The sequence below is a fragment of the Leopardus geoffroyi genome, chromosome C2 (assembly GCF_018350155.1).
Source record: "Leopardus geoffroyi isolate Oge1 chromosome C2, O.geoffroyi_Oge1_pat1.0, whole genome shotgun sequence".
In the NCBI taxonomy this organism is placed as follows: domain Eukaryota; kingdom Metazoa; phylum Chordata; class Mammalia; order Carnivora; family Felidae; genus Leopardus; species Leopardus geoffroyi.
This window is the reverse complement of record NC_059333.1, coordinates 33694153-33838331: the sequence shown is the minus strand read 5'-3', so window position 1 is coordinate 33838331 and position 144179 is coordinate 33694153. Positions and strand designations below refer to the sequence as shown.

Below are 144179 nucleotides of genomic sequence, written 5' to 3'. Positions count from 1 at the left end.
AAATGCTGTTTGAATACGTACACATCAGCAAATATGAGTATATATATTGCTGAAAAGCAAGATTTTCCAAAGGTGTTAATGTATCAAGAATGACGGAGTTTTATTTTATTGAACTTGGCAATAGGGGTAGAATTTCAGCATCTGTTCTTAATTATAATTAATGTATTCTGAGTAACTATAATCTGGAAATATGTAGAATGGATACCTAAGACTCAGTGATAAATCAACCCATGAAAAGAAATGCTCTGTACCTCATGGTTGAGTCCTGAGTACGTATTAGGTTTACACCACACTCTTCCCCCTAAAAAGGCCCAATCCTATTACTTTTTGTACTTTGTATTTTGTATTAATATGTAGATAAGTTATCTAATGTTTGGGTGAAGTGAGGAGTTTGAATATCTGTTGAAACAGGGTGTTATTAAAATGAAAGTAGTAGATATTAGCCCTTTATGAAGTACAGGCAACTATGTTGAGAGTATGTTTGAAAGATTATTTTGATTTTATTCTTTATAAACCTGGCTGGGTCATTCTATAATACTCATAAGATAATATTTTGAATGTATTAGTTAAAATGCAAATGTGTTACCTGAGATTAGTACAAGTTTTGCCATTTTTGTTCATTAGCATGTTAATCTGAACCAGCTTGTCAGATTAATCAACATTTGGACATTACAGTATTTTTAGTGTATAGAATAAGATAACAATTAAAAAAATTATATTAAAAAAGTTCTTGCAAAAATAAATATATAGAGGATTTTTGTCCTTGAAATTTTCCAACAAAATGTTCATTATGTCTCTACTTTTTTCCATTCTTTGCTTTCAGGAGATTCAAAGACATAAGAAGAATATAGACTATAATATATGTAGTACTTAAGTACACCATGAAATATATTAAATATTTTGTTGGCATTGAATTCACTGATTTACAACCGCCACTCCCCCCACACACACACACATACACATAAGGTAGGTTTTATAGTTTGTATTTTACAAAGATGGTATAAACACAGGTAAAGTAAATGAGACTCAGCCAAGAATGAATAAGTTTAAAACCATGTGCTATTACTTCAGAATGTCTTTTTAAAATTCTATGATGTCAATTAAAAGAAAATAAGTTTTTACTGATTCAGCTCTTAATCTAAAACCATAAAGAAATAATAAATAAATAAATATGAGTATGCTGAATTTATAGCACAGTATATACAATTTTATGTTTTTCAAAATAATATTATTTGATCCATTCTTAATTTTAGAGAAAAATCTTGCTATTCAACATCATGATAGATATCCAAACATAGTTACAGAATGGACTCAAGGTGATAAGCCCTTGAAAGGATTATAATGTGATTATTCTGCAAAGATAAAGTGAAGCAAATATGATTATCTATAACAAGTTTAACAAATGATGAGTATGTGCTCACACAGGATGTCCTACATAACTTCAAGCTAAAATAAAAAGTACAAATAAATGATTTAAGATGGTAGTTGTATCATAAATTCAGTTAGTAAAAAAGTTATACTTGTTTTGTAAAATCTGCCTTATTTTGCACATGTTGAAGTATTGTGTAATTTTTCTATCCCATTTAGTCAATTTAAATTTTTTTTTTAATGTTTATTTGTATTAGATAGAGAGACAGACAGACAGTGTATGAGCCGGGGAGGGGCAGAGAAAGACAGTGGTAGAATCTGAAGCAGGCTCCAGGCTCTGAGCTGTCAGCACAGAGCCCTATGCAGGGCTGGAATTCACCAGCCATGAGATCATGACCTGAGCTGTAGTCCCACGCTTAACTGACTGAGCTACCCAGGCGCCCCATTATTTAGTTAATTGTTAAAGTAAATTTTAAAAGGGAACATAGATATTAAACTATGACCTTCAATATACACAGATTGGCTTGGTTTAAAGATTATTAGACATTATCTAACTTAGGTGTAAATTAGACCTAAATAAAGATATATGTGTCCAATATATTATATTTAGGTAATATAATTAGGGCATATCCTTTTATATATATAGATATTCAGATATACGGATGGTAGATAGGTAGATAGATAGATCTGTAAATCTATATGTATAAAATCTTTGTCTCTGTTTCTGTCACAGAGCTCCTAAAACCCTGATTTCCTAATTTGTAAGAGCTATAGAGGTGTCTTTGTTACGTTAATGAGGCATCTTTTGGAAAAGCACCTAAGAAAGGGGGATCCTTGCTCTTAGAATCAATGTTATGATTAGAAGGTTTTTGTCCCACCCCCAACCTCCATCTGGGGAGCAGAGAGGTGCTGGAGGTTGACACTAGCACCAATGGTCAATGAGTTAATCAAACATGCCTGTGTAATAGATCCTCCATAAAAACCCAGTCAAGGAAAGTGGTAGAAGAAGAAGGCATAGCAGCTCCATACCCTTTTTCCATACCTTGCTCTATGCATCTCTTCTGTGTGCTTGTTCCTGAGTTATGTCCTACCATAATAAATGAGTAATCTAGTAAGTAAAATGTTTATCAGTTGTTAGCTACTCTAGCAAATTAGTCAAACCTGAGGAGGGGTTTCTGGGAACTTCTAATTTATAGCCAGTCAGAAGTACAGGTAACAGTCTGACTTTTCCACAGTAACATGAAGTTGAAGGAGGAGGTCATGGGAACCTCCAACCTGGAACCAGTTGGTCAGTAGCACATGAAATAATCTGGGCTTGCGAATGGCATCTAGAGTATGGGTGGGGGCAGTTTTACAGGATTACACACTTAACCTGTAAAATATGATGGTATTTTGGGGTAAATAGTGTAAGACTTGAGTTGGATTGTAGGATACGCAGCTGGTGTCCGGGGAAATGCTTGCTGGTATGTGAAGCCGAACCACCACCTCCACTCATTGGTATTGAGTCCAGGAACCCAAAAAGACCTCAAGATTCATGGAGCTTTGGGGATTGTACATGGAAGGATATTACACTGACATTGTCCATTGACATCGACAACAACTAAATGTGAGTTAGAAACACAGAATCTCAGGCTCCATCCCAGATTTAGTGAGGCAAATAACTCATTTTCACAAGTGGTACAGGTAATTGTTATAAATGTTAGAGTTTGGGATACACAGGATATGCAATATGTTCTTTGATTTAGAAGAGGGTTAAGTCCATTAGGGTAACATGCCTAACACACTTGCTTTTATATTTATTTTTAATTAGCTAATTCACTCAACATATAATCTAAAATCAGTATTAGACTTAAGAGTTGTTTTAAAGGGATATGGGGCAGAGTATGAGAAAGAGAAATAAGGGGGTATAGAGGATTCCTTAATAATAAAAACTGCATTAAATATTGAGAAGATTAAATTTTAGATAACAAATAGCCTTGGTTTAGAGTTGAAGGTGGGAAATTGATCCTTTTTGATGGTTACAAATTAGTTCCTCAGTTAAATACCCTTATTTAATCTTGGAAACTTGGATCAGTTTTACAGTAAATATCTAACTGTCTGGCAAAATTCCCATAGTATAGAAAGTGCTAAGTATATACCTGTTATGAAGGAATAACAGGTTTCTATACTTTTAATCATTTCAGGTGTATTGATGTATAAACCCACTACAATGTTAATGGTATATTACAAATTAATTTAAATTATTTAATAAAAAATGCATTGATTAAGATGACTAGTGATTGGGAATTTTTAATCCCATAAAGTCCATTAGATAGGGATATGCTTTGCTGATATTTTCATATACTAAGATAAAAAATAAAGATATTACTTCAGGATCTATGGTGTAGTTAACATCTGTAAAGTATTATACAGATTTCTTGTTCATATTAAACTTACTTTTATTATTATGAAAACTGTGATCTCTAAGTGCTTATGACATGGTGACTACCATTTTCTAAGCATCAACATACATAATTAACACAATCTTTAAAAAAATTGTATTTATCCTATTTTAATTTTGATTGCCTAAGGATTAGATTATACAAGACAATAAGCACCATCGATGCTCATCTTGTAATTTTCCATCTCCCACTTTAACTATTTTGTAAGCAGAGTATTTCTTTACGTAAGACAATATACCTAACCCCTGCAAGGCAAGTAGCTTATCATATAGAAACAAGCAATTCCAGGCACATGACGAGTTGTTCAACAAGTGTTTGCTAAATGAGTAAATAAATACATTCAGTGTAACTTCATAGATATAAACCATGAAAATAAGTTAGTGTACTATGAGCAAAACTTCTGTGTATGCATTCATGAGATTTCATATGAATCATTTTATATGATGGTATATTTCATACATGATGATTCATTACTGCCATTTATTTGCTATAGTTGTTAATCAGTATTTTAGATACAATCTCAAAATGTGTTGTATCCAGCAATTCACACAGCTAATTTTTAAATAATTTCATAGTAAATTTGTGTCAAATTGTCAGCATAGGGCTTTTGTTTTTTGCTGTAATTTTGTCCTTTACACAATATGTTGCAATTTTCTCAACTACCACTAAGATGGCGTGACTGATAGCCATCAAATTAACAAGATATCAGTAAATTCTCTCCTAGACCTTATTCTGGGTATGTGACAGATAATACACAAGCCATAATCAGAATATAGAAAAAAATTACAGTATTTATTTCTCAAATATTTTTTTTAATTTTCTAAAATACCCTAAAACCCATGGGGGCGCCTGGGTGGTGCAGTCGGTTAAGCGTCCGACTTCAGCCAGGTCACGATCTCGCGGTCCGGGAGTTCGAGCCCCGCGTCGGGCTCTGGGCTGATGGCTCAGAGCCTGAAGCCTGTTTCCGATTCTGTGTCTCCCTCTCTCTCTGCCCCTCCCCCGTTCATGCTCCGTCTCTCTCTGTCCCAAAAATAAATAAACGTTGAAAAAAAAAATTTTTTAAATACCCTAAAAACCAATTATGAACCTGATACAAATTCAGAAAAGTGTTAAGAATCTAATATTTTATTGCATATATATGTATATTTGTATTTTATTGCATATATATGTATTTGTACATATATTGTACATGCAGAGATCATGGAAGAATTAACTTACTACTTGAGGAGACTGAAAGAAAAAAAGAGACATATTCCAGTGAGGGGTGAGAAATACATTTTATTGAGTGTTTTGTCCACAGAGGTTTCTATTTAGATCAATACAGCCTCCATCAAATGCATCTCTTATTTCTGGCAAAATTATAAAGATTTATTTATTTATTTATTTGTCTATTTATTTATGTATTTATTTAATTTATTTTTTTTTTCTGTAGGACAACAGCAACGTATCCTTGATTGTCTCAGTAAAATGTTACCACCTAACTACAGTTATTTTTTTGAATTCACTCTTCATGTTTTCAGTTATGCTATTTTTTTTCAATCACCTTGTGTTTTCCACCCTCAGTCCACTTTGTTTTTATGTCACTATGGCAAATGGTCAAATTTACTAAGAGCTAACTAGTAGATAACTAACCCCTAAGATAGTCAAGACCAAAATAATGTTTTACACATTTAAGAGATGATAGCCATTCAACTTACTGCCTGTGATATTGTGATATAATAAGAGATATATATTTGATTTTTATTATGTCCCTGAAACCTGGCAAAGAGCTCTTAAAAACCTTGTAATTTCCTGAGTGTTGGGATGATAAGAGCATCTTTTGTTATTCATAACAAACCCGTTTCAACCTTACCTGAGTTATGCTAATGAAGTGACTCTTGACTTCTTGGTAGCTTGGGATAGGGGCTGGTTGCCAGAAGAACCAATCACATGATTAGAGGGTTCTAACTTTCATCCCCACCCCCTGACCTCCAAGGAAGAGGGAGGGCTGGAGCCTGAATTAATGATCAATCCTGCCTACATAATGGAAGCTCCATGGATACCCTAAACAACGGAGTTCAAGCAGTTTCCAAGAGAATACATCACCAGGCCAGGGGTATGGTACATTCCACTAGGATAGAGACTCCTGTCTCAGCATCCTTCTGGATCTATATACCCCTTTATCTAGGAGTTTATTCTTATACTTTTTAAGATCTTTTATAACAAACCAGTCGTAGTAAGTAAAGTGTGTTCCCTAAGTTCTGTGAGTCATTCTAGCAAATTATCAAACCTGAGAAAGGGGTTGAGGGAACCCCTGACCCGTAGCCAATAGGCCAGAAGAATGAGGGGCCTGGGACTTGGGATTTTCATCTGCAGCATCGATGGTCTTGTGGAACTAGGCCCTTAATCAGGCCACATCTGCACTGACTCTGGGTACTGTCAGAATTTTGAACTGACTTGTAGAACACCCAGCTGATGTATGCAGAGAATTAGAGAATTTCTTGACATGGAAAACCCACATATATGGTGTCAGAAGTGTTGAAGGTACACATAGATCTTACCGCCCCAATGTTTATTGATTCTAAATCACTATTACATCAATGTTGCAAACAAATATTGGTCTGAGGCAGGAAGAGCTGAGACTTATCATTCAAATAAGCATAGCAGATGGGGTGTCGAGATAAGACTTATTGAGCATTACTAAATGCTCAGCACTCTGGTGTGTGTTTACCATATATTATCTATTTTGCCCTTGAAACAACTATATGAGAAATATTTTATGCATGAAAAATCTTTAGTGAATAACTTATGCAAGCCACTAGCAATTTGAAAACAGGGGCAGACAAAACCAATAATGAGGCACTGCAGAAAAGGGTAGGAGCGTTGGGCCGAATGTAAGTATCATTAACAAAAAAAATCTAAACTAGAATAAATAAATAAGTAAAACTGGATATATGGTTAGGTAGGCATTTTATTTTGCAAGCACTTGTGGAGTGCATACATGGTGCCAGAAAATATTCAAGCACTTAAAACTATTAACTCATTTGATCATAACAACCCAAAGAGTTAGGTGTGTTTATTAACATCATGTTGTTTCAGGAGAGGAAATGTAGACACACAGAAGATAATCAGGCAAATAATCCAAGGTCAACTCTGTAGTAAGCGGTTCAAATTTTGTAAATCTTGTTGCAGGTTGTATCTCAAGCCCCAGGCCACAAGGAACAGAATCCTGAGTTCTACCTGAGAGTGTAGGAAATTGCAGGATAGAGTGGCATTTTTAAACACCATTGTTTGCACAGCTCAAGATTTGGGGGGGGGGGTTGGACATTATTCTGTGGGAGAATTAGGTACTCAAAGATTTGAGTGTAAGATGGAAAGGGAAAAACATGCAGGTCATAGGGTGAAGAAAAAAAAAAAACATGAACTTCATGATGAAAACCTGATATACCAACATAAAAGTTAGCAGTAACTCTGATCAGAAACGAGCCATTATTCTGTTGACAAAGAAGCATACATAAAATAAAACAGACAAAATGTGTCCAGACAGCACTGAAGGCTTCTGCTACTGTAAGAAGCATGTAATCCAAGAGGAACATGACAAAAAGATAAATGACCTAAACAGACCGTAGTAAATGAAATGAAAACTAGTGGATTTCCATTTTTTTACTAAGACAATAATCTTAACAATTTTTTTACACATTGGCCTTTTTTTTTAATTTTTTTTTAAATTTTTGAGACAGAGAGACACAGAGCATGAATGGGGGAGGGTCAAAGAGAGGGAGACACAGAATCGGAAACAGGCTCCAGGCTCTGAGCTGTCAGCACAGAGCCCGATGGGGGGCTCGAACTCACGGACCGCGAGATCACGACCTGAGCCAAAGTCGGCCGCTTAACTGACTGAGCCACCCAGGGGCCCCTTGACCATTTTTTTAAATTCAATGGAGTATTACCTAATTTATACTTAGGGTAAAATTCCCTGCATAAAGAGAATAGATATCAAACCGTGTCTTTGTTTCAAATGTGTACAGAAGTTGTGGTAGCTGTGTTTCTAAAAGGGCAAAACTCCTAAAAAAAATCCTCTTAGAATTTTAATGAACATGTTCCACATAAAACTACTCAAATGTTTTTGACCCCATGATAAGATGAAGAGTCAGAATCTACTGCACAAATTAGATAGTATTAGAGCCATCAAAATGGTTTTATTATTTTCCAGCATGTATGCGACTTCTTATATATATTACCAGGAATATGAATCAAAATGTCAGTGAAGTGCAGGTGAGGCCAAACAAACAAGTTGTAGATTCAGTTCATACATCATTGATCAATGAATGTTATCAATTTTCGCACAGCCCAGGACCCTGATAACTTTCCTGGTGAGTGCATAGCATACATTTTAAATGACCTAGGGCTCACCATGAGGAGAATTGCTAAAAAGCATTCTCAATGCTCTAATAATATTCTGAATTACTACTTCACATAAGGGAAGAAACTTTCAATAGAATCCTCAAGAGTCACCTAAAATAAATAGAAATTGTACTTCTTTGCATTTAAATCTGCTAAAGGCCGGCTTCCAAATAAATGTTATGATAATATAGGTGGCAAAAAACTAATTTTCTTCATAGTTGATTGCTTCTGCAGCTTAAAAATCTATCAAATATAGATTAAATGAAGTTCAGAATAACTGGAAACTCCAGTTATCCCCACACCATATTTTTAGATTCTTATTATGAAATGTAGAAGCTAGAGGCAGTCCATAAAAAACACTGGCCTCTCCCATCCCAACAATTCAAGAACATTTGGAGTGTAAACCCTGTGTTCACTACATCCAAATTGGCTGTCCCATTGCAGATTATTGACACCATGCCATTGGGAATCTCTCTTCCTGTGCCCTTCCCACTTCCTCCTCCTCTCAACATGAAGGATCACATGATGACTGCTTCTTATTACAAATCACTGCTACTTTAATTGTACCTTCCAATACCCAAGAAAGGAAAAGAAACATCCAGGCCCACACTACAAATACGGGGACTCTTACAAAGTAGAAGAATCTATATTCTCCTGGAATTAATGGAGGTCACATTTTCTATGCCTTTCCCCCCATTTTTTTTTTTTTGTGTGTGTTTCATAAAAGTAGAAACTGCTTTCCTGTATCTGTCCAAAGTAGACAGGTCTTTCATTTCCTGTCCTACATTTAACCTCTTTGCTCTCCTTTGTCTCTAAAATCTTTTTCTCTTTTTGCTCCAAACCCTTGGAACCCCTATCCTGGAACTCCTATTCTATGGTCAGCAACCTCTTCTGTATGCTTAAAATCTTCTTTTGGAGGGTTTCCTTATTCTCTATCCCATACATTGCAGGGTCTTTGCTCCTAACCATTGAACTTCTACCATATTTTTTAAAATCCTACTGTTTTAAGACTCATAAAACTTGAATACATTACTTGCTCCCTTTTTATGTATAAGACTTGCTTCCTTCTTATGGTATACTGAGTTTCCAATACTCTCTCTCATTTATTTAAGAGCCTGGTACCTGAGCCAGTCTTAATTTTTAGGATCACAGGGTCCATGCATCAATATGACTCCATCATCCTCACAAATGACTCATTTAACATGGCGATCCTACACTCCAGTAGAGTGTTTTAACTGTTTTCTCTGTCATTTTTCTAGTAAAGGGTCCTATGTTTATACTTTGGAATTTACTAGTAGCCGAGGTGCCTCCATCTCTGAAATTAATAATTTAGATGATATTTACTAGAACAAGATACCAGCTACCCTGAACACAATTTTACTCTGACTTTATCAAGAGTTACAGCTTGATTCCTTAATTTATTATTTATTTATCTTTCCTTACCCATTACCATTGTTTTTTCTCTCTCTCTCTCTCTCTTAAACTAGCAAATATCCATGATACCCTAGTTTTATTATTCTCTTTGTAATAACTCATTATTTTCTTCTAACCTCTGTATCAGCAGGAGACATCACCATCTACCTGGTCATTTCTGTCAGCTGGTTATGAGTGATTTTGGACATTATATTCTCTTTGCCCTCATATCATGTGAATCATCAAGTTGCATGGATTTTGTCTTGTAAATATACTAGCATTTAATATACTTCTCCCTATTTGCACTGCCATCCCAATGTTATCTGCCATCATCACCTCCCATCCAAACATGAACCCCACACTGAAGGTACAGTGTACAAAATGAATGAAACATAGTTCGGTATTTGTGGGTACAGTGAGACTCTTTTGAACTGTTCCTTTTGATTTCAGTTTATTTTGTATTTTTATTTTGTTACTGATGATGAGAATCAAGGAACACATCTTTGTGTCATTGATTGCGCACAATTAATGTTGATGGCCTTATTATGGTATTCTATAGATTTGACATTGGGAAATAATTGCAAGGTAAAATTAGTTTCTTCACTGCATCATTTTCTAAATCTAAAAATTTTTTTGTCACTCTGTAGCAAGAGTGATCAATTTCTTCTTAATTATTTGACTTTATTTTTTTAGAACAGTTTCTGCCTTATAGAAAAATTAAGCAGAAAATATAATCCCCATATAATCCTCTTCTCAGACACCATGCACAGCTCCCCCATTATCAATATTTTGCATTACTGTGATATATTTATTACAGTTGAACCAATGCTGTTGTATTATTATTAAATAAAGTCCATGGTTTACATTAGAGTTCACTCTGTTGTACATTCTATTCATTTTGACAAATGTATAATGACATGATTTCACCATTACATTATCATACAGGATAGTTTCACTGCCCTAAAAATCTCCCATGCCACCTATTTATTCTTCCAATTTCTCCCTGGGCTCCTGGCAACCACTGGTCTTTTTACTCTTTTAGTTTAATATTTTCCAAAATGTCATAAAGGTGGGACTAGACCGTATTTAGCCTTTTCAGACAGGGGGCTTTCACTTAGAGGTGTGCATCTAAGTTCTCTTTAGGTCCTTTCATAGAATCATCTTTTAAAAATAAAAATCCCATCATGTCATTCCCCTGCTTACAATGCCTTGATGCCTTCCCATTGTTCTAAAATAGAGTCTAAAATCTTTAACCAAGTCTAAAACTCTGCTACTCTAATTGTGGTTTGTAGGGAAGGAAACATATCTTGGCTTAGGAGTTTATCCTAAATATAGACTCTCAGATGGCACCCTGGCAGAACGGAGTGAGCGTGGACATACTAGCGAGTTCACAAGGTGATTCAGGTGCTCACTGAACTTTGAAAATGATGGTGTTAATGGATCTCGATGATCTTTGCTCTACATTCTCTTTCTAGCCCTAGTGCGGATCATTTTCCCATCATAAACCCACTTAAAACAAAGAGTCCCAGTGTACTGAAAACAACGACCTTTAGTTATCTCCAGAAGAACAAAGTGTTGTAAATAATTTTTATTTCAATAATCTAAAGATAATAAAATAATAATCATAAACAAAAGTTCAATTTTTAGAGTCAGAAATTTTCTCAGTAGCAAATAAAGTTTTATTTTTTAAAGGGCTTAAATGTTTTGACTGTTTGCATTCTCTAATTTTAAAAAAATTGTATGCAGAAAATATGAATGTGCATTGAAAATTATTACCTGTGTTCCTTATTTTGCTTTAAGGTAATCTAAAATATTTGAATCTCTATAGACATTTAACCTTAGGTTAACATTCGCTTTTTTAAATACTTACTCCATACTCCCTTGGTAAAGAACAGAGCTAATCCAGATGGAAAAACTGAAAGCCATATATGTTTCAATAAGAATAAAAAGGCATAATAACTTAGTCATCTAAAAACTCACCTAACTTCCATCTATCCATCACATAACAGCTTAAAGATAATTTCCTCAAGGAAGCCTACTTTGGACTCATCAGCCAAGGATAGATCCTTCTATTATATCCTTCACTGCACAATGTATCCTTTGTAATGTAATACTTGATTTTTTTTTTTTTTTGGTGTGTCAGTGTCCCTTCTAGATTGTAAATCCCATTAGCAATTTAGAATAGAGACCATCTCTGTCTTATTTTCTGCAGCATCCTCAGATCCAGAGCGCCGCCTAAATCATAGATGATGCAGTTGATAAAAATTTTCTCAGTAAATGTAAATGAAATTGCTGTGTCATGGTGGTAAATATTCTTACCCAATCCCTGTAACTATAATAAGTATGTCCACTGTCTTGTGCAAGGAAAATTGATTTCCACAAGCAAATACTTTCCATTACTTTTTGAAAACATTTTTTTTAAATGTTTACTTATTTTTGAGAGAGACAGAAATAGAGCGCAGGCAGGGGAGGGGCAGAGAGAGAGGGAAACACAGAATCCTAAACAGGATCCAGGCTGAGCTGTCAGCAAGGAGCACGACGCGGGCTCCAACTCACTAACCACGAGATCTACTCAAGGCTAACCGGGAGATCATGACCTGAGCCCGAGTTAGATGCTTACCCAAGTGAGCCACCCCCGGGCCCTCAATTACCTTTAAAGAGAGAGTACCAAATGTGTTTCTTTCTAAAAAGATTATGGAACATATCTGCAATTGCTTTCTTTGTGATATTTAGCTTAAAATTTAAATATTCTTTCTTTTGGCAAAATTGAGTAGAATCTACAAATAAATTTACAAGCTGCTTACAAACCAGCTATATTCTTAGCAGGAATATTGATCATTTTTGGTCCTTCTCTTTAGGTGTAATCTTTTTGGGGACAACTACTGAGGGGTTTTTTGTTTGTTTTTTGTTAATTTTTGCTTTGTTTGCTCATTTGCCATTTCCTAGCAAGCATTCAGCAGTTCCTCAGTAAAAATTAATTTCATCTCCCCTATATCTCAAATTTCCTTTTAGAATTTATCTTATAAGCTTTGTAACAGTTCTTGCTTCCACAGAAATGACTGCCTTCTTTCTTGTGTATAAGCCTGCTAGAATGGAATGGCAGGTTCAATATCACACAATAAAACAAAGATGAAATAAAATGCAGGTCTTCTTAATCCCCGCTCACTACTCCCATCACGGCACCAAATTTCTTTGTGGAATAATAATGGGAAACTGTATTCTAACTTGCAAGCCAACAATAACCAAGATCATAATAGGGTGCAGAGCTCCAAAGAAAAATTCCTAGTGCATCAGCAATAAAGACAGGATAGACCCCTGAAATACTGCTTTCCTTGGGATTCAGAATTTATATTCAAAACATTGCAGTTGCTGTGAGACACCACAACAACACTTCTACAGCACAGTTTCAAAGGTCTAATAAATTAGATTCTTCCTTGGCTCACTCAAAAATACTGTGTTCAGCAGTTTCAACAATGGAAGCTTCATCTAATTAAATTAAGTGCCGTAGAGGCTCATGCCAGCAAAGTACCTCGAGCTGATAGACTCAGGTTTGCAATATTGCTAATCTGGCATGCAGCCACCACCAGGATGATCATAGACACTGAGCCAACAATTTGATCTCCAGTAACTGAAAGACAAAAAAGAGGCAATTTTCCTTTTAATGGTGCAGCGGTCCTAACATGAAAATTTATACCTCATCACTACTATATATCTAGAACATTTTTTGGAAGGCCCACTTGTTATTAAATTAGGCACTTAATTCTAAAAAAGACTGTGAGCTCATTACTATTTTAATATGATAGCTAATTTTCTCCCATAGCCATCTGCAGTGAAAATGGCAAAGTTTGCTTGAAAATATTTTTTCATACTGGGAGTTCTCATAGTATATGGAAGATTTGGTACTTTTCTTTGTGGGTTTGTTTTTCCTCTCTCTTTTTTACTTGCTGGTGTATTCGTTTTGGTAGCTGAAAAAATAAAATTCAAAGTAAACTTGCCACTAAGGCAATTTCTAGTTTGAAAATTAACTACTATATTTTTTAAATCTGGTGAACATTATATTTTTATAATTTCAAGGACTGAATTTTTTTCAGTGAACTTATATATTTATATAATTTTATTTACTAAAACCCATAATATAAAGTTGCCATAATTTTATTATTATCAGATTACTGATTTGATTCATAATTGAATTAAGACTTGTAGAGTAATTGTGCAATCATCAATAAATACATTATTAGATTCATTCATTTGAGTCAGGATTTCACCAAACTGTCAGGGTATATTGATGCAAGTAAACAAAAGGCACAATGTATATTAGCATAAGCAGGCATATTGATCCTCTTTGATCTTCCCTATTAGATATAATCTATTTTGAAGAAACTCTTTTAAGAATTTCCCTCTTTTTAGAAACAGTGAATAAGAATACTAAAGTGTAAATGGACCAATATAGGAAAGTAGAATAAGATGTATTTATCACTGCAGAAGAATTAATGTTATGGTATCTTACTGTGGCTTTTGAAACATACCAAAGATTTTAAGTTTTGCAGTAGGGTCAGGAGGGACCACACAATCTGGGAAATGTAGGAATGAAAAGATCCATCAAATGACTTTAAATGTCAGGGCAAAAGACTAAAGCTGTAAATGGAGCTTTCATTCAAATCCTGAGATTCCAGGGAATATGTAAAAATGGTATTTTGATTTGCTGTATACAACAACTCTAAGGAAAATGGATGCCTTAGTATAGCATGATAAGAAGTGGCTAATAAGGATATTGGGCTGCAATGTCAAATGTCAATTTAAGAGGAAAGCAAATGCTACACAGTATTTAAAAAATGTCAATACAAGGTGAATTTTAACAAGGTCTATAGCTGATCGGTATGAATGTTAAAGGTTGGAAAATACAGGATTATGCAATATTTCCTTGAATTTAGGAGGCTATGAAGTCCATTGGGGTAACATTCCTAACATGTTGATTTTATATTTATATATTAATTACTTAATTCATTCCAGAAATACCCTGAAGTTAGTATTACATCTACCAGGTGTTCCAAGGAGATGTGGGACAGAGTTTGAGAGGGGGAAAAAAAATGTAGGCATGGGAGATTAACAGTAATGAATACACTGACATTCTTTCTCTAATCACAGTTAAAGACTTCATTATCCCATTTTATTGAGGCAGGTTATATAATTATATAATTTATGTTCTACACTCTATTGAGCTGAGTCATTAGAATGGTTTTTAGTTTAATATGTCATCTTCTTAAATGGCATAACTTTAAATGAGTCTTTGGATATTTACTTAGGATGATAGTGAAAATTCCCAATCTATGCAGTTTGATGGTCATCAGTTACTATTAATAGCTGATAGAGTGCCATATTATCCAACTTTTACTAAATATTTCACCAGGGTTTATGTGTTGAACACTAGGTCCAAGGCCAAGTTTGCCACTTAGCTACCTCAGATATTCAAGGAAATGTTTACTTACTGATATTTTTTCAATGTAAAATGTTAAGAATTATTACAGACATTTAATAAAGGTGTTAGCATAAAAATATTTTAAATTTCTTTTCAGGTCATGACTATTATTCAGGCCAACTATGAAGAAGGACTCCTCAGATAATCAGGATCAAACATTGATAAATGCTAAAATCTGTATTTAATTTTATAGCAGGAAATGAGACACGTAAAATATGGCTTACAAAATCCTCTCGGTCCAACTCTTGTACCAGCCACGGTTTCACCAAAACAGTGCCACATACTCTCAGATCAATTGAGCACAAAGGCAGTTCTCAATTAATGCAAACTAAATCTTTGTTCCTCCTCCGAGTTTCCTATGACTCTTGGTATTGGGGCACCAGGGGAATGAATTCAGCACTCTACTATACACAAACCAAATGGCTGGGGCTTAAGTTCAAGGGACCACTTTCATTCAAAGGGGGAATGAAGCCAAGGGATAAGTGCTTTCCATTTTTGTCTCCTTGGCCAACTGTTCTGAAATACTTCTTACAAGTCGTCTCAGACTGCCTAGTCACATCAAGCACCAGTCACATGTGGCAGCTACAAAATGGGCAACACATCCTTCTGTCTTGCCTTCCCCCATTTTCTTTTTACTTCCCTATGTTTGTTACTCATGCTTCTTTGGATCACTTCCTAAGTAAACTCTCAGTACACAACCTTTTGTCCTGCACTCAGCTTTTAGTGAAAAAGAAAAAAAAGGTAAATGAATAAGAACAAGTTTGTGTTCAATGATACCCTTACAAGCTTTTTCTCTCTTATATATTTGCTTTTATATGAAAGAAATGAAAATATTATATCAGTCAAAAAAGCTTTCGGTCCCCCCATTAAGGGTTATACAATTACCACAGCTATACCTCTGGAATTTCCTGGCTGTGTCATTTTTTTTGCTCAGGTGTTGAGTTTTCCTGGGTGTGACTCTCCTTTGACAGCTCGTCAGATAAACCATCAAAGAAATCTCATGGATGTCATGAAAAAGCCTTTCTTTCATTACCAAATTTAAACCTTCTCACTTTCAGACCTATTTATAAATAGTGGAGAGCAGGGACTGTAATCAATAAAGCCCTCAATCAAGCCATGAAATAACACCATATCATCAGACAGATGTAATGGAGTTGAGAAGGGTCAGAAAAGGGCAGCCAGAATGATGAAGGGGATGAAGTGGCTTTCCTATGAGTTTAAACTACATCATCTGATCATAATGTGACTTAGATTTAACTTTTTCTAGAGTCAAAAGTCTATGTAAAGTCACAGAGTTTTGAAGAGGACACTATGCTCTCCAACTTTCACGATGTTAGAACTGTGGTCCATGCTTCAAGTACCAAACTGTGTGTTTTGAAGACATGTTATTAATAACGGCCCTTAAACCTATTACCCCTGGAGGAGTTATCTATAGAAAATACTGATAGGATCACAAAAAAACTATGAATGATAAATATTCCTAAGTGGACACTTGAAGAATCTGGCATACTGAAGGGCATATCTTTGGCCATTTAAGGTCATTTTCATGGTAGACAGAACACCTGCATGTGTGTTTCTGGAAGGGAATGAATTTGTGAATACTGTGTTGAATTGGTAGGCCATGCTCTGACACAGAAAACTACATATTAAATGTGTAGTTTATGTCTTTATTGACACAAAGACCATGAAGTTATCTGTAAAATTCTCTTTTTATATTTCTACTTCCAGAATCAGGACTCTCACTGATTTTATCTAGAAGAAATCAGAATTTTCCAAAAAGAAGTAATTTCCTCCCTGTGTTTTAAATCCCATAGACCTTTAAGCTTTTAACTTCAAGCATAATTGTTGAAACACGATGAACTATGAAGAAGGAAAGACAAGACCTTAGTTTAATTTTCACCTAATGTTTTTACCTACTGAATCTTGAGTGTTTGGTAAATCTAATTATCACTCGCTGAGATCAGCTATATATCCTTTTAAGATGAATCAGATAATGTTTATACCTATACTTCACTAATATTTTCAAGACCATTTTAGGAAGGATAAATAGACACATTTAATGAGCTGCTCTAATAGCAATTGCAAATGATTTCTTAAATGGAAAGGGCACGTGTAAAGAGAATGCTTTATTTTTAAGTGAATTTTATTTTTATTTTATTTTAAAGAGAATGCTTTTATTTTTATTGTGATCAGCTATAACATTTTGGATATTTAATTCTTATTTATGGCTTGTACATATAACACATTCACATCTTCTTGTCTCTGGAAACAACCATTGTTAACATTTTCTTGTACGTCTTTCAGCTACTCTCTATGCATGCACAACGAACTATGTTTGTCTTGTTTGTGGGTGGTTCTTGTAATAATTTAAAGACATAATTTTGGTTCAGTGGCAACTTTTGAAATATAAATGTGTAAAAGTTGTCTATCTTTGATATAAAACTTTCTTTCTATGTCTTTACTCATCATCCTGAGTAGCAAGAAATAATAGTATGCATAATTTTCTCCCCTTCCTTTTTACCACTGAATTTTAATAATTTGTTTTTTGTTCATAATGTTGACATTGGTAATAGCATAATTCAAGAAACTTTAAGCTACTTAATGCAATGTGGGTTCATTTCTCACACACATAAAGATTGATGGGAGTTGGGAAGCTTCCTTCCATCTGGTAGTGGCACCATCTGGAACATGTGGCCTCCAAGGACACCATGGCAGCACAATACAATGATGGAAGTAGACGCTAGCTCGTAAAAGCCTCAGCCCAGAAGTGACACATGCTACTTCTGCTGTCTTTTCTGTTAAGTCTCAAAATTAACTGCAAGGCAGGCTGGGAAAAGGAGAGGGGAACAGGCCATAGTTAATCAAAACAAACTGTCTCTGCAACATGTTTACTATGTTAAATATACTTAACACTTTATTGTTTAATGTAGCAACTTTAAACACCATCATTTGGGATGCCTGGGTGGCTCAGTTGGTTAAGTGTCCCAATTTGGCTCAGGTCATGATTTTCTAGGTTCGTGAGTTCCAGTCCTGTGTTGGGCTCTGTGCTGACAGCTCAGAGCCTGAAGTTGGCTTTAGGTTCTGGATCTCTCTCTCTGTCTCTCCCTCTCTCTCTGCCCCTCCCCAGGTCACACTTTGTCTCTCTCCCTCTCAAAAATAAACATTAAAACACTTTAAAGATAAATAAATAAATAAACATTAAAGATTTTTTTTTAATTTTTTTTTAACGTTTTATTTATTTTTGAGACAGGAAAAGACAGAGTATGAACCGGGGAGGGTCAGAGAGAGGGAGACACAGAATTCGAAATAGGCTCCAGGCTCCGAGCTGTCAGCACAGAGCCCGACGCGGGGCTCGAACTCACGGACCACGAGATCATGACCTGAGCCGAAGTCGGCCGCCCACCCGACTGAGCCACCCAGGCGCCCCAAGATTTTTTTAAAAAAGAAATAAACGGCATCGTTTGATCAGAAAATAAAATGTACAGAACATAAATGCACCATGGGTGATCATCACCTATCAACCTCACATGTAACCTCCACAGACCAAGAAACAGGTCATTATTAGCTCTCCACAAGTCCTTGATTATTGATCACTACTCCCTCGCTCCTAAACGCACCAATATCTTAATATCAAATACTATATTTTAGCTTTGCTTATTTGGGCACTTATGTAAACTGATCATCCAGTTTGTGTATTTTTGCGAGTGACTCTTTTATTTTCTAAGTTACGTATGTGAGATTTATCCAGGTTGTTAGATGTACAAGCAAGTGGATCATAGATAACAAAACCCTTATCATGTATGGTGCAGATACAACATAGGATTTAATCTGGAAAGCTTACAATTAGAGAAGTGGCAGATAGAGCACATGCAGTCTTATGAGCCCTTTTTTGGCAATGCAGGCAGGTCATATATGTTTTATGTGCACTGTGGCCAAAATAGGAGCAGATGGGGCCCTGGTCCGCCAGCAGGTTAGGCATGTAGCCAACACACTGTTAGAAAGGATGAGAAAGGTGCCCTCACACTACCCTGTATTTTAATAGATGAGACTAAAATACAGTAGGAAACACCAAGCTTCCCTAAGTAGTAAAAAAATACATAGAGGGACCCTCAGGTGCAGGATTACCACGAGGCAATGTACGTATGAAGGGGGAAGGTCTGCCTACAAGGGGCTTTTGGAGGGAATAGTCCCAAATGTCAGTAATGTTGAAATTGTTCTTGCTTTCTCTCGACTTAGCCCAGCTAAGCCAACTCTGCTAAGCTACCAAGAGGGGGAAGGAAATGAGCCTTAAGGCCATCCAGATTTATCTCTCATCATGGTGCACACAGATGAGTTCATTTATTTTAATTATTATATAGCATTCAGTTGTATTAATATTCTATGCTGTACTTGTTTATTCCGTTCTTAATGGGCACTCAGGTAGTTTCCAGATTTGAGCTATTAAGAATGAATCTGATCTGAGTTTTCTTATACATGTCTCTTGGTATACATACGCACATATCTCTTAGGTCTAAATCTATTACAGGGATTTCTGGGTTCTAAGAGATGTGTTTGTACACACCTTTAGTAGAAAATGCATACAATTTGGAGGTGAAAATGAATAGGGAAAAGGATACCTATCGATTTCCTTGTATATCCTTATTTTATATTACTCAGGGTAATGAGTAAAAAGATATTAAAATAGAAAATGTTTCCTTAAGTATATTTTAAAAGTTGTTGCTACATGAAAAAATGTTTTTAGCATTTACACTCACACTTGCAGAGTGTCAAAGTTCTTTTACTACGTTCTCACCAACAGTGGGTATTTTAAAGGTTTGTTCATTATCTACTCTCCTAAGGGCATTATTTTTGGTTTTAGGTTCCATTTGCCTGATTAGCACAACATTTGAATACCTTTTCATATGTATTTCATTTTTGTAGATATCTTCTCAAGTATCTTGCCAGCTTACTTTTTTTCCCCTTGGATTGATGGTATTATTCATACATATTTATAGAGTAATAAGTATATTTGGGATAAGAGTCTGTTGACCACATGTACTGTGAATATCTTTTTTTCACATGTGGCTTGCCTGTTTACTGTTTTAGTGGGAGGCTATGTTATTGGTTGCATACTGATTTTTTTTAATGTTTATTTATTTATATTGGGAGAGAGTGAGAACTGGAGAGCAGGGGAGGGGCAGAGAGAGAGGGAGAGAAAGAATCCCAAGCAGGCTGCACACTCTCAGCACAGAGCGAGACATAGGGCTCGATTTTACAACCCGAGAGACCATGACCTGAATGTAAATCAAGAATTGATACTTCACCTACCAAGCCACCCAAGTGCCCCAGTCACATTCTGATTTTTAATTCTTATGGCTGCCTGTGGAGCTGAACCTTTTATTGCTGTGAAAGTGGTATTTGAATTTTAGAACATTTCATCTCCCTTTTCCTCCTCCTGATTCATGATCATTGCCATCATGTGATTTGATAAACTATAAACCAATGAATAAAATGTTAACATCATTTATGACAAGCAACAGAATATATATTTGCTCATATATTTAGAATTTTTCTTGTCCTTCATTCCTTGATGCATCACTGAACTTGCTGCTGGAATTAGTTATATATCTGCTCAAATAAGAAATCTTCATGTTTTCATTGGAACAAGACCACTGGCGACAAATTCTATTTTTGTCATTGTTTGAAAATATCACTTCACATTTATTCTTGGTGAATATTCTCACTGGTTATAGAAGTCTAGGTTGCCATTTATTAATTTTCCACTGACTTTAAAAATGGAAGATATTCTTTCTTCCATTGTTTTCTGGATTCTGTTGTTTTTACTGTTGTTGACAAGTTTGCTATAGATTTTCATTGTTCCCTTGAGTACTGTTTACCCTTTTATCCATAATTTTTAACCTTTTTCTCTATTTCTCTTTTTCAATTCTTTATCTAAATGTTTCAAATTTATCTAGGTGTTTCTTTTTACCTATCCTGATTAGAGTTGCAGGGCTTTTTGAATATGTGGCTTAAAATCTTTCAGCAGTTTATAATTTTATCAGTCATTATATATTTTTTTAAGTTTATTTATTTATTTTGAGGGGTACCTGGGTGGCTCAGTCGGTTGGGTGTCAGACTTCAGTTCGGGTCGTGATCTCACAGTTAGTGAGTTCAACCCTGAGTCAGGCTCTGTGCTGACAGCTCAGAGCCTGGAGCCTGCTTCAGATTAGGTGTCTCCCTCTCTCTCTCTGCCCCTCCCTGCTCATGCTCTGTCTCTCTCTGTCTCTCAGAAATTAAAAAAATAAAAATAAAAAAATATTTATTTACTTATTTTAAGAGAGAGAGAGAGAGAGAGAGAGAGAGAGAGAACGCACTCATGCTAGCAGGGGAGGGGCAGAGAGAGAGGGAGAGAGAGAATCCCAGGCAGGCTTTACACTGTCAGAGTGGAGCCCTGCATTGGGCTCACAAATGTTAAAGTCACAAATCTTGAGATCATGACCTGAACTGAAACCAAACCAAGAGTCGGAAGCTGAGATGACTGAGCCATCCCAGGCACCCCCTCAGTCATTATATTTTTAAGTACAGCTTCTGTCATGTATTCTCTCTTTACCTGGGATTTTCTTGCTCTGCATCCCATATATCTCACCCTCTTTTCTGAACCTCATGTACTTGTTCTCTCCGTACACAGCTCTGGATATTTTGTTCTAACATAACTTTTAGTTCATTAATTCTGTTTTCAATAGCTTCTTATCTATTATTGCCGAAATCTACCTTAGCTCTTGCTTTGTTTATTGATTTTTCAAAGCTAGAATTTCTTTTTTTTTTTTATTTTTTTAATGCTTATTTATATTTCAAAGAGAAAGAGAGAGAGAAAGAGTGCAAGTGACAGAGGGGCAGAGAGAGCAGGAGACACAATCTGAAGCAAGCTCCAGGCTATGAGCTGTCAGCACAGAGCCCAACTTGGGGTTTGAACTCATGAGCTGTGAGAACATGACCTGAGGCAAGGTCGGACACTTAACTGACTGAGCCACCCAGGTGCCCCCAAAGCTTGGACTTCTACTTACTTTTTATGTCTGTCTATCCATCCAACCATCTATTCAATATTTCTGTCTTCTGCCAAAGACCTAAGTCTTGACTTTTATTAGTTCTATTCTGTTTGGAATTATTAATTCAAAAATATGTGTGATTTCTCTGTTATCTGTCTTACCTATGTTTCTGTTTCTAATTTTGTTTGTTTTTCTCTTGGTTTCTTATTTAGTATCTTTGTGTGCCTGTTATTTTTTTTTAATTGTATGTCAAACGTTGCAAATGAAAAAATGTGTAAAAAAGTTAGGGCCTAGGATGATTTTATCTCACTTCAGAGTGACTTTGTTTAGCTCTAATTCTAGTTCAATTTCTGGTCTATTTCTGCTTCATTCTTTCTCTAAGAGTGCAGTGCTTTGGGATCATAGCTGAGTCTGAGGAGCTCATCTAGGCTCCTAATTTGTGTCACGTTATTTCGAAAGCATTAATAGTAAACCTATGGAATAAAAAGCCCTGTATTTTGGATAGATATCTCTGTATTTGTTTTTGCTGTCTTCTCTCTGTTGGCCCCAGTCTTACTCCTCATTGCCTTGATATCTGTCAGATCTGTTAATATATATACATATCATATATTCTAAGTTTATACATATCATATATTCCATATACACATATATATATATATATATCTCATATATACACGTATGTACATATATATATATCATATATATCCATGTATATATAACATACTCTAAGTTTTCTAGTGTTTTCAGCAGGAGACTTGGTTTCAATTTCTTAGTCTGTAAATATTCCAAAAGGTGTATTTCAAATCCTTTCTCTCATATTATGACTTTTCTCTCACTTTCAGTGGAGACTTAGATGAGCAGATTGTATAATAAAGTCCATTATAATTACTCATGTCTATTTTAATATAGCCTTTTACAAATACTCGATTTTTATGTGTTATTTGTGAAATAATTTCCTACCCATTTGACTAGGGATATATTTTGCTACATTATATTGTATATTTTTTATTATTTTTCTGTTCACAGTTACAACTATAATCCATTTGAAATAGATTTTTGTGTATGCTGATATGAGTTGTTTTCTATATTGCTATTCAGATTGTTCAGTGCTGTATGTTAAATTATTCTTGCTCCACTCATCAACAATGTAATTTTTCATAAAGCAAATATATGTATGCATTCATGTATATATAACTGTGTGTATTTATATGTAAATGTCCAATGCAGATAAAAATTTAAATATATATATAAATTTTATATAAACATATCTATTATATATTAGATATACTACATCTATAATATATATCAATATCAATTGATATCAATAATATATGGGGATCTTGACATTTATTAGATAAATTTATATTTATTTGATATATTTGATACTATAAAAAAGATACCTTTAAATTTTCTTTGAAAATTTTTTGTATGTATTTATTTATTTTTGAGACAGTGAGAGACAGAGCATGAGCAAGGGAGGGGCAGAGAGAGGGAGACGCAGAATCTGAAGCAGGCTCCAGGCTCTGAGCTGTAAGCACAGAGCCCAACATGGGGCTTGAACTCACAGAGTGTGAGATCATGACCTGAGTTAAAGTTGGGTGCTTAACTGACTTAGCCACCCAGATGCCCTTTCAATTTTCTGTTGTTGATGGCATATAGTAACACAACTGCTTTTTTTTTTTTTATAACCATTTATTTTGAGAGAGAGAGAGAGAGAGAGAGAGCAAGTGACAGAGGGGCAGAGAGAGAGGGAGACAGAATCTGAAGCAGGCTCCAGGCTATGAGCTGTCAGCACAGAGCCCGACGTGGGGTTTGAACTCATGAACTGTGAGAACATGACCTGAACCCAAGTCAGATGCTCAACTGACTGAGCCACTCAGGAGCCCCAACTCAACTGATTTTCATATATTGTCTTTGTCATTAAACTTGCTAAATGAATTGAATAATGCCAATAATTTATCAGCGTGTTCTTCAGAGTATACAACTACATAATCATATATCTGTAATAATGTAAATTTTATTATTTTCTTTCTTCTTTGTTAATCTTTTTTTTTTAACTTTTGTTTCTTTCCTTCCATGGTTGTACTGACTAGCATACGCAGTAAAATTCTTTTATAATTCTACGCAAAGGGAAAAATTCAATATTTGTCTATTTTATTCATCTGATCACAGCTAAAAACAGACAAAATATTCAAAGCTCATATTTTAAGTGTAATTAATATTTTTAAAATGTCATAGAATATAAGGAATCAAAAATAGTAGAGCCAGACTTCAAGGCTAGTGGTAGTGAGGAACTTTAGTCATTAGGTCTGATGGGGCAATGAGGGATTTCATATCTGAATGCAGACATTGCAGCTCTAAGAGGAAGCTTCTCTAACAGAAGCAGTAGCTTTTGGTATATGAGACACGTGATGCCATATGGTACACATGGTAGGGAAAAGGCATTGAGGTAGTAGAATAGGTACTATGAGTGTATTAAGTACCTTTTTGTACAATTTACTAGTGCCTCCTGGGCAAGCTGTGGTTGGGTATCATCTCTATCACTTCAATTCTGCAATGGGATAATGGTGTTTGTGTCAAATTTATGGTTTGGTAGATCAATAATTTCCCATTCAGTGTCCCTCCGTCAGACATTTTTGTTGTTCCAAGAGCCTAGTAGCAAACTGGAAGCTAGTGTTCCAAGAAAAATATGTGTCGTGTTAAGTGAGCATGGCAGAAAAGCAGAAATCTAGATGCTCTCCGTGGATTCTCATTTGCAGGGCCTGACAGAGACCACACGGAACATGCTTGTCAGCAACAAACATGTCTGAACATATTAGGTCTTTTATATTGCATAGAACATGTAGTAGAATAACTAGCACTAAAACTAAAAAAGATGAATTTTTTTCTGTTTCTATACACCTTTTAAACCTGACAGCTTTACAGGTTGTTCCAAGTGTGATATATATTGCCATCGGAATCCAAAAAGGGACTCTTTCATGGTGGGCAGTGCAAGATTCATCAACTTGTCTCTCACTTTAGAAGCAATATTGCAACATATTACAAACCACTGGAGACATGGCAACTTAATTAATGTGTCAAGTGGCTGTGGTTCCCTGGGGATTATCTTTGATCCTCTGTCAGACACGTATTTTAGAAGGACAGTTAAAATGTTTTCTACTTCCTGTTCAGGAATTAGCAAAATCTCATCAACGAAATAGACTTGCATCATTTCCTGTGGTACATCATGATAATCAAGATCCCTTTGGACTCTCTTTTCACAGGGAACAGACTTGACATACCCTTGGGGCAAATACTTAAAAGCATACTGTTGTCTTTACTATATGAAAACAAAGCACTTCTGAGTTTCTTTGTTAACAGTGATTAAAAAAATAGATTGATAACTGCATTCCAGATGCCAAAAATATGTTTTGATTTACTTTAGAAAATATGCCACCTATGTAACTGCAGGTTAAAATAGTATCACCAGGGGCGCCTGGGTGGCGCAGTCGGTTAGGCGTCCGACTTCAGCCAGGTCACGATCTCGTGGTCCGTGAGTTCGAGCCCCGCGTCGGGCTCTGGGCTGATGGCTCAGAGCCTGGAGCCTGCTTCTGATTCTGTGTCTCCCTCTCTCTCTGCCCCTGCCCCATTCATGTTCTGTCTCTCTCTGTCTCAAAAATAAATAAACGTTGAAAAAAAATAAAATAAAATAAAATAGTATCACCAAATGAAGTTGTTTTGATGAGTGTCAATTAGATTATCAATATGCTTCCTTCACAACCTATGTCTCCTTGCTTTAGCAAAATAGTCATGTTAAATAGGTACTTAGTAGTATTGCCCACTCCTGCAATGTTCAAGAATTTCATGAAAGCACTAAACTCTGCAATCACCTTTTGGATGCAGAATTGCTTTTATTTAGTATCTTGGTTGAGGGGGACATTTCTTCGAGCTTTCAATTATCCCTTTCTACCATTCCTGGGGTCAGGGAATTCATCCAGGGATTCTGCCAGTTACTAAGTATATTCTATGCATGGAAAATTACTATCAGATAAATCTGTGGTCTCAGAACAGAGGAGGAGACACCTCTAGGTCTATACTCCCTTTAAAACCTGAATGAAATAAATTCTCCTTTAGTAGACCACAGTGGATTTTCATGACACCAAGAATTAGAATCCATCAAAGCCAATATCTCAAAACTCTAGAAAATTTTAGCTGTTTCCCATTTCTGTGCAAAATTACTCTGGTAACTAGATCATAGTTCCTCTGGAGTAATCTTGGAATATTATTCATTGTATATTCCTATAAATGAGATGTAGAATCCATCCTCAAAGGAATCCTGTAACTGAGAGGTGGATTGTCATACGTCTGGAAACTGGGCAACAGGCTATGGATAGTTTTCTGCCCAGCTAACCAAGAACTCTTTTTGTCCAAAATTACATCTTAGTGTTGGGTCAATTTCATTGCCAAAGACTCTTTGATCGATGATATATGCCAAATATATATCCCCGTTATTCTTCAATTCATTTTTTTTTATTTTGAGAGAATTGTAAATTCACATGTATCTGTAATAAATAATACAGAAACCCTGTGTGTACCCTTACAAATGTAACCAATGCCAGCATCTTACAAAACTACACTGCAATATTACAAGTTGAATATTGACTTTGATCAAATAAAGATTTCATCACTATGAAGATCCCTAATGTTGCCCTTTTATAGCCTTACTCACTTCTCACCCCCTCACCCACCATTTTGCTTTGTTATTCTAGGAAATTCCTTCAGGTTGGTGCTTTTATCAATAGTCAGTTCCTTTTTTATTGCTGAATAGTGTTCTGTTGTATGGATGTCCCACAGGTTTTGTTTTTTTAACACTTCATCTGATAAAGGATATTGGTTTGTTTCCCATTTTTTACTATTATTGATAAAGCTGTTACACACATTTGTGAGCAAGTTTCTATTTGAACATAAGTCTTTCTTGATTACTATACTTAATATTAAGTCTTCGAGTCAGTGTAGACTGATTCCTCTTTATTCCTTTTTGTGAAAATTGCCGTTGTTTTAGTTATTTTGCTCTTCCAAATAAATTTCAGAAAAAAGTACTGTCTATATCTACAAAAATCCTGTTGTGACAAGAATTATGTTTAATTTGCATGCCAATGTGGAGAGAATTGATAACTTTTCTATTGCATTTCTATGTATTGTATTTCTATTATGTTTTCTAATGGATGAACGCAGTATCTTCCTCCAGTTCTTTAGGTCTTTTTTGACTTTTTTCATCAGAATTGTGTTGATTTCAACATAAAACACCTGTTTTATTAGGTTGACACCAAGTATTTAACTTTTGAGTAATCATAAATGATGTTGTACTATAAATTCTATATTTATGTGTTTATTAATTCTAAATGAAAATACAATTGATTTTTTAAAATATTTATCTTTTATTCTGCAATTTTGCTGCACTCATTTGCTATTTCTAAGACTTTTTTTGTAGCTTCCTTGGGATTTTCTACACACTTAATGATGTCACCTATATATAGAGACAGTTCCTTTGCTTTTTGATTTCCGTTCTCTATTTCCTTTTCATGCCTTATTTCACTAGCTAGAACTTACATCATTCTGTCAAATAAATGTGGTGATAGCAGAAAATCTTGCCTTTCATTTTTCTTTTGATGTTTAAGGGAAAGCAGTAAGTTTTTTTTTTTTTTTTTTTTTTTTATTTGTAGGCTACTTATAGACACTCTATCAAGCTGAGGAAATTCCCCTGTATTCCTATTTTTCTGAATTTTTTTTATCATGAATCAGTGTTGAATTTCAACATTTTTTTCCTGCATTAATTGATACAATCATGTGATTATTCCCCTTAATCTATTAATGTGAAGAGTTACTTTGATTACGTTTTAAATCATCAAAAAGTTCTGCATCTCTGGAATAAACCTCAGTTAGTCATACGCTAATGTTTTGTTAAGGGTTCTTGTGTCTATGTTAATGGGAGATATTTGTCTATAGCTTTTTTTAAAATACTGTCTTTCATTTGGGTGTGAGGGTAATATTATCTTTAAAAAAGTCAGGGCACATGAGGGCACCTAAGTGGCTCACTCAGTTAAGCGTCCTACTTCAGCTCAGGTCACGATCTCATGGTTCACAAGCTCCAGCCCCACGTCCAGCTCTGCACTGACTGCTCAGAGCCTGAAGCCTGCTTCCGATTCTGTGTCTCCCTCTCTGCCCCTCCCCCATTCATGCTCTGTGTCTCTTTCTTTCTCAAAAATAATTTTAAAAAATAGAAATAAAAATAAAAGTTGGGGCACCTTCCTCTTATTTTCTGGAAGAGATCATGTAGAATTGGTGTGAACTTTTTAAACATTTGGTAGAATTCTCCAGATATAGGCATGATGATTTCTTTTTGAGAGTTTTAAAACTAAGAATTCTATTTTCTTAATAGTTCTAGCCTATTCAATCTACCTATTTGGAAATATTCGAAATTGGGTGAAAGATACGCCCTTTTGGGGCACCTGGGTGGCTCAGTGGGTTAAGCATCATGATCTTGTAGGTCGTGATCTAGCAGTCTGTGGGTTTGAGCCCAGCGTTGGGCTCTGTGCTGGCAGCTCAGAGCCTGGAGCCTGCTTCAGATTCTCTGTCTCCCCTCTCTCTTCCCCTCCCCCACTGACCCTCTGTCTGTCTCTCTTTCTCAAAAATAAACACTACAAAATAATAATAATAATAATAATAATAATAATAATAATAAACAATAAAAGATAAAGCCTTTTGGCAGTCTTTAAGGGAACCTCCAGACAGGCAGCACACAGCTACAGTTCTGTGCAAACGCTGTCTGTTTTGCTCCCTCTGGGATCACAACTTGCACCAGGAATTTAGGCAGCTGTTTTCATGGGTGCAGTCCGTCTGGAGAGAGGGAGATGTTAGGAAGATATTTTCAAATGCCCCACAGCTCTTACTCCACAGTATACCAAGTTCTTTTTCTCTTAAGCTTTCCCATTGGCTGTTGTAATTTATGGTTAAAAGTACAGTGTCTGAAAAAGTTAATTCTGAGAATGTTCTCTAGCTTTTTGGTTGTTTCTGTGAGGGGACAGCGCTCTGTTTTTCCTGCCTCCATCATTTTCAGTGATGTCAACCCAGTGTTCACGCTTATATTCTAATTTCAGCAAGCAGAGGGACCGTTTTGATTGTCACAAACATTGTTTCTTTTGTTTTACCATATTATCATATTAACACTTCTTCACTTTAGTTTTCAACTATGACTCGTGCTTTTTTGCTGTTACTATCCACTTTGGTACATAAAATAGAAGGCCGTTACAATGGGAAATCATATCTTTGCCTTAGCTGACAAAAAATAATGGTAATAGGCATCACAGAAACAGAATCTATAATTCAAAATAAGACAAAGTGAAACTAAAATGCTCTTGGTGAATTCATCAGCAGAACATAATTCAATGATTGCATTTTATGGTGCATTTAGCCTGTAAAGATTCAGGCATTCCCTGTACTTGGGTCTTGAATATTTTGTCAACTGACATGAAATTGCCCTGAGGTACTTTCATATTAGAAAATGTTAAAAATTAGTACTGATTTTTCTGTGGAATATTATGTTTCTGTGTGTAGAAATTATATGACCTACAAAACATATTTCACTTGTAATATTGATATTAATGTGGAAATAAAAGGAATTTGTTATGGAAGGAAGCTTGTTTAAGATTTATTTGCCCTTCTAATAATCCTAATTGTTAATTGCTTTTGTAACATTAGCTCTTCTAAGAGTATTAAGTATTCATGAGTGCAGAGAAAACAAAAGTTTTATTTTAAAATTCAATTACTTTTGTAAAATGTAAACCTATGCAGTATCTTCCCCAGTTAGAAGTCAAAACCACAATTCGTGTTATTACTGCTGTTTTGTTTTCTAGGAAAAGGGCTTGTTAAGGGGCATGAATATTTTTAGTAGGTTAAATCTCTATTGATATTGAAACACATGACTAAAGTTAGACTGACACACTGTTTTTGTAAATGCAATTAAATATAAATGCCTACTTTGTTACTACTTCAAAATATACGAGTAGAGAATGACTATAGCAAATTTCACAAATAATTTTATTTGTAAAATATGATACGGTTCTTCAACCACATGATATTTTTTTTAAAGTTTATTTACTTATTTTGAGGGGAGGAGAAGAAGAGAGGGAGGGATGGAGAGAATTCCAAGCAGGCTCTGTGCTGTCAGAGCTGAGCCCAATGTCTGCTCAATCTCAGGAGCTATGAGATTATGACCTGAACCGAAATTGAGAGTCCATTGCTTAACAGAGCCATGCAGGTGCCCGTACTAAATGACATTTTTGATGATAATTACTTTCATAGCAGTCTCTTTCTTTCTTTCTATGTAAAGGAAAATAAAGTGAATTGAATGGTGGATAAAATCTGGTTAAATTTTCTGTTAGTAGCTTAAAAAAAGCTCACCACCTCATAGTCTCATCAACATACAAAGACATACTGATTCAACACGTGAAAATCATCTCTAATTTGTTACATTTATTTCTTTCCATATTAGTTGATGCTTAAATATTTCAACATAACAAAGGAGAAGACAGAGTCTTTTTTCCTTCTCCCTCTTTCAGTCTCTTGTTTCCATTTATCTTTTTCTCTTTTCTTTCCTATCTTGGTCTTTGTTTCTGTTTCATTCTTTCTTTATCCCTATTTATTACTGATTTCTTGCATTTGATGTCATAGTTTGAATTTTGAGAACTTCTCTCTTCAAAATATCTTCTGTCCTATAAACCTGATAGACATTCCTGCTATGTTGACACTCTGTTGAGTAATAATTTACTTTTTGCTATGATTATTTTCACATGCTCTTTAAAATCTATAACTGATTACAAGTTGTGAGACTGTACTCTGTTAATATTTCTTTATTTTAATAATATGCATGTGTTTGTCCTTAAGTTCTATTTAGGGCTCTTGTCATATAGTTTCTATTTAATTTTTTTTTTTTTTTTTTTTAGTGTTTATCTATTTTTTAAGAGAGAGACAGACAGAGTGTGAGCAGGGAAGGGGCAGAGAGAGAGAGAGACACAGAATCTGAAGCAGGCTGCAGGCTCTTAGCCATCAGCAAAGAGCCCGACATGGGGCTCGAACCCACAAGCTATGAGATCATGACCTGAGCCGAAGTCAATTAACTGACTGAGCCACTCAGGTGTCCCGTATAGTTTCTGTTCTAAAGATAGTGGGATAATTCGCAAACTGAAGACAACTAAAATTAAGGTGAGGATAAAGGAAAAATGGTTATTATCAAAGATCAAAACTTAATTTCAATAGAAAATCCTGCAGACCCTTTGGGGACAATAAGTTTGGGTTTATCGATCAAGACAGATGATTAGTTGTTGGTTACAAAGAGGCCTGACATGGAAAACACTCTTTTTCTGTACTACTACACATAGAACCCTTCTGATATCAGATGTGTGGACTTTTCCCCATCCCAACCAACTCACCAACTCTCTGGAGACTAACAGGGTTTCCTACAATTCAGTTCAGTTCTGACACTATCTAGTGGAAGTTAGCTCACAACCCACAGGGTTAAGTGTCACAAGACTGCTTCCTACCTCAGATGCCAATTAAAAACTGAGGTTGTCGGGGCACCTGCGTGGCTCAGTCAGTTGGACACCCAACTCTTGGTTTTGTCTCAGGTCATAATCCTAGGGTCATAGGATCAATCTCAGGCTTGTGGGATCAAGCCCTGCATTGGGCTCTGTGCTGACAGTGTGGATCCTGCTTGGGATACTCTCTCTCTCTCTCTCTCTCCCTCCCTTGCCCTTCCCCCCACCCCATGCTCTCTCTCTTTCTTTTTCATATATATAAAAAAAAGAAAAATCAGTTTGTCATCTGTGTTTCTGACTGACTAGTTATAAAATCTCATGACCCCTGCCTCTGGTTTGATATTTCTTAGAAGGGCTCACAGAACTCAAGAAAACAGTTTATTTACTAGATTACTAATTTATTATAAAAGTATGTAACTCAAAAGTAGCCACAGGGAAGAGATAAGAAGGGCAAAGTATGGGGAAGGGACATAGAGCTTCATGCTTTCTTCAGGTGTACCACCCTCCCAGCACCTCCACTTGTTCCCTGAACTGCAAGCTCTCCAAACTGGTACTTTAGGAATTTTTGAAGAGGCTTCATTATGCAAACAGGGTCGATTCAATCACTGTCCACTGGTGATTGAACAGGAAATCTAGTTCCTCCCAAAACAAGGCGTGGAACTGAAAGTTCCAAACCTTTAATCACATTGTTGGTTCCCCTGGCAAACAACCTGAATCTTTGGTTGTCTAAGCATTTTCCAAAAATCACCTCATTAACTCAGGTGAGGTAAAAAGGGGCTTTTTATAAAAAAAAAGACTTCCTTTCACCTTTCTTGCTCTCAGCTCTCATCCTAAAGGGCTTTAGGAGATCTGTTCCAGGAATGGGGATGAAGACCAAATATAGATTTCCTCTTATAAAGAACAGTACCACAAGTCCATTCTTTTTAGTCTACCCTTAGCAAGCTGGCTAGAGATATCAAGTAAAGGAAATCTAGTCATTATGAATTCTCCTAGATGTGCAATAATCTGTGTTTTGTTGTTGTTGTTGTTGTTGTTGTTGTTGTTGTTGTTTTAATGCCAGCCAGTTTTGGAGCACCTGGGTGGCTCAATCTATTTAGTGTCAGATTTTGGCTCAGGTCATATCTCACGGTTCATGAGTTCGAGCCCCACATCAGATTCTGCATTGGCAGTGTGAAGCCTGCTTGGTATTTCTCTCTCCCTCTCTCTCTGCCCCTTAACACTTTATTGTTTAATGTAGCAACTTTAAACAGCATCATGTGGACTGCTGGGAGACTCAGTTGGTTAAGCGTCTGACTTTGGTTCAGATCATGATCTTGTGGTTCATGGATTTGTGCCCCACATCAGGCTCTGTTCTGACATCTCAGTAACTGGAATCTGCTTCAGATTCTGTGTCTCCCCCTCTCTCTGTACCTCCTCTGAGCATACTCTCTCTCTCTCTCTCTCTCTCTCTCAAAAATAAACAAAAAATAAATAAATAAATAAAATGCCATTATTCTTTTCCATTAATACCTTCACCTTTGTTAGGAATATTATATACCATGTCTACTCTATGACTAGATGAAGTTTGATATTTCTTATTATTGTTCCACTATTTCCCCTACCCCATGATAGATGAAATGTACTTTCATAATTCATTGTATGGAAAACTCAACGTTTTGTAGAAGGACTTAATGGTATTAATCAACAATATTCTCTGACACATAAGCTTTACTTCCTTTCATGAAGAGGAAGGGAATAAAAAGTTTTAGATTCAAGTCATGGTTAAGAGACAATAAGTGATTTACTTACTGTCTTAGGTTGGAACTTCTAAATGAAGAGGCTGAGACTGGGATTGTGGTGCTTGTGACTTACTGAGGGAGCACTTTCAAGACAAAGTAATTGAGAAAAAACAGGATATGGCTAGGGAAGAAAATAAGCAAGATTGTGGTAGCTGGAGTCTAGCCTCAGTCTATTCCTATACGGTGTTCTGAAGCATAAAAACGTACCATAAAGTTGGTCCTACATTGAACGAAGGGCACTACCTTTGTCTTATTTTAAAGTTTATTTATTTATTTGGAGAGAGAGAGCAAGTGCAAGCAGGGGAGGAGCAGAGAGAGAGTATCCCAAGCAGGCTACGCAGCCTGAGTTCGAGTTCCTCGAAATCATGAACCTTGAGATCGTTACCTGAGCAGAAATCAAGAGTAGGACTCTTAACCAACTGAACCACCCAGGCACTCTGGGGTTCTACTTTTATACCCTTATGTCAATCAGTTCTTGGCGAAGGATGGCACACCTTCTCCCTACCACCACCACCCAGGGGTATCATGAGATAGCTTCTCATTTAGTACAATAAAATATTTTGGAAAAAAAATTGATCTACTGCTGTAACTTACGTTTTTAGCAAATAGGTAAAATGATGTATGCTGAGAACATAGCTTGAGATATTAGAACATAGAACTTCCTGTTTACATGAACACTTCAGATCTTGAAAGAGTAAGAAAAGCCCTCAGGAACAAAAAAATTAAAGTGATCTACAAAAAAAATCTACACTAATGCTAAAGGCTTTGCTGTCTTGGAGACTTGCTAACATAGGAAATAAGAGAATGGGGTTTTAAGGGCCCAAACAGTAGGTGACACTGTTGTCGAAAAGGAACTCTATGATTTAGAGCCAAGTTACAATGCAAAGACAGACTTTGGGATAAAAACAGAACAATAGCTTTATTGCTTTGCTAGGCAAGGGACACTTTCCTATGGCCTTCAAAAACCGCAAACACCACTAAGGAAGGGGCTGAGGGGGTTTTATTAGGAAGTACAGAATCCAGCTGTTTTTGACAGAAATTGTGCATGTGCTGCTAGCCTCTTTCATCACGTCTTTAGGATGATATCAGTTTCCTGAAACAAAAGGCTACAGAGGGAGGAATGAAAGTTTGAAGAAGAGAGGAAAAAGGTTACACAGTTGAAAATCCAGCTTCGCTGAAGCATTAATGCAGCCATTTTGTTTTTTGTTCAACTTTATCCTTTTAGGCAGTTTCCATACTACGTATGAGGAGGCTGAAAATTGCATGCTATCTAAAATGGAAGTTTTGAACATGAGTTCCTTGGTTAAAGAATGGAATGAAATATAGAAATCAGCAGGAGAACCTAACCAGGAAATCCGTCTGTCTTTTTATGGGCCCTACGCAGAAAAACTCTCCCCTGAAAATACAAAATTGAGGCTTACGCTTGTAATGTTTTGGGATTTAAACTGACATCACACTTTCAGAATCTAGTAAATCACAAACTAATAATATAACAAAAAGTTTTCCTAGATTGGTAGTGCCCTAAGAAATTTAATGCCACCTCTCAAAGGTCTCAAAGGATTCTCAAAGATGCTCCTTTAACATGGAAATCTCTCTAAGATTCACCAGTCTACACAACTGAACTGCATGATACCTGAGATAGTACAACTTCTACCCTTGAGTCCAGACAATCTCTCTGGCTCTGGGAAAATAGACAAGCTGATCCTAAAATTCACTTGGAAATGCAAGGCACCCAGAATAGCTAAAACACTCATAAGAAGAACAATATTGGTGGAATCTTCTCAATTTCAAATTTTACTACACTTTGCAACTTCAAATCTGACTATAAAGGTGTGGTAAAAAATATTGTGTTGTACTAGAATAAGGGGACTTATAGATAATAGAATTCAGAGTTCAGAAAATTTTTTTTAATCCCACAACCTATGTTCATCATATATACTCTCAAAGTCCAATGTTACAGGTTTTGTAGCTTCTGTTTTGAGTTCAATGAAATAACCAACGATCAGATGACATCCCTGCAAAATGAACTATAAAATCTGGATATAATACAAAAAGCAACTACCAGAAAACACTGGAAGGCAAGAGAAGCAGACCAACCCCACTGGAGAGTATGTGCTTTCATGGGGGAGGAGAGATGAAGGATTGTGAGAGTGTTTTCTAGGCTCTGAGCAGGTTTACACAACTTCCCTTCACATGCAGAAAGCCCTCCTTCTGGCCTGGGAACCCGAAGATTGAAAAGCAAAACATTTTACAAATAACATCCTCTCTTTATCAGGCTGCTTGCTTTTGTACCCAAACGTCATATAAGGCAGCCCAAGCAATGCGGAGAAGCCGTGAGCTGGCGATTCCTCCAACAGCTAACATGTCAGCAGACAGCCAGCATCAGCCACCAAAAATGTGAAGCAAGAAACCTTCAGATGATTCCAGCTCCCAGCCTTCAAATCAACTCAGATGAAACCAAGTGGAGCAGAGGTGAGCTGTTCTCACTGAAAACTGCCCAAGTTAATGATTCGTGCTCAAAGTAAATGTTGTTTTTAAGCCACTAAGTTTTGCGGTAATTTTTTTTTTTTTTCCCCAATAAGGGATAATTAGCATGTTAGACAAAATAGACTGCAGGAAAATATACTCTGGGGATCCGTACTTCAAACTATATAATTTCACCACAAAATTATAAAATGATATTATCTCATTAGAATCATATAACATATATGTATCATGTCCAAAATGCGCAATTATAGTGAGAGATTTTAACATATCACCTTCATTAGTTGATTGATCAAGTAGATTTTAAATATTTTTTTTCAACGTTTATTTATTTTTGGGACAGAGAGAGACAGAGCATGAACGGGGTGGGACAGAGAGAGAGGGAGACACAGAATCGGAAACAGACTCCAGGCTCTGAGCCATCAGCCCAGAGCCTGACGCGGGGCTCGAACTCACGGACCTCGAGATCGTGACCTGGCTGAAGTCGGACGCTTAACCGACTGCGCCACCCAGGCGCCCCGATCAAGTAGATTTTAAAAAGAATACCAATACAAAAGACTTAATCTACAAAACTAGAAAAAACTGGTATAAATATAGAAAATTTAACCTACACACTTTCAAGCTCAATGGATATAATATGCATTTTATTTTCCACCACATATGAAATACCAAAAATGATGATGCATGCGGCTTTAAAGATGCTCTTAGCAAGCTTAAATAAGTTATATGATACGGGCCACAATCTCCATCCTTAATGTAATAATTTGTAAATCATTTATAAGACAAGTTTTAACAAATCCAACTTTTTTCTAAAAAGTTGAAAACAGAATAGTCACAATTTGAATACTCATAAATAGAGATGAGATCATGGTGCAAATTATATAACACATTTAGAACACTAATGAAAATGCTATGTTCTTCATTTGTGGGTTATGGGTCAATAGGTACTTACAGGGAATTGTGAAAACTAAAATGCTAATGTAGGAAAAAACATTTTTAATAAAAAAATTTTAAAGCCTGCATAACTAGTTCTAATTACATAGAGGGAAGGAATTAATACAAAGGGCAAAGATTAAAGAAATAAAATATAACAAATAAGTCAGCAGTTCAATGCTAGATATTTGAATACTAAAATAAACTGAATGGATTTATCAACAATAAAGTAGAGAAGGAAAAAAATAACTAATACTGTATCCAGAATGAAAAAAAAAATGAGTATATTTGGAGACATAGAAGAGCCTTTTTTAAAAAAAGGAAAATAATAGGAAACTTTTCTTGCCGATAATTTGGCAAATTGGAAAGAAATGGAATTTTTTAATGAAAATATAACCAGGAAACATAATTATGTCCCAAATTTTTAAAGTATTTGTTTCAGTAATTTTTAGAAAATCCACTCATACTTCTACACACAGTAGATACTGGTAATTTTGTTAAAAAGTTCTGCCAAAGTAATAGGAAACATAAAATATAATGACCACTGAAATGGTATGGATATCTGTGAAAATTTTAACACGAACTATGTTAGAAACGGTAGTCCCTTGCCTGCAGTCTCTTGCCTCTATTCTGCTGCATAAGAATAGGCCTTGGGCGAGGAAGACTTCCTTAGCAAAAGATAAAGATCCCACACAGCCTGTGCTGGGCTTATCTTTCGTGGGAATATTTTTCCCTCTTTTGAATTCAGGGATGCTCTTTTGTCTCGGCCTAAAGTGAGTGTGTCCTAATCGTGCCCGGCCAATCCCTCTGTCATATCTGCTCTCTGCTGGGAGAGGACTGGCTTTTTCTCCTGCCACACCAGAAGGGTGTGTGTAGGGCACGCCAGTTGCCACGGGGGACCCGCGCACACTGTTGAAGCTAATCTTGCTCTGCCTCTGTGTAAGGACAGCATTGTTCCAACCAATGCTTGATTGTGTTGTGGCTTCCTTGGTGACTGCGATACCAAGCCTGCGATACCAAGATGCAGGAGGTGAAGGTATTTAGAGTCCTTCCCTGAAACTGGTTAACAGGTACACACTACTCTACTTGACGAAATGGAAGTCTTTCTGTATAATTGAAGGACATTTTTATTGATTTTAACATTGTGGCCGTTGTTCTTCCCTCCTAACTGGTCTTACTTTCAAAAATTCCACAAATGAAGATATTTTAACTCTTAAGTAGTTCTTCTAAAATCTATAGGCATCCATGATCACTTGTAAACTAATTACATTCAGGTTACAGACTATCACAATCGAAATCTTTTTACTTATAGGTCATGTTATAATGCTCTGGGTTTCAGTTTTACTTTTTATGATTTCCACTGTATTCTGTAGAATAGCTAAATGTATTTTTAAAAGTAAAGCTTCCTGCCATTCTCACCCAAGTCCAAGTTAGAGGCAATCTAATATTCCTTTCACACAGCAAGAGAATTAGACCCACCATCTCTAGGAAATGGAAAACTAGTTGCCAGAGGGAAGAGGTCTAAATCTTTTCAGTGTGGTGATTATGTACTGTTGGCCTGGCCCTGTTCCCAAATGGAAAAAGAAAGAAAAAAGTCTTGTATAAGTATTTATATTTCTAATGAAAATGTGACTTTGTACATTCATAAATTCAGCATGCCACTCAGTATTAAAACACTGTTTTAATTTTGCTTTGTTTTATTCCAGGATCACAGGAAAAGGTTTTAATTTTTTAATTTTTATTGTTTTAGAAATACTAAAAGGTAATATATCACGCTTCTAATATTTTCATGGGCATGAAGGAAAATATACCTTTATGATACTCTCCTACATCGCCAATATGTCAAATAATACATTCTCATACATCAAACTGAATGACGAGCAGAGGTCTCAAATTTGACAAGGAAAACAATAAGGAAAATTACTAATGAGAATTTGGGAAGGAAAGTTTACTAATATACTTTGTTATATCATTTGACCGCAAATGAAATTATGGTTATTTTTATCACTGCTGATATAGTGGCCTTTTTTTTAAAATTAGATTGTATCACAAAACACTATAATTACTCTCCTTTTTTCTCCTGTGCCTTTACAAATAAAAATCATTGCCTTAGGAAATAATTAGCTGCATATAACTGTTTCTAATATAAATAATTTTCTTTTCGTGTGTACAATACAAGGAAATATAGACCGAGTTCTGGGTGGTTTCTTACCTACATCGTGTTGTGCATTCAAGCTCATAAAAGTTTTAAGATCCCTTCAAATCAAATTGAAGGAATTGTTTTATAACACAGAAGTAAACCGTTATTTCCATACTAAACAAAACAGCTCAGATGACAATAACGGTACAACATTTTCTAAAGGTGGATTGGGAGAAATTATATAGTTTATTAGTAAATATCATTCCATATAAAAATAACTTTTTAACCTGCATTTATCCTTTTTTGTTGTTGTTTTGTTTTTCTTAACATTTATTTATTTTTGAGACAGAGAGACACAGAGTACCAGCGGGGGAGGGGCAGAGAGAGAGGGAGACACAGAATCAGAAGCAGGCTCCAGGCTCTGAGCTGCCAGCACAGAGCCCAACGCAGGGCTTGAACCCAGGAACAATGAGATCACGACCTGAGCCGAAGTCAGATGCTCAACCAAGTGAGCCACCCAGGCGCCCCAACCTGCATTTATTCTAAGCTTGCTTTTGCTCAAGTTAAATTGTGGGGCTCCATACCTGCTTGAAACTCACAATGATAGGTACTTTCAAATTGTGTGATTAAAATAAAATCAGAAATTAAAACTATGAAATTAAATTATCCGTATAGAAAATTCAGATAAATTGGAAATCTCTCGTGCTGCTTGTGGAATTGTAAACTGGAAGAAACCAACTGTTAACTTTTTTTTTTTAACATGAACCTTTAAAAGTTTTTCTTAAGTATAAGATTACTTATACTTGGATATAATATATATAAATGTATAAATTATATTTAATTACAAATTTAAACTATATTAAATTCTATAAATATAAATTATATATATATGTGTATACATGTATATATATGTGTGTGTGTATATATATATATATATATATATATATATATATACACACTTTACTTGGATAACTCACATTGCCTCCTTGAAGTCAGAGACAGGAGAGGAAGTGGAATGTTTTGAAAACAGAACAAAATGAAAAACCAGCAACAAATGGTTGACATCTGCTACCTGCAACTAGAATTATGAAGAACTCCAGAGACATATCATTACTGGAATATCATTACTGGAATAAGAAGAAGGTGAACTGAAAGAAACAACTGAGAAACTTGTAGCTTCATAAACAATGTTCTGTATATTGCTCTGATGCAATATACAGTAAGCCCAAACATGAGTTACGGGAGAGGATCTAAAGCACCAACGGTAAAATCCTTACATAGGAAGAGTGACGTTGAAGAAGACCTTGACATAAAGCAGACTGGGAGGTGTGTTTTGTTTTTGTTTTTCTCTTTTATCTATTTTGCCCTGGGCACATTTCTGCCAACACAAATCAGACTATTGCTATGTCTCTCATCTGTACAATTACTATGGCAAGATGTCATTATAGGTACTTTACAAATATTAACTCATTCAATTCTTAATAAATCCTCTGTGGTAGTTGTTACAAATATGGACATGAGTCAGGCTCAATTTCTTATCTCTTGGACCACCACCCATTCACTTATTTTTTTTTTTTTTACTGACATGTGTAAAAATAATTTAATAATAATTAAAAATAAAAGCAGTATGCGTAAATCATGATACGTTTTCAGCCTTTTGGTGCCCAGCATACAACATGAGAAAAAATAATGTATTTAGTTTATCCAAGATCAAGCTGTTTGCTGAATTGGTTGAAAGCAAATTTTCCAAATAATGATTTGCATGTGTTGGCAGGCAAGAAGACTTTGTTTGGATTGAAAAAAAAAGAAGAAAGAAAGAAAGAAAGAAAGAAAGAAAGAAAGAAAGAAAGAAAAGAAAAGAAAAAAGAAAATTAAAAAAAATTACTTAAGTTTTTTCTTTATATGAATTGTGTGTGTGTGTGTGTGTGTACAGAAGTCTTGAGAAGATAGACAAGGACAGTGAAGGGCATGAAATTTCTGCCAGTTTTTGATATGAAGCTTTTTATTTTGAGCCACATTGTAGAGGCTGGAGATATGGCAGCTGGTTTAATGAGTGAGCTTGTGAATCTAAGATAAGTACATACGAAACTAAAGGCACAAAGGGGTGTTGATTTGAGCACTGATGACAAGAGCTGGGAATAGGAGCGACCATTCCTTTCCATTGCTCTGCGCTGTCCCACTGTGGGCCTGGATAGTGCTGTGCAAAAGCGATAGCTTCTGGTAGATAGAGGTGACTAATTATGGCCATCAGAGGACTGACATTATTTTTTCTTTTTTTTTTTTTTTTTAAATCCTTTTCAACCAGTTTTTTTTTTCAACTTTTTTTTTTTGGGGGGGGGGACAGAGAGAGACAGAGCATGAATGGGGGAGGTGCAGAGAGAGAGGGAGACACAGAATCGGAAACAGGCTCCAGGCTCCGAGCCATCAGCCCAGAGCCCGACGCGGGGCTCGAACTCACGGACCGCGAGATCGTGACCTGGCTGAAGTCGGACGCTTAACCGACTGCGCCACCCAGGCGCCCCTTTTTTTTTTTTTTTTTTTTTTTTTTTTTTTTCAAGAACATTAGAAGCTGTGGAAGCAAAGCAGAACATTCAGCAGGGAAACAAATCTTCAATGAAAATATTGAGGCTAAATATCGTAACATCTCCAGGTACACACAGAAATAATTGGGGATACTTTAGACATAAAGTTGCTAAGGTCCAGGATGTGGCAAGAAAATGGTGGGAAGAGAATTTGTTTATAAAATTACTGTTGTCTCTTACCCAGTAAATATAAGAAAGTATCTCTGGGGTGCCAGGGTGGCTCAGTCGGTTAAGTGTGTCTGACTTCAGCTCAGGTCATGATCTCATGATTGGTGGGTTTGAGCCCCACATCGGGCTCTGTGTTGATAGCTCAGAGCCTGGAGCCTGCTTCAGATTCTGGCTCCTCTCTGCTCCTCCCCCCGCCCCCACTCATGTTCTGTTTCTTTCTCCCAAATATAAATAAACATTAAAAAATAAACAAAGCGTCAGCAATTATTTCCGCGTATAACTGGAGATGTCATAATATTTAGACTCAATATTTTCATTGAAGATTTGTTTCCCTCCTGAATGATCTGCTTTTCTTCCACAGCTTCTAATTTTCTTGAAAAAATATGTCAGTCCTGGATGTGTACCACCAGCCCATGGCCAGTAGCAGCTGTGGCCACATGAGTGCACCAGCCTTCAGAAGACCACAGGACCAGACACTTTAGAAAAGGGGATCTGCGTCTAGCCCCGAACCCTGGAGCCGGGCTCACAGAAGACTTGGAGGACAGGGACAGCAGGGGCTGCAGGGCTCCCCGCACATCGACGTCTCTGCTCTCTGTCCGTGTTCCTCCACCTTCAGCCTCGCTTCCTGACTGCCAGTCCTGGGCGGCTCCACCTGAACACCCGTAGGGTACAGGGGGCACCCTACAGCCCTGCTCCTTCCTTGGCTGTTGGGGGCTGCTGAGAGCCTCTGAAGGCCTCCCTGGTTACCCCGGGGCGGGGGGGGGCAGCAGTATCACCTCTGTCCCAGTGGACATCTATTGGGTCCCCAGGGAGACTGGGATGGACAGTCCTAAATAAATGCCTTGTGCCTTTTGCTGTCAACTCTTTCAAAAAAATGCATAAAGTGGGGCGCCTGGGCGGCTCAGGTCATGATCTTGCAGTTCTTGAGCCTGACCCACATGAGGCTCTGTGCTGACAGCTCAGAGCCTGCAACCTGATTCAGATTCTGTGTCTCCCTCTCTCTCTGTCCCTCCCCATTTGTGCTCTGTCTCTCTCTCTCTCTGTTTCTCTCTCTCTCAAAAATAAACATTAAAAAAATGCATAAAGTGGGCATGTATATTCAAACCCGCATTGTTCAAGGGTCAACAGTAGTAAGAAATTCAACACTAGCTGGCTAAATATCTGAATGTCCTTCCCTCTGACAACTAAATGATCTTCAAATGTCTTTTCCATATGTTGCTAACAATGTGTTATGTCTTGGCCAGTTTTCAGGAGGGGAAACTTCATGCACTATAGCTAATACTTTACATTGTATTTTTCACTTTACACTCAATTTCATAAGAGTTGATGCCTTTGTCAAAGAGCAGTTCCAGTGAAATGGAAGGTATTCTTTTTGTGGTTTTTTTTTTTGGGGGGGGGAGTAGAATTTAGTATCATTTGTTTCATTGGCCTTCTTTAGAATTTATCAATGTATCACTTAATAAAGTTGACTATAACTCAGAGATCAATTTTTTAACACTTTAAATCATTATAGATCTTGGAAAGGAAAGCAATAAATATGTGTAATATAGTAGACTATATTAACATTCACCATTATTTTCCTATTCTTTTATAATGTTAATAAAAATGCAGATAAATATAGAGGCAAGAGGGAATTCAGAGGATTTAACAATTTCATCAGATTTATATACTTTTATTCTCTTAGTTTATGAGAAATATGTTCATATTTTCTTTAGGCATATGTATGTATGTATATATATTCTTAGTGTTTACTTTCTCTGTTTTTGTGTTTCAGTAACTTTGTATTTTTCTTAGTAAGATACAATATAAAATAGACTGAATTTAAGTGCAATTTTTCTCAGGAATACAACAGCAAAGAAAGAAGACCTTTAAGGGATATTGGCAAAACCACTGCACAGTTTTCAATTCTTTTCTTTTATTCATTTATCAAATGTTTATTGAGTACCTCTGAGTGCAAAGTATTGTGCTAAGCACATAGGGGTTACAAAGATACATTAACCCTTACCCCAAACCTCAAAGAGGTTAGTTTAATAGGCAGAGTTAGACACAAAATCACTACAATAAAATGTGATATGCAAAATTCTATGAAAACACATAAGAAAAAGTAATTTATTACATTTTCAACGAGGCAGAAAGAACTTACAGGAGAGCAACACTGAAGGGGGTAACACTGAATAGGGTGTAACTAGGCAGAGGTGAATGGATGGGGCATTCATGGCGTATAGAATTGAAGGTGAAAGACACAGGAGTTTTAAGGTGAACCATGTGTTTGGTAGATAATGCAGCTAAAGTCAGAAAGGAATGTTTGCTCAGAGATTGTCAAAAATCTTGCATGCTAGGCAATATCCCGGTGAATTCTATCTTCCAAAACAAATTTATTCATGTTGGTCTCTCTTATCATTGGATTGTCTTCTCTTGAAACTATTTACTTTTAAGAATCCTCAAACTTTATATACTACTTGAAAACGGATCCCCTCAAATAGATGAAAAAATTTCCTCCGTTAGATCAACTGTCATACCTAATTTACATTTTAAGGCTCTCCTAACATAGGCACACCCCCACTTGTTTTATCACTTGTGTAATCCCATCATTCTGAGCTGCTATCTAGATTGAGGAAAAATAGCCAGTATATTGAACATAATAGGCACTCAATAAATATCTGTAAAGTGAAGTGATTTCCATTAATTCAGATGTCACGGTCACTCAAGCAATTTTACAAAGGGGCGCAAATTGAAATGCCGAAACCCTGATACTCATGCTCAGACATCACTCCTCAGAGTTACTGGCTCAGACTCTACTCCAGGCTCAAAACTGCCTCTTTTTAAGCCCAGCCTTGCTTCTTTCTCCTGTCTTTTTCTCCATGGCTTCTCCATTCCTGTTTGCTTTGTAGTGTGGTTATTTCCAGCTGCTACTCAGAAGTACATTTACTTTGGAGCTTGTGAAGCTTAAGCTCTCAGGCTCCTCACCTAAGCCGGCTCCTTCTTAGTCTCTGAGAAAAGTTCCAGCAGGAAGCATACTTTTGCGGTCACGTATTTTCGTAAAATGTGCAGAAATAAGATGATATTTGCAACCCATTAAAACTGCTTCTCCGTACTCTGATTTCCCCTCTTACGCACTTTTTCTAATTCCATGTGGTATTAGAAAGACTACTGTTGAACTTGAGGATTCATTTCATTTGCATTTTGTCATATATTTATGTGATTCACTGTCTCTCTCATTTTAGGTTAGTTTAGGCTAAACATCCGCAAGTGAGAGCCACCTCCAGGAATACTCCTAGAAACCACTGTTCCAGCAGCCTTGATGTCATGAAGAGAAGGAGCAGGGTGGGAGAACATACAGGACTATGAACATGGCCTTCAGAGCCCAACTCCAGAACTATATAGTTGGAGCTGTAGATGGGGTTAACTGTACATCAACTTTGCAAGGAAACTTGAAAGGCATTGAAATCTTAATATATATATAAAACCTAATGTAATAATCTGTTCTCTAACATCAATGCCAAAATTTATTTTTTTCTAGAAAATTCTTGTGACATGAGTTTCTCTTATGTTATAATAAAAAAGCAAATCCCTTTCAATGATCAATTCCTTACCAATATCTCCACAGTTGTAATACACTCCCCATTAGTCACAAAAGGCTTATAACAATCGTATTTAGGGATATGCGATTAGAATGTATTCCACATTGAGATTTGACTATTTAGAGAAAATTAAGGTAGTTGGGTGTTCCTTGTCCTAGAAAGTTTTGAAAAAATATGTTGTATTTCTTCTATCTTTCTGAAAGCTTGAAGCTTCCCATACACTAGCCTAAAATATTCTTTGATCTCTTCAACTACAACTCACACGAAATCTGATACAGTTACTATATCCAACTAGAACCCTTAATTAACAGAGTTTTCATTTTGTTTGTTTCGTTTCGACATATAAAAAGCTATAAATATTAAGTATATACAACTCAACGAATTTGGGAATAAGTATACACTTTTGAAACCACCACTGTCATTAAAGTCAAAGACCTATTCATCACCTCGTAGTTTCCTCCCATCCTCTTTACCATTATTAATTTGCGGTAAGAACACTTAACATAAGATCTACTCTCTTTGAAAAGTGTAAGTATGCAATACATTATTGTTAGTTATGGACACTAGGCTGTATAGTAGATCTCTAGAATCTATTTATTTTGCATAACTGAAAAGTTGTGCCCTTCAACCATCTCCTCTCCATTTCTTCCTCTACCTACTCTCTGGCAATTACCATTTTACCCTCTGCTTCTATGAGCTTTACTATTTTAGTTTCTACATATAAGTGAGGTTATACATTATATGTCTTTCCATGCCTGGCTTATTTCACTTAGTAAAATATCCTCCAGGTTTATGCTGTCGCAAATAGCAGAATTACCTTCTGTTTTAAGGTTTCTGTTGTATATATATATATCACATCTTCTTTACCCATTCATTCATCAATGGACATTTAGGTTGTCTCCATATCTTGGCTACTGTGAATAATGCTACAATAAACATGGGGATTCAGATATCTCTTCAAGATCTTGATTTCAATTCCTTTGGATCAATACTCAGAAATGCGATTGCTGGATCATAGAATGGTTCTACTTTTACTTATTTGAGGAAACTACACACTGTTTACCATAATGCTGTACCAATTTACATTCCCACCAATAACATACCAGGATTCCCTTTTCTCCAGATCCTCACTAATGCTTATTTCATTCATTTATTTTGTTTAATAGTAGCCATCCTAACAAGTGTGAGATATCTCATTGTGGTTTTGATTTGCCTTTCCCTAATGATTAGTGATGTTGATTTCCTTTTCAAATACCTATCGGGCATTTATATATCTTCTTTAGAAAAATGACTACTATTCAGGTCTTTGCTTATTTTTAAATTGGTTTGTTTTGTTTTGCTATTGAATTGTAGGAGTTCCTTATATATTTTGAATATTAAACCCTTATCAAATATATGATACGCTAATATTTTCTCCCATTCTCTAGGCTGTCTTTTCATTTTGTTGACTGATTCCTTCATTGTGCAGAAGCTTTATAGTTATATTACCTACTAGTTTATTTTGCTTTAGTTTATTGTACTTTTGGTGTTACATCAAAAGAAAAACATTGCTAAGATCAATGTCAAGGATTTTCTTTATGCTTTCTTCTAGATATTTTATGTTTTTTAGGTCTTCTGTTTAAATCTTTAATCCATTTTGAGTTGATTTTTGGGTATCATGAAGATATGATCCCAGTTTCTTTCTTTCTCTCTCTCTTTCTTTCTTTGCTTCTCTCTTTCTTTTTGTTTCTTTCTTTTGCCTGTGGATGTCCAGTTTTCCCAAACTATTTATTGACGAAACTGTCTTTTCCCCATTTCTTGGTTCCCTTGTTGAAGATTAGTTAACTGTGTATGTGTGGGATCATTGGGCTTTTTATTCTGTTTTATTGGTCTATGCATCTGTTTGTTTGTTTTTTAACTATTTTTTCAAGGTTTATTTATTTTGAGAGAGAGAGAGAGAGAGAGAGAGACAGAGCGTGGGTGGGGGAGGAGCAGAGAGAGAGGGAGAATGAAACTGAAGCAGGCTCCTGGCTCTGAGCTGTCAGCACAGAGCCTGATGAGGGGCTTGAACTTACCCCTTGTGAGATCATGACCTGAGCTGAAGTCGGACACTCAACGATTTGAGCCACTCAGGTGCCCCTATGCATGTTTTTAATGCAAGTAACATACTATTTGAATACTATAGCTTTGTAATATAATTTGAAATCAGGAAGTGTGATGCTTCTAGCTTGATCTTCTTGCTTAACTGTTCCTTTGGCTATTGGAGTCTTTTGTGTTTCTGTATGATTTTTAGGATTTTGTTTTCTATTTCTGTGAAAAATGACATTGGAACCAAACTTCCTACACTATCTTGACACTCTTCTTTTTGTAGTGCAGCATATTTCATCCCCATGCTACATCTCTTACCATCATGGATATTATCTAAGTTTAATATTCTTAATGATTGAATATGATTGAGTATAAATATATAAAAGCATTATGAGAGTACTAACAAAAACAGAAAAAAAAAAACTACAAAGATAAATAAAGCATAATCCAAGAAGATAAGCTGGTATTAAACCAATAAAATGAAAATTACATGAGAAGTATGCTAAATGTTTGAAGGCAGATTTCTTTGAAAACACACAAAAACCAGTTTAAACAACATGGATCTCCTAGAATTGTAGAGAATTCTATGATAATGAACACTTTTAGCAATACATTTATTCGGGAAATCGGTTCAGGATATCCTGAATAATGTATTGTAACTGGATCATGAAGTGGAAAAACAGAATTAAATGTGAGACTAAAAAGACATCTTATGTTAGAATCATACTATAGAGATTCCTGAGTGCCTTTCTAAGTATTTATTGAAAAAATACACACACACACACACACACACACACACACTTCACACATATGTGTGCAAGCAGGATTGTGTTGATGTTTTCCTAATGTTTGGGATTCATGACTGTTTGCATTTATTCACTGTACATAAGAATAATGTTTCTAGACCATTAGCAATGAAAACTTCTTTCTTCCATCCCAACTTATATTTAAATATTATTTCTTTATACAGAATGATTGTTTTAATATCTTGGAAAATGAGAGTTCTGTAGCATTGAATTGCTTCTCATTATGAAGATAATCAGTTTTTTTTTGTTTGTTTGTTTGTTTGTTTGTTTTTTTTTTGTTTATTTACTTAGCTGGGGAGGGGCAGAGGGAGGGAGAGAGAGAGAATCCCAAGCAGGCTCCACACTGTCGGCACAGAGACTGATGCGGGGCTTAAACTCATGAACGGTGAGATCATGACCTGAGATGAAATCTAGAGTCTGCCCCTTAACGACTGAGCCACCAGGTACCCCTTAGCATGAAGTTAATCCGTTCGACCATCACTTACTCTTCCTGAGTATGTGCGGTGTCACTCCCCTGTTTCCCCAGGCACTTGCCCATCCAGTTCTGTATTACAGTCAGGATCCCCACATTTCAGTAGAGTTTTATTTTTGAAATAAAATCACAAGTTGTATTCCAGTTTTCAGCAATTACTTAGAAAAAGAAAATGGCACATAGAAGAGAAAAGTGGCTGACTTGTTTATGTAGTGCGCATGCACACAGGTTAAATTTTAAATGAATACAATCTTAAAATGGACGCCAATGTTCTTCTACCATTAGTCCATCTTAAGAAATTATCGTGAATGAAAGAGATAAGTTGCTGCATTTATTACTACATTTGAATATAGTTACATTTATTATTTTGTGAGAAAAAAATAAAATTAATTTTGAGTCTGATGAAGGAATTAATGGTTCCTCCATGCAGTTGTGTGATGGACAGAAAAGGGGAATTGAAACCTGATATTTCATTCAACAAAACGAAAGAGTCACTTAGGTTGATATATGGAGAGTTGAGAAATCCCCTGAGAGACAAATAAATGAGCAGTTAATTGTGAACTCAGTGCCCTAGGTTGTGATCATTTGATTAAAAAATGCAATACGTATATACTGTAAAGAAATTATAATTAACATTCTAAAATGCTTCAGTTAATTTAAAAAAAAATTAGTGACTTATCACCATTCTTTCTTTACATTTAAAAAAAGCAGTTTATTTCTGAAATTATGATTTTTACGTCTGAAAATTATTATTCCAGTAAAGGTACACTAATGCAAAAGTTAGAATGATTTAATTGCTTTTTCCCCATTTTCTACGGAAAAACAATAAAAGAATTTTTAAAATGATTAAGATATTGTAGAAAACAAAACTCTAATAGAAAATAGGTAACATTTTAAAAAGGTTTTGCATTGAAAATTTATCTGTGAAATGGCCATTCCTCTTTATCAGACTATTGAGATGTTAATAACCAAACCAAACATCCAAACAAGCAAAACTCTATTTTCATTTATAAAATACTCTTCTTCCTCTTGTCTTCTAAGCTCTCTGTGTGCTATGACTTTTAATTAATTTTTTTTTTTTCTAACTACAATATTTGATTGTCCCAAGTTCTAGGGTCTTCCTAACTCCTAAACCATTCCTTTTAACTGGATTCTGTTGCCTCTCTACCTTCTTGGTTGAATTTTGCTCAGACACCAAATTAATATCTATAAAACACACTCCAGATCATGTTCCTCAGCTGCTCAAAATCCAGCTCTCGAGCACTATCTTCCAGCTTAAAGGACCACATAGTACAATGTACATCTTAGGTAAATTATTTACTTTATCTTTACTTAAGAAAATCCTTTCTCACCATTCTTTATTATGGCTAATGAAAATTTTCTCTTTTTAAAAACTTTCTTTTACTTACAGCATTTTGATGTGTCTATTATTGTACTTACAATATTTAATTCTTATATTTAAAATAATAGGAGTGAATAACATTAAATTGTTTTTTTTTTTGTTTTTTTTGTTTTTTTTTTTTTATTATTTTTTTTTTTTCAACGTTTATTTATTTTTGGGACAGAGAGAGACAGAGCATGAACGGGGAAGGGGCAGAGAGAGAGGGAGACACAGAATCGGAAACAGGCCCCAGGCTCCGAGCCATCAGCCCAGAGCCCGACGCGGGGCTCGAACTCACGGACCGCGAGATCGTGACCTGGCTGAAGTCGGACGCTTAACCGACTGCGCCACCCAGGCGCCCCCATTAAATTGTTTTTAAAAATCATTTTATATTTTAGTTTTGCCCTATTTGCAGAAACTATATCGTAGCATATTTTCAATGTCCATTCAATATTCAAGATTCATTTGGTAATTCAAAAACAACAACTATTAGACAAATGTTATGCCTATCCTTAAGAATTAAAAAATGTATATGTTGACTACTTTTTAAAAAGCCCACATTCTAGTAAATCACTCTGACATTTAAACATATAATCACAATACATTGTGATCCATGCTATATTAGAAGACAGAAAGGTTATTTTGTTCATATTAAACCAGAATGTATCAATGTATAAAAGCATACAAAGAGCAGGATTGAAGAGTAAGAGTAATTCACTACAAAGATAAAAGTGGGGTATGGAATTTGGGACCAAAATGTTAACATGAGCAATATTTTGAGATAGAAAACTGTCCCTCCAACTTATTTTTTTTTCAATAAATGGGAACAAATTACTAATTTACAAGTATAAACAGAACTTGTGGAATCAATTTATATTCAGCATGTTGCTTGGTATATCTAAATTTATTTTAAAAGTGTTGCTAATTGAATTGTTCACAGTACATTTATACTTGCCTAGGTTCAAATCCCCTGACATAAGCACCTTGTCCTCTGAAAAAGCAGTGAGATCAGAGTTTCCAAATTTCTAGTTGCTAACTAGAAAAAACAAACAAACCCTCAAGCTTTATTTATTGTTTAAGGTACACTATAGCCTGGGGGCAGCATTTCAGATTGCTCTGAAGGAACTCCTGAAACTTGTCAGTTAACAAGGGATTACATGCAAAAGGGAGAAGCGGTATACTGTTTGCAAGTATAATTGTGCATTATAAGGTATAATTTGTTTGTAAAAATTAAGGTTTACTGATTTCCACATAGACACATGAAAGGCCATTAATACATTATGTTTCTATCACGTCTGATTGCTAAAAATATTGCCTGCATGCCTCCACTTAAGTGGTTTTCCAGTTCTTTTGTTTGTTGCCTCTTGAGGTCACTGAGACAGTCTCCATAGGCTGACAGTCCCCTACTCAGTTTTAGTACACATTCTGTTCCTTCAACAAGCTCGAACAATTATAACCTTATATTTTACTTCTGCCTTCTACACGTTTTATCCTAAGAAGCAACTGTTGCAACTTTATAGGCTTGAAATGGCACTTTGACAGTCGCTTTCTGGCTCATTCTCTCCTTTCTGCTGACTGGCATTGCAATACTGAAGATATGGGAGCATGACGGAAATACTTATGTACCTAAGTGAATAAGAAAGACCAGGATAAATAAAATTGTCTTCAACCAAACCATCATAAATACATTACTATTTTAGCACTGAATGATCAAATAATTAGATTTTTTGTACCTTTGTCTCTAAGACATCCAGGTAGGGCAGAATGTAAACTTTGGTAAGTTAAAAAACAAAACAGAACAAAACGAAACTATATTTTGTCTCTCTCCCACAAAAGATAGCTTTCATATCATGCTTAATTTCTCTAGAAATCTAATTATTAAAAAAAAAGTTATGTTGATATCATATCTTTTAAAGTAGGAATAGGCATTATTAAATGAAGACAACATTGGACAAAACTAGTAGCAAAAAATGGCCATGGATGTGTAAAAGTGCTATATTTACTTTTACAGATAAATGAACTAGGATGGGTGTGTATTCTCTACAAGAGAATGCTGAGAATGTCAGTCACGTCATACTTGACAGTAAGTCTTTTTCATGTAGTTACTCAAATAGCCACACCACTGGATTAAATCAATGTTAATAAAACAAACTGCAATATGAATAGTTATCACTATTAACTAGCATGAAGTAAATATGTTTTCACTAAGATGTTACTCAATGTTTTAACGAGGAGAGATTCCTGGGACTAGCAGCAGAAGCATGTGGACACGTGGCATCGCATCATAATTGAAGTGTATAAAGAGAGATGAATGGGCACACAAATCCCACAATGCCCTTGACCACTTTACTTAAGTGAAGTCTTTATTTTTTTCTAAGTAGGTTCCACATCCAATGTGGGGCTTGAACTCCTGACCCTGAGATTGAGTCTTATGCTCTACTGACTGAGCCAGCCAGGTACCCCTTAAGTTAAGACTTTTATCAGTATACGCTATGCAAAGAAATGTCCTATGTCATACTTACCTGAATAGATAGATATTAGTAATTCCTGATTAGGCTGATTTAGGAAAACATCTCATATTTTTATAACACAATTTTTTTTATATCAAGAGAATATTAGGACTCATTAAAAAGAAAATGTTAAAGGAATATGCAAATAAAATCTAGTCATATATTGTTATGTACTTTGTCTAAATGCTATGGTGTCCAAGTTTTTTCAAGGATTTTTTTTTAATTTGTTAGTCTCAAAAAAAAGTAAATTTCCCCTTAAGATAGCACTGAAGATTTGTATTCATCTCATTGAAACTCAGGAACATCCATAGTGACGTTCACTTAGTTGACAAAATGATTATACATAACAGTATACTTTTTCCTGCAGTCTATAATATTTTCCAAGAAAATGAAGAAAGAGTTCTGTGTAGCATTTCTGTTTTACAATATCATGACATAAGTTTGAATTCTGTGTCTTTTTTTGTTTTAAAATACCTAGAAAAATTAAGAATAAACATGTAAAAACAAGAGGGGTTTTAGAGATTTTACAAAAGTATAAGATGGTTTAAAAATGGTGTTCTTGGGGCGCCTGGGTGGCGCAGTCGGTAAAGCGTCCGACTTCAGCCAGGTCACGATCTCGCGGTCCGTGAGTTCGAGCCCCGCGTCGGGCTCTGGGCTGATGGCTCAGAGCCTGGAGCCTGTTTCCGATTCTGTGTCTCCCTCTCTCTCTGCCCCTCCCCTGTTCATGCTCTGTCTCTCTCTGTCCCAAAAATAAATAAACGTTGAAAAAAAAAAAATTTAAAAATGGTGTTCTTATTTTTATGGTCAAAAATGAGATAAGTTATATGAATTTAATCAATGCTATTTTCAGACATTAAAGAATCAAAGATTAGAGTGGCTTAGTTTTTACAAAAAAATGTCCAAGAAATATTTTTACATGTTGCACTTGGCAATTTTCAGTAAAGAAAAACAGAAACAAGAACAAAAATCCCTTGTTTTCCACTGACTCAGTAGCAGCAAAACAGAATAGCTTATCTTTACCATTATGTGAGCTCCCTGCCTGTACAGTGATTTGGGTCATGAATATAGTCAAGCACGTAGATATCCCTGTAAAAATAAGTTAACTGATTGATACCATGGTAAAACATGTTTCTAGAATGTCAATTGGAAAGAAACTTTGTAAAATCAGGTTTTAAATTTATGAATTCATTCTAAAAACATAAGAGAACATGTTACAAGATATTCCTCTTGGATGTTAGTCTTCTTTGTCACCCACACTTTACAATGCACGTTTGCTCTCTAGGAGTCATTTGATGATTTTTCTTAGATTCTTGGTTTTGTTTATGTATCTGCTCCTCAAATTTTACTTCAGAGCAGGTAAATTGACATGCACTCTGTCTTCTGTTTTAACAAATAAATAGGTGAGAATGCAAGGGACGTGGAGCAGACTATGGGTAATATATTGTCATCATAGACGCAAATGGAGCTACAGACATACTCTCTTTCAACTGTCTATGGATGGGGCTTTTTGGTTGAGTAGCTGAATCAACACAGACAAAATGAGCAAGAATGTAGCTGCTATGATGATTGCCTGGAGCTGTTATGATGATTCTGCCATGTTGCTATTTTGGTTAAATTGTATTCAGAAATGTTTATACTAGGACCACAGAATTACAGAAGCTTAGACTTGAGTCCCCAGAGCCTCTATTAGGCATTGACTCTGAAAGGAGGAGAAGAGTTAAGAGAAACCTAACAAGAATAAAACCTTGTTTGCTTGCTGCCTTCTCCTAAGAGTGAGGAAGGAATCTCCTGTTGGAGATGGCCTTCTGCTGATGGTCAACAGGCTTCCTAGATACCCGAAGGATATCTAGGCAAAGGAACGAGTGCACTTGGGGTGACGTTAGTAAAGTGCTACAAAGACAGAGAGTGAATTAATTTTCAGTTTGTGGATCATTGTTTTCCTTTGAATGGCAAGTATTGGAGAAACAGAGGTGAGGATTCAGAAGCCCATAGGTGGTAAGAACGCAAGGGCAGCTAGTGTCTTGAGAATGTCTAGAAAGGGAGATGTACGTGAGCATGTGTTGTATGTGTGTACACGTGTGTTTGTGTATAAAGCTCCTAGAGAAAATGAGAGCTCATATTTGAAGCTACTTGACAGTAAAGAAGAGAAGGAAAAACAAGCAGTGACTGTAATAAAGGGAATAGTAGAGCGAGCAAAGTAGAAAGAAAAATTAATGGGAAAAAATAATAAACAAAATGGGTACTTTTGTGAGAGAAGGAGTATTTGAATACAGATTGGGGCCGTCTCTAGAAGTGTATAAGGCCAACACAACTCAAATACTACAGGAGCTCAACTGAACATCCTTGAACAAAGCCCTCAAGGACTATTGCTAAAGACAGAAATTTTAGTTAAGTTCTTTACCTTATGTGGTAAGGAACAAAAGAAGATAATTTTTTCTTGGGAAATTTAGCTCTGAGAGATTGATGGATATAGGGAAGTGATTTCTCTAGATAGTAGAATGTCAGGGAGGAGAGATGTGGAGAAGAATGAAGACTATAGTCCCATGGACTCTCCCACTTATAAGGATGATCCCCCATTGCACAATGTGTGTGATCTGTGGTGCATGTAGAGTATGTATAATTGACATAATAAAATTCCCAGGTGGAGACTACAGAACAGGAACACATGACACAAAACATCTTAAATATCTTCAGTGCAAAAAAGAAGAGAACCATTTGGTGATGACTTTATTGCCCATTACTCTGGATTGCCTCCATTGAAATCTGAGCCTGTAGAGCACAGGTCCTGGGGCCCCAGATACTCTCCACATTGTCTCTGTTTATTTCTTCCAAGGTACGCCAGCCTTCTGTTGCTGAGGATTACATTTCCCTCTCAGCATGTCCCTCCGCTCAGTAAATTGTGATTTTTTTTAACTTATCTCTGGGGCGATTCCTATTTATCCCAAAGTTTAAAAAGAAATACAGTATGAATGATTCATTATCTCAAGATCTGTGTAAGTTTTAAAATGTTTGCAAAAGCAGCAGCATGACATCTTTTAGGGCATTAGTGAATCAATTGTGCTTGTCTCTGAAATTTCAGTGTTTTTTCACTTACAATGTAAAGTGATAAATGAAATATGAACACTTACACTAGTTTCAAATAAGGCTTTATCTCTGGCTCTAGACTACAGGAAGTTAAAAACTTTTATATAAATGTAAAGTATAGAAAAGTAATTGTAATAAGGATTCAAGTTTTCAAACTTCACATTTCCAGAAGTGCAGTTCCAAACTTTGAGTTACAGGGTAAATTACTAGGATGTTTTCACTTTGTGTTATAAAATTAGGAAAAAAGAAAAAGGCCTGGAAGTAGTTTGTATTCTAGTCTATTTCTCCATTATCAAACTGATCTCAGCTATGTCTGTTCTGGTCTTTAATATTAGCAATAATAGGGAGTCTTAAATCTCCCTTAAAATCTTAATCCAAATTCCACCTGCTTCCACCCAAATCATTTCTATTTATTATAATCTTGGTGGAGATGGAAAACACTAGATTAACACTTTCAATATAAGTGAGGACCAAACGTTTTCTCTTCACTTTTCATCCTCACATCTCCTTGTTTCCTACATACTCATGAACGCTGCACTAAATTCCTTGGTATTCGTGAACATGCTGTGCCCTTTCTCTTTTCCCTTTCTCTTTCTATGGAGTGCTTTCTCTATCTTGCCACTAGTAAAAAGCTAGCTCAACATTAATGACTGAAAATAAAGGTCATGTCTGTGAAAACATTTCTGTCTCATCTTGAGAATCTTTCCCTTGTTCTTGATCATACAACAAGAGTACCATGTGTATTGTTTGTTTAGATGTCAATATCCCCCACTGGTCCATAAAAATCTCAAGGGCATATTATATACCTAGAATCTAGCACAGAACCTTGCACATTTTTGAGTACTTAATTAATAAATATATGTATAAATATTTTTCCTAAACAATGGCTTTTCAGCTCCTGCTACATCTATAACTTTTTCCTACATGCATATTTACTATAAGATTTTTAAAAAGAGAATATTTTGAACCTTCAATTGAAATAAAACAAACAAAAGAAAGGAGGAAATCCTGTGACTTTTTAAATGTCATATCTTTATTAGTTTGTTTAATCACTTAAGCATTCTAAACAATAAGCACTTTGGTGGGTTCTAGGTGCTCAGTAATGAACAAAACCAAATTCTGACTTTAAGAAGTTTCAAATCTAGTGAAGGAGGCATACCTGACAGAAGCGAGAAGTAATTATAAGGTATGAAACACAATAAAGGAATCAAACAATGAAGTGAAATAAAGAATCATGTAATCGGACCTATTAGATCCCATTGTTTGGAAAAGATCTCACTGATGAGATTGCTTTGTAGCTGAGATCCCTCATGGCTCTGCAGCAATTTCTTAATTAAAATTTTAAAATCATTTATACACACACACAAACAAATGCGCACACCTCAAAATTATGGTTAAATTATGATACATTTGCTAGCATGCTCCCTAAGGATCATTCCCTTGATGCCCTTTTGCCGTGTTGATTTATTTCCTTTGGTGAAACATCATTTTTCTTAACTTTTTTTGATTGCCCTCATACCTCTGGGAAGTGGCTTTTAGTCACTTAAATACATTTTAAGTGGTTGTTTAAAAAGTGAATAAATATGATATGAGAAGGAATCTGCAGCTGAGGATATGATCAAGATAAGAAAATGTGCATAGACATTTAAGCAACCTCAGGGTGTGTGTGTGTGTGTGTGTGTGTGTGTGTGTGTTGGGAGGAGAGGTACTTTGGGTTTGGGTAAATCCATGAACAGAAAGATTAATTAGCTAAATAAAATGCAGCTGAGTATAACCAGGTGGAAAATTGCCCATGAACCAGGACAGCAGTATGCACACCCTACTACTCCTCTGTGATTCACTAGAAATGCCCCTGTTTTAGAATAGGGAGTAGCAACAATCATTCTACTGAAATGTCATTGTTCAGTTTATTGTGCAGAGGTCATAAATCTTATTCTCCCCTCTCAGAGAAGGAATCTTAAATAAAACATTCCTTGGATACTTTGGTCCTTTGGACTTTATGTTTGGAGGTTTCTCTGCTAAGAATACATATAGAGCTTCTCAAAAACCTAGTGGAAGAAGAATTGTACAGAACTGTATGCTACCAAGTTACCATGTTACTATCACTTGGGGATGTGTTTAAAGTAAAATGAATTAGAGTCTGAATTAGCAGTCTCCATGGCATACACCCTTAGACTGGAATAACATCGCTTGTATTTCTTGGTTGCAATAGCACGTTTACGAAGACCAAAGTCTATTCTCTATGACATATGTCATCCATGGCATGTTATTAATGCTGATTACATAATTGTAAATGAATGAAGGAATGATTTTGGAGTGTCTCATAAGTGTCACTTGATGATATTAATTCTCCTACCTAGTCAGGTATATAAATAAATGTTTTTCTACATACTTAGAAAGGTGTCCATCCAAATAAATCAATAAGACCAACTGTTAGAGAGATCCAAGCATTTAGTTTGAAATACAAACCAGATAGGCCTGTCTTACTTTATTCCTTGCAAGATATATCATCCTGCAATCATTTCTCCATATGTGTAAGTGAAGCTTTATGAACCCTCACTTTAATAGCAATGTTTGTCCCCTTTATAAAAAATGTGTCCATCGTTGTGACATTATTTATCCTACATATGGCTCAGAAATAATGTTAAATGGTTTGTTGACAGTTTAACAAATATTGTATGAGATATTGGAGATAACTTCTATAGATTCTTTGGAGAATGAAAGTCTATCAAATGCTCCTAATGATGATGGAGTAATGGAAGGGAACCAGACAACACACTCATTCTTTTTGCTTTTCCTTTCCTGCTTCTTTCCCACTTCCACTGACGCCAATCCCACCTTTGCATTCATTTTGTAAAGCTGTTAACAGAAATAGAAATGAATTATAGGTTGGACAATCTTAAGGGAATTTGCATTAGATCCCTGATTGATTAAATATACAAAGTGACATTATGGACAATATCACTATTTTTGCCTAATCCACACAATATCTTTATTTTCTCATGTTTGGCAGCTCCTACCCAGTCTGTCAGAGGGAAAATATAAAGAAATCCGTTTTGGTTATCACCTGCAGCTGTTTTTATTTATCGAGCACAAGTGTTTGTTATGCTCATCTCTAATCGATTCTTCAGCAAATATATAGAGAGAGAGCAACTACTATATACTATGCATGAGGACAACTGTGGGAGCATAGTTTCAACAGATTAGATCAGATTAGCATGGAGCTTACACGTATCCTGAATCTCTCACACTATCTTCGTGAAGCCCCTCCACAGGGTAGATGTCATTATTCCTATCCTATCCTCATTCAGAGCTCCAGAAAGATATGCTTAGGTCATGTAAAGTAAGAACGTAATGAGTTTCAGTTAAACTTTATACTCAGTTGCTCCATCAATGTTCTGGGCTGAATGTGTACCCCCAAATTAGTATATTGAAGTCCTGATCCCAAGTACATCAGAATGTAACTGTGTTAAGAGATAGTCTTTAAAGGTGAAATGAGATATTTATAAGTGGACTCTGATCCAGTATGACTGGTGTCTTTATAAGAAGACGAAATTCAGACACAGACATACACAGAGGAAAGATCACATGAAGACACAAGGAAAACATGGCCACCTACAAGCCAAGGACAGAAGCCTCTGAAGAAACCAATCCTTTTTACACCTTGATCTCTAAATTTTAGTCTCTAGAACTGTGAGAAAATAAATTCATGTTGTTTAAGCTATCCAGTCTGTAGTACTTTGTTATGGCAGCCATGGCAAACATTAGAATAGCCGTCAAGAAGATACTTCAATCTTGTGACCTTATTTGCAATAGGATTTTTGCATACGTAATTCAATTAAGTATCCTAAATTGTTCTCAACCTGGATTAACATGAGTTCTAAATGCAATGAATGTCTTTAAAATAGGAGAGAAGCCAGGGAGGAGGAGGAGAGAGCCAAGTGAAGACAGAGACAGGGTTTGGAGTTATGCTGCCACAAAATAAGGCATGCTTGGAGCCACTGGCAGCTGGAGGAGGTAAGGAAGCATTCTCTCTTGGAGATTTCAGAGTGCTTGTCCCTGAAGATAACTTCATGTACTTTTGGACTCCAGAATAGTGAGAGAACAGTTTTCTGTTGTTTTAGGCCACCTAATGGGTGGCAATTTGTTACAGCAGCCCTAGTATAAAGAAGCGTGGATTCCTTATCTAAAGAATGCCTCTTCTGTATTCCCAAGCCCAGACTCCACTGCACTATGCTGCCTCTCATTCTGCTGTACTATGATCATGGACATTTCTAGAGAAGTGACCAGAAGTGAAATGTTAAACTTCCAAATGTGATTGCTGATTTTCTATATGTTTTTAGGCTTTGCCAACAAAACATCCCCTTTTTGAAAATAATTTGTGGACATTTTATTTCCTAATATATGTTTTTAGTGAGATCTTCATACTGTCATTTGCCTCACTGCTAAATTCCCTAATTTAGTCTAGACACAAGGTAAGCCTGTTGTAAGTATATTAGATAAAAAGTTAAAACCATTTCTGACTGTGCAACAAGTCTTTTCTTCAGTATTCCCAATTTCTTCCATGACTATGACATGTCAACTCAAGTATTTTCTGATCCTTAAATGACTTAATAATACCTACTTTGAGAGATTTATATAAGTAGAAATATTCTGAAAGTCAAGCAGAATGTCTATACATATACAATGTTATATCATTTTGTTTTTAATTTTGCACTCTAATTAAGGATTTGCCTAGAGAATAAGCCATTGTCATAGCCTTAATCTCAAGAAGAAACTAACAGGTGGCAGTGATCGGACTTACATTTGCCACTCCAGTTTTTAAAGAGGCAAAATATGGATGGTAACAAAAGGTCTCTCAACTCCCACTATTCTTTCCATAATGGCATCTTATACTTCATGAGATTTTCTTAGCAAGGTAAAGCACACATAATCAGGATCAAACTGGACATGCTATGGTTCTGATTAGCTGGCTACTAACTGCAATGTCAATGAATAGAAAAGTCAATAGGAGTATGTGCATCCAAGTTTCCCACCTTAATTATATGAAGAATCCTTTTATATTAGAACTTGATAAATGATATTTCTGGAAACTGACACCATCAAGGCTGGAAGTTGGCCCTAGAAAGTTTCCTGGAGTATGTTAGGATAGAGAAAGAATAGATCTGAATAGAAGACAGGTCATGTAGCCGCTCTATGTACTCATAAGCTTAAACTGGGATAACATCTAGGAATATTGCAGAATTGTCAGTCCCCATCAACTTTAGGCATAGATCAATGAAGTCTATTCCCACCATTGATCAATCAGTTTTCAAAAACCATGAGAATTTTTGATAAACTAGGATTCTGATTTCTCTATGATTTAGTAGACCTACATGACTCTCCGTGTGTTACCTGTGGGCTCATGTTGAACATACGTGGTAAGACATGGTCTACAAAGAGCAACTTGAGGAAAATAAATACGTATAATATTGACATGATGTAAAATCCAACTTCAATTTAATCCTTCACTTTTGTTCCTGATGAAATGGGATTTAGAAAGATAAAATGGCAGAGCTATGACAGGAGCATAGTGGTTCTGAAATCAGGTCCAGTGTTTGTTGTGGCAGCCAACAGTCTACTCAACAAAATTTATTCCCCTGAAGCACTGAACCAGTTACAGAGAATGTAATTCCTTATTCTACTGGGAGTCATGTCTTAAAGCATTATTTATGCCTGTTCCTACAAATCATGGAACATTTTCAGAAATTAACACTTATTTAAAATCTAAAATGTAAGACAATAATCTTTTGTAGTCCAATCAACTGAAACAACTATGACAACCTGAAATAATTTATACTAATATGTATTTTTTTGCTGTTTTCCGCTAGTTTTTTTACAATGAAATATATACTGCAATCATAAAATGCTATCAGTTTAGAGGTTATTTTTATGTAAATAGATCCTTTTGTAAGAAATTGGTAAAATTATTTAGAGAGGCAAACATGAAACTCAAGTTTCATCTCATTGAATTTCCAAAGCTTGATAGGACAGAAATTCCATTTTTGTATTGTGGCCTGGGTACCATTTACCAACAATGTATGGAAAAGAAAAAAAAAAAAAACACACACATTTCAACAGATTTTTAAAAAGCAGTTACAAGCTTAGGAGAAAAAAAATATTTACACATAATTTCACATTTATCTTTGGTAAAAAGTAGCAGTGAGTGGAATGATGAAAATTCATGCCATAATTTCAGCAGCCATTTATGCTAAAATGAAAAATATAATAAGTAAAACTGTCATGAATATGAATGACATTTTTATAAACAATTTGTCAAAAAGAAGAAACAGTGAACCCTGGAAATTTTAATTTATGTTATAAATTGTCCTTAAAATTCATATTATGATTTTTAAATATAAATGCATTTGAAAGTTGGACATTCTTCTCCTGTAACTGCTTTGCTCCAAATAGTAATGGTACAGTGAGCCAGCAGACCAGAATCACAGGGAGAGTTGAAAATGATCACGGCGTGAAGAAAATATCACTCTTATAGTTTCTGCTTGTAAACCTAGGAATAAATCATAGTAGAATGTCAAGAGATAAAAGAAAGAAGGAGTCTCAATGGGAAAATAAAATATATATCGTTTCTGTTGAAAATAAATTTACAAGACAAAGAATATTTGAGTAAAGACTGCAAAGAAGCATAAATGAAAATCTGTGCGTTTTATTTTTATTTTGTTTATTTTTACATCTTCAATGTTCCACAGTTCTCTGGTCCCTGTATTTTTTATTGCTGTTTCTTTTTTTTTTTTCCACAAGGTGTTTTGGCCTCATTTAAGTGATTTCCTGATTGACAGATTTATCTGTGATTTGGAGAACACTGCACAACACGAGAGCATTAGGGGATTCAGTGAGCAGGTGTTAAACCTATTGCAGAGAATATTTCTCTTTATCAACCTCTAATCTTCTGACTTCAGAATTTTTAAACAGATGTTTTAGACAGACTTTCTCTACTTTTTGTGTTTCCATGGGGTTGTCTCTCACCTGCTTAATTGCTTCTTTGCCAAATGAAATAACACAAAAAGAACACGAAATACACATTCTCACTTCCCCTGTGTGAAGAAAGTTTCCTATTTGATTTTCTACATTTTTGTTAATTTTCTTTTGAAGGGTGGAGAGTTAGTGATAGAGCTGAAATGACTTTATTTATTGGATTTTTAAGACTTGAATATACTATCTTCCCACCCTCCCCAAGTTTGCAATTTTCTGTTTACAGAGTTCCCTCAATACCACAGGTCTTTTGCCAATATTTTTCCTTTACGCAAATTTTCTGATCCAATTTTGACAACAGGCTGGAAACAAGAATAGTTAGCACAATTATAGGCACGTTGAAAACCAGGATTTAAGAAGCTGATGGGAACAGTGGAATAGAATACCTATTTAGGGCAAAGGGGACTATATGTCATGTGTATTTGGGTTCTTGGTAAGATATCATATAGAAATTACATATCTATGAATGTTTGGCACACTGGTGGGGTAGATCTACCAGAGTTTTATGTATATGCATTAACCGTGATATGCTTCTTGGGGCAATTATTTCAAAACAAGAAATACTCAAGTATAATGCGCTTGTGTGCACAAGAAAGCCTTAGACATAGAAGTGGAGTAGTGAAGCTGGATGTACCATGGTACCATCATCAGCCTAATTCCTTGATCCGACCACAGTGAAACAGATTCTTTATGCTTCTCAGATGGAACCTAAAAAGGAATGTCTGTGAAAGATAATCTGCTCAGATACCAAACACTGGCAACAATTGTTATTTCTTTGAGACTTCATTACTGTAAAGTTTATTATCATAAAGGCTTTTCTGCACAGTAATCACCAGCAAGTTGGAAAGAAGCAATACCAGGAGGGAGATTTAGGCTACCTGGGTGAAATTAAGGTACCAGATGGACTTCTTATAAAAATACTTGCTGAAGATGTTGATGGTTAATTTTATGTATCAACTTGACTGGATGAAGGGATGCCCAAATAGTTGGTAAAGCATATTTGTGTGTGTCTGTGAGGGTATCACTAGGAATGAATTAGAATTTGAATCAGTAGACTGGGTAAAGAAGATGGCATCACAAATGTGGGTGGGCATCATTCAAATCATGCAGAGTCTGAATAAGCAAAAAGGTGGAAGGAGGGCAAATTTACTTCCTGCTTGAACTGAGACATTCATTTTCTTCAGTCCTTGAACATCGGTGTTCTTGGTTCTTAGGCTTTCAGACCCATACTGGGACTTACACCATATCTCCCCATCCCTGCCACCAGAGCTTTGGATACCTACAGAATTACCTTACCAGCTTTTCTGGTTCTCCAGCTGCAAATAAGAGACTGTGGAACTTCTTGTCCTCCACAACTGTGTGTATTAATTCTCATAATCTCTTCCTATATTACTTATCTATATCTTATTGGTTCCTTTTTTCTGGAGAGTTCTAACTAATACAATGATCTTGTAGAAAGTCATAGATTCTCAACTAGCGTTGAGGAAGAGGGTTATTGAAATTTAAATTTCATCGGGGTGGGGGGGCTGGGTGGCTCAGTCGGTTAAGCAGCCGACTTTGGCTCAGGTCATTATCTCACGGTTTGGGGTTCGAGCCCCGCATCAGGTTCTGTGCTGACAGCTCGGAGCCTGGAGCCTGCTTTGGATTCTGTGTCTCCCTCTCTCTCTCTCTGCCCCTCCATCACTTGTGCTCTATCTCTCAAAAATTATAAATAAACATTAAAAAAAAGAAATTTAAATTTCATCATAGAGTTGCACAATATGAATGTCAACCTCCTTTTAATATCTCTTCTTTGGACAGGCTGGAATACTAAATACTAACTTTCCCAGACACCTGTGTCCCTGAAGTTATAAAATGTAATTTTGATTCTGCAATCAAGTACAATGAGATGAGAAATGGAATGTGGGGCAGAAATGACCTGGTTATAAAACTAATACCGGTAGTCTTATTTTCCTGAATTAGCTGAGGATTTGTGATTGTTACAGAAAACAAACAATGCTATTTCTGTCCAACTTTGTAAAGTGGCCTTGATAGTATGCGTGTTATGAGCTCATCCTTGAACCTGTGTCTTCACCTTTCTCATTCTTCTAAAATGCCATTAATACCCTGAAAATCACCTTTTGCTTAACTAGTTATAGAAGTAACAAGTCTATGAAACTGAACTCTGATCAATATAATCGGTAGGTGTAACTCCATCACTTTCTACAAGTTGCCAAGGGATGAGGAAAATTAGATTACATATGGCAGAGAGAAACCAAAGTGGATTGACCTGTCACAATGAGGTAATTATAAAGAGGTAAGGTCGAGCACGGGCAAAAGTCACAGGGGAGCTTACACCCCCCCCCCCAAATATTTCACCTGTTTTCTGAATGGACTATTATCTTTGGATATTTGGAGCCTTCAAATATTTATTCTGTCTTCACTGGAGGGTGTTGATATCACCAAAATCCATCCTTGATAATGCCAACAAGCATACTTAGCATCTCTGATATGCACAGTTCCTCATGATCCTAACTTTAGAGACCCCTCTCTAGTCTGAATACAATGACCAGTTCTTATCACCCATCAGAAACATTTCAATTTATTTTTTTTAATTTTTTAAAATATTTTTCATTTTTGAGAGTGAGAGAAACAGAATGTGAGCAGGGGAGGGTCAGAGAGAGAGAGGGAGACACAGAATCTGGAGCAAGCTTCAGGCTCCAGGCTGTCAGCACAGAGCCTGATGTGGAGTTGGAACTCATGGGCCATGAAATCATGACCTCAGCTGAAGTCAGATTCTTTTTTTTTTTTTTTTAATGTTTATTTATTTTTGAGAGAGGGAAAGTGTGAGCCAGGGAGGGACAGAAAGAAAGGGAGACACAGAATACAAAGCAGGCTCCAGGCTCTGAGCTGTCAGCACAGAGCCTGACGTGGGGCTTGAACTCATGAGCAGTAAGATCATGACCTGGGCTGAAGTCAGATGCTTAGCCGACTGAGCCACCCAGGTGCCCCAGAAACACGTGAATGTAAAATGTCATCTATCCTCTTTATTTCACAATAATCCCTTCTATACATTAAGCCTAATCTTTGACACCAATACTGTTTTTTTTCGTTTGTTTGTTTTTCTCTTCCCCCTTTCTAAGCTCACAGGCTACAATGCTTTGATGACCTGATTTGTCTTGCTTTTCAGCATACATCAGATAGTCAGTTATCCTAACTGTGCCCTTTCCTATAAGGGATTATAGCATAATGTAGGTCATGAAACTAAGATTATATTATGCAATTTTAATTAAAGGAGTGATAAGGGAATTTTCAATTTGTTGAGGACAAATTGACCTATCAAATGTTGAATGAGCCCTCATTATTAATCTATATTTGAGTTCACTTATATTTGATATACACTTCAATAGTCTATTTTATTCTTTGCAAGTCCAAGAAAATCTATGACTATTCTCTTTATTCCTAAGAGATCATATGTCTGTCTAACTCCCCAAGATCAGGATATTTGAAGTGAGCTTCTCCTCTTCCTTTCTATGATCATATCTATATCACACATTCTCTCCTGCCTAAAGTTAATTTCCCATCAGAGTTCATGATCATTTCTCCTTCCTTTTCCTCTGGAATCTTCTGATTATCACCTTCCTCATTTACATTTTTAACTGCTCGAATCCTATTGGAATTGTCCCCTTTGTAGATATAAATACATCCAAGCCTTCATTTTCTTAAAGAACAAATGGAAAAAGAGAGGAAACGGAAGAATACATGCCACTTTCAATTTTATAATTGGAATGTGACAATCCTGAAAGATTATTCTGTTAACAGCAAGGACCAGAGAGGAAAGGGAGACGGCAATGACGCCTGAAAGGTGTTTTGGGCTCCAGTAAAGGGCAATTGGAAGAGTGTCAGGGGCAGGAAGGGGTAGGCAGATGTGAATGAGAAATTAAGAGAAAATGAGCTAATGCTCGGTATAGAGGCAACAGAATAGGAGAGCTAGAGCGTGGAGAGGGATTGGATTTGATGCTGTGTGGTGCAAAATTTGGGAGGGAGAGGAAAGGAAAACAGATTTTTGAAGAATGTTTCCTATTGTTTTTGTGAGACAATTTCCTTATAACTAAGCCTGTACATAAAGCCAAAGCAAATATCACTCTATATTTTTTCCTACTGGACTTAGCATACATTTCAGACTGGTAACAAGTTCTGTTACATTTGAATTTCTAATACATTATATTTAGCACACAAGGATCCTTTTTTTTTAAAGTTTTTATTTACTTATTTTGAGAGAGAAAAAAACAGTGTGGGAAGGGCAGAGAGAGAGACGGAGAGAGAGCTTATCTCTGCACTAACAGTGCAGAGTCTGATGCGAGGCTCATACTCACCAACTGCAAGATAATGACCTGAGCCAAAGTCAGAGGTTTAACTGACTGAGCCACTCAGGCTCCCCAACACACAAGGATTCTTATATAACAATAATCTGGGGAGACTGGATTGATGATGGCTCAGAAATTAGCCTCATTCTAACATAATTAAAAGCAATTAATTTTCTGATTAAATAAAAGGTTTCTTTTTTTTTTTACTTTTTTTTAATGTTTATTCATTTTTAAGAGAGAGAGAGAGAGAGAGAGAGAGAGAGAGAGAGAGAGAGAGACCATGAGCAGGGGAGGGGCAAAGAGAGAGACACACACAGAATCTGAAGCAGGCTCCAGAGCCCCACGTGGGGCTCAAACTCACAAGCCGTGACATCATGACCTGAGCTGAAGTTGGTCACTCAACCGACTCAGCCACCCAGGCGCCCCTAAATAACAAATTTATATAAAAATTAATCAATATAAGCATTTAGTAAGCAATGTCATAGTTTAGGTGAGGATAGTGATACGGATGACAGATACCTCTTCTCTGTACTACTTGGCTATAAAACATCATTGCTTTATATTTTCATAGGATCATTTGTACAAAGCTGTTGCATCAAAGTGACTGCTTTGTGTCCCAATTCATCAGTTAAATGATTTAGGAAGAAATAAATCCATGAAACTTTAGTACCAGAAGCATGGCCAATCCTTAATAAAATTTAATGACTCCAAAAAAAAGAGCATAATTTGGGTCATAGAACTGGAACTATATTATGCAATTTTAATTAAAGGAGTGCTTTGCATAGACAAATAGTAATCACATAAGTTGAAATTCAGTCAAGCCATTAAGGTCAACTGAAAGTGCCAATCTTAATATATATTTACAAACTAAAATGACATGATTTGATGTGAACAATGTTTAAGGAAATAAAAATCAGGATAGTGCTATTTCTTAGAAAATCTTCCAATTTAAATATTATATAGCATTTCCTTGAGAATAGTACTATCAACCAAAATAAATCAATATATAATCTTATTAAAAGGAGTTGTTACTCGGGGCGCCTGCGTGGTTCAGTCGGTTAAATGTGCGACTTCGGCTCAGGTCATGATCTCACGACTCGTGAGTTTGAGACCCAATTCGGACTCTGTCCTGATAGATCAGAGCCCAGAGCCTGCTTTGGATTCTGTGTCTCCCTCTCTCTCCCCCACTCATGTTCTGTCTCTCTCTGTCAAAAATAAATAAACATTAAAAAATTTTTAAAAAGAGAGTTGTTATTAAGTCACTTTGATAACATGAAGCATAATGACATGGAAGAGGAGAGATAGGTGGTGAAATATATAGAGTTTTCTGTTATTTGCACCTAGTAATTAAAAATATTTCTTCTCTGCAAGAAAAGATGAGATGTAACATCTTAAAAATGTTGTTACCGTGTCATACCTCAAAAGCCTTTAAAACTTATATTTATATATTTCACTTTGCATATAATGGGTATTAAAGAGTTTAAAATGATTTCCTATGTTAGTATTGGGTAATCTTAAGAATGGGTTAATGGAGGTTAGAATGCAAAACTCAGATCCAATTTCATGTAAGTAAATGAAGATTTTCTTTATCTAAAGCCTTTTTAACCTAGAATAATGAGCACAGCAGTCGAGTTGGGTTATGAATGAAAATGTAATCAGCTGGCAGCTGAGTTCAGGATATAATTATGTTACTTGTATAAACATGTTATGGTGCCCCAATGTAAACCAGGCTTTGACAAGATAGGTAGTGTATCCAGAAGGGAATCCAGGAATAAAATGCCATAGCAGTTGTAAAAAATCATTTTAGGGAACTGTCACTTTTCTTAATTGCAAAAGAAAGTTTTCCTAGAAGATTATTTGAACTGAGAATTGATTTGATTGTAGGGCATCGTTAAATTACTGACGTTGGAAATGCCTATACAGTCCACCCTCAGTGTGGATGGTGCAGTAGAGTCACCGGAGTGTGAACAAATTGAAACTCTCTAGCTTGCTCTTGCAGCCAGCAGCTTCTGCGTCGAGGCCAGAGACAGAGGTTGACATATTCTCTGTAACACATTAAGCATACATGGAAAAAGAAATTTCTAGAAATAGCACATTTGAAAAATGATTATCGATTACAATTTAAGAATACATCCAGGGGCGCCTGGGTGGCTCAGTTTGTGAAGCTCCAACTCTTGGTTTGGGCTCAGGTCATGACCTCAAGTTTCAAGAGTTGGGGCCCCATATGGGGCCCTGTGCTGAGTGTGGAGCCTGCTTGGAATTCTCTCTCTTTTCCTTTTGTCTCCACCCCTCCTCACCTCTCTTTCTCTGTCTCTCAAAATTAATAAACTTGAAAACAAAAAAAAGAATATATCCACTATTCCATAAACTATTGAATAGCATCTTTAAGTCATCCAACAAACTAATAGAAAGTAAATCATCTCCAGTGGCAATTTTTGGTCCTAGTTCACTAGTTACTCCTATTCTGCTAGAAAACCTCCCTCTACTGTGTGCTACTCTTTTAGAAGGCCATAAAGTGGTGCTGTTTGAGACTCTATTTCTCTCAGAGATTTTAATCTTTTGACCTTTTAACTCTATTTTTTTTTCTTTTTTCAGTTAATTTTTTTTAATGTTTATGTATTTTTTGAGAGTGAGAGCGAGCACAAGCCTAGGACAGGCAGAGAGAGAGTGATAAAGAGAATCCCAAGCAATCTTAATGCTGTTGGCACAGAGCTCAACACGAGACTCAAACTCACAAACTGTGAGATCATGTCCTGCGCGGAAACCAAGAGTCGGACACTTAACCGACTGAGACACCCAGGCGCCCCTTAACTTTAATTTTTCTTAGATGCTGAGTACCTTCCTGGACTCATTTCTCCTGGTACTCATTTCTCCTGAGTACCTGCCTGGAAAGCAATTTAATAACCCATACTATGCTAAGCCCTTTGGCTCTGCTCACTTATTCTTGTGCCAGATCAGTTTCCCTGTTCCATCGGAATGAATAACTCCCCTACCAAGGTGTCTGGAAAATTTAAAGGGCATTTTATGCGTTTTAAAATTTTAGGGAAAATGAGTTCAAAATTTTTCTACCAAATTAATGCATTCAACCATTTCCTACTCAAAAACACATCCTCTTTCACTCTCTGAAACTGACCTCACCTACTAATTCTTTAGACTCTAGACCCTCATAATTTCATTTGATATTTAGTAGAAAAACAGTTACAGCCCACATTGCAAATGAGCATCCAAAATACAGTAAAAACTTCCCACTCATTATTTTCTTTTCCACATATGTTAACAGTAGAATTATCAGGTCTCTTTAAGTAGTCAAATTGCTTACTTTTTTCAGTCAGAAAATATTTATCATTTTCTGGCATCTGATACATAATGACAATAAGATTTCATTTTAACTTGAAGATAACAAACATCAAAATAATTCTTGATAATTTCCCTAAAAGAGGTTAATTTATTTTTTTGTGGTGTTTGGAATGATACATTAAAAACATTAATGCTTATTTATTGTTGAGACAGAGAAGGAACACAAGCGGGGGTGGGACAGAGAGAGAGAGGGAGACAGAAGAGAGAGAGGGAGACAGAAGATCCAAAGGGCTCTGTACTGACAGCAGAGATCCCAATGTGGGGCTTGAACCCACAAACCCTGAGATCAAGACCCTAGCCAAAGTGGGACACTTAATCGACTGAGCCACCCAGATGCCCCTGGAATGACTTCTCACAATTGAGCACATTTCTAACAGTAAAGACAAATAATATCAAATTTGACCAATGATAAGCATAGTATCATATGTCAGATTCCACTCTGTCATTAGTTAGAAAAAATGGGTTCTAGTCACTTCAGTTCTCTGGGTCTCATGAACTCATTATGACTGTCCTTTATGGTAACAATCTACTTTTGCTACATCTTGTAGTTTAGTTAGTAATGGCCATCATGAAACATGGATTAGTCTACAGAGACTTGTGACATAAGAAACAAAATATCAAAAGGCAATAAATGAGAAAAATAGAAAATTATAGCTTATTTGGTTTATTAATATTTGTATTCCTTTTATAAGGCTTTTATAACAAAGTACCACAGACGTGGTGGCTTGAACAATAGAGAGATCTTTTGTCATGATTCTGGAGGCTAGAAGTCAGAGATCACGGTGTCATAGGGTTGGTTTCTTCTGAGGCCTCTCTTTGTGGTTTGTGGAAAACTGTCTTTTCCTCTTTATCTTCACCGGATCTTCCCTTGGAAGATCTATCTTCACTGGATCTATCCCAGTTCTAATCTCCTCCTCTTACAAAGATGCTAGTCATAAGGGTGAAGAGTCACTCTAATGACCTCTTTTTAACTTGATTACCTTTGCAAGACTTTATCTTCAAATATAGTCACCTTCTGAGTTATCGTGGATTAGAACTTCAGCATATGAATTTTGGGAGCCACAAATTAGTCCATTATAATATTAAATAAAATAAGACATTAAAATGGATTGTATAAAAGCATGGTAAAATACATACAGGAATTAAAGCAAATATAGTTTGCGGGGCAAATCTGCAAAGTGTAAAGCCAGAAGACTGAGCTGAAATGTGCATTTACTTCATTTCTGCTGTTGAGCTTATATATGTCCTAAAATCCACAATTTCAGCCGCCCACACACCTCTCTCAGGCCTCTGCTGAAGACCATATCATTAAAGGACAGATGCACAATTCATATCTGCAGCATTTATTTCAAGGACAGAGTCAAAAGATTGACATCTTCTCTGTGACACTTGAAGCATACGTGGAAGAAAGGAGTTTCTAGAAATAGCCAAGTTAAAAAGTGACTATCAATTATAATTTAAGAATATTTCTACCCTTCTATAAACTACTGAACACAATCTTTGTTTTATTTTTTCGAATATCTGTAAATTATTCAATGAACTAATAGAAGGAAAAATGTCTGTAGGTGAAAGTTTAAAAATTTAATCCCAATACAGTACACTTTAGACAATAAATTGTAAATGAAAAATGTTGCCCTGACTACTGTGCCTATAATGGTAATGTGACAACTCTCAAATATCCTTTATTTTGATTACCTACATACATGCTGCTAGGTCTGTGATAAAATCGTATTCTTTGCTTTCTTCAATCATCCCATATGATTTTTTTTATGTATTTCAGTAGTTGCTTCATTTGGGAAATTTGTTCTTCTTTAATTGTTATAGTAGTAGCTTAGATGCATAATGCTTTATGTCTTACAATATGTTCTTTAAATTTAACACTTCATTAAATAATCAAAACTACTTATAAAAATAGTGCTTTTGTTATAATTTAGATAAGAACATTAAGGTCTGGGAAACTTCGGTGTTAACTACCAATGAGTGGCAAGCTTTCTCAGTTATAGAACATATTTTTCAGCCTAGATTTTTTTTTAAGTATGTTTATTTATTTGAGAGAGAGAGAGAGAGAGACAATGCACACGTGCACATGCACAAGTGGGGGAGGGGCAGAGAGAAAGAGAGAGAGAATCCCAAGCAGGCTCCTCACCATCATCACAGAGCCCAATGTGGGGCTTGAGCTCATGAACTGTGAGATCATGACTGGAGCCTAAACCAAGAGTCTGATGCTTAACCTACTGCGCCACCCAGTTGCCCCAAGCCTAGATGTTTTAAAGAAATTATTCTCATTCTACTTTCACAATAAAAAATAATCTCATTTAAATTGTAATGTCTTATTTGTCCAAGGTTAGAAAGAAGTTTAATTTTGAGGAGCAAACCAATGATTTTGGATTAATAAGAAAGGCATAGCCCCAGAGTCTTGCTTGCTTGTTGCTGATGGGATAAAGGCTAACTAAAATAGCCATATGATGGACAGCATATTTGAGGGCATTTCTGGTGATAGAAGAATTGAATATCACACACACACACACACACACACACACACACACAAATATTTAAGTTTAAGTGGAGAAGTGACTGGAATTGAAGATCATAAAGTTCCATTAACAGTCATAAATACAAAGGAATTTTGTTTTTTTTGAATTTTTTTTAATGTTTATTTATTTTTGAGACAGAGAGAAACAGAGCATTAGCAGGGGAGGGGCAGAGAGAGAGGGAGACACAGAATCTGAAGCAGGCTCCAGGCTCTGAGCTGTCAGCATAGAGCCCGACACGGGGCTGGAACTCACGAACTGTGAGATCATGACCTGAGCCCAAGTCCGACGCTTAACCAACTGAGCCACCCAGGCACCCCGGAATTTTGTATTTTTAATAATTACCTTCAAATGTAACCCTGAGTCTGCATTGAAAAAAAATAATTTTCTTGTTACAGAGATATTTTATTCTCCTTTCCTTACTAAGTACGTTCCCATTAAATTTTCTTTAATTTATGTCTCATGTATAACCTTACCCCAAAGCACTTTTTTTTCCATCCACGGAATTAAATAAATAAAATGTATCATAAAAAAGTACAATTTTCTAAAAATTGTGAAAGAATGAAAACCTTCCATTAAATAGTAATATTAATGTTTCATTTCTCTTTTCTACAATATTTCAAAAATATTCTTCCATTATTAATAATAAAGGATTTAACATCAATGCAAACAGACTAGAGTTTGCACAAAACCCAAAGTCAATTTCCAACACATAAGCCTTCATTTGTGTACATGCAAAAAGAGCCAAGTATTCAGCAGAAGACTAAAATCATTCATATTTTGGATCAAATTATGATGGGGTTAAGTAAAATTAAAATGCATATCCTTGGTAAACATATTAATTCAAATCTAACCATGTAATTAGAATGCCGAATTATTAGATGGAGATTAGATGAGTTTTTCTTGGGTGAATGAATATTCACTATATATCCCAAAACACATTCCAATTTCATCAACATTTTAAATGTGCTCTTCTGTTATCACTGCGCTCTCCTGATTTATAGTATTTTCCTTACCCACACTCCCCATATTTAAAAAAAAAAACAACTTTGTATCTATCATTAGTATGTTGAAAGTGATGCATTAAGCTCAACCTTTTTTATAGATAATTTTAGTCTATATAACACTCCTTGCTTCATTAACTGGCAAGGGAGTTCTTATCTAAATGTTTTAAATATGAATATGTTGGAATATTCAACTACGCAGTTACTTCCTTTCAAAATGACTCAGAAGATTTCTAAAAAAACTGTTTACAATATTTAAACAGAATAACAGAATGATTTAAATCAAAATCCACTAAGCAATGATAGTAAACAGTAAAGAGAATCCTGCATATATGGCAAATTTATAAACATATTCAGACATGCAATTAACACCTGCTCAGAATCAGTCCAGCAGTACAGACAATTTACTAATTTTAGTTTAATTAGATACATTTATGTATTTTAATTTATGAATACCAAGTTCCTAAAAAAATAATATATTAGGAGAAAAGTAGAATATCTAAGGTGATCAAAATGAAGAGCAATGTTTCAATTTTCAAGTCGGCAAAGTGATATCAATCTATTATTAATGGTTTACTTTCCTTGTGTGGGAATAGAGACTAAATATCCTTTTTTGTTGTGTTTGTATGTTAGTGATTTTTTAATTAATAGATTTTGATAGAATAGATTTTATAGAATAAAAAGAATAGAATAGAATAATAGAATGAAATTATCAGAATATATAATTTAGAGGCAAGACATCATAGGGTTCAGATTCTGGAGTCAGGAAGCTTGGATTCAAATGAACCTTCTCATGCTTAATACTGTAAGAACTTGGATCATGTTACTTAAGAGTTCTGTGCCTCAGTTTCCTCAAATGTAGAAGGGGATAATATCGATAATATGTTGGAGAACTCTTGTGGAGATCACACAAGTCATAATAAATAAAGCACTTATTAACAGCAATTTACACATTGGTACTGTCTAAATGGAAGCTATTATTACACATTTTGCAATTTTCTAATCATCCACTTAATTGTTGCTATATAGATGCCAGCAGGAGAAAAATTTTTCTCACTGACTTGATATAGAGAAGGAATAAATCTTGGAAACATGTCCAGAATAAAACATTTTGATCTCAAGAAAGTAATTAGTAGTATGTTCAAAAGAGAACCTTTAGTGTAAAAGAAAGTTAATTTTGAGATATATGTTCAAATGTCTGCTATGTTACAATGTCACATAACAAGTCACTTAAAATATAAGATTTTAATGTATAAGGTAAACAATATTAAGTATAAGTAAAAGTAAAGAAACAAATGGATTTATCTCTGTTGGAATCAGTACTTCTACTCCTTAGTGTATTGAAATATGTTACTTGGAGAAGAAAGCACATTTTTTTTCTTTTACTAATTGAGTATTTTGTGGATTATGTTTTTTCAGTAGGTTTCAGCTACCTCTTTTTCTTTTTCATGTAAATTAGAACTACATACCACTTTCCTAATAAATGGATGATCTTGGGGAAATGGTCAACTCGTATATTTTTAAAAAATGCAAATTTCTTGTCTAAATATTGGTTATTTATGAGTAAATAATTGACTTGTAACTTTCATTTACTACAATGAATATGAATTAGTAGATATACGCATATTAATAAAAATATGCAGTCTCTATATATTTATATACATATACAGGTAAACTTGATTGATTTAAAATTATGCAGGTTAGATAGAATCTGTTCTCCTGGTTTTGATAGTACTGATGATAAAAGTACTAAACTGGGGCGCCTGGGTGGCGCAGTCGGTTAAGCGTCCGACTTCAGCCAGGTCACGATCTCGCGATCCGTGAGTTCGAGCCCCGCGTCGGGCTCTGGGCTGATGGCTCAGAGCCTGGAGCCTGTTTCCGATTCTGTGTCTCCCTCTCTCTCTGCCCCTCCCCCGTTCATGCTCTGTCTCTCTCTGTCCCAAAAATAAATAAACGTTGAAAAAAAAAATTAAAAAAAAAAAGTACTAAACTAATATGGACTATTATCCTTATTGCCAAGCAAACAAATCAGGCATAGCAAAAGCAATGACAATATTTCAAAGCTAAATGCATATCCAGAAAAAATGGTGCGGGAATCCTGAGATTCCCAGGAAAGCCATATCCAAATACACCTGCACTGCGATGATATGACACATGTCATATTAAATCAGAGGTAAGTATACAAGAATTTATATAATAATTTTCATATGATGTGTTTTCCATGAATTATTAAGGTATGACACATGATAAAGAGAAATGTTATAAATCATTATACCTTTAAAAGAATAATCTCCCCCCAAAAAGAAACTCCTGTAAAATCTGAGAAATAGAGGAGAGTAAACATTAATACCACATCCATTAGAAATTGAAAACAATTTTCAAAAATATTCACAACAGGGCGCCTGGGTGGCTCGTGGCTGAGTTGGTTAAACATCTGACTTTGGCTCAGATCATGATCTCACAGTTCGTGAGTTGGAGCTCCACTTTGGGTAATCTCTCTCTCTCTCTCTCTCTCTCTCTTTATCTCCCTCTCCCTCTTTCTCTCTCTCTGCCCCTCATGAGACTTTCTGTCTCTCTTTTCCTCTCTCTCTCTCTGCCCCTGACTCACTTGCGCCTTCTTTCTCTCTCAAAAAAAAATATTCATAACAATATCTCTGAAATGTTTACAAACCACAAATATGGCTAAGAAATAAGAATGTGTGATAAAAGCAAAAGCAGCTGAAACTACACATTAGTAACAAATTTTTGAGAGATCCTCCCTATGCTGAGCTAAGCATAAATCTATGTGCATATTTTTAAGCATCTCCAAATTTCAGTTTCTTCAACTATAGAATGACTGCAAAAGAATACCAAATCTACATAAAGTACATAGGATGTTCATAATAGAGCATAAATAACATATGATCTATGAAATAACTCTCAACATTTCAAGTGTTATGCAAATATATAGCATAATTCCCTTAGTGTAGCCAAGGAAGACATTGGCGACTGTCTTTATTAATAATATCAAGGCTAAAATACATTGTGTAGACCCTTTTCAGAGAACTGTTTCAAATATATATTTTGAGGAAGTAAAAGACATCAGCATTTCTTTATAGGTTCATTTTGCTTTTCATTTTCAACATTAATTTATATCATAATGAATTGCAGTATATGTAGACTCAACAAGAGGCAATTTTAATATGGGTCAAATATATTAACCCCGTTCTTGGTATTATTGAGATGTACTTTAGTGAATATTGTCTAGTCAGAAGGGCAATAAAAAAGAGTTTCAGTTGCAGCTTGCTACACACTAAACTGATCTGACTTCAACTCATTTGTGATTAACCAGTGATGACAAAGGGCTATTCGTGACTATGTACATGCTGCAAAAGCATTTCAAAACTCATGTCATTCTGAAACCAGTGCTTGTTTTATAATTTATGAAGCATTAAATCTCATTATTCTCTGACAAGATGTGTGAAGGAACTGAATCCCCTAAATTCACTCAGTTGTTAGAACAAAAATTTTATTTCCTAGTAAATATTCTGACTTGCTAATTGCTTCAATTTCTGGATTCACATTTATTTTCAAAGTTTATACACATGCTGTGAGATTTTCACTTCTCAATATCTTCTATTATTTTAATTTTAATTTTTAAACGTTTATTTTTTAGAGAGAGAGACAGTGTGAACAGGCAAGGGGCAGAGAGAGAGAGGGAGTCACAGTATCTGAAGCAGGCTTCAGGCTCTGAGCTGTCAGCGCAGAGCCTGACGTGGGACTTGAACTTGTGAACTGTGAGATCATGACCTGAGCTGAAGTCGGATGCTTAACCGACTGAGCCACCCTGGTACACCTATCTTCCATTATAGTAAATGATATACAAGATACTCTGAAGATAAAGTTTTGATGAGACATTATTCAATGGAACACTTTTATATACATTATTCATTGTATTTTTTAGAAGATATTGGTAAAAGAATAAGAGAAAAGGAAGGAAGGCCATCTTATATGCATAACTCAAACATAAAAGGATATAAAATAGTTAATCAACAACTTGGAGTTGTTATTACTTGTATTTGTGATTAAATGATTCCAGGATAACACAGTGATTAAGCACACAGACACTTGACCTCAGATGATCATGTAAACTTGACCTAGATATTGACTCAACTCTCTATTCTCTGTATTCTCATCTGTAAAATGGTGGTGAAAATGGTACCTAACTCAGTAGGAGAAAGAAATGTACCAAGAAAGGTACAATAAGTGCTACATAGGATTTTGAAAATATTACAGAACACAAAGTAACATGGAAAGAAGTGACTTAAAAATCATGGCAAAGGAAGTCCACAAGAGAATAAAAATGGGTTATGACTCTCCTGGCTGGTGGAAACAGATGTGAATAGTAGAGCATTAGTATTCAATTTATTTGAGCTGCTTTAATAAGATATCATAGGCTGGGTGGCTTATAAACAACCAAATTCATTTTTTACAGTTTTGGAGGCTTGGCATTAAGAGATCAAGGGGATAGCAAATTTAGTGACTGGAGAGTTTCACTTCTTAGTTCACGGATTACTACCTTCTTGCTGTATCTTCACAAGTTGGAAGGGGTAAGGGATTCCTCTGGACCCTTTTTTATAAGGATGCTAATCCCATTCATGAGGGCTCCACCCTGATGACTTAACCACTTCCCAAAGACGCTATCTTCTAATATCAGCATTTGGGACTTATGATTTCTACATATGAATTTGGGGGGCATACAAACATTCAGATCATAAGAAGGGGATATCCAGATTTGGGGAGCACAAATATTATAGTTTTGAGGTCCTTCCTTTAAGAACATGAATATGACATTTAAAATACAAACTTAATTGTAGAGGGAAATGATTTATTTATAATGAGAAACAAATCGCCACAAATTACATTTGAAAAATGTAACAAAACCCATAAATACAATAAATCTAGAAAAATAAGGTGCTTTTTTCTTGACTTCCTGACACTCCTATTATAATTTTCAGCAGACTAATTCTGGATTCTGACAATTCAAATTTTGCTTCTCCTCTACTACTTACATATATGTCTTTTTAAAATTTTTTTCAATATTTATTTCTTTTTGAAAGAGAGAGACAGACAGAGCATGAACGGGGGAGGGTCAGAGAGAGAGGGAACACAGAATCCAAAGCAGGCTACAGGCTCTGAACTGACAGCACAGAGCCCGATGCAGGGCTTGAACTCATGAACCACATGATCATGACCTGAGCTGAAGTCAAACACTTAGCCGACTGAGCTACCCAGATGCCCCCACTACTTACATATTTCTGATGTCAGCTGCCACCGAACACTTTTCTGTGACTATTTGACTTCTGGCCTGCACCTTCATATCACAACATTAGGCAAGTGGGCCTACTGTGAGGTAAGAATAGTTCTAGAAGACAAACCTTCACTGGAATCACTGGGAAAAAGCCAACAATTCATGGAATGTGTTTCATGACCCCTAACTAAACCCACTAAATGCATACATGAATCATCTTCTTGCTTGGCCAGATCCTGTAAAGGTCAGTCACTCAAATACCCACTCATCTGAGGGATGGTATTTTCCTGACTCTCCATCTAGAGTTATTATTTTCATGTGTGAAGGGCTGATAAATCTGTATTAGAAAGAATGTGATGTGAAACAAGAAGAAAAGTCACACAAGAGTAAAACACATTTTATTTATCCCCATTAGCTCCACAAGGGTCACAGCTGTTTCAGATTTCAGAGGGATTCAAAGGAATAAAATGTAATTAGGGACAATATATCAATCAGTCAGTATCAAGACTATTGAAAGATATTATCCCCTCAAAAAAAAATCCACAAAAACCCATATTCTAGTGCACGGGTTGAGAATATGAGTAGCAAAGAAAAAAGAAGTAGTATTTGTGGAAAATAATAAAACCTAGTGAATTTTTGACAGGCCAGAATGAGGCCTTCAATATCAGATTTTAGAATGTAGAGAGGTTACTTTGACTTTGGTTAATTTCGAGTCATATAATAATAGCTCCCCTGTGAAGTCAGTCCTACCTGAAATTGTGCGAGACTTTCAATGTCTATCAAGTGGTTATGAAACTCTTCTCTACCTTGATGGTGGTAGTGGTTACATGTCTGTATGAGTTTATCAAAACCTATGGAATTTTACACTAAAAAGTTTAATGCCATGTAAAACGATATCTTAATAAATATATTTTAACACCTTTTTGGCAATAGTAATAATAATAACAAAAACAAAATAAATGGAAAACAGAAGAAAAAGTATTTTCAATTTAAATCACACAGAGCTAAGAGACGATTTAAAGTGCTTCTAAAATTTGAAACGAAAAAATCTGGTAATAATTGAACCGCAAGTATAAACAGACATATCATGGAAAATAGAAATATGGCAGGCCCTTCAATATATTAAAGGATGTTCAAACTTACCCATAAGAGAAATACAACTTTAAACTGATCATGTCTAGTGAATTATTTTGTCTCAAAATCCAATTTGTGATGACAGACTCTGTTGGCAAGACTCTAGGGAAACAAGCTCCCTCATAAATTGCTGATGCATATGTAAAATTATAAAATAGTTATGAAGAAACTGTGGCACAGGACTACAAGTGCTTGCAGACAAGATAATGATGGCCATATTCAGCAGCAGCACTCACCAGAAAAGCAACATTCAAATGCAAACATTGAAGGGCTCACAAAGAACATACAAAGAGTTTAATATACAGAATGGTTGACTGGGGCTTCCAGCATTTCAAATTTCTAAATTTTGAAGAAAACAATAGTGTACCAAATATGATTTTCTTAGAAAAAGATATTCATTATAGACAGATACCTTTTCCTCTCCATTCCTTCCGTCCTCAAGTTCTGGTAAATGCACAATGAAAAAAAAAACTTGCCGAGATTTTTCCCGCTTAAGTTCAAGTATACAGGTTAGGTCATGCATTCTAGACAAATAAAAAGTATCCTGGTGAAGTGACATTTAAGGTTAGAACTGAATTCTGGGAAAAATAATTTCCCGTGAGATATCTGCTCTAGAACCTGGAGATTGTTTTGTTTTCTAAATGTGAAGTGTGGAGATCTAGGTTTTAATAGTTTTGTGTGTCTAACTCATTATACTCCTTAAACATAAGACTCACTAGGGATTTTGTACTGGGATAACACTTTTTCTGAGATCCTGATTTTTGTTTGCTGTTCTTATAAGAGAGCTCTCTAACTGCTGAGAGACCCCACTCTGCTTCTACATCAAGAACTCCTCTAACTCAGATTCAAGATTCAGTGAATAGATAAGGATGAATTTTATAATGTAGTTTATTTAGAATATAACTGACAAGGGTCAAATACTTTTATTTTTGACTTTAATTCCTTTAAAATTAACATCATTGGGTTTGAATTTGCTATGGCATTTGATATTTGGCATCGAATTTCTCTCTAAAAATTCCATGAAAAGGAGAGGGTTTGTACTGAGTAATGAATGAATGAGTTAACTTTCAGTCTTAGGTGCAGAGACTTTTGATTTAGTTCAATGAATGCGCTGTTTGACCTTATAAAGGTGGGAGCAAAATTGTCCCCATAAAGAAATGACATTACTCTATTCCTACTTGGCAAGAGACTAAAAATTTCCAAAGGAAAATAACTGAGTGATGTGAAGGAGATCTTGTCCCTTTATACCTGATTTTTCTCTCCATACGAAGAGAGATTAAACAGGTTGAGATGACTGCCCTCTTTCTGTCCCTTTCTGTCCAGAGTATTTTGAGTGTCACCTGAAATTCCCTATTTAAGGAAGTAAATGGAACTTTCTTCACTAATTTCTTCATTTTTTGTATTGGGAGTAACTAATTACTGGGATCAAGGGTTCTCTTCTCTTATTTCAGATCATAAATCCTGGCCAAATGCCTCCATGAGATGTGTTTGTGTATTTGTTCATGCCTGTCCTGAGTACATACTATAAGTAAACATGCACAATCCTGGCAATTTTGTTATATAAAGCAAATCCTTTCAGCCTACATAAAAGCTAATATTCAAAAATACCTTTATCAGTAAACTGCTAATTTGGCCTCCACCTATTACAACTTAATCTTACTTCTCAAATCAATCAAAAATCAGGTAATTTAGAACGGTGCTACTTATTAGGACTTCACAAAGACCCTTATAATAACTTTTGGTAATCCTGGGATTAGCACTCAATCATAGATTTAGCCATCAAATTCAACAAGAAAAGTTTACTCAGCTTCTCCTCCATCTTAACCCAATATACATGAATTAAAGGCTTTTAAAATGTTATTTGGTAGCATGTTGCTTGTTGACTTTTCTTATGTTATTTGTTTATTATATTATTATGGTTGTATAATATATTCATAGCATACACTGTTATGTATTATATGTATTAAACATGTATATTGTATGTATTATAGATAAGACATTATATATTATATGTATTATATATATTATATAGTTATATGTAGTGTTTTCAAGTTAATTTATTATTTTTTTTTATAGTAAGAGTTTTGAACATGCCTGTTCTATATTTCTGATACTCACTGGAGTTGAGCAACAGAATATGACAGTCGAAGCTCTATTCCAGAGAAATAAATTGCCAGGAATCCTTTGGAATAAAGGCACTTTTATTTATTCAAATTAAGTTAAAATATTGCTTAAATATCTAAGATGTACCCTAAATATTCCTGGTCATGTAAATACAATAGTGAGCCAGATAGATAAGGCTTCACATATTATAAAGCTTATATTCTATTGAGGAAAATCAGTACACAAGATAAAGTAAATATATACATAAATACGTTAATAAACTTGACATTTCAAGATAGTATTTGCTTCCACGAAGAAAATAAAACTACACAGTGTGTATCAGTTACAGATTGTCATGTATCACATCACCTTCAATCTTAGTGGTTTAAAGTTACTCTTATTACTTGCTCTGATTTGCTGGATTGATAATTTGAGCTGAGTTGATCATTTGGTGTCATCTGTGGTCCCTTATGCAACTATACTCAGGTAGTGGCTTGGCTGAGGCTGAAAGTTCAACATCGCTTCATTCACATGTCTAGAAGTTACTGATGGCTTTTGAAAGGGCCTCCCCAATAAGTTTGTCAGTTCTTCTTTACATGATGGTCACAACGCAAAAAGAGGGCAAGTTCCCGTGTATAAGGATTATTAAATCTCTTTGTGTCAAATTTGCTGATCGTCCCATTGGCTTATACAATTCTATGGTGAAGTTCAGAGCCAATATGGGAGGGGGCTACACAAGGGCATGGTTATCAGGTATTGTGTTAATCGAGAGCCATTAATGTGACAAGCTCCATAGAGAGTTACTAGCATGCATGTGTGTATGTTGTGTTTGTGGAACTTCACCAAATTCGGTAACCATGAAAGCCTTCAGTATGAAGCAAAATTGGAGCTCAGGTCTGAATATTGAGCCTTGCATTATAGTTTAGTAACAAATGGTTGAAGTTTTCTCCATATTATAATATTTCTTTTTTATTTAATGATGAACAATAGATATACTCAAAATTACAGAGAGAAAAAAAAAAAAAACTTAACACTGCCGATACCAAATCTTGATTTTAAATACAATCATGACCTATTTTCTTAAATTATTTCTAAAACTTTATTTTTATGTTAGTGTAAATGATGTCACTTAATAGATTTATTTTTAGAGTATTTGCCAATAGCATATAGAAATGTATTTGATTTTAGTATGTTGACTAGTTATCCTGCAATCTTACTATATTGGCTTATTAGATCTAATTGCTCTTTTGTAGATTACTTATGATTTTCTGCATACATAGTCATGTTTTCTGTAAATAAGTTTGTTTACTTTTTCTTTTCCAAACTGTGTGCTTTATATTTTCTTTTCATGTCATGTTTCAGTAATGACTTGAAATGGTGGACATTCTTGCTTTGTTTTGAATCTCACGTTTTGTGTGTGTGTATGTGTGTGTGTGTGTGTGAATTTACTGCAACAATGGGGGTGAAGGACATCATGGGGATATGATTCTAGAGGGTATATATATATATATACATATATATATATATACATATATATATATATATACATATATATATATATATGTTTTCTTTTTACTCAGTGTCAAGGAGAGAGAGGCAGATTGTCTTTGTATTTTCTTCCAGTGTACCTAGAAATTCTCACTCATTCTTATGTTAAATATGTATCCTCCGGAATCTCAGTTTTATGCAGTGTTGTCCTACTAGATTCCCTGGCTTATACATCCCTAGATTTTATTCTCTTTTCCCAATTCAGTGACTCAACAGAAGCTTAATATATCCAAAGTTCAGTGAAAGTCCTCAGGTTGAGGATTGTTTGATATCTGTGTTTATCTTCTAGTGTTGTCAGTTTCATTGCATTTGGGGCATGATATATCCTTACTTTCAGGCCATCTTGTCGATATACTTAAAAAGATGTTTTAAAATTATACGAGCTATTACTTTATTCCATACAGTCAGAATGTTTAGCCAGTGTCTTAGGAGAAAAAAAATCTATTGAAAACAGAAATCCAAACTTGCCCTTTAGAGGAACTGAGAAACTTTGCTGATCTCACAGGATTCGGGGTATACTTAAAAATGTCAATATATGTAAAGTAATTAGAACAGTGCCTTGCACTTAGAAAATGCTGTATAGCTAGTAGTTGTTTCATTTTTTAATGGGAAAATGATACGGCTTTAAAGACAGTTTTATGCTAGTAAATAGCAAGAACTCCAATACACTAACACAAGAGATCAATACATTTAGTCATCATTAAATAGGCTCATGTTATATGAGTAGATATTTATGGACTAACTTTGTTCTGTGATACTAGTTGGAAAGATGGTATTTAGAGAATTTGAATTTTCCTGTGAGACAGAAATGAGATAGGAATGTGGAAGAAATGGACACTGCCTTGGAAGGGAGACCTGGACAACAGAGCCAAAGGCTTCAGTGAAGAGGATGAAGGAACCAACATTTGTTAAAGCCTGGTGTGTGCCGGGCACAGCATCATGTGTTCTAAATAAAATTTCTTCATATAATCTGAAAGCAGTAACTCCAAAATATGAGTATTGATGTAAATTGAAAATTGGAAATTGGAAATTTAAATCAGAAGAATTAAATATCTTACATGTGGTTGAAGCTTTATTTTGAAACACATTCTTTTAAATTAATCAGTACAGTGCTTTGTACCAACTGGGGTTTCATAATACATCTGTTGTGTTATTAATATATCACTATGTTTATAACAAAACTAAAGTGTTTATTATTGTATCAAAGCAGTCTCATTTGCTCACATCCACTTGCTTATGAAGTTAAAATAAAGTAAGTTGTCACATATTAGTTACCAATTTCAATGATAGTAACCATTCTTTATATATCTTCTTCAATGTACTACTAATCTCTACCGAATCTATGGTTGTTGAAGTTGGTGAATTTGAGGCACAGCAAAGTTAAGATGGAAAATTATGAGGTGAAATTTTTACTCATGCAAACTCTGGCTATAAACTCTTTCTATATAAATAATAACATATAGTTCAAGTAAAGGGACAGAATCAATATATGATTTGAAATTTCATAACAAAACTATTATTAAATATATGAAAAATTGCATATACTAGAGTAGATGCATATCATGGCCTTTAAGAAAATGGATATATTAAAAATATGTAGGTATGGATAGGGATCCAGATAGAGACTAAGTGAGAAAATAGGCTTTCTATCTTCTAGTTTTTACTCGAGTTTGTTTCAGCAATACTCATGAGTTCATGTAGAGGAATTATCAAACATACATGTTCAGTAGAATCTTTAGTAGCACTATCTGCCAAATGTGGTGCTGGGCATTTTTATAGTTCAGGGAAAGCTACTGGTTGGTGTAATGAAACTCTCAGTGCATTAACACAATAAAGATTTATGCATTTGTGTTAGGTTTATACCAGTTTGTAGGGGGGCTTTGTTTTAGGCAATCATTGAAAACTTTATTCTTGGTTCATCCAGGGGGGGCTGCTATTACCTAGGACCTCAGAGCCCCTTATTGGCACTCTGCGTCCGGGCATGGAGATGAACAGAGAGCATGGAGCTATATGTCAAATCATATGTATTGGGTTGTAAAATCAGAAAACTTACTTCTGTCCACATTCCCATGGCCAGAACTCATCACATGGCCACATCTGACTGTAAGAGGGGAGGGAGGTATATTCTAATGGTACTTTCATAGGGAGAATAGGAAGACTTTGGTGAATAACTGGCCAGAATAGGTTACAGCATTTAAAAACAAGCTAAAATGTTGTAATCTAGTCCACACTATTATTCTCACTTGTCTATACTTCGGGTAGCATGACCAAAAGGCATAAGATTGCTGAAAGTAGAGTCAGAAACCATGAACTTTAGACACAGAGTATAGATGAGAAAATACATAGAGAAGAAAAAGGGCTTGATAAAAAATTTAGGGGACTACGTGCCTCTTTAAAAAGCAAATCTTTCAAAGTTAGGTGGGAAAGGCAATTTAGGAATATAGTTTAAGTCTAGTTAAGCAGTAATTCATAGTTGTTGAGTAATTTTTACATAGAAAGTAAATTGTTACATGTACATGTTATGAAGGTAATTTTCAGTTTGGGGAAAAATTAGGGAAGTAAATATTCTAGAGGCAGGGAAATAGACAAGAAACGCACCCCAGAATTTTATGCCAGAGACCTAAGAGACTGAATTTCAATGGTGTTGTGTGGAAGGAGAAAGACAAACGCACTGGAGATATTTTAGAGATAAAATAGAAAATATGTGACCCTTTATTGAATAAAAAGAGTTATAATCCAGAATGTAAATTTTAAAATTAGAGATGTTGTAATTAAATGCAGTCACCCATTAAATGTGTCTGGGTGTAACTGGAGTTATTTCCCAAGCATCAGGAAAATAAGTCAGAGTAACTACAAAAAGTTCATTTTACAAGAATAAAAGGAAAGAGTGACATGATTGCTAATGGCTACCAATAGATCTTGACTGTAAGTAAGTTGATAAAAATATAGAAAAAAGTACATTTACCCATGCCTCTATTTAATTATATAATTTTCGTTTTTCTTGAGTATGTGGTTATGGATTAAATATGTCTCTTAAAATCTGTATCAGCTTAAAATCTTGGATGTAGACTGACATATAATTATAGCATGTTCTGTAGCATCATACAAAATAAAATAAATGTCACATAGAGATTATTGTGTTCTTGTGACACATCTCACCTGGGAAAAAAATAATTGTTGGAACTTGCTCTGTTTTCTTGGTCAGTTTGTTTAACAGTGTTTGAAAATATAATATTCATGTCAAAGCTTATATTTTTCATGTTTTGCAATATTGTTAAAATTTGAATAATTTATAATAATCATTTAGAATTGAGAAAACTTGGCTTTAGAGTACAGCTGAAGGTCTAGAGGAAAAGATCATTTCATTTTATAGAGCTTATGAAATGCTCTTGTGCTCTAAATGGACATTCTAATGTTTCTATGATAATCAATGAATTTACTCTCTCTTGAACAGTGATCTTTATTTCAAAAGACAAGACTTCAAAATATCTTTAGAACAGTTCTCTTTCTTTGAAATGCACACTTCTACAGAAACAACAATAGTGCTCACTGGTTAGTTTTGTTTATTCATTGTTGATAATATAACTGTGTGCTTCCAATGAATTTATACTTTATCAGGGCAGACAAGCGGAGTTCTCTGTTAGCTGCCTGCAGGCCAATGTCTATGCATCAAAGACCTTTTTGGAAGGGCATAGGTCATTCTCACTTGCATTTAAATAAGTTCACTGGACTTAGCAAATACCAAGAAAGTGATGTTCTTAAAAATATTCTCTATTTGTGCTTTATAATCTCTAGAAAATACTAAGGTGTCATTAGGAACTTGGGGGGGGTCTTTTTCAATTTAATTTTTAAATAATGTTGCTCAAGGGAAAGAAAGTGTTCCATGTCTACCTAAAAGATAGACTTAAACCAATATAATAAGTTTCAATTAAGGGATGATCAAAATGAGTTATATGCATTGCATTTATTGGATTTATAATGAAATGATGACAGACCATTAAGTATAACAGGTATTAAAAGGAAGTTCAAAATATAATGTTTTTTAAACATATAGAGCTAGTTTTCCCATTTAATAATTTGTGATAACTCTGAGTATTAGATGTCACAGATTATCAGTTTTTATGATGGTATCACTAATACTTAAGGGGTTTCACTCCATATATCATCCTTAGTTATTAAAATTTTAACTATAATGTTTACAAGAATAAAAGAAAAGGAAAAATGTCAGAAGTTCTCAGGACATGGCACTGGATTTGATTATCAATTAGAAATAAAATTAGTAATTAATTCTTGCTAATTCCATTACATTTATTTTCTTTGGTGTTGACAAGTATGAAGATTTCTGAAATAACTTCTCAGGGATTTAATTCAAGTAACAAAACTCACTAGGATAGAAACATAGACAAGTCTTGAGTGAGAAATATGAGCTGATATTTTTTATATGATCTTTAAAACATTTCTAGGTCAAATTCAAAGAGAAATTTAGTTGTTCCTCTAAAGTGATTGTTTTTCTAAAGAAGTAAATATATTTTTTCAGACATTCACAAAGTGAGCATTTATATACATATTCAATAGTAGTAGCAGGGATAGAAACAAACAATTGTTTTTCCATTACTCAGTGTATCATACATGAAATACTCAGAATCTTAGGAGCCAGCCAGGCAACTTTCCTCATTGTAAAGGTAAAATACAGTTCAGAAATGAAGAGCTATATTCAAAAGCTGTCGAACTAGTGTGCTTTCAATTGGATGTCCCTGTAATTCTACAACAAAGAACGAAGGAAAAACCCAAGAGCTTATAATGTTATGTGACTTCATTAATCCATGTCAAGTAAGCTAGTATATTATATGGTTTATAAAGCATCATTTCACAAGTCATATAGAAAAGCTGAGTACTTTAATTACTTTTTTGTTTATTATTGATCTATTTTGTTTGTATTATTTTGCTTATCAAGACAAATTGGATCAGCTATTTGACTAGGTTTACTATTGCTAGTCTTATAAAATAGTATTTTAGGACTCTCCAAAGAAACAGAGTCAATAGGATAGATAGATATATCAATAGACAGACAGAGATGGAGATTAAAAATAGAAAGAATTGGCTCATGTCATTGTGAAGGCCAGCAAGCCTGAAATTCACAGGATAGACTAGTAGGCTGGAATTTCAGACAGAATTTCTATGATAGTCTTAAAGCAGAATTCCTTCTTTACTAGGAAAGTTTAGTTTTTGCTCTTAAAGTTTTAAACTTACTTGAATGAAACCCACCCTCATTACAGAGAATAATCTGCTTTACTTAAAGTCATCTGATTATAAATGTTAATCACATCTACAAAATATCTTCACAACAATATCTAGAATAGTGTTTTACAAAAAAAACTGAGATAATATTATCTAGCCAAGTTAACACAAAATTAACCACCATGACAATTAAAGGGAAAATGTGAAGTATTTACAATGTCAAGCAAAACTGGATGCTCAGGGAAGCTAAATTCATTACAACTATCCTTAGATTGCTTATTAGGGCTTGTCACGTTTGTGTGTCCAGTTTGAATCAATTTCCACAAATAGCTAAATTAGAATTGTAGCGATGGTCCCTATTATTTTCTGCATAAAAGTACCACTAATGTTATTTTTCCATAAGTCAACAATGATATGATTATGACTAAAATAGATAAATAAAACTCCAGGCCAAGAAGTCCAGAAAGCACTACAAATGACTCCCAGTCTAAATGGGTGCATGTTCCATGTTGAGAACCAGGCCTTTGTTGAAACTTTAGTGAGAGGCTAAAAACAAAAGAACTCAGATTAGACTATATGAGATTTAATCCTGGTTTTATCTTTTAAGGACTCTCTTACTGGGGAAAACACAAAATATCTTGATATAGTATTTTTAACCTGTAAAGTGGGATTTCTAACTAAAATATTGCCAATTAGAATTCAGTGAAATAATTCTTTCAAAGCCTTTAACCTTTTTTTCTGACATGTGGTGGCTATCCAATAAACTTTAGCTATAATTAAAATAATACAAACTATTTATTTATTTAATTACTTTTAATTTTTAGGCATGCTAGCCATGGCTTCATTTCATAGGTGAAAAAATGAGACTTGCAGAGGATAAGCAACTTGGGGAAAATCACACATTGGAGACATTTGGGTATTCATATCAGTAAATAGAAGAGGAACTATTTTACCCTCACATTGTAGAATGTCTAACAATGTCTTTGAGATGGAAATATGTTGCTACATAACAGAAAATAATCTGAGATAGAATCAGTTTTTGGTGACACTGATGCGTGAAACACAGTGGGAGTAGTCTTAGAATAATATATTGAAAAGGCGTTCATGTAGGCAATACAAAAGAAATAAAGCTATTAAGCTAAATTTTAGGTCTTTGTCCCCTAATTCACCACAGCATATCAACTTTATAAGCTTTCCCAATAAAATAATAAATACATTGTCATGCAGAAGAAAATGGAATAATCAACACCTCATCTATCAGAGATCGTGATTTTCAACATTTTCTTACACATACATGTTTTGTTTCTTTTTTTTTTTAACCAAGCAATATAAACATCACTAGTAAATTATTTTCCAGTTTTTCTGACTACATTCTAAGAAGCATAATAATTAAAAATGTAAGTATTATAAATATCACAGAAATAACAATCATATAACAAAAGAATTACATTTATCTTATTACTCCCAATTTGGTAAGGTAAACTAGTAGTTCATTATTATTTAACCTGATTTTGTGCTTCTTGGAGTTTAAAGGAGATGAAATATTTTTCTTATTTATTGGTCATCTCTATCCCTTATCTTGTGGATAGACATTACAAATGTTTTAGTTACAATCAAACTCAAATAATTGCAAGTCACACTTCAACTTCCAAAGAAATGAAAATACAACTGTATATTTGAGTAAACTCAATTTAAATGGCCTGAATTTTGTGACTATAAATGTAACTGATTTCACTGTAGAAAATGAAAAGAACATAAAAGACGGTAAAAAGGAAAGTAATAAAGCACAATTTCCATTAATCATTGTAACATCTGATCAACAGAATGAGCATGGCTAACATAGTGTCATTTGGTTACAACAGTATGGTTAATTGTATATCCGGTTTCTCAGAGAAAAAAAATAAATAAATAGGCAATAGACAGAGAATAGATAACAGTTAGTAGATAGCAATCCCTTGCACATACCCCACACAAAAATTCTTCAAAGCAAACTTAGGATATCTTAAATGTGTATGTCCTGCTACTTTTCTACTTAACTCCCACTTTATCTAAAAATTGTCATGGGGAGCCTGGGTGGCTCGGTTAAGTGCCTGACTTAAGTCATGATCTCAGGTCCTGATCTCAAGGTCTGTGAGTTTGAACCCCACATCAGGCTTTCTGCTGTCAGCCCAGAGCCTGCTTCAGATCCTCTGTCCCATTTTTCTCTCTGCTCCTCCCCCACTCACTCACTCACACATTCTCTCTCTCTAAAAACAAATATTTTTTAAAAAAGTTGTCATGTATGGGTTTATCACATTTTGTTTATCCATCCATTAGTGAAGAGATGGTCCTACCTTTTGAAATCTACAATTTCATGTTTTGAAAGTATCTTTTCTTTTAATGTTTTTTAATGTTGATTTTTGAGAGAGAGGGACAGACAGAGTGTAAGCGGGTAGGGGCAGAGAGAGAGGGAAACACAGAATGTGAAGCAGGCTCTGGGCTCTGAGCTGTCAGCACAGAGCCCCAGGTGGTGCTGGAACCCATGGACCATGAGATCATGACCTGAGCCAAAGTCGGACGAATAACCAACGGAGCCACCCAGGCGCCCCTCATGTTTTGGAATGTATCTTAAAAAAAGCATCAGATATGTATAAAATGTTTTATAAATACAGACACTGATGATTGTTTAACAAGTATTTATTGTCTACTATGTGCCAAAAACTACTTCTTAAGCTAATAGCTAAATTAAAAAAGTGAATGTCACTGAAAAAATCTGACTCCACCTTGATTTTACTCCAGTGGAAATGACAGTTACTAAGAACATATAAATGAATATGGTTTAATATACATAATTTATATACAATATGTGAATATAAATATATATTGTCATGTCCAATAGTGTTTTTGAAAGTCTTTACACATAATATATACAAATATATAAGAAAAATGAGTCTATAATGTGAGTGAATCTTAAAATTATTACACTGAGTGACAGTAGATAGCCAAAGAAAATATTCTTTACAGAATCATTTTTATAAAATTATAAAAAATACAATCTGTAGAGATAAGAAACAGATCAGGAGTCATCTTTGGCTGGAGAGAGAACAGGTGGATTGGAAGGGATACAAGAAAACTTTTGGTTTCCCTATTTTGTAATACACTAATTGAAATCATGTGTATATTGTATTCTTTTAATTTTTCCTTTTTTTTTTTGGTTATTCATAGGAATGAAAATATTTGTCACTTGTAAATAATTCACAAGCCATTATCTTTGTCCATATTCTTTTTTATTTCAATGGAAGTGCTGATTTTTTTTTCTTATTGATTTGCAAAGACATCCTTAGATTAAAAAAATTCCTCTAATATATACTACAAGTATTTTACTAAATTATCTCTTTTTTTAATATTTACAATCCCATTGATATAAAGAAGTTTTACATTTATAGATAATATACTCATTTCAATTCTACTCAATTTATTTCAATTTAATTGTTTCCTCCATTCAACAAATATTTACAAAGTATCTGTTGGAAACTGAATGAGTACATTATTATCTTTCTCAAAGAATCTCAGTTCTGTTAAAAGATAAACTGAAGCCTCTTAAAAATTTCAAGAGTTTAGATTAGCAAAGAATCAACTCTAATAAGGCAGTGTCAAACCACAAGTGATTAGGGGCAAGTTCCACCCACAGAAATTAGAGGAAAGACTTTTATAAAAAAGTCGAAGCAAAATAAGGAAATTATATAATTGGCTATAGCATATAGATTGCCTTATTTCGGAAAGCCTAATTGTCTGTCCTTAGGTTTTGATTTCGTTATCTTACAACATTTGCAGCTTTTGCAGACTACTAAAGGCATTAGAACAGACCAATGGCCTTTTGGTTTAATTAATTTAACAGTTCCAAATGACATTATCTTGCCTTTTAGAGAAAAGACATAGATTCTAATTATAGACTTTGTTCTATTTTATGTAGTTTTCAAAAATCAAAAAAAGATTCTTTTTAGTCTATTCAGGGAAGAGTTAAAAAATAAGCCAAATGTACGGTACCTTTCAACCACCAGAATTTAGCATAGTAGTTGCTAAATGATTATAATTTTTAAATAAGTATTTGTGTTATTATATCTTTAGTTAAAATAATAGTTTTTACCCTCTTTTTGTTCTGCCTTGGAGTTATATTGATCTTTAAAATCTCACTGAGACTTTTATAAAAAGTGAAAGGTGTATAATTGGATTCTACTTGAAAGCCAGTAGCTCAGAGACAAGAGTTCCATTTTGAATCAGTTGAGAAATATCAGACTGTACACAGACTTGTGAGTAGTGTATTGCCTCTGGAATGATCACTTGCCTAAGAATGAGGAAATTTTTAAGTAAATGAACAATCATCTCTCTGGAAATTACCCCTATGTTCCACCAGCTGAGTGACCAAGCAGAATCAATTTGTATCTGAGAGATTGTTCTTGGTTTCCCTGCAAAAACAGATGGCAATGTTTGAACAAATTCACCAAATTATAAAGCAAACTTGTTATAATTTCAATCTTCACTTGTCAATCAACAACCATACACTCACTCAAATTTCAAAACTCATCATCTTTTTACGATGTTAAAATAGAACAAACAAATGAATTATGTGTTTAGGATATAATCATGCAAAGCCTGGAAAAATGAGATCAGACTTGGCTCAGTGTCAAATTTGACACCATTGCAATTGAGTGTTAGATTCAAAGATGCCTTGAACACAATAATCAATAATAGCAAAATCTAAAATAATTAATGTGAATTAGTTGTGTCTCCTACATTAACTTTTATCAGTTTTTTTGGACAGGTTAAAAATATGTGCTCATTTTTCCATGTCCATACGTTATTATAGCATTTGCTACTAAATTATTGCAGAGATAGACAATTCTTAATGGGGAAAAAAAAAGATTATCAAATGTGAATCTATGTTTTCTTGTTCAACATGTGTATTTTACAGCCTAACCCCTAGTAACACATTCATCTATTTTAGTTTTTCCTTTTTAGAGTCCTAACAAGCACCTTCCAATATGCGCGTGTGCGTGCATGCACACGCGTGCACACACACACACACACACAGTCTCAGAAAATGCATCTATCTATTAAAAAATATATATATGATGAATTGGTTTAGGGGCATATTGATTTATATAAGAATCACCAAACTAATTTCCTATGTATAATTTGGTGAAAGATTTAGTCTGAATAAATCAGATGAAGCAAAATTGTTGCTCCTTAGAAAATATTAATATAAATAGTTTATATGAAAGGACACAGAAAATTGAGAAATTCTAGTTCTATTAAGTTACAGATATCTTTTAAAAGGTCATAAATGGGGGCGCCTGGGTGGCGCAGTCGGTTAAGCGTCCGACTTCAGCCAGGTCACGATCTCGCGGTCCGTGAGTTCGAGCCCCGCATCAGGCTCTGGGCTGATGGCTCAGAGCCTGGAGCCTGTCTCCGATTCTGTGTCTCCCTCTCTCTCTGCCCCTCCCCCGTTCATGCTCTGTCTCTCTCTGTCCCAAAAATAAATAAACGTCGAAAAAAAAATAAAATAAAAATAAAAGGTCATAAATGAATTTATTCCTTTAAAATATGTTTATTAAGCATCATGTTTTCCTGTTTCCTTGTTCTCTATTAATATGTTGTCTGAACTTCAAAACTAATATTCCATTCAGTTATTAGAAAACTTTTAAGTATATTTGGAACATTCTGAGTAAATAACTCTAATTTTTCAAATAAATTTTATGAAAGCTAATCTAATTTCTCTATGAAAATTTAACATCTCAATTGAAATGTTCTGTGAGTATAAAATACACACTAGATTTCAAAGATTAAATAATGTAAAATATCACAATAATGATTTCCATATAATTAAATATTAAAATAATAATTTGGGTTTATAATTTAAATAAGTACATTCTTAATTTTTTTAAATGGTTTTTATGTATCTACGAGATTGTAAAAGGAGAAGAAATAAAAGCGTTAATGTTGGTAAAGTACTTAACAGTTTAGTATCACATAGCTAATTTTTACTAATATTCATGATTTTTGTCAGAATCCACTGTTTGCCTATATCATAGGCCAAAGAGGGATTTTCTTTTATAATGTGAATATTACTGGTGAGAAATCTGCTTAAATGTATTATTTTAGCCTGACCTGGGATCTAGAATTAATTTTTAGGCATGTCTTTAGATAAAAGTGGGAATCTACTATCAAAATACATACCCAGAATTAATGTATCAAGTTGTTTCAAACTTAACTAAGAGAGCATTACTAAATGCATTTCTGGTAATATCTTACATAATTCTTATCACTCAACGTAGTAGGTGTCATTAATAACTCAATTGCTCTACAAGAGAAAGAATGCAATTGAAGTGTCCAACGGACACATGTGGAATCATTCAACTAAAGTCTTCTGAGTGTCTCCCTTGCGTGTGGCCTGTGCTCAAGGAGCATGAACATCATGAATAAACAAGAGCAACAAAGACCCTCATATTTCTGGAGTTTATTTTCTAGGTAGAGAATAGGGATTTAAAGGTATTTTCTGCCTTCATTAAATTACACTGCTCACATTAGCTTGGTGACATGGGCTAGTTTTTTAATTCTTTTTATCTTGATTTCATATCTAAAAAGGATTAATAACAAAAATAATAATAAAACAAATACAAGCATGCAGAATTGGGGGTTAATAAAGTATCACATGTGAACATTGCCTTACTAAATATATCTCCTATATATTTGCTATTTTTTTAATGCTCGTATTATTTTAAAACTACTCACTGTATGGCATAGCATATTTTCAATATATCGACTTTCAGGTTGTATGAACTTTACCTTTTAGTACTAAGCATATTATCTGATATTATAAATTAGTACAGTATCTTTGAATTATTTTTTCTTTTGTAGTTTTGACATGAAATATTGCTGTTTCTCATTTCTCCCAGTTGGACCCATTCAAGTCTCAAAACTCATGAGGACTTTTGATTAAAACTAAATAATGTTATCCTAAACAAATGTTAGGATTTCCACAATACCCGGGATATATGAGAAGCAAACCACAGTGGACTTCATACAAATAAATGCTGCAAAGTAATATTCATTCAGTCTGAATCTTCTAAAGTGCAATTCAATAAATTCATTAAAAATATTGTTTTGATTTTTATCAGAAATACTTAATCACGTATCCTAGCATATGAATATATTTTCTCATAGAACAGCATTTATATTATTAAAAAATATGTATATAAATCCCCAACTTGTGACACTGTGAAGTATGGGAATACACAAAGAAACCACAATTTTTTTATACATGAAAGATAACACGGAAAGCCATATAAATCTTAATAGCTTAAAGTATTAAAAGTTTTATCAAAAAATTCAGAGATTTTTGGGGCGCCTGGGTGGCGCAGTCGGTTAAGCGTCCGACTTCAGCCAGGTCACGATCTCGCGGTCGTGAGTTCGAGCCCCGCGTCGGGCTCTGGGCTGATGGCTCAGAGCCTGGAGCCTGTTTCCGACTCTGTGTCTCCCTCTCTCTCTGCCCCTCCCCCGTTCATGCTCTGTCTCTGTCCCAAAAAAAAATAAATAAACGTTGAAAAAAAAATTCAGAGATTTTTATTTTCATTTGGGAAGTCGAAAACACTTTAATTTGCTCTCACATATCATCTAAGAAAATGCTTTTCATTTCTATTAAATCAGACATCAAACAATGGTATGTTCATACCTTCAAGGAGAAGAGCCTTAAAAGTCTTCATTTTTCATACTTTCATCATTTTCTTAATCATATGTTTGTTCTATTAAAATCCATGCGTATTAAAAGTTCTAAATAACATTTGCTTCCTGTAGCCCTTATTTTCAGAAGTAAAAATGTGCTTGAGAACCTAGGACAGAATATTCTTAGGGCATTCTAAACTAGTAGTAGTTAGAGCACCTTTTCAGTGAATTCGCTACGTTACTTAAAGGGACTTCATGTTTTTAACTGAGAAGCTAATAATGGGTTTAAAATATATAAAAAATGATTCTTTGTGAATTTTTGCAAGTGAAAATTAATAGTGGCCTTTGAATTTTGAACATCACCTTACCATTTAAATGCCCAATACCAAATATTAATCAGTCTGCCAACATAATGTGAACATGGAATGAGTGTTTTTTAAGCAAAAACATTGGGTTTTGACCTCGTTGTTGACTAAAATGTTACATGATGGTCAGGATTCAGCCATTCTATCACTTCAGAAAATAAGTTTGAGAACAAGTGATTCACAGCACTTCCCTTAAATGACATTATAGAAGTGATAATTCAGAAAATAAGATACATTGTTTTGTCTATTAATTGAATTCCCAGATTGACATAACCTGATATTATTTGGCCAAAAAAACAAAGCAAAACAAAACATATAAGAGACGTGTGGTTAAAATTAAAGTGAGTATAGCTATACAGAACAATCATATTACTTCGAGCAGTGACCTGTGATAATTTGTTAAAGACAAAGATATAAGTAGAAAATAGTTGCTTTAAGGGCTTTGATATTTTATTGAAACTGATGGTTTTTCTTAAGAAACAAATGGCTCAAAGCAATGAGCCATTAAAAATCTCTACCTATTATTCTATAGAGATATCTTGCACACAATTATGCACATATATCAGAAAATGTTATTAATATCTCTGGGAATTTTTTCATCATAGCCTCAATCAAAATGATGTGCCCACAAGCTTAATTTTCTATCTTGCTCTGTGAGTTATACATTGGATATTAATGCAGTTCATCAGGTACACTAAGTCTTAGCACATCATCTAACATGGGCTATGCAAAATATTGAACAAGAGGGAAGATTACAAAAACAAAAATACAAAAAGAGGAAGAAGAAAAGGATAACTCCTTTTTTACAGAGGACAAATTTCTGCCATGCAAACGAAATCAGAAACTACTATCTAAAATAACTTGCTGGTTGTATTACTAACGAAAGCTTATTTTGTTAAAAACAAGACTTCTAGGAGATATTAAAATCAGTGCCCACCTCTGATAACTGCATAATGAATGATGACAACTAGGCATTTGTTGGTTGGGTGTTCTTAGAATTTCCAACCACAGAATTAATTTGGAAAAGGTTAACATTATTTCTTTAAAGTCTGCCCTGATGCCAAAGGTACAACATAAGGGAAAGTATTCATTTGGTATGACCAGGCTAGTAAACACTTAACTAGAAACTTAGAATTCCCTGAGAGGTGATGTTAAACTGTCTTTTTGCATATAAAAATGAATTTTCAATAAAGCACAATGAATCAGAAGGAGATGTTTCAGGAATTCTGAATTATTCGCAGTTTCATATATACAATCATTAAACAACTGATGTATGAACGAGGCTGCATTAATCTCTAATAGATGCTCTAAATTATCCTCCAAGAATGTATGAATTAAAGGAAACATTTTTAAAAGACGTTGTATCTCTGAATATTTGAACTAGAATGGATAATTTTCAAAAGTTAATTAGAAGTAAAAAACTAGTGGCGCCTGGGTGGCTCAGTAGATAAGTATCACACTCTTGATCTCAGGTCATGATTTCAAGGTTCAGGACCGAGCCCCACTCGGGCTCCGCCTCCGCGCTGACAGAACAGAGCCTGCTTGGGATTCTCCCTCTCCTCTCTCTTTCTCTCCCTGCCCCTCCGTCACTCACACACAGCTCTCTCTCTCTGAAAATAAATAAATACACTTACAAAAAAGAAGTAAAAAAATGAATCACAAGTAGTTGTATTTATAGGGCTACAGTATCCTGTAAGAAAGATAAAGAGATGGCACCAATATTGTGATTGTTTCTGGATAAGCTGAAAGGTTAAACGACGTCTCAGAGTTGAATGTCCATTTGTAGGGGATCAAGGATGGAAGTACAGGTGTTGTAACCAAAGTCTTCACTCTTCTCAACACATCATTTCCATTAGTATGCTATTCTTTAAAGGTGCCCAAGCAATTTCTTGAGGATTTTGAACTTCAGCTGCCTAGTGAGAGAACATGGAATGTGATTTGGATCACAGACCCTGTTTTGGGAAATTTTGCTAGTGAACTGGAACACACTGTTACATTTGAGTGTTTGCCCCATTTATCTGGTCCTACAACATACTGCATTCAGGCTGTGTCTGAAGCAAGCAAAAAATTAAGTAAACAAATAGTTATCAAGATTTTGCTCCTATTTAACCTAAGGAAAATGTTGCATTATATTGATTTTTCCCTCATGAATTAAATACTTCTTTTTTTTTTTCCATGAGGATGAGTAGTAAAAACATTATTGATCTATTTACAGTCAATCTAAAATTTACCTTAGCATTAACAAAAGAAAAAGCATAGAAACTTTGGGTAAGGTTAAAGTAATATTTATTAAGCTGGGTCCATTTCAAATCTTTGTAATTTAAACACAATATAAGATAAAAGATTATGTCAAAATTAAGAACATTCTTTAAAATGTTTATTCAAATCATTAGGTGATAAATAAGCATCAACTTTTCAAATAAGATATTTTGTCAGTTTCATTTATTTGTGTTAATAAAAGGGAATTTTTTTTTAATTTAAAAAATGTTTCAACAATGGCCAAGGGAAAGAAAGAGCTACTCTGATTTACAGTCACCACAATATGCAGTGATTGATGCTGTGTACATCTCTTATTTTGTAAGCTGTGAAATTCCTGAGGAAGTTGGATATATGTTCTTATTCTTTATCCACACCATCTGACGGAGTTCATCTGAAATAGAGTAGATGCTCAAGACACTTTATTATAGAGAAAGAGATTGAAGATTCGTTGAAAATTTTGTAGCTAGGGTTTGAAAAACATAAGGTTGGAAAGCTTATACAGAAAATGTCTTTATTTTTTTAAGTTTTTATTTAAATTCCAGTTAGTTAGCATATAGTATAATATTAGTTTCAGGTACACAATACAGTGATTCAACACTTCCATGCATCAACCAATGCTCATCACAGTGCATTCCTTAATCCCCATCACCTAAATAGCCCATCCCCTCTGCCCATCTCCCCTCTGATAACCATCAGATTATTCTCTATAGTTATGACTCTGTTCTTGGTTTGGCTCTCTCTTTTTTTCCCCTTTGCTTGTTTGTTTTGTATCTTAAATTTCACATATGGTGAAATCATATGGTATTTTTTTCCTCCTACTGACTTCTTTCACTTACCATAATACTCTCCAGCTCCATCCATGTTGATGCAAGTAGGAAGATATTGTTCTTTTTATGGCTGAGCAATATTCCACCACACCTTCTTTATCCATTCATCAGTCAATGTGGAAAACACTATGGAGATTCTTTAAAACGTTAAAAATAGAACTGCCCTACAATCCAGTAATTGCACTGCTAGGTGTTTACTCAAAGAATGCAAAAACACTAATTCAAAGGGATACTTGCACTGCAATGTTTATAGCAGCATTATCTACAATAGCCAAATTATGGGAACAGCCCACGTGCCCATTGACTGTCTTTATTTTTATAGAGTTGAATATCTGTGGAGTTGAATGTATATTGAAGATAAGGTCATTCTTGAAACCTATTAATCAGATGATTCTAATAAACAGTAAAGTAAAAGTTGACTTTTATTTAAAAACTGAATTGTAAAATGAATTCATTTTTAAAGTTCTTAGCACCCCCTCTCAAACTCCAACAATGATATGTTCTAATATTAGTAACCTTTTCTTTATGCCTAAGAACTTATAGAGAAGCATCTACTAGATGTATGATACCCAGAACCTTGAACTGTTGAGAATTATAATCTCTATATGCCGTATTTGGTCTTAATTAGACTGTTTTTGTTGTTGTCTGGTTATTTTTCCATTCCTTTTGACATATTTATGTACTTACTCTTCAATTTATGGCATACCTTATTTCATCCTGTCACTGATATTTTTCCATCTCATGTCTTACTAGAAAAATACAAATGGTCCTTATGATAATAATTAAGAAGTTTGGCATTGAAAAAAATTTTTTAAAAGAAAAGGGGCACCTGATTGGCTCAGTCAGTTAAGCGGTCAACTTCAGCACAGGTCATGATCTCGCGGTTCACGAGTTCCAGCCCCACATCCGGCTCTATGCTGACAGTTCAGAGCCTGGAGCCTGCTTCGGATTCTGTGTTTCCATCTTTATCTTCCCCTCCCCTGCTTGTACTCTGTCTCTCTCTCTCAAAAATTAATACATTTTTTAAATTTAAAAATAAAAACAAATACTTAAGAAGTTTGGTATCAAAATATTAAAGAACCAATGTAAGTATATCAAAGTATGTGACCACTTCCTCTAGTGCTAAGAAAAAACCAACTCATCAATATAAATAGAAACATTTGGAAATGTCTTTTTCTCTGTCTACTTTTATTGACATCTGACTGTGAAGTGTTACTAAATATGGGGTACAAGAAAAAAATATATGGGGTACATGAAATATAAAATATATTTATTTTTACTCTTTACAATTATAATGTCTAACAACAGTATCAGTTAGCAAACAAAAATCAACATTAATTGGAAACGCCAAATGCCAGATGGACGTTGACTGTCCATCTTTGGTTCCTGTCTCTGTTGTCATTTCTGAATCAGGATTTACCTGTCAGTTAGCATTCAAGATGCATTAGAATTCATATTGGCATTTCAGATGCTCTTTGAAGCATTCACTGTTATCTTCCTGTACTCTTTCCTGTGTTTCTTCAACAAAAAGCTGTCTGATATGGGGGTGTTTAGGGTCTATCATACTGCATTATGAATTTCCCTTTCACTGTTATTGAATCAAATCACATCATGTAACTCGAATATTTAAAATGCATTTTCAGAATAAAAATTCTCACTTCTACAGAGAACAGCATTGCAAAATTAGAGAAAATAAGGTTAAAATGCTCTATTAAATCTTAATGAATGCCTTTGCATTTATTTCATTTTTAAAGACATAAAACTTTGTTTGAATGCCAGCTCTCCACCACTAAAAATGTAATGTTGAAGAACACTACCCCTGACCAAAAAAAGGCTCATTCTGTCATAGATACAGGCATAAAAAAATTACCACACAGTATGGTAAATTATATTTTGTAGCTACTGCATGCAATTGGTAGTGGGGAATTCAAAGAGCAATGCTTAATTTGATCTGAAAAGGTTAGAAAAAAAATTCACAGAGGAGATGCCAGCCAAGCCTTTGTAAGAGGAGGGGTTTGACCAGAATACAAGACAATGGAGGCTGGAAATTCCAAGATTAAATAGCCACTATCAAGTTTAGGAGGGATAAAAATGCACAGTGTTTTGGGAATTATAAGCAACTCCACTCAACCTGATTGCCACCTCCTTTTATCCTGCCTTCCCTGTCCTGCGCAGCCAAAATAAATCTTCTCTCCAACTACTCTGTTGTCACCTTTCATGTGGTGCGATTTGATTTCTGCCTCATGATTATCTAGGGAATGTGTTGAAGACATAGATTGAGACAACTGAGTTAAAAAATTATGAACTCATAAAATAGTTATTTAGAATTGCAAAACAGAAAAAAGAAAAAAAAACAATTTTTTAGACCAGTGATATCACTGAACAAAATGAAGCTATTGGGTAATATTCTCCATATAAATTATTTAATATAAATTGAGAATATTATGTAATGTAATATTCTTAAAGTAAAAGATGGACAAACACACTGGAATATTTTATTGTCATAACAAGACACACAAAATGTGTATATATGCTATTAATTCTTTCTGATTCCTCTCAGAGGTGGAAGCTTCCATTTTTGCATAAATTTTCTATATTTTCAAATATCACCTCCACCTTTTCCTATCTTTTGTTGTGTGAGAGAGATAGAATAATCTGCCAATCAATGCACTAATGTTGAAAAGGTCAAAAATTTTTCCATGAAAACATCCAGTCAGTGTGTTCTTTGTTCCTCAGTTTCTTCTTAGCAACAATTAATTCAATTAAACCAGCTCTAAAGCTGTGGATTGTCGTAGATCATAACCTTTCGAAGTGTCTTTGTGTTCTTCCTCAAATTTACCTTAAATTAGCATATTTTAATGGTATCACACAAAGGAATATTATTAACCATTCTTGATGTTAAGAAATGCTATGATCCTGCCAATTGCATTATAAGGAGAAATAGAGGGTTGGTATTTCAAGCCAAACAGCAGCACAATGAATCACTTAGACTCACCAAGAATCATAAGGATAATTACACAAAGTGACATATAAACCTTAAACATTTATCATGTTGGCATCATAGCTCAACTTTACCTCTTCAGTTATATTCATAAGAAAAGGAATATCAATGGGGAAATCTAAATGCTATTTAATTGTATCAAAAATGAGGGAGAAATATTATTAGGATTTTCACATTCATAATGGGTAAATTTTCATTAGTGGATTATTTTTCGCTGATATATACCATATTTTTCACCCTCTCTGTTAATTGATCCAGTTTGTTTGATTACTACTAGAGTAGCCTGAAATAACCAGAGTTTCAGAGCAAGAATGAAATCTCTTGAATACAGTGTGATTTTCTCTGAAATCTGTAGTGCTTTATTTTGAATATATCTTTTATAACAAATGTTTATGCAGAAGCTTCATTTCTGTAATTTCTTAGTTATAAAATTTCATAGACCTGAAAAATATAAAACTGAACTTAATTTTTTTCTAATCACATATGTTATAATTCAAATTTTGGTAAATTAGAAGAAATATATTATTTTCAAGTAATATGCAAAATTCTAGACCTGTTTATTACTTTCCCAAATTTTACATATGCTTGTATACGTTTGTATGTAAAATAAACCAAGTAAGTATGTCATAGTTGCATTATCATACTTTTGTTTTAGATTATTTCAACTTTCACTATGATAATAACTCCACAATAGACATAAGTTAGTTTTTTTCTCATGTTTTGAATTATTTACTTCTTGATTCTCTGAAGAAGATCTTACAGCAACCGCTGTATAACAAGGAGTATTACATCATTTAAAAATGGGCAATTAGCTTTTTTTTTCCTTTTGATCATATCTTTGTATTGATGTACCTGTGATGACAGTTGAATGATTATATCTTTTGCTATGTCCCCATTTATCTTGCCTATCAGACTAGAAGTTACAAGAGATAATGTCTGTATCATCATCATTCTTTTTATTGAACATAATAATATATATTTAGCATAATCTCGATAACTGACAAATGAAACTTATGTTTAACAACATGGCATAGAAATCAACTAATATTCATGACTTTGGGGTAATAAATCAGAAATGTTTACTTTGGCTTTTATAAAAACATTAACTATTATTGACAAACTCCTTATCATCTTATCTCTTAAGAAAAATGCTTATTAATTTGAACAAAATACATTAGTCAACTTAATATTCAAAAGCACTTTAACTCCTATGTATTTGGAGTCCTGGGATATAGGTAACAACTGAGCTATTTTTAACACAGGTAGTTGTTGTTTCTTAATTCAAAATAAGAAACCACATTCTGTTTCTGTAAAGGGAAATAGCTTTGTAAATTGAATTGTTATGAGCTGAATTTTATGCCCCCAAAAGATATGTTGACATCTTAACTCTCATTATCTCATGATGTGACGTTATTGGGAATACAGTCATTATAAATGTACTTATTTAAAATGGAGTCATACATATTGGAGGAGGGTAGTGTCCTTATAAGAAGAGAAGAAAAACAGAGGAACAGACACACCAAGGTAGAACACCAATAAAGTCAGAGGCAGAGACTGCAATGTTGTAACATTTCAAGTATGCAACCCAAGTGTGTGTTCCAAGTATGGAACACCAAGGATACTTGGCGAATCTCAGAAGCTCGGAAAAGGTAACTCTCCAGGTTTCAAGGGGAGCATGGCCTTATTGACAGCTTGATTTCAGACTTCTAGAGTACAGAACCCTGAGATAATGAATTTCTATTGTTTTAATCCATTCAGTTTGTGGTACTTTTTATGGTAGTTGTCATTGACAGAATTTATATGTTGAAACCTAACCTCACGTTTATGGTACTGGGAAGTGGGACCTTCGGGAAATGACTAGCTCATGAGGACAGACCTCTCGTGAATTGGATTAATGTCCTTATCAAAGTGGCTTGGGAAATTTCCTTGCCCCCTCCATTAGGTGAGGTTGCAGGGAAAAGAGGGCTATTCATTGACCCAGAAGCCTGGTTCTCACCAGACACAGGAGTCAACCACCTGATCTTGAACTTCCAGCCTTCAGAACTGTGAGGAATATATTGCTAGTGTTTATAAGCTAGCCAGCCTATGTATTTTTTATGCAGCCTAAATAGACTAAGATAGTAGCTCTAAGAAATTAATATAAAGGTCACCTGTTGTAGTAAATAAAAAGCACAGGATCCCCCTTACATCTGAATTTCACAAAACCAATGACTATATCTTAAGTATAAATAGATTCCAAATATTATATGCATGTGGGCAGCCCTATTAAAAAGAGCAGTTTAAGACTTACGACTAAAAAGCCCTCAGATAGTGTAAGATTTTCTGAGGAATATCCCTGTCTGACCTATCAATAATGTCAGAAAGTAAAACTGTATTCTATTCTCCTTTCCAAGTTGCCCCCAGCATCTCTTTAGCGAATAATGAAGCAATGGCCCAAATTCTTAACTGACATGCTACAAAGCACTCATCACAGATTTGGAAGTATTTGTGAACTACGGGAATTGCCAACACTAGTAAGATCATAAAGAACATTGATCTGGAGGAAAATGAAAATAATATGTAGAGAAAATTGAATAATTATAAAAAACAAAGCAGGGTTTATTTATAATTAACTTGAGGGTAAGAGAACATTGAATCTCTGGTCATAAATGAAAACCTTATATGGTCCCTTCAGTTGAATACAGGGAAAGTAAAAATTAAAAAAAAAAAAAAAAGTTTCATGGAACATTTATCGGAGGCGTTGCTATCTCCAAACACTTTCAGGGCTCTTATGTGAAGTTCTAGGAAATCGGAGTTTCCATTTCCCAGGTGAAAGTTTAGTTGAGAATTAGAGTGCTTACGCCTCACAGCAAATGGCAGTAGCCTGAGTCATGATGTGATAAATTGGAAGTTATACCATAACCCCCAGAAGGCGAGGTGCATAGCAGACAAATGTGTATACTGAATCCAAATGATTGCCAAACTCCCATGCTAACGATGGGCACCATCAAAGAGAAAGTAAACTGTTCTCTTCTTGTGAGGATGCTGGAGCTTTAAGACAGGTGGATCATCTTTGGAAAATTGAGATGCAATCTTATCTGTACTGCAGCTGTATATCAAATAATGAATTGACCTGAGGAATGATGGGATTTAATTAAGAAAAAAAAAAAAAAACTAGATTGAAGTCTACTTAATTTTTTTTCTACTGAGGCTTTCTGTTTAAGCTCTGTACAGGGAAATACAAAGTTTCATGTCAACTATGGTGATCTATCTGGATCACAGTAAGTATGTAATAATTTCCAACATACTAGACAATAGTCATGACCCTTAACAGAAGTGATACATCTTAAATACAGCTCTTTTTTACTCTATTTCTGATATTTCAGAGAAAGGTACATTAACAGAAGCTATTAAGAGGCCTCTTTCTCAACTGACAGTTCTCTTTTCTTTCTATTGTCTATTTTCCAATTTTGATCTAAAATTAATCCTCATTTTGGGGGGCAGATGCAATTTTTGTTTAGTGGAAAAAGTTACATCTTCCAGACTGCCTTATCATTCAAAAGATTTTCCTTCTTCAATGACCATATAAAAACAAAACATCTTCCTAATAATTGAGGCTTCAATGAAAACAGCTGAATCCTCATCTTTCAACTATTTTCCACAATTTAGCTGAAAGAATGCTCCAAAACTGCTCTGTAACAGTACTCATTTTCTGGAAGGAAAACCATCATATTTCCATTTCTTAATCTCATCGTTCTTTCTGGAACAGCTTCAAATTTTGTCTGAAATATCTGAATGCATTTTCTCCTAGATTAACATTAAATCAATGATTATGCTTTCTTAAAAGTCTTAATCACAAAGTTAATGAACATACCGTTTAAAGTTTACTATATTCTCTTGTGACTTCACACATACACATAAAACATAGTTGTCTCTCGTTGCCAAATATCACTCTTTCCAAAGCAAATATTTTTATTTTTAGGGAGAGAGAGAGAGAGCAGAAGTGGGAGAAGAGCAGAGAAGGAGGGACAGAGGGAGAATCCCAAGTAGGCTTCATGCTTAGCATGAAAATCCTAAGCTTCGGGGACTCAGTCTCACGACCATGAGATCACTACCTGAGCCTCAAACAAGAGTGGGTCACTTAAGTGATGAAGCCACCTAGGTGCCTCCAAAACAAATTTAATAATACTTTAACAATATACTCCTTACTGTCCTTTGGGACACTGAATAAACACATATTAATGTAAATTTGATAAAATAATCACCTTTAGTACTTATCAGACTCTAAGGTTTGAAATATAGGATATAAAAACAAAAATATTTTACAACTATATCATAGTTTAAGAGCAATCAATTTAAATATTAAAAACAAATTTCCTTACAGAATGAACATTTTTTCGATGTTACATTATTTATCTAAATTTATTTTAAATGCCTCTTATATAATTGTAGAAAATACTTTGTGGTGTGGGCAATGCTCAGTACTTTTCTCTCAGGAATTTTGGGTTGAGTTTTCGTGGTAGTCTGTGTTATATATTCTCTTAGATAAATGGATAAAGCTCTCTTATTCCAACCTGAACATTAATCTGCTTTCATTGGAAATAGATTCATTTTTTTCCAAGTTATTGCAGCAGTTCAGATTAATGATAACTATGGCTATAAATAGCCAAATGAGAAAATATTACTTTAAATATATTTGAGACTTTAACTCATGGTTTTGTTTATAAATTTCTATTTTATTTCTACACAGTTCATTATCAACTGACCTTAAATTGATATGAGTATCTAGGTTGTTTATATAGGAAACCATATGGATAGTCCACTCAATAATATAATTATTCCCCAAATAATCTATTCCAAATGGGAAGATATTTTTTATAATCAAAACTGTCTTCCTTCTATAACATAAAAATGTCCAAGAAGTGTCCATAAACTATTTCCTTTCATAAATATAAAAATTATTCTTTTGTTTACTTCAAAAAGTCAAGGATAAAATTTTTTCCAAAACCCATTTTTTATGGAAAAAGGCTGCAAAAATATGAATTATTAGATACACAAGATATATCAATATAAACACAATGCAAGGGAGAATTTGGAGGAAAATAATGGGTGTCCAGTTATCATCCAAAATACATGGAAGTTAAGTAGACAGAGGTTCAGTTTCAATGATACACATTATATTTACTCCTTCCCCAAGAAAAACTTTCCCAAGTTTTGCTTTCATTCTGTTTCTATCTGCTTTAGTGTGTTAGGCATTCAATATTTTGTAAGTTTGCCCTGTAAACATATACGCAAGACAGATGTAAGGCAGTAACACTCTGACTTAGATCGTTTTGAATTGTTTTCTTGGATTTGAGTTCTTAAAATAAAAAAAAAATGTTTTAGTTCAAGGCATCATCAAATAACAGTTTAAACATACTGAATTTAAATTTATATGATTTAGTGGTTGTCTTGGAAATGTGTAGTCCATGCATGTATTGGGAGATAGATATAAAGTAAACTGTCAGGAAGGAGGGAGCTCATGTAATGGCAAGTGAAAACACACATTTAGTATGGTGACATACTGTAAATGCAAGAGTTATGTGTGCGAGGCTTCTGTCATGCGTATGTCTGATGCTGCTCTGGAACACGTGAACATGACTGGTGAGTTAGCCATGTCCCCTGTGCGTGGGAAGTAGTGAAGTGTGACAACCCATGTGCTATTTTAGCCTTATTCTCTTACCCTTGATGACAGCATCTAATAGCCTCACTGGTTTCTACCATTCCAGTGCAGTAAGACTGAATGTCCGTGGTGTGTTTTTCCATTTCCCACCAAACAATTGTTTGGGAACTTGATTTTATTTGTATCAACCCCAAAGATCTCTCCATTTGTTTAGTTCTCCCAAACTGTATTCAAGTTTCAAAATTCAGCAAAATTGATGGCACATAGACCTATACAACACACTTCTTTATAAAATCCCCTTAAAAGCTTCAGCACTTAAGAAAAATCAATAGTGCTTGATGCGGTTTTGTGGCTTTCAGTCCTTGAACACTAAATTCAATTTGATTCATTGCTATTAGTAACTTAGAGTTGCAGTTAAGCCATCTAGAAAGGTAAGGGCCTTTGGCCGGCCCATCATCTGCCATGGATTCACCCTCATTGACAAAGTTGATGCGTTTAGCTTTGCATCTTTCTTTTACAAATAAATGATAAATATAATAATGATGATCTATTTTATGTTCCCACAAAATCACGAGATAGAAAGATAGTTTTGATGTATTGTTAAGTCATTTATTAGCAAACTCCCAGTTTAAATGTAAATGGTATTTAAATAAGTTTGGACATGGTAAATTTGTGTCAATCGCCCACCCTTAATACATCTGTATAGAAACTGAGTACTCTCCCCACAGAGAAACTAAGATGCATCTTTGAGGGTTCAGACATTGCTGGACCTATCACATGGAAGTCAATTGGCATGGGACCAAGAAATTGTCTGTTATAAAAAACGTTTATTCTGAGGGAAGAAAAACCCAGGAATGATTGCCTTAATTAAAAAATTAAGCCCTTAGCATTTTTTTTTCCCAGAGGAAGGGTAAAATATGTTGGACACATGCCTAGATTCTACTAAGGGAAAAGTTTATTTTCAGAAAACTGGCACAAAAATGTAATCTCCCTTCATGGTCTCATTGTTATAAAAGAAACTGAAGCAAGGAACTGATATCTCAATTTATTGTTGTAGACATAGACTTTAAAAGCCTCTAGTTCTTTAGAAGCAAATCTATATTATTCCAGAAGCTATTGTTGGTTAAGAAGTGATCAGTTGCACACATACTTATTGAAAACTTTACTGTGTTTGGCTCCTTTTAACTTACACTTACTTTCACTCCTTTTACTGATACTGGAAGGGCAACCGTCCACAAGTTCATCACTGACTATCTAAGCTCCCTAATTACCTAGTGTGCCAATCTCCATGCCCCCAGCATAGATGGGGAGGGAAGTCTACACAGAACAGAAGCAAAACCTCGCAGGTGAATGTTGGTTCTTCAGCCCCAATAAACTTATTAATAATCACATGTTACTTCTAAGATATACTACATAAACATCACAAAATCTAATTATAAGCAAATATGGAAATACTAAAAATTCAGTAATTTATTTATATAAGGAATACTTTACAACCACTAACATTGAATGAAGTAGATCTATCTATACACATATATGTTCAAGACACTGGTGACGAGCAAAATCACTGAATTGACTGCGAATTGAGATGTCGGTGTCAATGTGTTACCATCTATATCCAGATTTTCTGAAGTCTGGGGAAGGTCAACTACTGCATTCAAATGAATTTACCCTATCTGACTCTTAGCTTTTATGTGATTATATCATATTTGGGGCTTTGGAGGAATGCTAGTGTTATATATGGAAAAAGACAAGACTAGAAAGAATGCTTAGACCAAAAAAAAAAAAAAAAAAAAAAAAAAAAAAAAACTATACCAAAATATCTTGAGAAACCATACAGATAAAGTAGTTATACAGAAATGTATAAACTTTGCAGTTATAAAATAATGGAAAGACATCTGTCAAGACCATTTGAATTTTAAGGGAAATTTTATAGAATTCAATCTTGGCAGTGACAAATAAATAATTACTCTTACATGATTTAGGTTTTGAAAGCCAGATTTCAAAATCTTTGGCAAAGCAAGGAACTACTAATTAATTCATTTGCTGGTCAATAGTTTAGTAAAATAAGGGGTAATTATACTTTACTGAAGCAGTACCAAAATACTTAATGAATTTATGGTTCAATGGATTTAGAAATTCAGTTTAAATTTTTTTTTAATATTTACTTACTTTTGAGAGAAAGAAAGAGCCAGAGGCATGAGCAGGGGAGGGGCAGAGAGAGGGAGACACAGTATCCGAAGCATGCCTTAGGCTCCAAGCTGTCAGCACAGAGCCTGACGCAGGGTTAGAGCCCATAACCCAAGAGACCATGACCTGAGCTGAAGCCAGATGCCCAACTGACTGAGCCACCCAGGTGCCCCTAGAAATGCAGTTTTTAAGAACTCATTAAAGTAGTTCTAAATTTAAAAAAAATCAACTCTAAATAGAGTAGGACTTTTAATACCAAACAAATGGTCTTAATATGAACTATGTTGAAATGAATAGACTCAAAACTCTTTAAACTCTTCAGACTTATTAACTCATTTAATTCTCACAGCAAGCCAGTGTTGTAAGTACAATTTATTCCTTCGAATTACAGATGAAAAAGCTAATCATCACAGATTTTGCAGAATAAACAGATGTCCAGTTATTATTCACAGGAAACAATAGAACCCAGATTCAATCTCACGTGTTATCTGAAACAATATGAAATCATTGAAGCAGGAACTGATTTCTCAACAATACCCTTAGAAATCTATGACTTTGGAATACTCTAAAAACATTTTAGAAATTTATTCCTTTAAAAATGATCCCTATGTTATTGCTTAAACTACTGTTTTGTTTTGTTTTGTGTGTGTGTGTGTGGAGGGGGGTGGTTAGTGTATTTATTTATTTTGAGAGAGAGACAGCATGAGTGGGGGAAGGTCAGAGAGAGAGGAGACAGAGAATCCCAAGCAGGCTCCATGCTGTCAGCACAGAGCCCAACACCGGGCTTGAACTCACAAAATTGCGAGATCATACCTGAGCTGAAACCAAGAATCAGAGGCTACACCAACTGAGCCACCCAGGTGCCCCTATGATGCTGCTTTTTTAAAGAAACTATTATTTTAAAAAAATATTTACTGAAGACCTACTAAGAAGACACTAGACTTTACATTGGGGGATACAAAATAAGTAATCAATAGTCCATGTTGTCATAAAGTATTCAACCTCATGATCATTATTTTATGTTGGTCTATCAAAAGCTTTGGAATAATGGTATAGAATTGCTTATATTATTACTTCTTATTATCTTAAAGGTATGATCAAAAAAGCACTTATCTAATACTTTTATTACTTTTCTTAATTAACATTTCTAGTCATTTATCATATAGCTCTGGCTCTTTCTATCTCAAAGTAAATAAATAAACTGGAAAAATAATTCTACTAATCAGAAAGTCCAATGCAAACAGAACTATGACTCCCTTATTAATTCAAGTAATTTATTTAAAATAATATATAAGCATTAAGGCGCATGGTTGGCTTAGTTAGGCATCTGACTCTCAATTTTGGCTCAGGTCATGACCTTGGTTCATAAGTTAGAGACTCATGTCAGGCACTACACTGCCCAAAGAGCCAAACCTGGTTGGGATTCTCGATTCTCTCTACCTCTCTCTCTGCCCCACCCTAACTTGCACGTGCACATCCATGTGTTCTCTCTCTCTCTCTCTCTCTCAAAAATAAATAAATAAACTTTCCAAAAAGTATAAAAAAATAACATATAAGCATGAATAAATATGCTATTTTATGATGCCATATACTTGAGTCATTGAACATAAGGAAATATAAGAAAAAATAACAAAAAGTAGAAGGAAATTACTTTATTTTTTAAAAGTTAACTACAATAATGAATATCAGATCCTATTTCTTCACAAATATCAGTTCTGATCCATTTTTAAGAAATCGAATGTATTTTTTAATTTTTTTAAAATATATATATATATTTTTTTGGGGCGCCTGGGTGGCGCAGTCGGTTAAGCGTCCGACTTCAGCCAGGTCACGATCTCGCGGTCCGTGAGTTCGAGCCCCGCGTCAGGCTCTGGGCTGATGGCTCAGAGCCTGGAGCCTGTTTCTGATTCTGTGTCTCCCTCTCTCTCTGCCCCTCCCCGGTTCATGCTCTGTCTCTCTCTGTCCCAAAAAAAATAAATAAATGTTGAAAAAAAAATTAAAAAAAAATAAAATAAATAAAATATATATATTTTTAATTTATAGCCAACTTAGCAAATAGTTTGATCATGATTTCAGGAGTAGAATCCAGTGATTCATCCCTTACATATAACACCCAGTGCTCATACCTCTTGCACATTTAGCCCATCCCCAAAACCCCTCCAGCAACCCTCAGTTTGTTCTCTATATTTAGGAACCAAATGTCCATTGACAGATGAATGGATCAAGAAGATGTGGTAGATACAATGGAGTATTACTCAGCAATCAAAAAATATTGTCCTTCGCAACAACGTGGATAGAACTAGATGGTATAATGTTAATTGAAATTAGTCAGAGAAAGACAAATTTCATAGGACTTCACTTATATATGGAATTTAAGATACAAAGTAGATGAACATAAGGGAAGGGAAGAAAAAATGTTATAAAAACAAGGAGGGGACAAAACATAAAAAATTGAATTTAAAAACGAATGCTAAGGGGCTCCTGGGTGGCTCAGTTGGTTTAGCATGGCTCAGGTCATGATCTCACAGTCTGTGGGTTTGAGCCCCGGGGTCAGACTCTGTGCTGACACCTCAGAGCCTGGGAACCTGCTTCAGAGTCTGTGTCTCCCTCTCTCTCTGCTCCTCCCCCACTCACACTCTGTTTCTCAAAAATGAATAAACGTTAAAAAAAATTTAAAAACAACTGCTAAGAAAGTAATTAATTCATAGCTATTCCATTAATAAGGTTGATTATGATTCCCTAAAAAAAACCTGCTAAATATTAGGCAATTACGTTTTAATCTAAGGATACAATGCATCTTAAAATCAGTAACACGCTTACATTTATGTACATTTATTTTTTAATATAAATATTGCCTCTGTTTCATAAACTTTTCATGTTTGTCTATTCTTCCAGTCTGATTAATTTAGACATCCTTTATATAAAATTTCAAAATATAAATTTGGTTGCTGTTACTGAGATATAATATGAAAGTGCTGCTGTCCAAGGAAAGAAGAAATAGAACACATAGAGGTGTGCTTCAAAATACTTTCTTACTACATGAGCACATTACAGTTATTGTATTGTACAGTCATTGTATTCACCCTTAAAATTTTCACTACTTGCTATTTTCTTAAATTCTTTTTTGACATTCCTCTATTATTTCTGCTTATTCAAATATATGCTAGGAGTCTTTTATCTGAACACCGTTTTCACATATTTCATTTAAAATATTGATAAACACAAACTTTAAGAAGGAAATTTAACGTGGTTTTATTGCTAAAAAATTATAAATCTATGGGGCTCAGTCAGTTAAGCTTCCAGCTTCAGGTCAGGTCGTGAACTCACAGTTCGTGGGGTCAAGCCCCTTGTCAGGCTCTGAGCTGTCAGCACAGGAGCCTGCTTCTGATTCTGTCTCTCCCTCTCTATTCTTCCCACCACCTCTCTCTCTCTCTTTCTCTCTCTCTCTCTCAAAAATAAATAAATATTCGGGCGCCTGGGTGGCACTGTCAGTTAAGCATCCGACTTCGGCTTAGGTCATGATCTCACACTCCATGAGTTTGAGCCCCGCATCTGGCTCTGTGCTGACAGCTCAGAGCCTGGAGCCTGCTTCGGATTCTGTGTCTCCCTCTCTCTCTGCCCCTCCCCCGCTCGCACTCTGTCTCTGTCTCTCTCAAAAATAAATAAAACGTTAAAAAAAAATTAAATAAATAAATAAATAAACATTAAAAGAATAAAAAATATATAAATCTAAATTATAAATCTAAACAATTCTTTATAAGTATACAATTTTTCACCTTTCTTTATAAACCATACTGTTTGGTTTTTGATAATTTGAGAAAACACAAGATCAATATGTTCAAATGAATCTTATTACATGATCACAGACTTTTCATGAATGGTCTCCATTTATAAGACTCAAGCAATTAAACACTAACACTATGTTTCTGAGTTAGATATTTAATATGTCCACTATTGGGAAATTTGAACTGCTTTATTGCCGGACCTTCTACAGTAAGTAGTAGACAATGACTTTAATTTTTTTTCCCTCATCTTTCTACAGACCCCATATATTATGGAAAGAATAAAGATTAAAAATTACTACAAAACATTAGGAGAAGTCTTTTTGTGGTAAGCTCAGTTATCCTCTATAGAGAAAACCAAAACTATTGTGATGGCAATCATTTATTGGACTTCTCAAAAGAGACTTGTCTGTGAAAGAATTACTGTGTTGTTCATACAGTCCCCAAACTTGGAAAGAAAATTAAGTCAAATATTCACAAGTGCCAACTTCAAAGCAAATTTGCCATGGTAACCGTACCTTGAAAGCCCGTGGTTGCAGATTTTTGCCAATTAGCAACTCCAAAGGGTGCTATTAGTTCCTTCAAAAACATAAGGGACATTTTTTTTTTCCATCTTTGACTGCTACTCCTCTTTTACAACACGCCATGATAAAAGATGGAATACACAACGGCATACCATTTAGTTCTTATAATCATACAACTAGTTCATAAAGAAAACAATGCATATTGTGGTATAGGACTTTGCAATAAAGAATAATTGCCCTTTGCTAAGTCATCATTACTATCCTCATATTCATTTATTTAAGTAAATTGTGCCAGGCCAACAGCAAAAAAACTAAACCACACGAAATATCTAAACTATATATCCTTTTTATAATGTCTATCTTCTAGGTTGTGAGCTAGAGAATAGATGACAGATACATAATGAGAAGCTTTACTACCATGAATATGGCACCTGGGAAAAGTCTAAAAATTACTCCTCAGAATTAGATATAAACTACATATTTGAATCGCTATTCCAAGAATATTCAATTTCCAATACATTTTTCATTTCTATTACTTTTCCTGAAAATTTGTAAGATTTTCTCTCCTAGCAGTGATGCTCTGTATTTTTAAGAAAGTCAGTCAGGACTATAAAATTATTATTATCTTGATTGCTATTTTGATCCATATTAGTATGGATAATTTAGTGGAGCTGCACCAACCATAATAAACATTAAAAGCATTTTGCTTTTTTATTATAAGCAAGAATTAAAAAATTTTCTTTATCATTGGCAAAATATTTCCATCCATTTATACTAGCAAAAAAAACTATAACACCATCATAAACATAGCATTTTTCATTTTGAGATTATATTTTAAATAGTTTGGGCAAATCTAACATAATTGTCAAGTAAGCATTGAGAAAATTGATGTTTAGTAAAACGATGGCTTATTATAATGCAGCTCTAAAGCTAAGAATGTTTGTAATTTTTATGTAATGAAACAAACTGCAAATAAAACTTCTTGGGAAAAAAATCCCCAAATAAATTTATTTAAATTGTTGAAAATCGGACCTTTATTCCTTAACCAAATTTTTGTTTTATTTAACTGCTCCATAAATTTGGGTAACTTGAACTGAATATTAATTATGAAAAAGCTCTTTTAGTATGAGTTGTCAACCCAACAAAGAGTCACAAATGAAATAGTGAAAAATGCCCATTAGTTTTCATATTCTGCCTTAATGTCAGCAGCACTTAAAAGACATCCAAGATAAGAAGAAGAATTCAGGAGTGGTGATTTTTATTGAGCATTTTACCTTATCATTATACATATGTAGTATTTACAATCTCCATTTTTAAAAATACATATAACGCTATAAATTACATTTAATTTTTTCTTAGATTGCCCACCTAAATATAAGCAGAAAGTACATAAATAGCTCTGAAGAAAAAAAATACAATAAAACCTTGGTTTAGGAGCATAATTTGTTCCAGAAACATACTTGTAATCCAAAGCACTTGTATATCAAAGTGAATTTCAAGAACCTTTGACTCAGTTTTGATCATACGATGTTTGGCATCATGTGCTACCCGAATTGCAAGACTTCGTTCATTTATCAAGTTAAAATGTATTAGAAATGTTTGCTTGTCTTGCAGAACACTCACAGAACAAGTTACTCACAATCCAAGGTTTTTCTGTATATGCTAAAAGGATAAAAGAAACCCATGAAAAATAAAATTTCAAAGAAATGCCAAGTGTCAAAAGGGAAGTTTTGATTATGATAGGGAATTTTATTATTCTGGAATAACTACTGTTGAAGTTGTAAAATATGAAATACATGTTTTATTTTAAAATTACATTTTATATTTAAAGATTCTTGGTGCTTTGGAAGTTTTCTTTGCTCTGCCTTTGACTTTTGATCAAGGAGGAAAGACTATAGTCTTAAGAGAGTACTTCTACCTGGAGACAGTAAAGGTTAATATAGATAGAAAATACACTAGAATCTGCCACTGGAAGATTCATATTTCCTTAAATAAGAAAAAGAAAGATATCTATTTCTCTGTAGGAAATAAGAATAGAATTTTCAGTGGTGTACCTCTTTCGACCTTACACATGCTAGATATTTAATTAGATTATTTGGTACATCAGTCTCTGAAAATCAAAAAATGATTTTAAAAATCTTTATTTTTTAACTTAAAGTGACTAATATATCTCTAGGGAAAATAACAGTTAAAGATTTATTTTCAAAGACCAGCTCTTCAGTCACATGAAGAGTTTAGAACTTATAAATAAAAAATACAGTGAAATATATATTAGAAAACATAATATTTTAGGTTTGTGTCTGTTATGCTAATTACTTATTTTCTGAAGCAGTTACTATTTAAAAAAAAAACTAAGAGAAAAGGATTGGGAGAAAAAACAGCAGTCGCAGATTTTAGAAGAAATCAAATTTTTTATCATTTAAAAATAATGGGAATATAAATACAGACTTTATTTCAAACTAATTGGACAGATAACTAAACTTTTTTTTTTTCTTTTAAGTTTATTTATTTTGAGAGAGAGGGCATGAGCAGAGGAGGGGCAGAGAGAGAGAGGAAGAGAGACAATCCCAAGCAGGCTCCATGATGTCAGCACAGAGCTGGACATGAGACTTGATCTCACAAACCCCAAGATCATGATTTGAGCCTAAACTAAGAGTTAGACATTTAACTAACTGAGCCACTCAGGCACCCCTAAACCTTTTTCCCCAAAACCCAACAAACTATTCTTTATGAAAGTGTTCCTTTTTCCTATCATTTGACTTGAGCTTTGAAATGTACCTTCAAAAAGCATTCTTTTCCTAAATTTATTCAGCTTTTCTGACCATCTAATGACCATGCAATAGGCACTTATAATTATTTTATTTCTCAATTTTTTTTCTGAATTCTCTGCCCTATCTTAAATGTTTAAAAATATTGAATTTTGCGTGTGGAGATGGATTAAATAGGTGAAGGGGAATAAGGTGTGCACTTCCGATGAGCACTGGGTGTTGCATGTAAGTGTTGAATCACTAAACAGTACACCTGAAATGAATATTAAACTGTATGTTAGCCAACTGGAATGTGAGTAAAAACATTTAAAAAATATTGAATTTTATGAATATAACCTTAAGATGCCTAGGCATGAAAAAGAAATCTAGATAAAACCTGAAGGAAAGACCCATTGAAAATTCTGTTTCTGGTTCAGGTTTGCCTGTCTTTTCCCTTTGACTATGAGTAGTTGCTTGTCTTGAGAGTGACAATGATTATTTTTCTCTATTATTAATCACAATGGTGATGAGACTGTCTGTAGTCACTATAACTTATTCGTTCACCCCACAGACCATACTGTGTACCCAGAGTTCACAAAGGATGGTTCTGGATGCTGAAGACGTAACTAGGAACATGATAGACATGTTTTTTCCCTCATGGAGTATATCATCACTGTAGAGGAAAAGATGTAAACATATACTTACAAGTGTATGAAAGAGGAAATGCAGAGAACTATGAATGTATATAATGATAGGAGCTAACAGAATCTTCTGGATAAAAGAAGGTCTGTCTTAGGAAAAGAGGAAGTCTGACTTAGTGCAGAAGGGAAAAGAATATTGGTAGAAGGAAAAGAGGTTGGGATTTACATAGCTGAGAGAGAGCATGTTCCTATCCCATAAAACAAAAGAGAGAGAGAGAGAGAGAGAAAGTAGAAATAGCTATTGCTGGAGGAAGCACTGAGGAATGTAGAAAATAATGAGGTCGGAGAGCAGTCAGGTTCCCAGTCATGCGCCATATAAGTCAAGGAAAGGATTGTAGAATTTATCCAAGGGATAAGGGTAAACAAAAGTGATGTGAAACAATAACTATTTAAATGTTTATTTCTACTGAAGTGTCTAGAATAGATTAGGTAAGGTGCATGTGGGGCAACAAGTCACACAGGAGATCAATTTAAGTGAGGATCAATGTCAGATGCTTCTGCATTTGTCTAACTTAGGGATCACTGTGGCTTTCACTAAGGTAGCATTATAGAAGGAAATCAGTTTAAGAGGTGAATTCAAAAGATACATGGAAATTGGAAACAGCAGAATTGGACATTAATTGGGTGGTGTAGGAGAAATGAGAAGAGCAGGTAAACATCCACCACTCCTAGTTTTCTATTTTAAAAACTTAATAGATAGTGCTGCCATTTATAGAGCTAACTTCAGAGAGATAAGGGCCACCAAAAAAGCAAACAAAAAGAGTTTTACCTGTTGAATTTGAGTTTATTATGAGTGATCTAATGGAAATATCACTTGGGTGAAAACACAGACCTGGAGTTTGTGAGTAAAGTTTGGGCTCCGTAGGCATTAAAATAGCGTGAATTGTGCCAAATAAACCAATGAGAGGGACTGTTTTGTGAAGGAGGTCACTATAGACGATGCATAGAATTATGTTAATGAGACAAGAAAGTTATTTACCGACTGGACTCTTAAATGAAGTAATAAAAAGAACATTATAAATCATATTTGGCCATAGTAGCAAAGACCAGGATGAAGTAAGTTGAGGAGTGACTAGCAATAATGGAACAAAACACAAGTAATAGCTAGAAGAATTCTGGACAGGGAGCTATCCAAAGCATCATGCTCTTGAAGAGTAATGAGATAAAAAACACCAGGCAGGTACAAGGCAATTTTCAGTTTGGTTGGCTGATGTTAAAGCCTCTGTTTCATGGCTTGAACACAGTTTGTTTATCTGTTCATCAGATGATGGACATTTGAGTCATTTCCACTTTTTGGTGATTATAAATGATATAGCTTTGAATGTGTGTGTGCAAGCTTTATTGTGCAAGTATATTTTCAATTATTTTATATACATACATAAAAATGGAATCGTCCGGTCTTATAGCAACCCTATATTTATGAATTTGAGAGTCTACCAAACTGCTTTTCATAAAAAAGAATGTGAAGGTCTTACATGCTACAATAGTAATGAACCTTGAAAATATTATACTAAATGAAAGGAGCTCAACACAAAAGAGTGCATATTGCAAATCTTTTCATATGAAATGTCCAGAAGAGGTCAATCTATAAAGATGGAACATAGATTAGTCGTTGCTTAAAGCTGGGGAGGAGATGAGAGGGAATGGGGAGTGAAGTGTTAATGGGTACAGATTTACTTGGGAGATGACACAAAATGTTCTAAACTTAAGATTGTGGTGATGATCGCACAACTCTGGATACACCAAAGAAATTGAACTCTATCCTTTAAATGAGTGAATTTCACAGTATGTGGATGATATCTCAATGTCAATGTCATAAAAAGTGGTTAAGTGGAGAAAAGGAGGGGAAAGTAGAAGAGGAAAGTAAGATGAGGTAGAGCTTAGGACAGTTCAGGAGGCTGGGCTCTGAAGTATGTTGAATAAATCATTTACTTTCTTTTCATTCCCTCCTCTGAAAATTCAGACAATATGTTATCTCACAGAATTCTTTTTGCAAGGATTGGAAATGATGATATTTACAGAGCACTTTCTTTTGTTTTTGATGTATAGTAATTGGTAATTTTCATTGGAATAACCTATCAAACGATTGACTTAAGCCTAATTTCTTGATATGGACAACAGGAATAATCACCTGCCTAATTCACCTGCTGTGAGACTAATGAGGTAACTAAGTTCAACCCCTAATTCATTTCAAACCAGGCATATTATGAGCTTAGTAACACACTCAGCATAGTGTCCAGTAATGATATATTTATTGCAATTGTATCAGGTGCCAATGTCTGTGCTAAATACTTCACATGGGATTATCAACCATCATTACATGCAGAATGGCATTAATCACTACAACAATTTCATGCTGCTAGAGAACAAACTAAAAATGTACCAAAAACCAAAAACAATTTTACAAGTCATGTGAAGTAATCACATCTTGGTCAAATGTTAGTAACAACAACAACAACAACAACAACAACAAACATGGAGGAAAATATTGCCCTTTATACTGTGCAAAGCACTAGTAGTTTTTGCCAAGTCTACTTCTAGGAAATATCTGTGATTGTATAAAAATAACCCAGGACTTAAAGACAGAATATATGACTTTACTTCACCTATTGGTCAAGTTACTTCTTGAGCCTCAATTTCCTCACTTGTAAATTGAGGCTGATAATAAGAACACTTGCCATATTATATAGTGATGATAAACCTATGTATCTGACAAATTGCTATACGAGGTAATAGTAGCAGTAACCATAGAGTAATACTATAGTAATGATAACGTACACATTTCAAATAAGATTTAAAATGAAAATAGAAGCCAAAATCTAAAACTTATAGAGGGAGGAAAAGGAACACAAAAGGTAATGCTATATTCAGTTTAGTCCTTGGATCCCTGGCAACCAAAAAAGAATGAAAGAAGGTTGGGTGGGAGAGGAGGAAGGAGGGAGGATGGAAGGAGGGAAGGAAGGAAGGAAGGAAGGAAGGAAGGAAGGAAGAAAAAGTGATTTTCACTGATAACATTAAAATAAAAATAGGAAACCATTTTTTGATGCTAAACTCAGAACAGTTTGCCATGGATCATTAACTTGGAGTTATTGAATACAACAACATAATGGACAATGTCGTTAACCTTAGTTTTTCAGAATATATGGAATTCTTATAAAAACTTTTTGTGAAAATCCTGATAAAAATGTGTATCAAAACATTGCTTAATGAATGCATTCTCTGGAGACTAAACAACTGAGGAATAGGATATAATTTTCTAGTGATCAAAGCCATCTTATCACCTTTTTTTTGAGCTTCTGTGTGAACCAAGAATGGGACCAGAATACTGCATACAGTATCTCTAATTTCCATTACACCTTGTAAAGTGTTATTATCACTTTTTACTACAGTCAGTAAATGACAGAACCATCACATCTTTTCCATTAAAACAGTCGATCTTAAACTTGATATATGGATTAGTTTTGGATGACCATCATGCTCTTTAGCCTGTCATATTCATATATAAATGATCTCAGTGAGTCTTTGTTGAGAAATTGGACAACAAACAGTTCAAGGCTCACCTCATTTGTGTGTATGCAGGGCTTAGATCTCTCCCCCAATTGAATGGAAGTCTTACAGCTCGTTTTTTGCTCTTATCTTACATTTTCTGTAGCATTTGATGGTAGGGTCTATACATTCTGTTACATAAATGAAATTAAATTTCATTTAATAAAATGAATTCACACTTCTTTTTAAGTGAGCATTTAAATATCTGAAATCTTGAAATGTCTTTACCCCATTCCCAGAATGGCAAAGTTAGAATACTTTTTAGTCCCCTGGACCATAAGAAAGCTCAGAGACTCAGAGAGACAAAGAATGGCATTGAGGTAGAGAGTTCATAGACCAAAATAGCATCTTCCTGTACTTCTCCACCTTGTCTTTCCGATAAATCCATGAATCTGTGTTTCTCCATTGGGTAACTATACTTATCTCCATATCCCCATCTCCAAGGACAAACTGCAGGAACTATACTAATGACTTTATCTGGGTACTCTGAGATTCAAATTCCCAATGCAACACAATGCATTAACTATAAGTGTGACTTTTATCTAAGGTTCTCTGAATTATGTTTAGTAATCCTCCTTATTGGTTGAAGTTCTCATTTTGCTAAGGTTGATACCTTTTCTTCTAGGAAGAGAGATGTTAACTCAAGTCTGGTCACTTCTTTTGAGAAAGTTTGACTTCTTTTTTTCAAGATTTTGTTTTTAATGTTTATTTATTTTTGAGAGAGTGCAAGCAGGGGAGGAGCAGAGAGACAGGGACAGAGGATCCAAAGTGGGCTCTGCCCTGATAGCTTGACAGCAGCAAGACCAAAGTGGGGCTCGAACCCATGAACCCCGAGATCATGACCCTAGGTGAAGTTAGGTGCTCAACCAACTGAGCCGCCCATGTGCCCCAGTATGACCTTTTCAATGTAGAGTCTACCTTGGGCTGTGATAAGAAGTACACAACCTCATTAAATAACAAGGAGTACACTCTTTCTTTGCCTTAATGGTGGGAGGCAATCAAGACTAGGAACCCAACCAAATTGTCCAAACATGGATTCTTCCTTCCAAGCATTTCTAGATTTTAGATGTCTCTCTAAGGCTAGAAAATGCCAAGGACATGTCAACCATATAGTCCCATAGTGTCTGTCTCCTCAGATTTCTAAGGTGTCGCAATTCTTACTTTATACTTCTTGGTGACAATTTGGAGGGTTTTCTGAGACCTGCTTGTTTTAAGCTGTTTGTTTTATTTCAAGCGTAAAAGGAATTTGAAATGCTCCTAACTCTTAGATAATATCTTGATTTGTTCCATGTGTAGAACCTTATTGGATGTTACAAGACGTTAAAGTTTGGTGTCAGCAGAGCTGAGAAAAAATGAAAATTACAGACCCTTTGTTTAAAATTGAGAACTTCAGCGTTCCTGGGTGGCTCAGTCCATTAAATGCCTGACTCTCGGTTTCAGCTGAGGTCATGAACTCATGGTTCATGGGCTTAAGACTCATGTTGTTCTCCGTGCTGCTGGCGTGAAGCCTGGTTGGGATTCTCTTTCTCTCCCTCTCTCTCTGCCCCTCCTCTGTTTGCTCTCTTTCTCTCTCTATCTTTAAATAAATAAATAAACTTTAAAAAGTAAAAAAAAAAAAAGAAATTTAGAATTTCGAGACAACAGCAGAACATTAAGGACCTATGAGACTTCATAGGTTATGTGCGTATGCACCCAGCCCTGTAGGTATCCCTTAGGTTGGGTTTCCTTAAAGTAATGCTTAAGATGGAGAATAGTATTGAAGTGAGTTAATTGTGAATGTCCTCCAGAAAGCGTAAAGGAAATAATGTGAGGTGGGAGAAAAGCTAAGCAAGAATGTGGCCTCAACTGAATAGTAAGTTGCGTCTAATCTCACAGGGAAAAAACCTCTGGAGCCCAATTACTCTGGAGAGTCAAACCTTGAGGAAAGAAGGTAGGAGTTCTCTAGCCTCATGTATGTGATCATGGGTAATTCTTCAGAGAAGGGATGACATTTCCCAGCAGTAGGGAATAGACTACAAATGCTGATAAGTGAGGTCTACTTGGGGCAGCAACATCCTCCATTACAGTCTCTACCTCCAATTCTGTGGTACTCTGACAAGTATTTTTGGTTAATGAATCACACTGAAGTGTAGCATATCAAGAAATGTCACCGCTTGGCAGTGTATGGATGGCTCTGCATTGGTGATTTCAGCATATTCTGAGAACATTATCCTATAGGAAAAGTTTAGGTTCTCACTGAAATTGTTTTTAATATAGTGTGCCTTAGTCCATTCAGGTGGCTTATAACAGAACTTTATTTTTCACAGTTATGGAGTCTGGAAAGTCCAAGATCAAGGTTCCAGTTGATTCAGTGTCTGGTGAAGAGCCTGCTGTCTGGTTCATAGCAGCCCATCTTCTTGCTGTACCCCCACATGGTGGAAAGGGCAAGGGAGTCTCTTTTATAAGGGCACTAATCCCATTCATGAGTGATTTATTTCCATAGCCTGATTAACTCCCAAAGGTCCCACATGCTGATACCATCACATTGGGAATTAGGTTTCAGTATATGAATTTGGGGGGAACACAAAAATTCAGCATATAGCATAGTGATTTTAAAAAATCACATCCTTCATTCTTCCTTGTTATTTCCTATTATCTGACTCGAGAAGTCAGATGACTTAAACCTTTCAATACATTAACAAAGTTGCATTTGACTTTTTTCTTCCCTTTATGTGCTACCTGAATCTATAAATAGTTTAAAGCTGTCTATAGTACTCCACCATACTGAGCCTCATCACAGTCTATTGGTATTCTTAAAACCACAAGTGACTTTTGAGAGTGCACCTCATCTCTGCACACCACCTTTTTTACAGGGTTATAGCCCTTGTTTCAAGGTGAATTGCCTTTAATTCAAGGATAGAGCTTTTAAATGGCCACTGTTGCAGTTATGCTCTATAAGAGGATTCTTTGAAAGTTCAGAAGGACCCAACAATATAAAGTGGTTATGACTATCAATCCATAAGAGTGCAAGGGATATAGTTCTCTTTATATTTCAAAGATGAAAATTGGTTTCTACTGGCAGCTCCAGGTCTACTGAGAGGCCCAAAATTAATTGTAGTCAATTCTCAGTAAACCTTGCTAAAGCAACTCCCTTACCTCTAATATCTTTCCCAGATGGAGGGAAGCAGGCATACAGCTCTCGGTTAAGTTCTATCTACAGTGACAACCAATGGGAATCCTCGATTTTCAGTTACTCTCAGTAGTCAGTTCAAAGTATATCACTGCTGTATCTTCCTCTTTCCAAACACAAGTCTTCATTTTTGGGAACTTCTACATAAGATCTATCCAGTATCACCTTTTCCCAAACCCATATTTTAGCAGCTGTGCCCATACCATATTCCCTATCTCCCATTTATCTGTTTTCAAAGATAGTTGCACACTCTGTCAGCTTCCCCTCCATGTTCTATCTCCTTACCTCCCACCACACCTCTCTTCTTTCTCTGCTATTCTGATTGTGTCTTTAAAACCTAAGAGAGAGTCCATGATAACTGAATTTCTAAATTTCCCAGAGATAATAATCAACAAATAAGGATCAGGAGCTAATATAAAATGCCACAGTTTCTCCTCCTTCAGATGGGAAATAGTGAGGTGCATTGTACTAGGCTCTTCAGGGAGGATTGAGCTCCAGGTACTGAGAGTAGTAACCAAATAAATAATGCAGCTTTACTAGTTTTTCATTTGACCTTCTCTCATTCTTACCAATCCCTCACTCCTGCTTCTTGGAATCCATTCCCCAAGCAACCACTTGTACATAAGTCCTTGTCTCAGGCCTTGTTTTGGGGGAACCCACATAAAACCAGTTTCTATTGGCAGTGGTCCTAGAAGTCAGGTCCTTTGAGTGGGATCCTGAAACTGGTTAATTCCTCTAATATGACAAGGACCTCACCACTGAAAACTAGGAAGGAAAGATGTGAATTGCTGTGAGCTGAGATGGCAGCATGTGGGTGAAATACCCTGAATCCTCCAGATAAAGGCAACTCCCTCACTCTTCTAACTATGATGAAGTCTGCTTTCATGGAGTCAGTGCTAAGACTTCAACTGAGTCAGATGCCTTGCAAGATGAAATGTCTTCTCAAATTCATCCACAGATCTTTACAACGTCTAAAAATAACTTTGGTCAGGGTTCAGCATAGCCCAAGCAGGGAAGTATGGTCCTTTCCCAGAGGAAATATTTGATTCACTAAAGGAATTTCAGAATATGTTCCAGTAGGAAAGGGAAAATATAATTGGGAATGGATCTTAAAGATATAGGGCTAAGGTGGGGAAAGTATAATAGGGATATGGAATGACTCCTTGAAACTTGGATATGACAATACTTGGAATTTGGTTGACAGTTTCTGGTATTCTACTCACATCGCACCTCAAACATCTTTTTTTACCTTTTATTTCCCGGTATAAAGGCTTTTCTCTAAAGCAATAAGAGATGAGTTAAACCAGGCAAAGGGCAGCCTTGAAGTGTGAGAGAATTTCCACCTTGGGGAAAAACTCTCAGCCAATGAGGAAAGGGTCCTCAGTGACTTAATGCTCCCATTTCCTATCCTTCAAGGGAATAATCCTGAGGCACATTGTACGGATTTCTCAGAGGGCCCCAAATGGTAGCAAACCCCAGTGGCCATAGAGGTGACTAACTCAAGAGCATACTTTTTTTTTTTAGCTTTCCCTCATTTCTGATTTCATTTCCTTCTTTGGGGGATCATTATCCAAAGAACATATTTGCACCAAGCTCTTGGATCAGGCTCTGCTTTTGGAAAAACTAAATGAAGATATATCTTCACCATTTACATGATCCAAGGAGAGAAATAAATAGCTCAGAAAGAAAACATACATCTATGTGAGTGATGTTCAGTCAAAAAAAAAAAAAGGAGGGGGTTGTATTTACAGTTAAATTTAACATACAATATATATAATACATATGTAGTATTTAGAAACAAAAGGATTCTAAATAGTTTAGTCAAAACAGATGCATTTTCCTCTTCACAGTAAGTAGGTGTTTTTTTTCCCCCTAAAAGTTTGTTTCCTTTTATAGCTTATGGAAAAAAAACCTGCTATATATGCCATTGCATAAATATGTTAGGATAATTAATGTTACCTGCTACAGCAAGCCCTTAAATTTCAGTGACTTTATATAGTAAAAGTTTATTTGTCACTCATTGGGCTCAGTTGCTTTAACCCAAGTGATGATTCCCTTCATGTTCATCTTCAGCATGTGGCTTTAAGATTCCCCTGGCATCATCCTGCTAATAGATAGAGAGGAGATAAATTAGAAGGACTGTAGAGGAGGTTTAAGGCATTGGGACCCAAAGTGTCAAACACATCTATCATGCAAATTTTATGGCTCTGATCTTAATCACAGGGCCTATCTAATTGCAGAGGAAGCAGCACAATATAGGAGAGCTATGTACACAGGATGAAAATGAAATAGATTTAGTAAATCACATAGAATCCTTTCTACCATAGCCTAATAGCTCAGGCAGCCCATTCTATGGTCTACTATCCTACCTAGAAAATCCCTCAGGGTGAATATCTTAAGAGTACATGTTCAGAAAAGTACAGCACTGTCTTCCTCCTAGCCACAGCTAATTGGATAAAACTTCACATAGACTTCTTTTGTTGAAGCCCCTAGAGCTGCCTTGAGTCCGCAGTGGCCTTCTGGTAATTGTTCTGTAGAGTCCTGTTTGTTGGAACTTTCACAGATGCTCATTAGAATGTGTACCTTTATAATGAAGATACACAATTTGGAGTAGATTAAATGTATCCCCATTCATTTTTAAAATAATTACAATTCTACATCAGTCTTCATTTCTCCCTCTAGACACTTCAACTATAATTATCATGATCCCTTTAAACTTGACACATCTAAACTGAATTCATTCCTTTTTCTCACCCAACCGAACTCCTTTTGTAGCTTTTAATATTTTTCAGCCACAAAATCTTCTAAGCTCCTTGGACCAGAGACTAAAGTCAACTTTGGCTTGCCTTCTTCTTTGGGATATATATGTATTTTTCTTTATTTTTCACCCAATCTTTTGCTTCCACTTGCTAAACTATATGTCTACTTACAGTGCTTATCTCTGTGGAAATCACCTATCTCAACTTACAAATCCATATTTGTACAAACACTATTGATCTGACTCTAATAATGTCACCCCCAAGTGAAAATGTAGAACTTTAGTGCTCACCTAAAAGTGTCCAGAATAATTAGCTTAGAATTAAGAATTGCTCACAGTAAGGGGCTCTGGAATGGCTCAGTTGGTTAAGCATCCAACTCTTGTTTTCAGCTCAGGAAATGTTCCCATGGTCATGAGATGGAGCCCTGCGTTGGGCTCTGCAATGCTGAGCATGGAGTCTGCTTAAGATTCTCTCTCTCGGGGCGCCTGGGTGGCGCAGTCGGTTAAGCGTCCGACTTCCGCCAGGTCACGATCTCGCGGTCCGTGAGTTCGAGCCCCGCGTCGGGCTCTGGGCTGATGGCTCAGAGCCTGGAGCCTGTTTCCGATTCTGTGTCTCCCTCTCTCTCTGCCCCTCCCCCGTTCATGCTCTGTCTCTCTCTGTCCCAAAAATAAATAAACGTTGAAAAAAAAAAATTTAAAAAGATTCTCTCTCTCTTTCCCTCTGCCCTTCTCCCTCACCTCATGTTCCCTTTCTCTCTCTCTTTCTCTCTCCCTCGAAATAAATAAATAAATAAAGCTTAAAAAAAGAATTGCTCACAATAAAATTGTGACCTGTTTTTTCTATTTTCTTCTGTTCTCCTAAATTAATTCCATGCTCCCTATAAATGGGTATATGCCTCTGCTCATTGGCATCTTATTGTAATTATGAATTATTTATTACTTGCTACAAGGTGAATTCCTTAATTCAACTCCAGCCCGATTTCATATCTTGCCTCTTTAAACATGTTAATTTATTTTTGCTTTCTCAAAATATCTGTGCATGTTTGTGTTTTGGAGTATTTGTATGCATACTGAATTTTCCCTTTATTTTGTACTAAAACAACTTACTTGATTGGTGCCTTAAGACAAAGCATTTGTTTAAAAAAAGAAAAATAGCATATTAATTTACTTGTATTGAGTGAATGAGTGAATGTAATAAACATTTTGCTGATGAAATACATTATTTCAGAAAGAAAAAAGTTTTATCATTTCAATAAATGTTTACCTGAAACAGAATTTTCTGCTTTGTATACTTTAATTTCACCTCAATGCCACCTTTTTTTTCTTGAGAAGAAAATATATCATCTTAACATTTATCATTTACCCCCTTTATGATTTTAATCAAATTATTCCTGCTCAACCTTTGCCTCCACAATGAAAATTAAGTGAAAATGACCTTAATTATGATTTATATATTATAGATATATAATTAATACCCAGGACCCTCAATATTTACAACAAGTGAAAATATGTAAGAAATTTTCAGACACTGTATAGAGTCACTTTTTTCTCATTATGCTCTCTCCTTTTAGGTTATCAGCATTTATTTATTATTGTTATTTTTGGTCTGTTGACTTGTGTTTTTTCTTCTTAACTGTTTATTCTGCAACAGTATTTTCCTGCTGTTTCATTGAAAATGTAAATATTTTTGGAGTCAGTACTTGCTTAACAGGATTTGACAGATAAACTTGAGAAACTGTTCTTTATTTTTGACAATTTTTCCAACATAAAAATGCACTATAAGTTCAAAATAATTGATTTTCAAATAAATATTGGCTATATGATTTTTTGTGAATAGTGTTAAAAGAATAAAATGAGTCATATTAAAATGTTTAAGAGGGGTTTTTTGAGCAAAAATCTATTCAAATTGGGCAAGGCCAAAAAAATGTAAAGTGTTTAGGAGAGTTCTTGGACAGGAGCCAGGGGAAGATTTATAATGAAGATATGCAGGCAAAGAAAGGACATTTTTTGACTTGCTATAACTTAAAACCTTCTTGGCTGTTTGCGATTGGCTGTCCTTGTTTTTTTTGATTTTGTAACCCTGACGCAACCTCAGGCTCAGGTTTTGGTGTGCTTAGGGTGGCTGTCAGAGCATTAAAGCCACATCAGTCTAAGAGCCTCCTCATTTAATTAATTTAACAATGAAAATCCTCAATATTTTCTTCAGTTAATCAGGAATAGCCAAAGAATGTATTACAATATTTGCCAGGGTTGGTAAGTACTCTAAGCTTTATAAAAATAGTGGTTGTATAAATGTGAAGAACGTTACTAGAAAGAAAGTTTATTCATGCATATTTATCATATGGAAATCTAAATTATCCACATATTCAGCAAATGCACAACAAATTGTTGTTACTAAACAAAAACAGATTTACTTTGTAGTCCTAGATGCTTACACTCTCTTCAATGAAATAGTGACTTATTCCTTACTTGAAAATAGGTAGAAGAGTGAAAATGAAAACAAAAATAGTTGGATTGTCTACTGACTTAATTATAGTATTAATTACAGCTTAAAATTTTAATCTCTTAATTATCTTTGTAATTATAATGTCTTTAAAAAGTCATGAATCAATTTTCTAGTTTTGATGATGCACCATAGTCTTGTATGATGTTACTATTGGGGGGAAAAATAGGTGATTGACACACAGAACCACCCTGTACTATTGTTACAATTTCCTGTGAGTCTATACTTATTTCAAAGTAAAAAAAAAAATTTTAAGTCGTTCGTGGAACAATTACATTATTCTCTGTGACTTTTTTGTATTAGATCGCTGTTATGAAATGAGTTTCGACATGTACACCACTCACAAAATGTTATAATTTGAAGAGTATTTTAAAAATAAAGGGAATTGGTATTTTAGTAAAAGGGAGAGAAATGATGAGATTTATAGTTACTATTTCCAGTTTATGTTTTGTATAGTCTCCTTCTTTTTGCAAATGCTGATGTCATTTCTGGCAGAGCTGGTAAGCAATTGGAGATGCACGCTGCAGGCCGGATTTGAAGACAGAAATGCCATTTTCCTTCATCCTGTCCTTCTTACCCACACTGCTCATAATTTACCTCTCTTGTTTGAAGCAGAGGTTACATGCTGTGTAAGTGACAAAGGAAAGTGACCCTTAGGGTGCATTATACAATATGTCCTCAGATGCCTCGGTACTCAGCTAGAAGAGCACTCCTCCAGGTCAGAAGTGATGTATTTGCTATGTCATCTCAAATGCTACTAATGCTTCTTGACTTTACTTTTCACATTTTGAAGAATAAACATATTAGAATAAGGGATGTTAAAAATATAGGTATTAAAATACACACACATTCACATTGGCAAATAACATTAAATATGAAATTGGTTTATAGAGTGTAAACTACCTGTTGATCTTAGCAGCTTTAATCATGCATGGCTGTTACAGACCTCCAAGCAATAGAACTAATTGTTGCTGTCATTGCTTCTAATTGAGAGAGATTCTCATCATCACATTGTAAAGCCTACATTTTAAAACAAAATTTTAAAACTGTGAAAAGTAAAAGAGCAGTATAAACGAAAATTCAATTTGGATTGAAAATTCAGTTCTGAAGGATCACTGCTCAGAATTATGTACAGTCGTTTTCCCTTTATCCTAAACTGGAAGAAAACCACAGCCCGTCGATTTCAAGTGACTGTTTCTGTTTGGCTCCTGTCACATAAGAAATAATAATAGCTCTGGGTCAGATGACACTGTATCTCAAAAGTGGATATTCTATCAGTTACTTCAATAATCTCACCAATATCTCATAGTTGAAATGGAGGCTATTTCTTAAAGTTATGAGGAGGACTAATTAATCTTTACACAATTGTGTTAATATTAGCCAAATGTTTAAGGTTGAATCTTAATGCATTTACTCTAAGCGACCTCTTCACTACTCAGGGACTTCAGTGCGTGACCATTCTGTTGAATTCTCAACAGATTACACAGCGATGACGCTAATTTAGAGCAGGTATGTTAGCATATTGGAGTTTTTGTCACTAAACCCAAGTGTTGTACTAACCCTGGAGAAAATCATGGAGGGAAATGTGAGCTATTATCGTCTCTGTACCTGAAACAAGCTGTCTCCCTCTGACTTTCTCTTGCTTTTGTTCCTGGTTGCCCTTGTTGCTGCTGCTGTTTGTTTGCTCTGGAGCTGTCAGAAACTATGGAGTCTCAAGGTTTGGCTGTAACAGTATTAGAACTTTTTATGAATGTAACCAATTCATCTGCCTTAGGGAGTGTGCCTTCAAAAGGCTTTATGCAAATCTTCTAGAAAGAGAGATCGAACTGAAAGAATTGATAGATACTCCTCAAAGACTTTGCTTCGAGTGCTTGTGAGTATTATTAGTGATTGATGTACTCGGGAGACAGTCAGGAAGCTGTTGTCTTAACTTTTCTTATCGGAGATGTTGAATAAATATGGGCTGGTTGCCTTCATAACAAATGTATATAGCCCACTATCTGAAGAAATGTATAATCCACATCATGATCATAAAATTTGTATGTGTGTGTGTGTGTGTGTGTGTGTGTTATTTCTACTGTATAAGTGTCATTTTGGGGAAAATGTGTCTGTTTTTATTTATGAATGTTAACTCCATGTTTCCCTTTAATCCAGGTCCTAATGAAATATTAATAGATTGTCTGCATGGTGATTAGATTGTCTGCATGGTGATTATATTTTAAGAGTTTAAAATCTAACTAGCATAATGAAATTATCCGTGAAATAAATGCATACTTTCCATTGTTAATGTTTATTTCAAATTAGAAAGTGCATCACAACCTAACTGTAAAAATCATTTACACAGCGGGGCGCCTGGGTGGCACAGTCGGTTAAGCGTCCAACTTCGGCTCAGGTGATGATCTCACAGTTTGTGAGTTCGAGCCCCTGCGTCGGGCTATGTGCTGACAGCTCAGAGCCTGGAGCCTGTTTCAGGTTCTGTGTCTCCCTGTCTCTCTGCCCCTCCCCTGCTCATGCTCTGTCTCTCTCTGTCTCAAAAGTAAATAAACATTAAAATTTTTTTTAAATAAAAAAAATCATTTAAGCAGAATACAGAAGTGGATTGTACTATACACCCTCCCTTTTTTAATTTACTCTAGGTTTAGTCGTAAGAGCTAATCATTTAGTATTTGCTATTTTCAAGTTCTATCCAAGCACCTCGTATGTATTAATTATCACAAGAGCCTTATGATGTTGGTACCATTATGCTTTTCTAAAAACAAGGATCTGAGACTAAATACTTGCCAACATTATTCATCTGGTAAAGGGCAGAGTGGGGCTTTCATCTATACAGGTGACTCCAAGATCAGTGTACTTAATCACAATAACCTACCTAAACCTGGCAATTATAGTAAAATCACTTTTATAGTAATTGCTTTTGTGTGGATTTTCTCACTTCATCGTTGCTACTAATTGGTGAAGTAGATTCGGTCATACCCATTTCACAGTTAAGGAAATTGAGGATTGTAGAGATGACATAGTACGTGCAGGGTCTTACTGCCTTTAACCACTCACTTCGCTCTACCAGTGATAGTAACCTGTGCTCAGGCCACTACCTATGTTGTAACACTTCCATGTGATTACAAACCAATTCATTAATTCAGCCATCTCATGTTATATATGTGCTAAGCAATAAGACTTAGTAGTGAACAAATGAGAATTCCCAATGGAGATGCCTGTTCATCTTCTCAGTCACTATCTTTTTCTAATTAGTGCTACAGATATAAATACATGTGCTATGGAAGAATAAACAAAGGAGTGATTTATTCTGCTAATCAGGAAGTTCTATGAGAGATAGGAGCCAGTCTGGATTTCATATTGTGCATTTCATGGGAGATATAATGGATCTGGTGAAAATTGGTGGTTCAGGCAGTGAGCAGGTGCGATGGTGGATCTGAAACTAATAGTGTCTTGTGTATGTGGACAATGGAAAGTAGTTCCATGTTGTTGCTATATGAAGGGAGGAGGTGTGTGATAGGAATAAAGCGAGAATTGGAGAGAGGCTAAGCACAACATTTCAGCTTTGATAGACAACGGTGAATTGTCTTTAATAGGCAATAGTTAAATGTATGCAAGGTTTTTTTTAATGGGATAGAGTAATACCATCCCAATTGTCCTACATTCATCCATCTTAAGAGATAAATATATGCATCATCATGCGACCAGTGGTAAGAGGGAATAAATTACCTCGACATCAGATTATCTTTGAAAACTTTACCTGGCACAGGGATAGAGAGGGGTTCATGAGAATTATTTTTCCTACAAAATATTTTGTTTTGTATTTTATTAAAGTTTGAGGATTATTACCTAGATAATCTATAACCTAGAGATGACATTCTAAAATTAATCACAATTCATATTCTTATAAAATAAGAGGGAAAAGGGAATGGGCAAAAAATGTTTATATATAAATATGTAATTAATAAACAAGAGAAAAGATACATATCTACTTAAATACTTGTTTCTGTGACTGATCATGAGACCTTAATTGATATACATAAATTCCTTTTCCACTAACCATTCATGAACATTTTCCTTCACTTCAGCTATTTGAGTTTCTTCACCTGATGGGGTGAAGACTGGGGATGCTCAGTGACCATGCTTTATCCAGTTGTGTTAGGCTTTCTTTAAATTTCACTAGAGAAATAAAATTTTTAAGTGAGACCCTCAGATAATTCTATGGATTACTCACAAGTCTCATTGTCATCTTATGTAGCAACATCTACTTTTCCTGATTAAAAGGATCAATTATCCCAGAAATCCTCTCCTTCAAGTGGTGTTTCAGTAGTTTGAAAATACTTAAATGGCCAGATGGCGGTTTTAACTTGCAATTCAGAGGACAACTATTCAGACTCAAATTTGTGGTGATTTGGTATCATAGAGAGAAAAAATCAGTTCCACTGAATCATTTTATCTCCTGGACCAATATATTCTGGCTTAGATGAAACAGCACAAAATTATGACTACATCCTGTAAGACAATGCCCTTAATCATAATATACTCTAAGTAAGTGATTCCAGAATTGTATCAGGCCAGCTGCTTTTGGTATTGGGGCACGTGGTAAGACCAAAACACGACTGGCTGTACTTGTTTGATGCACCATTTTGGCTACAAAACTGAATTATTTGATAGAAGAAATGTAGTTTGTCTTACTGTGATAATGGATAAAGAATTTAAGTAATTCACTGAGGATAAGTAGAAAGAAACACAGTATGAAGGGAAAGCAAATTCATACTCTGAATTACTGTTTATTAAATTTAGAATCTGGGGCACCAGGATGGCTCAGTGGGTTAAGTATCTAACTCTTAGTTTCCATTCAGGTCATGGTCTCACGGTTCATAGGTTTGAGCATGTCGGGCTCCATGTTGATGGTGTGGAGCCTGCCTGGGGATTCTCTCTTCCTCTCTTTCTGCTCTCACCTGCTTTCTCTCCTCAAAGGTAAATAAACTTAAAAAAATTTAAATCGAGAATCTGCTGATAACTTCTCCTTGAAAGCATCAAGAAATACTCCTTTGTAATCAGCCTACCAGCGGTTTGCCCAGGTAATGCATTGTGCCAGCCACGTCGGTGGTTCAGTAATGGCCTCTGGTGTTGGTGGTTTGTGCACTCAACACTTCTGTAAACAGATAAGTTGTGTTGAGGGGCAATATTAAATGCTGCACATAATACTTACCTGTGCCACCCCGATTTTTACATGAACGCAATGACCAAACACTGTAGTTCCTGGTAAAAGAGGCTGGGTGGGTGGTAAATGGACAAGATGTCTATATAATTAGCAAAACCTTTTCTGTAGTGGATCTCTTAGGTGAGGATTTGTGTGGGGCACAAACAAGAGGCCACATTCTTCTTCATCACTTTTGTCATCAAGGAGTAACCGTCCTCTTTCTTAGTCCTTGACTATCTGGCAAAATTATTGGATATCTCTCATTAATTAGCATATATCTATAGCATTGACCATCTCCACATTGATAAAGTCAACAACCATATCCACTGCTACAATTCTGCACCTGAAATGGTTTTTATGTTCCACTTTTGAGTTCCCCTCTGTAGTTATGAAAGCCTTAGACGGCATCTTCCAACAGATGGCTGTTACATCTACATTGAAAATCACGTTGCTAATTACCTTAGCTAGACATGGGTAACTTAATGCAGCTTCTACATTAGCACTTCCTGCTTCACCTTGTCCCTTTATGTTATAGGAATGGCTTATTTCCTTAAACTTCTAACTTCCAACTTTTCTTCTGAAGCCTCCTCATCTCTGTCAACTTTCATATAATCATAGAATTGAAGAGAGTTGGGGCCTTGCTCTAAATTAAGCGTCTTTTCAGACCTCTAAAAGTTTCTCCATGATCAGCAATAAGGCTGTTTCATTTTCTTATTTATGTGTCCACTGGAATTGTACTTTTAATTCTTGCATGAACTTTTCCTTTGCATTTACAATTTGGCCAACTGGCCTCAGGGGCCTAGCTTTCAGCCTCTCTCAGCTTTTGACACGTCTTCCTTCCTAAGCTTAATCATCTCTGGCTTTTGATTTAAAGTGAGAGATATGCGAGTCTTTTATATGAACACTTAGAAGGCTTTGCAGGTTTATTAATTAGCCTAATTTCAATGGTGTTGTGTCTCAGGAAATAGGGACTCCCAAGGCTGGTCAGTGGAGCAATCACACATACACAATATTTGTCAATTAAGTTCACTATATTATATAGTAGCATGGTTCATGGTGCTCCAAAACAATGACAACAGTAACATTAAAGATAACAGATCACAAAAAGATAACTACTCATAGATCACCACAACAAACATAATAATGAAAAAGTTTGAAATACTGGGTGAATTGCCCAAATGTGACACAGTCTGCGGTTGGTTGCAGCAGCCATGTTTGTTTGTTTTCCTTCAACGGGAAAACTGATGCTCTCTTGTCCTCATGATTTTGTGTTTTCTTGTTTTTCTGTCTCCCCAACACACTAGCCAATGTTAATCATATTCCATTGCTATATACTTTTAATCCATTGAGCACTTATTATGAAGATGCTAGACCCATTCTTTACGTGAACATTTCCGTAAGTGATAGTTGCTTTTCTCGTGGCTTTAAATATTATATAAATATTTTTTTCTGAGGTCCAGGTATGTGCATTCAATATTTTAATTTTGATGTATCATAATCTAAAACTGAGACTAAATCCATAGAATCTACCTTAAGCATATACTTTGTATTCCTCATTTGGGTCCTCTGTCACCATTCTTTGCGAACCCTCAACCATCTTTTGTGTGAGATAATATACAATAACCTTTTAATTGGTCGGTCCTCACCTATTCTTCCAACTGTTACGTATTTAACAGAGGGAGATTATTCATTCGTAAATCAGATCATGCAACTTTTCTCCCACACAGGTATACATGGCTCTTAAAATAAAATGTAAACTCATTTCTTAGCCTCAAAATCTATGATGGTCTCTACATATCCATGTCTGTCTTTTGTTTTACTCATGTCACACATGCCTTATTGCAGCTTCTCAAGCAAGTCACTCCACCCACCTCTAAGATTATTTTATTTCTTCTGTCTGAAACAGTCTACCCCTCCTCCCTTCGTCATTCTTCTTATGGCGAGCTCTTTCTCATCCTTCAGGTCTCAGCCTCCAAAAGCTATTCAGTACTAGTCTATCTGAAGAAAATCAACTTCAGATTTTCCCTACATTATTATCTTTCTTAGCAGCTTGTTTATCGCTGCTGTGTGGCACTCTGATATTTATGATTATTTTTGTCTTGTTTATTTTGTTGTTACCTGCTGCCACACCAGAAAGAAAAACTTATAAATAGTGAGAACATGTATTTTATATTTACCCTAACATCCACAACACCAACGTGGCAGACACACCATAAGGTGACTCCCCCATGAGTCAAACTCTTATATAATCCCTTTGCCTCTTGATTAGGAGCAGAGCTTTAGGCTTGTGTCTCATCAATAGAATATGGCAAAGGTGTGGATGTCAATCCTATGATTATGTTGCATTATATAAGGCTCTGTCTTAGCAGCCTGGACGAAGAGATGCTCTTGGTCTTGAAGAAAGAAACTGCCTACGAGAGAGGGCCATGATGTAGGGTACTGTGACAGTAGCCTTAGGATCTGAGAGTGACCTCCAGTCAACAGCCAGTAAAATCAGGTGGTCCTGAATCGTAAAGTCACGAGGAGATAAATTTGGCCAACTCCCTGTACCAGTTTAGAAGTGGATACTTTCCTCATCCAGTCTCTAGGTGAGAATATAGCCCAGATGACATCCTAATTGTAGCCCTGTGAAACTCTGAAAGCCTGCTTCATAGACTCAGTAAGGTAATAAATATATAGGTATTCTTTTAAACTGCTAAGTTTGTAGTAATTTGCTACACAGCAGTAGAAAACTGACACTACTTAACCCTGCATTTTATAGATAGTTTACCAATATCTGTGGGATAAAAAAAATGACGGCATTCAGAAAATAGCTAGAATTATATCATTATGTAATCATCAGTTAATTGTATACCAACATGAAAGTTGGTGTCAAATGACAACTGAGGAATTTTTAGAAAAAATAATATTGTACGAACTTTAAAAAAGTCCCAGGATATGGTACCAACTCTTCCAATGCAGTTTGAAATCATATGATAGAGGAATAGAAATGGCTGATTAATGACCACATGCTACAGGAAAAAGAACATGCATACTGAGTCAGAACAAATTCACTAGCTTAGCCATATTTGGCTATGGCTTTCACCAATTCCCTAGAATGCAGAAATCAGTCAGTACCTGATTCACACAGTACCATCTGTTCTGGTTTAAATTAGGTGCTTTGATGAAAATTACTTCAATCTCACCTAGCAAGTAGAGGAATTATATAGAAACTCTTTTGGTTAATATGCTATTTTTTTTTACAAGGTGTTATTGTTTGAAGTAATCGGAAGCAATTTTTCTCACAATTAAAGGAGATGCTTTGTGATCTATAGAAGTCTTCATGTAAAGCCTGAAAACCAGTCAAGAAGAAAAAAGGATCTGGCCTAAGCAACTTTTGAAAATGTGTTTCAATAGGAATTGTAGGGATGAAGGCAAAAGAAGCTGCCCATAGCACTGTGGTGTAAATGATAAATTTCTTACAGGAGTTTGAGTTAGCGATTCTGAATCTGCTTTAGAGCTATACTGAGAATGAACCAAGTAAATGGGTTGTGAAAAGCGAGAGCTAGATTTGTTTCTATCAGAGATGGAAGTTATAGATAAGCAAAAAGGGAAGGCTAGAAAAAACCTGTGGTATGGGATTAGAGGTGGAGACTTCAATATGTACATTTATCTATCTATCTTTCTATCTATCTATCATCTCTCATCTATCTACAATTAAATAAATATGTGTATACAGGGATAGTATGAATACACATAGTTCCTAGACATGTAGGCCTAGGTCTAGTGGGCCCAAAATCAGTGACAGCCAGTGGCAATGAACATAACCACACCTCATATGTCTTGATTTTGAGAACAACTATTATATAAAAAGAATTACCAGTTTTTGGAGAAATGACTGGGACAGCGGAAATGAAAAGAATCTGGATTACTCTGTACTACCACAAAATAAAATAAGTGCTCATTAAAAAAAAAAAAAAAAAAAAAAAAGGAAAGGAAAGGGATAAGTCAAAAGGACCCAGGAACCAACTCAAAGAGCTCCCAAAGATGAAACTGGAATAATTTGAGTAAGATAATAAGCAAAATAGTATTGGAGTATAACCAAAAGTATAAAATAAACATTTATAAGTCCATACTGATAGAAATGAATGATTGGATAAATACATAAATGAAGGAGAACAGACAAATTTCCTGTGAAGAATGTTTTTGAATGATTTATTAAGTTACTACCCACAAGAAGGCAAAACATAACTCCCCACCCCTTAAGTATGCTACTCAAAGTGACCTTCTTCCTAAGAGTACAGTAAGGACCTGGGGAAACAAACAGTAAGTTTACAATGAAAAAACTTTACAATCTCTGCTTCAATCAAGTAATGGAGGTTAAGTCATTTTGATAGCATGTATCCTTGTTATTATGTGCTGAGAACAGCACTTTATTTCTATGGTCTTCTGGCAAAACAAAACAAAACAAACACACAAAAAAAACTAACTCAAGTCTACTTGCAAGGGACACATCAGACAAACTGAAACTGAGGGCACTACAAAACTATCTGGCTATTTCTGCTAGATTGTCAAGGTCATTGGCAACAAGGAAGTACTGAGAAACTATCAGAGACCAGGGGAGACCAATATACATGATAAATAATGCAATGCAATATCCTGGATTGGATTGTTGAATTTAAAAAGGAGACTGGTGGAAAAACTGCTGAAATCTGAGGGAAGATTATAGTTTAGTTGATTTTAACATATCAGTATTGGTTTCTTACTCTGACAAATGTATCATGGTGATAGAAGATCATATATAGAGAGAGAGAAAGAGAGAGAGAGATTTGTACATTGTGAGGGGTATATGTCACTCCCTGCTTTGTATCTGTAAGCTTCATAATTTTGAAATTATTTTAAACGCAACATTTTATTTTCAAATCTAGAGAAGTACTATCTTTTATTGTAAGTGGTGGCTGTTAGAGCATCTTCATTAAGCACAATGGTTCCACTATGCTAAGTGAAGCCATGGTTGCAAGGGATAAAGTTGCCAGCACCCCTCTTAGTATGTACCACTTGCGAAAATGTCTTTATTAGAAGTGACTGCCTTCCAGGATCTACATAACTGAGAAAGCACATGCCCAAGGTTTAAGGCTGTAAAAAGTTGGGAACATGTAATGTTAGGTGCAAAGGGGGGCAAAGATTAAATGCTGTTATATTTTTATTATGATTCTTTACGTTTTTAATAGTCTTTAGTTTTTAATAGTTTTTAATGGTTGTAAAGTTATACATCTTTTGAACGGTGAGCACCAGCCTATTTTTCCCACAAGTCATATTATTTTTTTCAAGATAAATCATATTTCAATGCAATGTTTTTCTATTGTTATTGAAGCATAATTAAAATACCATGTGATATTAGTTTCTGGGGTATAATATAATGATTCCACAATTCTATACATTACTCATTACTCATCACGATAAGTGTAGTCTTAATTTCCTTTTATCTGTTTCACTCATTCCCCACCAACCTCCACTCTGGCAACCACCAGTTTGTTCTGTGTATTTGTCTGGGTTTTTTATGTTGTCTCTTTTTTTTTCTGTTTATCCATTTGTTTCATTTCTTAAATTCCACATATTGAGTGAAATCATATGGCATTAGTCTTCCTCTGTCTGTCTTATTTCACTTAGCATTATACTCTCTAGATCTATCCATATTGTTGCAAATGGCGAGATTTCATTATTTTTTATGGCTGAGTAATATTCCGTTGTATGTATCAAATCTCTTTTATCGATTCTTCTATGGACATTTGGGTTGCTTCCATATCTTGGCTATTGTAAATAATGTTACAATAAACATAGAGGTGCATATCTTTTGAATCAGTGTTTTTATTTTCTTTGCGTAAGCATGCAGTAATGGAATTACTAGATCCAATAGTAATTCTATTTTTAATGTTTTCCACAGCGGTTCTGCAAATTTACATTCCCTCCAAAAGTGGACAAGGGTTTCTTTTTCTTACCAAGACTTGTTATTTATTGTTTGCTTTTTGTAATTCTAGCCATTCTGACCGGTGTAGGGTGATGTCTTATTGTGGATTTGATTTTATTTCTCTGATAATTAGTGATATTGAGCATCATTTCATGCATTTGTTGGCCATATGCAAGTCTTCTTTGGAAAAGTGTCTAGTCAGATCCTCTTTTCCTGTTTAATTGGATTATTTGATCTTTGGGTGTTGAGTTGTAGAAGTTCTTTATACATTTTTGATGTTAGCTCCTTACCAGATATGTAATTTGCAAATATCTTCTCCTATTCAGTAAGTTGCCCTGTCATTTTTTTAATAGTTTCCTTCACTGCAAAAAAAAAAAAATTGTTTTATTTGGTGTAGTCCCTATAGTTTATTTTTGCTTTTGTTTCCACTGCCTGAGGAGACATAGCTAGAAACATTTTTCTAACACCGATGTCAAAGAAATTACTGCCTGTTTTCTTATAGGTGTTTTATGATTTCACGTTCACAAGTCATTTTATTTTTTAAAAATTTTTCACAAGTCCTTTTATCTTTAAAGTGTAAAGTGTGAAGTTTTGCAGAATGTGAAGTTTGTCAAGAATGTGTATATAAAATTGTGCAGAGACACCTGTACATAATTTTAAAGTGCGTGTATACACAAACACAGATACATACACACTAACAAAACCTCCACAGAGTAGCATCGAAACAACCCATTCTTATCTTTGGCTATGCTAAATATTACCTTTAAAGTGACTTAGAGAGACTATGAATGGATCTTATTCATTTGTTATTAATGATTTTTATTAATGTTTTAATCTTATTAATAAGAAATTGGATACATGAACATAATCTTTTCTAATACCATTGGCCACAAAATAAATTGCTGCATAATATCATACCTTTGCCAATAATTTAAGGTAAATTAGTCATTTAATTTAATTGAAAAGAAAATGAAAAAACAGGTTTTATAAATTATCATGAGAATCTGAAGGTCAGTCTTATTATTTCCATGTAGTCAGTTTGTTTACTGATACACTATAGATTTGCTTCTCCAAAGAAAATTGATTTTGCAGTGTCTATGTGAGTTTATTGTTTGATTTCAAAGAAAGTATAGAATCTCTAGAGCTATGGTATAATAACACGTTCCTAACAAATACATTTATTCTTATCAAAAAGATCATTTTCAATGACATCATTAAAAATAAAAGTAAAAAAAAAGTCAATATAATAATTAAATATAATAAATAAGGTAAATAAATAGATATTTGGCAAGTTTGTTTTCAATTTTCAACTTTGCAGAATTTTATTGACCTAAAATAACAGATGAATTAAAAAGTAACTAATTTAATAACATTATACTTAATGGTGAGAAACTTGAATCTTTACCACTAAGATTAGGTACAAGGCAAGGATTTCCCCTCTCACCACTACTTTTCCATAACATACTAGATATTCTAATAATTCAGTAAGATAAGAAAAAGGAACAAAGTTAGATAGAGAAGAAAAAAATAAAACTGTGTTTATTTATGATAACATAATTATCTATGTAGAAAATTTTTAAAATGACAAAATAACTCCTGGAACTAATAAGGGATTAGTTTGTTGTGCATATGCATATATATATATATATATATATATATATATATACACACATATATATATATATGCAAGGTTGCAATATTTATATGTATATTCATACATATGCTTATGTATATGTATATATATATATTTATATAAAGAATATAAAAAAAACTCAAAGTTCTGCTGAAAAAATTAGTAAAACTTGTATACAAGGAGAGATATTTCATGTTTATGGATCAGAAGTCTCAATAGTGTTATTATATTAGTTCCTCCCAATTCAGGCCCAAAATTCAATTGCAACCCCCATCAAAATCCCAGCCAATTCTTTTTTTTTTAATATTGAAAAACTGATTCTAAAGTTTATATGAAGAGTCAAAGACCCAGAAAAACAAACATGATATTTAAAGAGAAATACAAATTTGAAGGACTGATACTACTGGACTTCAAGACTTACCTGTAAAGTTAGAGTCA

The 144179-nt window shown here is 35.0% G+C and overlaps 2 long non-coding RNA genes across 2 annotated transcripts; one reads left to right on the top strand and one right to left on the bottom strand.

Annotated features, from left to right (window-relative positions):
- Nucleotides 1–61996: 61996 nt before the first annotated feature.
- Nucleotides 61997–79329, bottom strand: LOC123576065. The gene is made up of 2 exons (XR_006701145.1): nucleotides 79226–79329; nucleotides 61997–62214 (listed from the first exon to the last, which is right to left on the bottom strand). It is a non-coding gene; the product is annotated as an uncharacterized LOC123576065 (long non-coding RNA).
- Nucleotides 79330–79369: 40 nt separating this feature from the next.
- On the top strand, nucleotides 79370–96385 carry LOC123576064. The gene is made up of 2 exons (XR_006701144.1): nucleotides 79370–79468; nucleotides 96183–96385. It is a non-coding gene; the product is annotated as an uncharacterized LOC123576064 (long non-coding RNA).
- The last annotated feature ends 47794 nt before the right edge of the window (nucleotides 96386–144179 follow it).